The sequence below is a fragment of the Anolis carolinensis genome, chromosome 1 (assembly GCF_035594765.1).
Source record: "Anolis carolinensis isolate JA03-04 chromosome 1, rAnoCar3.1.pri, whole genome shotgun sequence".
Lineage (NCBI taxonomy): Eukaryota > Metazoa > Chordata > Lepidosauria > Squamata > Dactyloidae > Anolis > Anolis carolinensis.
Window position 1 is genome coordinate 283613176 of NC_085841.1, and position 144179 is coordinate 283757354.

A 144179-nucleotide genomic window follows, 5' to 3' on the forward strand; every position below is an offset into this window, starting at 1 on the left:
CGCCCGGCTGGCGCTGCTCTCCTTTGGAGCCCTGCCGCCACCTGCGGAGCTGCGCTTGGGATGCAACAAGTCCCCGGAGTGTCTGGAGGGAGAGGGAGGCCAGAGAGAGACAAATGAAGAGAGAGGGGTGTGTGTGTGTGTGGGACCAGGAGAGGGACTGCTTCCTGACTCCCTTCCCAGCCCCGCCACCAAAATACTCTTGTCAAGGCTTCCGGGGACAGAATGAGAGGCACACAAAGTGAGCTGGAGTTTTTCCCACCCCAGGGAGAAGTTTGTAGCCCACTCCTCACGTGCGGCTCCCAAGAGGATAGAGAGAGGAAAGGGCCCACGCTCCCCCCTCTCTTTCTCTCTCTCTTTCTTTCTCTCTCTCTCTCTCTCTCCCTTGTTCTGGTTGGGTCTCGTGGCTCAGCCTTTCCCCCCTTCATGAAGATCACGTAAGAAGAAGCTACCCAAAGGGGAGAAACGTGCCTGTGAGCTCAGGCGTTTGCGTAAATCGAGGGCCGGCGGCGGTGTGTGGGGCGCGTGTGCCCGTGGGGCGCGTGTGTGTGTGTGATAGAGAGAGTGTGTGTGTATATGTGTGAGTGCGTGTGAAGGAAAGCTCTCCTTCCCGCCGCTGCCTGCCTGCCTTCCTTCCTTCCTCCTTTCCTTCATCCCTTGCCTGCCTTGCCTTCCTGTAAGACTAAGTCACCCAGGTGGCGGTGTGTGGCGAGTTTGGCGGCTCGGCGGATATTGCACAGGGTGGTTATTAGATTCATAAGTCACACCAAGTGGTGGGCGATCCACGGAGCCGAGCGGAGAGAGAACTTCTCACATGATGACTTCAAACGAGACACATTCCCTCCCAGCATCTGGAGGAGAGACGGGATTGTAAGGCGCTTCGGGCTCCAGGACGGCCGGGGAAAAAACACACACAAAACAATAAAAAAGAGAACCAGAAACCATGGTGAGTGAGTGGGACTCCGGAGGGGAGGCTTGCTTTCGTGCTGGGGGGGGGGGGGTGGTGGTGGTGGAAGGAAGCGCCCCTTGGCGTGGTTTCCCCCAATTTGAAAGAAAGAGACGGGGAAATATTCTCTCTCCAAAGCGGGAAGAAGGCTGTTGCTTGACAACAATAGTTCGCCGCTGCTTCTCTTCCCTTCCGAAACCTTCCCCTTGCCTCTACTCCCCAAACCTCCCCCCCCCCCCCCAAAAAAAAAGAAGCCCGGCTTTCTGGAGAGCTTCTGTTTGGCCACGCAGAGCCTCAGCAAGCCTCGGGCGTCCCGGGAAGAAGGGCGGCGCGGCGCGTCTGGCCAACTTGAAGGGCCGAGCTTTGGAGCTTTGCGGGGATTTGGAGCTACGCAGAAGAAACTTGGAGCCAGGTTCCCTCCAAAAGGAGATGGGGCTGCGCTCTTGTTTTAGTTTGTGGGACCCCCTCCCTTCCCCAAAACACACGGAGGGCATGAGGAGGATCTTTGGGAAGGGGGGGGGGCTGTTGAGAAAGGAAGGGAAAGAGGGTATTCCGCTCTCCCCCCCCCCCCAACCCCAAAGCCCCGGGTCCGTCCAACATGTGATCTTCTATTTACAGCCCGGGCAAAAGCCGGGCTCACGTGACTCAGGGAAAGAGGGGAGGGGGCTTCAGGAGGCATCAAGTGACTTCATGGAAATGTCAACGCCAGACCTTCCCCCTCCCCCGCCTTTTCCTGAGGAGAAATAAAAGAGGGGAGCGGGTGGGGGCTGGGGAAGGAGGGGGCTCGCCTCGGAGGAGTTTGGCAGCCCAGGTAATCCGGAGTGAATCCCCCAGCGCTTAAAAGGCGCCGAGCCTGGACCTCCCTCCTCACACTGTGATAAGATCTGGCGAGGAGGGAAGCGACGGAGAGGAGAGAGAAAGAGAGAGAGAGAGAGAAGCGGAGAGGGAGGGAGAGAGGGAGAGAGAGAGGGAGAAAGGGAGAAAGGGAGAGGGAGCGCTCCCTTCTTGCTTCCTAGTTGCTCCAGCGTCCGGGTTGTGGCGTACCTGGGCGGGAACTGCCTCCAACCCCGAGCGGCGGCGGCGGAGAGCGGGACAGACCCGCGCCAGAGCCGGGTTTGCGTGGGAGCCTGGCCTCCGACGGCGCGGGCCACTTTGGGCGATGCGAGCGCCTCTGCCCGGCGCCATCTAGCCACTGGCGGGGGGTTCGCGGGGACCGAGGTAAGACTCCCCCCCTTTCCCTCCCCACGCACAACCACTGGCGGGGCCGTTCCCCTCCCCCTTCTCCTCCCTCCCTCGCTCCCCTCCCTCCCTGCCCCAGTCTCTGCTTCTTGTTATTATTATGGGGGGACCGTGGGCTGCTCTCGGGCGGGTCTGTGTCCGCTGCCTGGCGGAGCCGAGGAAAAGAGGAGCCAAGGTAGGCGTGAGGGGCGGGAGGCTTGCGTTCACTCTCCGGAGTTGGCGAGAACTCCGTCCAGCCCCCAATGGTTTGTGTTTGTGTGCTTTTTGGGAGGGAAGGAGGGAGCAAGAGCAAGAGCGCAGCTCCTGGGTGGGTGAATGAATGAATGAATGGAGGGATCCCTCACTACATCACCGGCGAGTGATAAGCAGCGAGAGGCATCCCAGCAACTGATGTGGGGCCGGGAAGCTGCCTGCCTGCCTGTGCGCGCTCCGGGGGGAAATCTCCTCTCCCGTCCGCGCCTTTTGCGCCAAGTCTTGGCCTTCGCCTGCCCTGACTCCCTCCGGGGCCCTTTTTTGGCGTTTGCGGGGAAAGGGGAGGCTGGGGGAAGCTCTCCGACGGGAACTCCTCCATCCTGCGCTCATTCAGTCCTCCGGCTCCTCCTCCCCTCCCTCGTTCCCTCTTGCGATGCTCCTTCCTACGTAGAAGCCGAGCTAAGAATATTGAGTCGCTGGGCTAAAAATAAGCCGGGGAAAGTCAGCAGTTTGGAGCCGGAGGGAAGAGGGAGAAAGAGAGGGAGAGAGCTCCGCTTAGTGGGCGCTGCTGCTGCGGGGCGGAGAGGGGGAGGAAGACCCCCACAGATAGATATTAGATATATACACACACACACCTTTCTTTCTCCTACCAAAAAAACAAAAACAAAAGCACCTTCCCTTCTTCATCACCAGCCGGAGCTGGGGGTGAAGCCTGGCCCGGGTCCGGGCAGAGAAGCCCCAGGAGAGGAGGCGGAGGGAGGCTCTGGAGAGGGGAGAGAGCCAGAGACGCAATCGAGCCGCTTCAAGCCCGCAGGGAGTTAGGAAGGAATGACGGACGGACGGAAGCTTCTCTCTCTCTCTCTCTCTCCTGTCCAAGGGAGAGGGCCCTTCCACACAGCCATAAAACTCAGACTATCAAGGCAGAAAATCCCACAATATCTGCTTTGAACGGGGTTATCTGAGTCCGCACTGCCATATATTCCAGTTCAAGGCTGATATTGTGGGATTTTCTGTGAGGAAGGGCAGAGAAAGAGAGGGGCAGGAGGTCTCACAGACCCAGGAGGCGTGTGACGGGGCTGGAGAGGGACCGGGAAGGAAGGAAGAAGGGAGAGCCCCCCCCCCCCCCCCGTCCAGAGAGGCGCCGGAAGGGACCGCCCCGCTCTCTCCCTCTCCGGGAAGGAGAAAGAAAGAACGAAAAAGGCCCGTGGCCAAGCCGGCGCTTTGCTCCCAGTCGCCGAGCGGATAACCTGAGTGGGTTGCCTGGTTCCTTCCTCCCTTATCCATCCTCCTCTTCCTTCCATCCATCCAAGCATCCTTCCGTACTCCCTCCCTCCCTGTTTCTCCTCCCTCCCTCCTTCTCCTGCCTGCCTTGCCCGGCTTGCAGTTCCTCCTCCTCCTCCTCCTTCTCCTCCCGCCCCACCGCCTTGGCCGTTCATTGGGCCTCCTCCTCCTCCGCCGCCGCCGCGATTGCGTTCACGTAGTAGCAGCGACGGGCAGAAAGACGACGACGAAGGCGGCGGCGACGAAGGGAGAATCCCCAGCGAGAGCGAGCGCGTGGGGCGGGTTTGGCGGAGGGAAGGAAGGAAAGAAGGAAGGAAGGAAAGAAGGAAGGCGGGAGCCGTCGAGGCAGCCGGGGATTTCGCAGCAGGGTGTGGTTCGCCCAGGAGGGTGGCTGGACCCAGCGGGACCCCAGGCCGAGGAGGAGCGCGCCGCAGACCCGGCGACCCCCGCTCCCCTTCCCGCCCCTGGGCCCTCCTCGCGTGGGTTCCCAGCCAGAAGCGAGCGAGGGCGCAGTGGCGGGAGGAGCGCCGGGCCCGGCTCCGGGGAGGAGGAGGAGGAGGAGGAGGAGGAGGAGGACGCGGGGAGAGGTCTGGGGGAGCGGGCCGGGCTCCATCTGACGCCATCCCCTGCGAAGGAAGGGATTCCGAGGTGGCCCACTCGCTGCCTTTCAGTGCGGAGCGGGGAAAGGCCCGCCGAGGAGGCTCTTCGGCGGAAAACCGAGTGGGGTGGGGAAGGGCAGGAGGGAGAGAAGCAGCCGGGCATTAAAGGCGCCGCGCGGGTTTTTCTCGCTCTCTTGCTTTCTCTCTGCGCTCCTTCCGATCTCTGCTGTGGGCCGGGAGAGGCAGAAAAGGAAGCATTGTGTCCCTCGCCATTGAAGGGAGGGAGGGAGGGCAAGAGGCTCTCGAGGCTCTCTTGGATTGGTCTTGGCCAAGCCAAGGATCCCTTGAGTGGGCTTCCCGTAGAGGTGAGGTCGTGTTGTATTCAGAGCTCGAAACCGTGGAGTTTCTTCCTAGTTGTGCTGCTGCTGCGGCGGCAAATGTCCTCAGAGGGAAACCAGAGCAGGGCTTCATCACCCAAAAGCGATATCGCAGGCATGGGCAAACTTCGGCCCTCCCTCCATGTGTTTTGGGCTTCAACTCCCACAATTCCTAACAGCCAGCAGGCTGTTAGGAATTGTGGGAGTTGAAGCCCAAAACACATGGAGGGAGGGCCGAAGTTTGCCCATGCCTGCTATATAGTTTCCCCACCATCCCCCTAAATCCCTGTTGGTGAAGCTGGGCTCAAAGCGGAGCAGGTGCAGACCTGTTCAGTCTTGAAAGCCATTAGCTTTGGCCCCGAATCCTCCCCTTGGGCTATAATTTGGCAAATGTGGAGAGAGAGATGCAGAAATATGCCCCAGTCATTTGGCTTTTGGTGTAATGCCCCACCTGTCTCCCTGGATTAGTTTCTAAACTTGTGAGTACTGGGGAATCTAGGAGAAAAACCCACTACCGCCACACCAAATCCTTATCATTAATGTTTAGATGTATGTTTAAAGGGGTTATAACGTATGAAACACTTTGTGCATGCTCAGGGGCTCTTGGCTGTTGATTCCTTTGCATGATGCAGACCAAGTCTTGACACCTAAGCACTGCTGAAGCAAAAGGCCGGGGCTGCGAGCCTTTCCCAGGAGAACGAAAGGGACAAGATGTAAACTAATGTACTGAATCAGAGCAGGGTACTTTCAAGCCCAGCATATTTTCCCAGGTGAAGTTCCCACACAGGTCCAACTATCAGTACTGGATTTATGCATAATTTAAACCAATTTCAGGTTAGTTCAACACCCTTAAATGTGATATTGTTTAGCACCAGGATATGTCTTAAATTGCCTTAAATTTCCACATATAGAGTCATAGAATTGCAAAAGACCACAAGGGCCATCTAGTCCAACCACCTACCATGCACGGACATATGATCAAAACACCCCTGATAACTTTTTATGCAGTGAACAATTCCATAAATTTGTGTGTAGGAGAAATATATTCTAATCCCATGCATCCATACACATGTTTGGAGGCTGGGTATTATCATATCATATCTCTTTTTATAGGTATATATAAATATATGAAGGTATGGCATGTAGAATATGGAGAAAGCTTGTTATCTGTTGTTGAATGGGTTGAAATGACAAATTAATCATTAGGAAGAACTTTTTGACTGAAAGAGCTGTTCAGTAGTGCAATAAACTCTCTTCTACTTTGGTCAGATCTCACCTGGGATCCTGAGTCAAGTCCTGGACACTACAGTTCAGGAGGGATATTAATAAGGTGGAAAAAGTGCCCGAAGAAGGGCAATCAGGATGGTCAAAGGTCTGGAAACCAAACTCTATAAGGAATGGCATAGCGAGACAAAAATGTCTAGCTTGGAGAAGCAAAGACTGAGAGTGACATAAAGGCTACCTTTGTATAAAGAAAATGGGGCAAATTTGATTTCTGCTGCTCCAGACATTAGGATGGATAAAAAATTCAGGAAAAGATATTCTTCCTAAATGCCAAAAATATTTTTCTGAATGTAAGGCATCTTTAGCAGTGGACTAGACTGCGTGGGGTGGTGTTGTTGGTGGAGAACTCTCCTTCTTTAAACAGTTTGGAGGGGCATCCTCCCTTTTTGCATGGAAGAAAGTTGGGTTGGATGAGCCTTGTAGTTCCTTCCAGTCGTGTGAATCTAAAAAGCAAAGTAAATTAAACCATTGCATGTTTTTGCTGGATGCTGGAGTAAGTTCTGCCCTTGTAGTAAAACCTGATTCCCATTCCCATTGTTTTGTTTTTTTTCTCCCTCTCTCTCTTGCATTCTGTTTAATTGAAAATCACTATCCAGTTCTGTTAGAACGTCTAAGAGATGCATTTAAAGTCAGGATAAGGATTGTGTAGCCCTTAAGATACTATTAGATTGTAATTCTCCTCCTCATTTATCATTGCCTGTGCTCTTTTCAACTTCTAGAGGACCAGATACCACAATTTCCTGACTTAAGGCATAGTTTTCTCTTGTCTTTTGCAGAGACATTGCTTTAGCTGTGACTAGCACATACCAAAAGTTGATGGGATAAAATATATCCCATCTATCCTGTCAGTATACTAACCCATTATCTGTCCAAAGTTCTTATTTGATCCAGAAATCTTTTAACTCTTCCTTTCTTGCTTACTTTCTTTCCACCCTCTCCTTCCTTCTGTCATGCCAGTTCAGAGGAAACACACAAAATAATATCCCAATGAAATGTTTCTTCTGTCCCCAAATTTCTAGTGTTGTTATAACTTTGCTGTTCAGTTGAGACTAAAAATACAGGGGCAGGCTAAGTGACCAAGAGAATGTGAATACAGGAATGTAAGATTAATTTTACAAAGCTTTGGTCCTGGTGGAAATAAAAAATGCTAGAAATCCCTCCTCTGTTCCCCTCTTATGGGATTGTTACTGAAGGTCAGTACTTTACCACTACACTACTAGAAGTTAGAGTGTTGGACTAGAAATTTGCAGACCCAGATTTTATACCACTGAGCAAAAATCGCCAGGTGACTTTGGGCTTATTACTTTTTCTCAGTCTTTAGGGTTTGCTGTCAGTAGAAGTTGGTAGTTCCCAAGAGAGTGTGGCAGTGAATCTTTTCCAGGAAGGCAGTTGGCACCTTGGATAGCTCCTTAAAAGTTTCAATCAAATGGGAGTAGATTCAAGGCACCATTGATGTATAAGCCACTATTTGCCACTTGTTGTGTGGAAAAAGTGGGGAGGGGAGGTCCATGTGTGCCACCTTAAGCCCAGTGAAGGGATGACAAGATATTCTACAGGAAAATACAACAAACGAATACAGCAATCAGTAATAAATATGAGGGGGCTGTTGTTTTTCTGCCCTGCAGGTGGTTTTCCAGAGCTGCTTAAGTAGTCATTGTGGGATATGTGGAGGTGGATGAATTGAACAGAGCCTTGGTTTCACGAAGAACAGCAGTTTTTCGTCCCAATCTGGGGGGTGGGGGAACTCAGAGCTGGGCAATGCTTCTTTTTGACAACAACTCCCAGAATGCTGCAGAAAACATGGCAAGTGCAGGCTAGACAGTGACAATGTTAGCTGAGAAATTCTAGAGGTTGCCATTAAAAAATATCACTTTCAAGTTCTGTAATTTATGTAATTTCTATTTTGGTGCAGACTTGACTGATACCAGGATTTTCACTTTGTGCTATAAAAAGTTTCTATATAACCATGAATGAATTAGTAATCAAATTTTAGACTTAGAAGGCATTAATACTGATACTTCTTTTGCTGAACGGTATGGGGGCAATTCCACAGATTTGAAATAAGATTATCTTCTCCTGGGACATACAGAGAAACCTGTCAATTCGGAATATGTTTAGGATACTGGGTATATTTTTGTTGTAATGGTATTCTACCTATTAAGATTCTCAGCAAATAATCTTCCTTGGCCATTGAGCATACCTGAATCTTCTCTTTAGGCTTCTGCAATTTTTTTCATGCTTCACTCATCAAAGAACATGAAAGAAAACAAAAACATGTTATCATTTACTTCAGTTGGGTATAGATTTAAGTATTCCATCATTGCAGAGTTTTTTATATTGAACTGTAAGTTCAAAGCTGTTGCCTTCACTTGAATCCATTTTGGAAATGGGATGTTTATGCATGCGTTGTGAATTTACACAATGCATGGAGTGTTCCCTGATCACTTTAGATTTTTCTTTCCCTGACTTAAGATTTGACTGAAGTCATGAAGCATATTTCACATCTCTTACAGCATTAGGGCATGTTTCACAGGGCTTCCTTAAAATAGAGATGGCAAACTCACATTCTAATGAGCCACCTTATTCTCTAGAAAAGGGTTTCTCAAACTGCACTCCTCCTGATGTTTTGGACTTCAGCTCCCATGATTCCCATCAGCTGGTAAGATAGCTGGGATTTATGGGAGCTGAAGTCCAAAACACCTGGAGGAGCACAGTTTGAGAAACACTGCCTGACTCTCAAGCATCTCACCCACATTAAAATTATCTTATGTTCTTTAAGTCTTCTCCAACTTATGGTGACCATAAGGAGACCTCATGGCATTTTCTTGGCATAATTTCTTCGGAGAAGGTTTGCCATTGCCTTCTTTTGAAGCTGTGAGAGTGTGACTTAAGGTCAGCCAATGGGCTTCCATAGCCAAGCAGAGATTCAAACCCTGGTCTGTAGTCCTCATTCAAGACTCAAACCATTACACAACATTGGCATTCATGTGGAAATGTATTTCCAACCAATTGTCTTTTAAGAAATAATCACAGCAATGTCATTCCAATTCAGGAGGCAGAGATGCTTGATACAATTGTTAAAGTTGTCTCAATAATACTGAAGTTGGGTAAATACACACAGACCTTCCCCTAAGTGGTGGTCCATCTAACTATTCATATAAGGTCCCACATACCACATAGGAAAACTATACCATCTTGCCAAGTACTGAGAAAATTTACTGCACTCTCATAAAGGCTGTCCTGTTCCATCAAGCTTTGAACCTTCAATGTTTTGCTGCTCTTTATTTTAATGGCTGCTCATAAATTTTCTCTGTACAGGTTTTGTTCTTCTTTTATGTTATGTTTTAATGTTTTTAGTGTGCATCCCTCCATATGCCTGCTAGGCAGACGGTCCAGATTTCAAAATACAATTAATCAATACTTCTCAATTGGTTTTTTTTTTGGGGGGGGGGGGGGGATTTGCAAGTGTTTGGCTAAGTAGTTACAGGAGTTCTAATAGTGTGTGTGTCTATGCCTGCACACCCTCAAGTTACCTAATGTCATAGAGCTTTTATAGGAATATTCAGGGGTCGTTTTGATAGCTTACATTCTGTAAATATAGATCTGTATTCATCTGTACAATGTAACTGAAAGGCTGTTTCATATGCACTGATATTGTTCTGCCCCATACATAACATTCTAGTCACTGCAGCTGAAGAAGGATATTGTATAGCAAGAAAACATGCAAAAAGAGAAAGCTAAAATGATCAAGGCACTGGAGAAATTCTTCTATGAGAATGTGTGCTTGTGGGGAAATGTAGCTTAGCAGGAAAGGTGAGTAAGGAGGACATGATTCACATGGGAATACTTTTAGAAAGTGGGTAGGGATAATTTGCTCTCCCACTCTTAAAATAGTAGAACCTCAGGCCATTTACTAAGTGGTGGGAAATTCAAGACACATAAAAGGAAGCATTTCTTCACACTGCATAATTAAACTATGGGATTATCTACCACAAGATGTAATGATGGTCACTAATATGAGCATCTTTAAAGGGAGATGAGAACATTAACAGAGGAGGAGACTATTCAGGTTGTGGCTATGTTGGACTGAGAAGTACAAATGTAGCTCTTTCAAGTCCTGCTTCTCATGCTCAGTACAGTACAGCTATTATATCCAAGGGTGATATGCTCCACACTTTGTGTGGATATGGATAATAGTGAACCCTATTGAAATAAAGAACTTCTGGACTGAAAATACCATAGAGTTGGACCAAAAATGCCGTTTTTTGTGGGACATGGATACATGAAAACATGAATACCAGCTCCATGAATATGGGGTGGTACTGTATATGATGAAAAATTCTCATAAACATACCTTGTATGAAGGTATAAACCAGTTCTTGATGAAATGAACCAGATGTCATTGGACGATGATTCCCAGAACCCTTATCCATTAGTTGTACTGGTCAGGGCTTTTGATACTTGAAGTTCAATAATACCTGTAGTCCCAAGATCAGGCTGCACTGATGAAGGAAGGAAGACTAATGCTACCTTGTTTTCATTGCACTGTTTCAAAGTTCTCTAAGATCTTAGTCACTGTTTTCAAGTTACGTATATGATCTCTTTCAAGAATAATATTTGTGACCCTTAACGGTGATCCAATGATGTAAAGGTATGTGTTGGATAATGTCTATTTATATCCAATAGTACAGCACCCCACAGTTAAGAGGAAATCTATGGGTAGACTGTCATCCATGTTTCATTGAGTTCCTAGCTTTCATATATGAACACTATCCATGTCCCAAAATTTGATAGGGAAATTCCTATCAGCTTGATTCACAATCAACATGTGATATAAAAGAAATACTACTCTGAAATGTAAAGGATGTTCCATGTGTTTCATCTGCAAATAATTTTGTGACTCTCTGATTTTTGTCTGCTACAGCACCCCAAATCTTGAATTATTTCCAATTGATATTTTACATGTCATTGGAGCGTGGTCAAGACCAGTGCAGTTTATGTGTACATTTGTGAGAAATAGGGAGTATAACGTGTGTGTGTGTGTGTGTGTGTGTGTGTGTGTACGTACAGATGCGCACACACAGGTCTGTCCTCCACCCACAAGTAAGCAAGAAACCTACCCTGGTTGCTCTGACTTAGCTGAAAATATCTCTGAGAAGCAACAAGCATGATCCCCCTCTGTTCTCTAGCAGATTTTGGAGTCAGAAAAAAACATAACGAGCAGCATGAAGTTAGCATAACAACTGCCCACCCTTTTTCATTATTCCACAAATGTGTGATGCATTCTCGTGAGCTGTCATCCTTGGCAGCACTAACATTTCCATCTGCTTACATCTTGTTTCTATTCTTATGCTGCAACCCTTCAGCTACTTACTCTGAAGTAGTCCCTTTGACGTCATATGGCTGCTATCCAGAGCCCATTTACTCCAGGGCCACTGTCAATTGGGAAGCTTGAGAACACATACATTGCAGATCACAGGCCACAATGTTAAGGGCATAGCTAGTGCATAGTAGTTAATATAGACATGTACTAAGAATGACCTGAAAGCCTATGATGTGGTTGGATTGTGAAAGCTAATCAGTTCTTCTAAGCCTAGATGAGAGACGTTTGACATATATCATACTGTTTCACACATTACAAAACAACACATTTAGAGTTGCTACTAGTTGTAGAGGTCAATCCCACCCTTCTGATGAGCATACCTGTTTTCAATCACCTGCTTCTCAAATTCAATTTCAGAAGTATATTCTTTACGAGGAATGTGATTGTGCAGTAAACATATTTCATCCTGTACTGGACACATAAGGGAAGCCTTCCACAACACATATAGCCCCATGTCTAAACTTTGCAGCAGGTACCACTCCAACCTAGTAATGTTCCTGTGAAGAAGGAGAGGAAAGATAAGTGCCAAAATAAATTCTTTAGACAATTTTGGCAGCACAGCATGATATGTAGAAGGAGCTATGCCAAATCTCTGAAATAAATGTAGAGCTTGCCAATGACAGGGCTGAGTAAAGAGCTCAACATTTGAGCTTTCAGATGCAGCCAGGAACTTGCCAGTTGTACCCATTTAGTACAAAGAGTACACAAGTTAAAAATACATTTTTGCTCCCTTCTCAGTGGAATAATAGTGTGTTAATAGTATTCTTGGTTGTGTTCTTGATGTACTTTTCGGTTAGAGGTGACATTTGCAATTCTGTGAGCAGTGTGTTCTCCGCCAAGTCCTCAAAGTAACTTCTCAGGACTCTTTGACACCACCATTACAAAAAAGTTTTCCAAATTGAGCACTGAACACACCCAGAAGACTCCAGCTGGGTTTGATTCCTCATTCTGTTTTCCCACTGCAACCTTTTTAAAAATCTGAAATCAAAAGTAACTACCTGGTTATATCTTATTACACAAAATAGGAATACACAGTCTTTAGTTTGTGGGCTTGGATTGGATAGGTCCCTCCTGCTGCCGCCAAGTTGGAGAAACAGTTTCTTGGTGTGAAAACCCTTGAATAAAGTTGCTCCAAGTCAGTGCAAACTTAAAGGTACACAACAAGAAGAATTAATGTGACTTGTCTTTTTCTGCCTCTGTACCTGTGGTGAGGAGCTCCTGATGGTGCAGCATGTTAAACCACTGAGCTGCTGAACGTGCTTACCAAAAGGTTGGCAGTTTGAATCCGGGGAGCAGGGTGAGTTCCCACTGTTAGCCCCAGCTTCTGCCAACCTAGCAGTTTGAAAATATGCAAATGTGAATAGATCAATAGGTACTGCTCTGACGGGAAGGTAGCAGCCAACGCCAGCTCTTCAGCTTACAAATGGAGATGAGGTCCAACCCCCAGAATCAGACACGACTAAACTTAATGTCAGGGGAAAACCTTTACCTACCTGTGGTGAACTACTTGTTCAGGTAGTCATTTCATTTGCTCATTTCAGGTCCCAGTTTCCTGGGCTACTGCCAAGCCAGTTTGACCATTAGAGAGATTGAGACAGTACTTCAACTGTGAGACCTGAGCTGCCTAACCAACCATTACCCCTTTCTTGGAAAATAATTCTTTTCTGCTGCATGACCCCCGTAAATTACCCTGGTGCCACTGAATGTTGTAAAAGATGCTAGTAGTCAAGTATGGAAAATTCAATTGGCTCAAAGTTGGCTTGCAGATTGTTATTAATTATACCTATTAGCGGATATTTGCAGGGAAGAGCAAATTATTCCCCCCATTCATTCATTCAATAATAATAATAATAATAATAATAATAATAATAATTTATTTTTATAGCCCGCCTCCATCTCCCCGGAGGGACACGGGGCAGCTTACATGGGGCCAAGCCCGGGTAAAAACAGCAAATCAAAACAGAATAACATAAGAAATTACAGACACAAATATTAAAATTATATACTCTAACATAGTAAGAATTTAAAATGATAATCATAATAAAACATGGATTTGGCACCCAAATAGAGGAAGTAAAAATGAACTGCGCAAAGTGCAATAAGTGAGTATTGTAAACACGAGGTAGCTAAGTGCTACAATCAATGAGAGAGCAACTTGGGTTTATCCCTGAAACAACTTTAAATATGAAGATCCTACTTTGAAATATCCCTCATGGAGTCAGTATAGCTTACACCCTATTCACTGTGCATTGCAAAGAGATTTTATTAGTTCTGGGAGGCTCCAAGGACAATAGTATGCTAATATTTTTAAATGATTGATTATTTACTACACTTTTGACTGACAATTTGATACTACTTTAACTGCCAAGGCTTAAAGCAATGGAATAATAGGAGTTGTCATTTTATAAAGTATTGAGCCTTCTCTGCCAAAAGGTGTGTGTGCCTCATCAAACTACAACGTCCATGGATTCCAAAGCATTGAGCTATGGCAGTTTAAGTGGTGTCAAACTGTGTTAATTCTACAGTGTGGAGCCAGCCATAGTGGTTTAATTTTGCTGGATCATTTAAGGAGAAAAGTCTTAGGGGGTTCCAGCCTCCCAATCTTTCTTTCTTTTTGGAATCCTTGCTTGAATCATTAGCCTTGAAATGTTTTATTCCATGTGTAGCTTTTTTAAAAAAATGCATGCTGTATTTTAATTTTTCCAGCTACTTCTTAAAATTATTTGAGACAAAGCAAAACAAAACCAATGCAGAATTCAGGTAAAGAGCTAGCCAATGAAGTCTTGTTGATTTTCATGCGGGAAAATAAATGCTCAAATAATTTTCACTGAACTTTGAGGGGTTGTGAAGATTCTCGGTTTCATCTGGATAATGTCCACACAAATTGATGGGGTGAGGAAAATGCCACCGTGCCACCACTGAGCTCTCCTAAGTGCAAACAGGGTGAAACGTGCTATGAAAAGAAGAGTCAATGTCCCATTTAATACATAGCATATGTAAATTCACCAAGACTGGAAACATTCCGGCCCAAATGCACACTCCAAAGGCACACATGATTCTTTTTCTTTCCTGTTCCCACAGGCATGTGCAGCTGGAAAGTTGCCTCTCTTTCTGCCCTACATGGAGGACATCATTTCTCCAGCTGGGCGCTTAACCTATATCCTATGGTGTCCAATTTATGCTGACATTCAAATGGGATGATTAAGTAACCTGTGTCATTAAGCCTCAATTTTTTTTCATCCGCTTACCATTTTAGATCCTTTCCTGACCACATCATTTACAGGAAAGAGTTTGCTTCTGTGTGTGAGAGGGGGGGGCAAGAACAGGCAATTAGAAACCACCAGAGTGTGCAATTTTAGCCTAGAACTCAGGGGAAATGTTCAAAGACTTAAGCATCATTAGAAACAGTAATTGTTTATTTCTCAATCATCAGAACTAGTGTGTGCTATTTATTTATTTATTTATTTATTTATTATTTCCAATGGGGAAAGGATACACACACACACAGGCAATGGTAATTAGACATCATCTTGTCCTTTCAATCAGGAGCTATTTACACCTTGGAGTTCATGAATAATGCATGGTATACAAGCATGATCAATGATAATTGGATGGGCCAGCTCAGAGGAATACGAAAGCAGGCTGGAAACCCAAGGATTGCATAAGGTGTGTGGGCATTTTGACATCCATGAAGAGCTATAGATCTGGCATTAACTACCTCGGTTTCATGAACACAATTAAGAAGAAATGTGGGTGTCAAAAAAATGAAAAAAAAAAAAAACAGCCTAGCAAACTAATCCCATAGATCGGCTAGTTTATTGCAGCAGTCCGAAACACAATTGGCAGACACCCACGCTGGACATGATTGCCCTTTGATGCGTCTGTTATTGACTTTATAAAAGATGCCAGAGTTAAAATGATGTCTTCAGCTCAGTGGCTGACAGGTCCCTGTCTAGGATTCTGTCACTGCAATAAATGTCAGCCTATCGCTTGAGTTCTAATATTTTGTTGTATCCACGAAGAGTCAAATAGCAAATTACTCATAAATTCATTACAATCCAAAGATGCCCTGTCTTGCCAGTAGTCTCTCTACTGCATAAGAAAATGCACAATGATAGGCAAGTTCTCCCGTTTCATTCTGGGATTGGAATCTTTTCCATTTGACTTTTTTTCTGGAGTACAGAGTAATGGTTCATTTTGGTTTATTGGCTAAATTTCAGTCTATTAATCTCTTTTTTAAGAGTTAGAGTTCTAGTTTGTTAACTTCTGACACAATAAATAAAATCTTCAGGCCTGTCACCTAGACCCAACTGACAAATGCATTTGTACAACTGTATTTCTTTGCAGTTGTGCAGAACATGTGTCAATCGTACATTCAAAAACCCAACCAGAAGATGAAGATTTTATTTATTGTGACAGAAGCAAATGGAAAATACAGTTATAATGCATAGAAAAACCACAAACCAAAGTTTAAAACTTGGCATTATATTAAATTTCCTTTGACCAGAAGCTGGCCACTTCAGAATATGAAGATGGAAAGAGGTGTCACAGGAAACCATGGCATCTGAGAGGATGTGAGATGATATACAAATTCTTTTCATACAGAAGTCAAAGCTACTGTGTGTGAAGTCCTACTTTACATACAATAGGCAATGCCCCAACCCCAATACAGAGATGGGGAATTGTAATCAGTTGTGAGACTGGATTCTACTCAATAACAATAGCAACTCTCCATAACTTATTGACTCACCAAGCAAAGCACCTTTTTCATCTGGCTCTTTGCTCCCCAATAGTGTTTTCTGAAAAACAGAAGGAAAAAAAAACAGAGAAATGAAACACACTCATTTGGTTCTCACAAACGTTGGCTGACAGTTATCTCCTTATCAGGGAAGGAAAGGCAACATGAAGAAGGGATGCATGGTCTCACCCTTCATGCTAATATATCAGGTTGGGGCTTAGAGGAGGAAGAGGAAGAGGCACTTAGGAAGGACTTTTCATATCTGGGGCTTCCCTGGCTGTTGCTATCTCATGATTTAATAAACTGTGTGGAGCACCTGGTAGTGATCACAGAGTGGTGGATCAGCTTGTATCATTTCCATGGAGACCAGTGCTAGCAGAAAGGCTATCAGTGCATATACTGTAAATCAGTTACTGCATCCACAATAGCAGAAGTCATAGCAAGGTACATACTTGGCCTTCTGTGTTCCTCCTTCATTCACAAACATCTATTGATTCAAATGTTCTCATTTTCCTCTGTTTGCATAATAGTTCTTATTAATCTCCCCCCCCCTCCAAATATATCCCGTTGCAGCTCTTCATTGCAGAAACCTCGCTGTTCATCAGCTGATCCTTAGGCTGAATTTGCACTGATCTGTGAGTTTCTCATACCTTGGATGTTTTCCAGGTCTTACGTTGCTATTCTTGGCTATAGTTTGTATCTCTCTCACAGGTCATCCCTTTCATAGCTTGCTGTCATATCTATTCCCAGACTAGCTTTGCTTGATACCAGATAAACATTTTGTGTTGAAATTTGTCAACAGTTTCTTCACACAAAGGTTTCTAGGGGATATAAACATTCTTGTTCTATTGTAATTCTGAAAGGTTATTTTCAGCTTTGAGGAGAAAGATTATGGTCCTCTACCAAGCTGTAACAGCCAGATTAAGTATAGTGATTTGTCAGTTGCCCAACTGAACATTTATGTTGAAATCTTTCAGTTCCTACAGAGTTGATTGCAGAGTCAGAATGGATGGGAATACCCTTTACAGTAGACCCTCCACTTTCTCAGAGGTTAGGGGTGTAGGCCCCCTGTGAAACTGGAAAAACCATGAATAAAAAGAAACACTTTTTAAGTGAGAGAACAGTCTTCTTGGATTCCCTGGTTCTCTAAGGTGATGACATCAGCAACTCCCACTGAAAGGTCTACAGATTCATAGAGAAGAATTATATCCAAAAATCTCTAAGGTCTCCAGCAAAACTCTGTGGTCAACTCTAGGAATCTCTAGGTCTTCCAGTGGAAGTTGACCATAGAGTTACCCTATAAAATCTAGAGATTCCTAGAGAAGTGTCCCAGATTTTAAAAAAGTAATGTATCATTTTTCCATCTGGAGGACCCAGAGATTCCTAGAGCATATCAATCAAATTCACAAATAATCAAATCTGCAAAAGTTAAACCTGCAAATGTGGAGGGTCAACTGTGATCCATTCTTCATGGAAAGGAAAACTAGAATTGGTGCGTTGACCCAAATAAATTCAGTTGCCTAGGTTTTTGGACACTCCTTGTGGGCACTATCACGAAGAGAGACTGCACTTCAATTTCTGGCATTACCAAAATGCATATTGGCTATCTAAAGTGAAGAATATACGTCTGACAGCAAGGCTGGAGATGGCAAAATGTCAGTTGTTTCCCTTGGGTTTTCAGAGCCGTTATTTGTATCAAGCCAGCTACTGACAAAAAGAAATCAACAAGCCAGTGTGACAGACAGTGAACATGGCAATGTCAAGGATTCATGCTGTCATGGTTCCCAAGAAAGTCTTTGCAAACATCTATTTCCTCTGGAAAACCACTCCTGTGATAAACACAACACTTTTAACAATCACTTCCTAGCCTCTCTCTTCTTCTCTGTAAATATTATCTTGAGGAAACTAGAGTAGGATAAAGAAGAGGAGGAGGAGGAGGCAGCAGTGGAGGTCGCAGAGCAGAACAAGGATGAAGACAAGGAAGATGATCTGCTGCTGGAAAGGTTACAGACATCCTTCCTTAACCCACTAATCACACTGTGGGTGTCCAAACTGCTTCACTTATAATACCCCCTTTTTGGGAACCTGGGATTGGTGAGTCTGAAAATGATGAGAAGTTGTATTTCTAATCGCCAATACAAGACCTTTTGTGAAGAGAATGTTTTATTACCAGGAACAAAATATTTGGAAGTCGGAAAAGATAGTCATGTAGCCATTGATAGGAAATCCTATTAGACAGAGGGGAAGAGTCATGGTGAAGGAACCCATGTCAGGAAAGATCATTGTGCAGGTGAGAAAGAAACAGCAAACAAGAGAAAGAAGAAACATACAGAAATCCTACCTCTAGGTCTCTGCCTCTATTGCCCCCTAGAGAAACATAATCTGATTGCAGGTTTCTCCACTTTGAGCAACTGGAGTGCAAAGCAAGGAATTCCAGCATATCATTTTGAGTTACCCCACCCCCTACTAATCCAAATCTTCCATGATGGTTTGGGTACTAATAATCTTAAGGATGGTTTTGCTTTTAGTGCATTTGTTTCAGCTGCTGTGATTAGCTTTGATTCTTTCCATCACATTAGCCCTATTTGGGGCAATCCCAAAACATTTTGCTACCTGTGATACAAAATGAGAGACACTCCTCATCCTCAATTTTGATGTACAAAAGGTATGAAGACTATTAGCTGAATCTGATTTCAGCACTAATGACAGGACAGGATTTTCCATTGCACCTGAGAGAGCAGTTCAGCTTAGCAGATCTCATGTCAGACCCCACAGTGATATTCTTTCTGGAAGCTCCAATTTTAGAAAGTGAAGAGGAAGCTGCACTCAGAGCCCTTGAGATAAATAAATCACCAGGAACAGATGACAAACCAATAAAGTTGCTTTAAGCAACAAAGGCAGAAGCTACTCTCGTTCTGACTAAAATCAGTCAACAGATATAGAAGACAAAACAATGACCTACAGATTAAAAATGCTCAATATCCCCATGAAATTGGACACATCTTTGCCCAGGAATATAGGATTCTTAAACCTATGACTGAATCCCATTGCGGGACACTGCAATCTTGGATCTTTTGGGAACCTAATTCCGAGAAAATGATCTTGCATTATTTTCTGAAAGCAGTGTTCTCTACTGGCACAAAGCTAAGAGCTAATGTCTTTGTTACCAAATCTCATACATTAGAATTGTTGGAAAAATGGAAACAAAGCAGAAATGATGGCTTGAATTCCAAACAAGTTTACAAGGTGTTTAATGGAAATAGCCTACATCCCAGAGTATGCCATCAAAAAAAAGTTTACAAAATGAAAATTGAATGCATCTGGTTCGTTTCCCTGCCTGATTTAGTCAAATCCCACATTGAAGTCACAATCTTAAACAGCTTATAATAAGAGTAATCATATGATATGCTTGTGATGGTCCTCAGCATTCATGAAAATATAAAACTCACAGTTGCTCAATTATGGTCACTAATTAAACATTTTGGGAAAACATCATGGTGGATCAGTTGTCATGATAACAGAATACACATAAAAGGTGTCTACAAGCCAGAATTGGTCCAGGGCATTTTGGTGCATGAGTCAAAGAACAAGATGATGCCATATTTACTTCCATGTACAAAAATTGACTGGATATTTAAAGTTGAATCTTTAACACTAGAAATGGGACAGTGTCCTGTGCCTGGAATCACACAGAGGAATAAGACAGGCTTGTTGCCACCTCCCAGTATCTTCCACCTTCTTCATTCTGTCTAATGGTAGGGTCAGGCATAAAATCTTGAGCTCTATTGAGCTATAAACAGTCCAGAGTGGTCCCATTTGTATCAATGTCAAGCAGACCTCTCAGTGTGTAATTGTATGCAGAAGGCAGAGCTTCCTTTGACATGTAAAGAAATAGAGAAGCTTCTTCTTGGACAATTGAGATCTCAACGCCCTCCAAAAGGCACTGGAGTGGAGGCATATCTCCATGATACATTGTGGGGGTGGAAAACCTTTGACTCTCCAGATGTATTAGACTTCATTTTCCTGAAACACCACATCACCAGGAGATATTGGTGGTTCAAAACATCAGGAGGAGAACATGTTCCTTGTCCCTTAGATAGGCAGTGACAACTTGAGGGGTTTTTTTACAGGGGACTTTTGCAACAATAGTCTCAGATACACACACTGGACAGCATGGTAAAGGAGATTAGGTGGGGCCTTCTATTTACATGTGAATGAACACAGATAGATCCTAGTCGCACAACTCTAGATTGAGGGGTTGCAGGGAGAAGGTGCCAGAAGATGTGGCCAGCTAGAGGACAGAATCAGTGTGCGATGTCTCCTTGCCCTATTTACACACTTTGATCCCTCATACAATAGGCAAATATATGAATGCAGTTCATGATTTCCAAAGCTAGTCCTACCATGAAGCAAAGAGAAGCAGCCAACTCAAGCAGCTTGATTTAGTATGGTATGAATGTACATTCTTATATTTCTCTTCCTTTTCTACAATTTCCCAGTCTACCAGGTGCTACTAACTAGAATTCTGGACTATCCAAAATTCAGCAATCTATCAAACAACCTAGAAATTAGGTCTGTGTTATTGAATAATTTGGCATATTCCAAGCAATTGTATTTTGTAACTTGAGATGTTGTGATCTTATTTGGGCCAAGTTCATTGAAATGTTTTTACAGTTCATTTGGAATTGCTACCATAGTACCTATCACTATTGAAACATTTTCTTTTCTAGAAGCCCTAACTTTCCATTTGTAGATCCCATTATTTCATAATCTTTTACTTTTTCTTTAATTCTCTTGATTATCACATTTATAATGAAAGCCTTCTTTTTCTCAGTCACAGTTATGTGTGGCATATTATGATCTAACTGGATCCTAAAATTCTTGTGGGACAAGATGGTGGTGATGGTGCTGATTTGGTTGTTTCCATTGTTGTTAGTGATGGTGGTGAACTATCTGGGAAGAGGGAAATGAGCTATGGGTTTTCTGCATTGTAGTTGTTTATTTATTTGCCTGTCCAGTCACCTTGAAGCAAACCTATGGATGAGAGACATCCAAGACCCCTGGTCACCAACCAACCTGCTCAGGTCTTGCAAACTCAGAGTCTTGGTTGCATCAGCCCATATGTCATAAGCTCTTGCTCTTTTCCTATTGCCTTCCACTTTACCAAAAATCATTGTTCTTTCCAAAAAGTCATGCTGTCTCATGATATATCCAAAGTATGATAGGCTTTGTTTAGTTATTTTTCCATTTGGTGTAATTTCAGGCTTGATCTTTTTAGATTAAACTCTTCTCTAGCACCAGATTTCACACGACTTTATTTTCTTTCTGCCAGATTTTTTCACTTCCAGCTTTCACAACCAAACACACAAACTGGAAACATCATGGCTTGATCATGTTGACTTTTCAGGGGCAGGTGCAAAATAACTTGGCTGGCCTTGGCAGGATAGAGATGGTAGCATGATGGAGGCACCATTTTATACTCTGCCTCGGGCAATAATACTGGCCCTCATGAGTCAGTAAATGATGGTAATTGGATTGGTAGCAACGTGATAATGTGTCGGGCATTCCCATTTTACCAGCAAGTTATCTCTTGGAGAATGCTAATAGCCTTTGCTAAGACCCGTCTAGTGGGAAATAAAAGGCTACAAATGCAAAAACAGATTTAAAAAGACATTATTTTAAGCAACCTGATCTCTGATGATTTATGAGTCTTCTGGGTTTCTGCATATCAAATCAACTGCATTTTTATGAGTCACAGCTTTTTTGTGGTTGTCAATATATAAATAACAAGTAGTTGCCCAGCATACCATCAATTCAAGTAGCAATACAGGCTTGTGTGTTTACAATGCAAGTCACATTTGCTACAGCATTTGCTTAGCTTGCTATTTGACTTCCAGTTGCTGCTAACAAAAGCACTGAACACCTATTTATCCATGTGCTACTACAAATCCAAATTAGGAAGGCTGATTTATTTATTTAAGCAGTGACTTCAAACCTCTAGTGCAGATGTAGACAGTTCTGTAGGTGGAAAAGAAACACATACCCACCTTTTCTGAATCTGATTTTGCTAATGTAAAACAGAAACAGTTGCAAAACTGAATTCAATTAGCCAGTTCTCTTATTGCAAAATTGGACTTCAGTCCTGATTATGTGTTTCCTCAGCAGAAGTTCCACAAGGAATATCATTCTGACTTTCACAATGCCCCAACGTGTCTATCCTTTAAAAGTGAAAACTGTTGTTGATGTTTGCATTTCAAACCGTGTATTTCACAAGCCCTACACATGCCTGTTAGCATTCTGCTTCAGGGGATGCTCATAATTGACAGGGAGACATTTTGCAGCATGCATCCATGGGTGGCAATGTCAAAGAAGCAAAGGCAAACCAAATACCAAGCTGGGTTCATCAGCCAGTGACAAAAGCACAGCAACCAAGTGTCATATATAATGTGATCAAAACCTAGACCCCCAGTATGGTATAGTGCTTAGAGTCTTTGGGACTTGAAAAATTTCTAGTCCTACTCATTTGGTGATCTTGAGATGTTCACTCTCAGCCCATTCAACCGTACAGTATTGTAAGCATAAAGTAAAGTGGAGACCCATATATGTTGCTTTGAATTCATTGAAGGAAAAGCTATATGAAACTTAGTCTACTATTTTTAATCCAGAATCTATAGTAGACGAAAGGATCAATTACATTTTCATAGTGTCCTCCAGAATTCTTGATCAAGATACGTAGCCAAAAATGGGTTGAGGGGGAGAGCATAGAGGTCTAACTTTTTAAAACTGGCCGTCCTTAGCCATGAGGTCAATGGTTAAACTCACCACCAAGACAGAAAGTGCAGGCTTGGTGAGTCAGCAGTAGGTGTGGCAGTATTACAGCACATTGAGCAATGCCTTCTAAGATGAAAACAAAATTGTTACCCCATGTCTGCAAATAAAAGGTGGTAGCTCAGACATCTGCCTCTTAGGTGGCATAGAGAAGAAGTACAAAGAAACAACATTTTCATATAAACAGAGGTGAATATTACTTTTTAATCATTGTGATACAGACTCAGAATAGAATTATAGAGCTGGATGAGACCACAGAACAATCCAGTCCAACTTCCTGTCATGTAAAAATACACAATCAAAGCACTCCTGACAGATAGCCATCTAGCCTCTGATTAAAAACCTCCAGCAAAGGATATTCCACCACACCCTGAGGCAGCATATTCACTGCTGAACAGCTCTTACCATCTGGAAGTTTGTCCTGAAGTTTAGGGGGAATCTCTTTTCCTCTGCTTTGATTCCATTGCTCCATGTCTTTGTCTCTAAAGCAACAGAAAACAAGCTGGCTCCATGTTCAAAATAACATCCTTTCAAATATTTAAACATGGTTATCTTGTCACCTCTGAATCTTCTCCAGTCTAAATGCACCCAGCTCCCCAAGACACTGCATTGTTTCTCGTTTCTAATACATGTTCAAAACCTTGTTTTTCATACATTTTGTAAACTGAAAATTATTTACTCTGGAATTGACATCTAGTCCTTCTTAAGAAAAGTATTGAATGTCATGAATTATTTCAAATTCTTCTTTAAAATAATTACAAATCATGCATTTTACAACCTTATTGGGTTGTTTTGGGTTTTTTTTTTTTGAAGCAGTTCCTTCCTGTGATGTCATGGCAGTATGACATCATGCTTTCTGGCATACATGTTGCACATATGTGTTGGATGGGTGAGCATAATGAGACAAACACTTCCACATATTTGCCCTTTTATATGTGTTTTTAAGCAATAAATAATCTTACATTTAAAATCATAGCTCCACAGGGAAAGGGTCTTCTCTGATATAATTTCTGTTTCAGAACCATATGTGTTTCTCTTCAGCTTCCTGTAACTAGCATCATAATCAAATGGTAATCAAGTATGGTGTTCTTTGAATGGAAATGGGGGCAAGGGGAGATGCTGAATCTTTTAACTTCTATATCTTTTGATCTTCGTTCCTATTACTGAAATGCTCTTTAGACTTCATCAGTGTGCTGCTGGGATGTATTAGTCACATAAACAGTGATAAAACTTAGCATGAATTAATAAACAGAATAAGGATGCAAGTTCTACCTGCTTGAAGCACTTTCCTTAGTAAAAAGATTTTGCCAACTGTTGAATGGAAACTTAGAGAGAAATCTCAAAGGGAGCCACTTCTTTAAGTAGCATTTGTTTCTGATCTCAAAGAGAGAGGATATAATTCAGATAACATTTGGAAAAGAGAACCAGTTCAGATAACATCTGTCCAAATGCAGTTGCTACGCCCAAATAGATCTTTGGAATAATATAAATTCCAGTGGTTCAATTGATCTACTATAATTGGAATTATTAACATTAACTAGTAATTGAAAGTCTGATGACCTTGACAGGTACCACACATGGGAGAGATGGTGCAACATCTGTCATGGCATCTTTCTAAACAGATTATTCTCACTGTGGTTTTGCTTGGACTTGGATGGCTTATTTGACTTGGATGCTGTGGATGCTTTCCCGTCACCATTTCATCTATATAGGATCTCATAGGGACCTACTTTTTCTTCTAAAGCTATTGAAGATCTATATTAAGATCTATATGAAGTAATGTAGAGTTTCAAAGTGAGATGTTAATTCATGGACTGCTTTGCATGAAAGTGTAGAGCAGCTCTACCGTAGAACATGAAACTGACTACTTGACTTCAAATGATTTCCAGATTGTGTCACTTAATTTCCAATTTATAGCAACCTTAAAGTGAACCTATTGTCAAGTTTCCTTGGCAAGATTTGTTCAGAGGGATTTGCCAGTGCTTTCCTTTCAGGATGAGAGAGTGCAAATTGCCCCTGGTCACCTACTGGTTTCCCTGGTTGAGAAGAATTCAAATCCTGCTTTCCAGAATGATAGTCCAATGCTCAAACCACTACAGCATGCTGACCCTCTTCTTCCTTGATTCCAGGAGCAGGGGCCAACATCACTGGCGTTTAGCCACCTTCAAATGGCAACAGAATGTCTGGGTTTTCAATTGATGGTAGATTCACTGTCTCAAATTTTCAATGAATTGAATGACAGCAAACAAATTAATCATTTAATAAGGAAACCTTTTGCTTTATGTATATGTAATCCAATATAAGTCTAGTCTCTGACCACAAAGCCATATGTACTGGCTCAAGGCATCTATGTGGTTTGATTAGTTTCCAGTAGGATATTTAATTTTTAGCCATCCACTAACACTATACAAGCCAAAACAGTCCCATGGGTCTCTAGAGTTCCCAGAGTCTTTTATTTATACAATCTATTAGCAGTCAGCAAGGCATAGCAAGAGAAAGCCATCAAGTGCCTGTTACAGCACCTGACACATATCTGTCTATTTCTAGAAGCCTTACAATTCAAATTTGAATGGGATGGGAAGAAAGAAAGCGAAGCAAAGATAAATGCAATAATATGAACTTTCCCTTCCTTTCCTTTTTCTTGTAGAGTGAGTCATTAAGAAATTATGCTAGGAGCGGGAATCATGAACTACATGGGTTTGCATGATCATTAGCGGGCTTAACTTGCCCCTGGCTCCATCCCATTTTGGGTGAGGGAATCAGACAAAAGCACTTTTCAGCCAAAACCAGCAACTCTCCCTCCATTCTTTAAAGAGAAATATCACCTCTGATTACTGCCAACTCTACTGATGAATGCCTACCCCTCACACCAATGTTTCTTGAAATAAGTTGGCTTGTATGATGTTCACCTTCAGGTTGCCTGTCAACTTATAACAACCCCATGGTTTTCATAGGGTTTCTTTAGGAAAATAAACTTAAGGACAGTTTTGCCTGTTCTTTCCCAGAAGTAAATATAGCCTAGCACCTGCTATTCCTTGATAGTCTCTCATCCAAGCACTAACACTTCTCAGCTTAAAGGTCAGACGGGATCTGGTGCCTTTATGACATTCAGGCCCCAAAACGTGGCTTACTGAGATAGAATTTGAAGGAAAAAAATCTTCAAAAAGAATTTAAAACGAGGTGTAGCTGTGACGCCACAGAAGTATTCTATGAATGTGTCCCCGGCATAACAGATAACAAGAGAATGGTATCTTTGTGTGTGTATTCAGTAAACCAGAATCACCCTTGCCATCCTAGTAACACTCTTAGATCAATATTGAAGGTCCTATATACAGTAGTCTCTCACTTATCCAACATTCTGGATTATCCAACGCATCTGTGTAGTCAATGTTTTCAATACATCATGATATTTTGGTGCTAAATTCATAAATACAGTAATTACTACATAGCATTACTGCATATTGAACTACTTTTTCTGTCAAATTTGTTGTATAACATGATGTTTTGGTGCTTAATTTTTAAAATCATAACCTAATTTGATGTCTAATAGGCTTCTACTTAATCTCTCCTTATTATCCAACTTATTCACTTATCCAGTGTTCTGCCAGCCTGTTTATGTTGGATAAGTGAGACTCCACTGTATGTACTTGTCTATAAGGCCAACAGGGCAGGGCCTTTACAGTCATGGCACCCTACCATGTTTTATCACAACAGCAAGAACTCAATACGAATGTGAAAAGCCAGTGTTCATTTTTACCTTGTATGGCAGAACATATTTCCCCACCTCCTTCTGTCAAGGAGACCCAATGGCCAGATACATCACAGGACTCCATCTTGCTATGTTAGAATGCTCACCTATCTTTCTCTGTGGCTCAAGTTTTCTATGAACACAATGCTCACCCTTCTCATTCCTGTAATTTTGCTTGCTCTCTTCATTTTATGCTACCACTAAGTGGTCAACTGGAGATCTCTCATATTTATTAGGCAGGAGAATCAAGAAGTGAGAAGCAGAAATATACTCAGGTTCTGGACACCAGATACCCAGATACTTTGCTCTCTGCTCAGACACTAAGTTTTTAATGCCCGCCCAGAGCACATGAGAGTAATCTAGTAACACCAGTGAAATTAATTCCTAGTTCCTCTGAGCTGTGGGTGCAAGAGTGCACAGTCTCAAGGTGTAACTCTGCCACCACTGAAGATGCTGACTGGCTCTCTTAACATCAGAGAGGGGGGCAACATTTCTCCAACAAGCAGTAGTTTCATTCTGCATGCATTTATGTTTTACCATTTGCATACATTGTTGGTACATTTAATTATAGACTTTTTGCCCACTTTCTTTGCTGTAGTTTAAAGTATCAAGACTGTCTATTAGCCTACTTTTTTATTTTCTGGACTTCTGAAATTTACCTCTATAATAATTAGGACTGTGTAGTAGGTTGCAATTCCATAGGGACGCTGGGAAAGTGTGAGTTCAGTATAATTGGAAATAAAATCTAGCTTTCACATTAAAAAAATGCCAAAGGCTATAGTCTTACTAAGGTAAGGGACTGCTGAAATGTATGTGAGTAATGCCTACAAACATCTCAGAGGTTCAGTATTTTCATTTGCTGAATTTCCAACAACCAGCTCAGATGGGTACATTAATCAATCCAAAATAAGACAAATTGTGCAGATTTCCTCAGCTGGCAAGCTGTTTATGGTCTCCGTCCAATTACTCTTCTCCGGTGAATAGGAAGCTAAGACTTATATAAATTCTGTTGATTCAATGGGTCTACCCTAATTGGGACCAGCTATTGGATTTAGCATTATACATTGCTGAATTTGAATTCACTGAGTGGATATTGGTTTCTTGTTGGTTTGGTCTTTTTTTTTTGCCAGAGATGACTTGCAATTAGAATAGGCAAGACATTAAGAATAGGCAAGACATTAATTAACCATTTAACTTCTGGCTAATAACAAAATACTGCTATATTCAGTGTGATGATACTGAAGGATCCCAGAAGTTTTTAACATTTTCTTTTGCACATTTTGTACTACAATTCTATAAAATATTTATAAAATAACACAGTGCTTCAAATAATCATTCTAAGTAGTCAAAAAGGAGTGGACCCAATCCATTCCTCCCAAAAGAGAGGTATGTGATCCTTTTGAGAGCTGTGAGCCAGGATGTGATTCATGGCAAGCTAAGGTCTCATAGTAAGCCAGTGTATTGAGATGGTTTGAGTGCTGAACTAGGACTTTGAGAACCCAGGCTTCATCTTCATTTAGCCATAGAAATCCAGTGGGTAACACTGGACAAGTCATAATATAATAATAATAATTTTATTTTTATACCCCGCCCCATCTCCCTGAAGAGACTCGGTGCGGCTTACATGGGGCCAAGCCCAGGTAAAACAGACAATGTAAAAACTCAACAATAAAACAAGTCAATCAACAATAAAACAAGTCATAAAACGAATACAATAAACATACTACGATAAAATCCTAGGTTGGCTCCAAAAAAGAACTGAGCCAAAGAAAGTGCAAATAGTGTCAGTTACGATCGGGGAGAGGTAGATACCAGAACTATTGTGCTATTAAAGTGCTGGGGAAGGTGTACACAAGGAAACTATGGCCGACTAATGGAATTAAGTGCAGTAAAGATAAAATACAGGTCGTTCCTTTACTATGGAAATCCATCGCCAAAGGCCTGTTGGAAGACCCAAGTTTTCAGCCTCTTCCGAAAAGTAAGGAGGGAAGAGACCTGCTTCAAATAATCATTCTAAGTAGTCAAAAAGGAGTGGACCCAATCCATTCCTCCCAAAAGAGAGGTATGTGATCCTTTTGAGAGCTGTGAGCCAGGATGTGATTCATGGCAAGCTAAGGTCTCATAGTAAGCCAGTGTATTGAGATGGTTTGAGTGCTGAACTAGGACTTTGAGAACCCAGGCTTCATCTTCATTTAGCCATAGAAATCCAGTGGGTAACACTGGACAAGTCAAAATATAATAATAATAATTTTATTTTTATACCCCGCCCCATCTCCCTGAAGAGACTCGGTGCGGCTTACATGGGGCCAAGCCCAGGTAAAACAGACAATGTAAAAACTCAACAATAAAACAAGTCAATCAACAATAAAACAAGTCATAAAACGAATACAATAAACATACTACGATAAAATCCTAGGTTGGCTCCAAAAAAGAACTGAGCCAAAGAAAGTGCAAATAGTGTCAGTTACGATCGGGGAGAGGTAGATACCAGAACTATTGTGCTATTAAAGTGCTGGGGAAGGTGTACACAAGGAAACTATGGCCGACTAATGGAATTAAGTGCAGTAAAGATAAAATACAGGTCGTTCCTTTACTATGGAAATCCATCGCCAAAGGCCTGTTGGAAGACCCAAGTTTTCAGCCTCTTCCGAAAAGTAAGGAGGGAAGAGACCTGCCTGATCTCCCTGGGAGAGAGTTCCAGAGCTGGGGGGCCACGATGGAGAAGGCTTCTCCCTCGTCCCCGCCAACCGTGACTGCGAGGGTGGTGGGAGTGAGAGGAGGGCTTTCCCCAACGAGCGAAGAGACCGTGCAGGTTCATAGAGGGAAATGCGGTCACAAAGGTAGGTGGGTCCCAAACCATTTTCAGAGGAAGGCAATTACAAATCCCCTCTGGACAAATTTTGCCAAGAAAAAAACCATTATATGTTTGCCTTGTGGTCATCATGCTTTGGAAATGACTTGAAAGCACACCATAATAGTTACCATGTATTCTAGAAAATAGGGTAGTCCACAAGAATGTAGACGTTAGTCATTTTTGTTTTAATGGAAGGATGTAGCAAATGTCCTAATAATGTAACCAATATAAAAATGCTACCTTCTTGACATCAAATCCCTGCTCAACCACAGAAACCCACTGGATGATCTAGAGCAGTGGTTTTCAACCTAGGGTCCCCAGATGTTTTTGGCATACAACTCCCAGAAATACCAACCAGTTTACCAGCTGTTAGGATTTCTGGGAATTGAAGGCCAAAAACATCTGATGACCCCAGATTGAGAACCACTGATCTAAAGCAAGTCACATTATTCCAGACTAAGAGGAAGGCAATAGCAAACCTTTGAATGATAGAGTCACTGTCAATTTGAAAGTACATGACAACAAATGTCCCATATTTTCAGCTGATCTTAAGGATGACATGAATGCCAGTCCCACTAAGTTCAGTGGACTTTACTCCTCAGCCTTTCTCGTAACAAATATTTGCTGAATTGTACCTTCTGTGTGCAACCTCCTATAACCTATGTGTGCATTTTTATATAAATATAACACAAAACAAGTATCCTGCAACCAGGATCCACCACAGTGATTATCTGTAATTATTTGAATCCCAATGAAGTACTCTTCTACATCATGGTTTTAAATAGTTGTCTTTAATTAGCTCTGTGAACTTTATGATCTTGACTGATTGACCTGATTAGGTGGAAGTTTTGATAGATATTCTGAAAGGTTTTCAGAAAAGTAGGTTGACCTAGGATGTTGTGTTCTGCAATTAGATGTCAGAATACACAAGAAGACCACCACCAGTGCTCCATATAATGAAACCACAAATCCATGTCTTAAACCCTACCATATCTAATCCACCTAGTCCCTGATTGAAGCAATCACCACCGGTAGTTTGACTCATGTTATATGGAATAACTGCAGGGTAAGGTGCTGCTTCATATCAGTGTAGTCAATGGTGTACTCAATGACGCGGAATTATGGAGATCGCAGTCCAACAATGTGTATTGGAGTTTAAATTGCTAATACCCACTGTATTTGTTCTAATTCATAAGTTTGCCTTTTGGGGATAGGTACTGCATTCACACATAAAATAGATTATGTTATACACCCAAGGTGAATTGTAGCCAGGAATTCAGCACCAACAATTTCTGAAATACTGGGAACTGAAATTTAGGGAGAGGAATTTAGAATTCTCACCAAGGGCACTCTAGGACCCAATGAACTACAAATCCTAAGGTCCCACACAAGGGAACCATGGCAGTTAAAGTGGAATAATAGTGTTGTAATTGTGTAGTGTGTGTGATACTCTTGTCTGTGAGCTCCATTTTGTTTTAAATGATATCCAGACTTGGGTTTGTTTTTTTAACGAAGCTCTGGTAGAGTTGATTTCAATATGTTTCTTATTCCTTTAGGAATTAGAGGAAGGGGATTGGAGGGCAGAGGAAACAGTAGAACATGAGTAACTAGGAGAAAGGCATAAACATAAAATGCTGTTTGTAATATTAGACATGACCTCAGCCAATTAAAAATATTAATAGAAAAAATACTCTTGTCAAAACTCTGAGTTCATTGACATCACTCTCATCCGTATCATCAGGATTAACATAGATTTCCTGATGAGGAGGGGGGAAACGAGAATCCCCCTCTTTCCCCTCTATTTTTCTTGACCTCTTCTTCTTAGAAAATCGTGCTAGGATCAAATCGCATTAACCAAACAGATGGTTATAAAGATAGTGGAGGAAAGTTTTTTTATGGTTGGTAGTAGATATTTTTCTCATCTTTTTAAATGAGAAAACCTGGATAGCTGTTATATATAGATTAAATGTGCCTCTTAAAGGGTGCGGGTTCTTAACTTGAATTAATCAAGTTTTCAATTTCTCTGAAAAATAACACAAATATATCATTATATGCAGTTAAAGGAAACTGCTTTTACATGATGGAGCAGCAGCTCGGTGTGCAAAAAGGATCACACCCAGCCCTGACTATATCCAGGCCAAAAAAAAAAAAAGACCCTCACATTAGAGCTTGGAAAAGTTGCCTTTCTGGATTCCCAGTGTACTCCAGCCAGTGCTAGGAAAGATGCCAGCCCAAGACCTTGGAGATCAGCAGCTAGACACACTACACTTTCCCCTGTGGATTCCCTTCAAACATGTGTTGGGCATCAACTCATATTGACTATGGCTATCTAGGCATCTGACCTTGGTTGGGAAGAGGGATGGGAATTATAGTCCAAAATATTTTTAGGGTGTGAGGATGAAGAAACGCTGTATTACGCTATTTATTTATTCATTTATTGGACTTTTCTCCTAAAATGGGTTTCAATCACAAGTTACACCAAGGGTGGGAATTGTACAGCCTCCATATGTTGTTAGACTATAACTCCTACCAGCCCTTGCAAGCACAGCTGATGGCAAAGCATACTGGATGTTGCAGGCCAACAAAACCTGGTTCTCATTCCTGAGCTACATAGATCATTGACCATAATGATTATAAGGCGGCCGGTTTTCTTAGGTAAGGGTACTTTCCTCTTTAGTTTGCAATGACCACATGTTCCACATTGGTGGAACTAGGTGGAGAGCAGTGCAAAACAATGCTTCTTGTTTCCAACTTCGCTTGAGCAAATGTTAAGACATAAGAAATAATTTTTTTAAAAAAATTAAAGTGATCTGATGCCTTTTAACCAATTCACTAGTGCCTCAAAACATCTAGCCTAGGTTGGTGCCATTTCATGCCAGTGGAATGGTAGATTTACTCCTGGTTTTATTCTGAACTTTCAAAGATGCATAGTCCTCTCCTCTACTAGGTCCAATACCTAGGATGGCGTTTTCAAAATTAACACTAAAATGCAGAGCAGGCTCACCATCCCATTCAAATGAGAGCCACTGGCCTCCATGGATTTCAGGGATTTCAGGAAGGGGACCCCACCAGTTCAGATGGTAAAACTTCCATGCAGACTCCAACAGCCTAAGGGTTAACATACTGTATAGGTACAGGATGTACTGTATAGGTATTCCAGAAGACAGAAGCAGAATCCAAAACAATCTTAACAGATTAGAGAGATAGGCCAAAGCTAACAAAAATGAAGTTCAACAGAGACAAATGCAAGATACTCCACTTAGGCAGAAAAAATGAAATGCAAAGATACAGAATGGGGGATGCCTGGTTCGACAGAAGTACCTGGAGTCCTCATGGACAACAAGTTAACTGCGAGCCAACAATGTCATGAAGCAGCTAAAAAAGCCAATGGGATTTTGGCCTGCATCAATAGGAATATAGTATCTAGATCCAGGGGAGTCATGCTATCCCTCTATTCTGCTTTGGTCAGACCACAGCTGGAATACTGTCCAATTCTGGGCACCACAATTGAAGGGAGATGTTGACAAGCTGGAGTGTGTCCAGAAAAGAGCAAGTAAATTATGAAGGTCTGTAGAACAAGTCCTATGAGGAGCGGCTTAAAGAGCTGGGCATGTTTACCCTGCAGAATAGAAGGTTGAGAGGAGGCATGATAGTCATGTATAAATATGTGAGGGGAAGTCATAGGGAGGAGGAAGTAAGTTTGTTTTCTGCTGCCCTGGAGACTAGGATGAGGAATAATTATTTCAAATGACAGCAGTGATTCTTAATCTGTGTGTCCTCAGGTGTTTTGGCCCAGAAATCCCAGCCAGTTTACCAGCTGTTAGGAATTCTGGGAGTTGAAGGCCAAAACATCTGGGGACTCGCAGGTTAAGAACCACTGAACTACAGGAAAGGAGATTCCACCTGAACATTAGGAAAAACTTCCTGTGAGAGCTGTTTGGCAATGGAACTCTCTGCCCCGGATGTGGTAGAGCTCCTTCTTTGGAGGCTTTTAAGCAGAGGCTGAATGGCCAACTATTGGAATGCTTTGAATGCGATTTTCGTGCTTCTTGGCAGGGGGTTGGGCTGGATGGCCCATGAGGTCTCTTCCAACGCTATGATTCTATAGGTGACCACCATAGGTTTGAGTCAGTGGAATGGTAGATTTGCTTGGAGCCGCATTAAAGGATCAGTGTGGATGAGCCCTGTGATGGCAAGCTCAGAAAGCCATGGAGCAATGGCTCTCAACCTGTGGGTCCGCAGAGGTTTTGGCCTTCAACTCCCAGAAATCCTAACTGCTGGTAAATTGGCTGGGATTTCTGGGAGTTGTAGGCCAGCCATCATACTAGAGTTTGGATCCACTTTAAATCTACTTTAGGGAGGAGCCTTTAAACAGCTCATCCAGACAGGTCCTGGGCTTGACCAAACTATAAACCCCAGAATTCTGCAGGAGGCAGAAACTGGCTTTAAAGTGAATAAATGCTCAAGTGTGGTGAGACTCTAAAACAACTGGGGTCCCACAGGTTGAGAAGGAACCACAGCGATGGAGTTAGAAGCCCCCTTCAATCCCACCCCCTGTCATGGAGGAACACCCAATCAAAGCATTTCGGACAGATGGCTTTCCAACCTCCGCTTAAAAACCTCCAGAGGAGGAGATACACTCCCAGACAGGGCAATAGCCAGAAAAAAATTCGGTGTGTGTGTGTGGAGGGGGGAGAGTTGAAACTTTTGTAATCAGTTAAAATTCATGAGTAAACCAGGTTTTTTTAAAAACCTGAAAATTTTCCGGGGGGGTGTACCCCTGACCCCCCCCCCCCCTTCTTGGCAAAAGCCCTGGCCACTATAGCTTCGAGTCAGCCAGTGGAATGGTAGATTTTCTTGGAGCCGCATTAAGACCAGTGTGGATGAGCCCTGTGATGGCAAGCTCAGAAAGCCATAGAGCCTTGGTTCTCAACCTGTGGGTCCCCAAGGGTTTTGGCCTTCAACTCCCAGAAATCCTAACTGCTGGTAAATTGTCTGGGATTTTTGGGAGTTGTAGACCAAAACCTCTAGGGACCCACAGGCTGAGAACCACTGCCATGGAGCTAGAAGGCCCCTTCAATGCCATCGCCTGTCATGGAGGAACACCCAATCAAAGCACTTCGGACAGATGCCCTTCCAACCTCCGCTTAAAAATCTCCAGAGGAGGAGACACACGCCCAGGGAGTGCATCTTACAGAAAGGGAGTTCTTCCCAATGTTTTGGGGGATCTCTTTCTCCTGGAATTGGAATCCACGCAAAGCGGGCTCCCTGTATCCCTTTTCCTTAAAGAGTGAGAGTGGGAGCAAGAGGAGGGAAGAGTCCTGAGTCAAGAGGGAGCCTTTCCCACCCGGGTGCCCTTTGGCGGGGTGGGGATGCCCCCCTCTGCTTCCGGCGAAGGCGAGGCTGCAAGGAGGGGGAAAGCCAAGCACGGGCGAGGCTGGTGGGCTCGTTTTGGACTGGGAAAGGAAAGGAAAGGAAAGGAGGAGGTGTCGGTGTGGACGGCGTTGCGGTGCTCCCTGCTGCGGAGCGCCTCTTTTTGCTCCTCTCTTTCTCTCTCGGGCGGAGGGTGTCATATGACATCCCACGTCAAAGAAGGGCGGGCCCAGCACCCGCGCGTGGATTCCCCTTCGCGGAGAGAGAAAGCGAGAGAAGGAGTGCGCTTGGTTCGTGCTCCTCTCTTCCCTCCTCCTCCTCCTCCTCTTCCTCCCGCCCAGCAGCATGCAGTCTCTCCGTCCCGACCAAGATCAGATGGAGCGAACTCAATCAGAGGATGCCATGATTCCCTTGGCCACGCAATTTCCACTATCAATTATTTAGCCATTGGGAAAACAAACCCCCCTCTCCCAAAAAGAGAGAGAGAGAGAAAGAGGCAACCGAGGAGGTGGGCTGAGACTTGACTCACAAAGAGAGGGAGAGAAATATTTGGGGGAGTGAGTAGTGGAAGTGCTGGATCTGGTTTGAATGCCTGAAGTTCTGCACATCCCTCCCCCTCGAGAAATACAGCCACGAGGCGCCCTCCCAGGCGTCCCGCGCGCGGATGGTAACTTTGGGCGAGTGGGCGCTTTAAAGGAGGCCAAGGAGGCGAACCGGAGAGCGCAAGGTGAGTCCTGGGTTGCTTCCTTCCTTGCTCCGGGTCTTCTTCTTCTTCTTCGGAGGCGAGAGGGAGGGAAAAAACAAGCCAGGGACGGGGCCCGCTTGCCCGCTGCGTGCGCCCAAGCCAAAGTGACGGCTTGTAACGCTATCCGCCGGGGCCGCCATGAATAAACCATGCGCCTGATTATCTTGATTGCATTCTTAATAGGGCCGACGACGGCGAGGTCAGGGAAGGAGCTATATTTAAATGGATCTGGGTTGTTTATTGACCCCCCCCCCTCCCCAACAGTAAGTTAATAGTCTCCCGCTTTTGTTTTTGATGGATTTCTTGTATGTCAAGAGGGGAGCGACTTTCCTTCCTCCCCAAGTGGCCAAGTGTATATGTGTACAGGACAGTGTGTGTGAGAGAAGGAACTTTTCTAAACTGCTTGGAAATACCTTTACACTCATGCCAGACATTTTTGGAACATTTTTGGAACAAAGTTAATTTTAAAAATAAAATTGAGGGGCTTCTTTTCATTCAAATTCATTCATAATTCCTACCTACAAAGAGAGCTGCAAACTATCAGAGCCCAACTGAACTATCAATGAATTTATTGTGTTGTCGAAGGCTTTCGTGGCCAGAATCACTGGGTTGCTATGAGTTTTCCAGGCTGTATGGCCATGTTTCCAAAAGCATTCGCTCCTGATGTTTTGCCCACATCTGTTGTAGGCATCCTCAGTGGTTGTGATGTCTGTTGGAAGCTAGTCAGGTGGGGTTTATATATCTGTGGAATGTCCAAGGTGGGAGAAAGAACTCTTGGACCTCATCACACTAGAGTTTAGATCCACTTCAAATCCACTTTAGGGAGGGGCCTTTAAACAGCTCAGCCAGACAGGTTTTGGGCCTCACCAAACTACCAACCCCGGAATTCTGCAGGAGGCAGAAACTGGATTTAAAATAGGATCCATTCTCTGCTGTGATGAGGCAGCTTGTCTGCTTGAGGCAGGTGTGAATGTTGCAATTGGCCACCCTAATTAGCACTGAATAGCCTTGCAGCTTCACCGTCTAGCTGCTTACTGCCAGGGGGAATCCTTTGTTGGGAGGTGTTAGCTGGCCCTGATTGATTCATGTCTGAAATTCCTCAGTTTTCTGAAATCCACAAGCATGTACGCAGTTTCAACAGAAAGGAGGAAACCATGAAAATGAACAAAAATCTGGCTACCTGTATTTTAAAAACTCGATAATCAAGACAGTAAATAAAGAGCAACATTCAGAAAACAGAGGAATTCCAACATTCCCCCAGGCGGGAAGTAACCAGACTTTGAAGCTGCAAGGCTATTCAATGCTAATCAAGGTGGCCAACTGAAACATTCACACCAGCCTTACACAGACAAGAGTTCTTTCTCCCACCCTGGACCCTCCACAGATATATAAACCCACTTTCCTAATTTCCAACAGACGTCACAACCTCAGAGGGTGCCTGCCATAGATGCGGGGGCGAAACGTAACGAGAGGATGCTTCTGGAATATGGCCATACAGCCCAGAAAACTCACAGTAACCCATACAATCCCGTAGCTTTGAGCCTTGCAGTGAAAGTGGTATCCAACTTCTACCGTGTACTATGACTCTCGTGTATTTGGAGACCCGGTGACGTTACAACTCCTTGGAGTCCAGGCGATGGAAGCGATGCCAACCCGCCTTCCTTCTCCTCCACGGTGTGTCCCTCGCCCTCTCCTGCTTGGCTTGGGTCCGGAAAAGAGGGGAAAGGGGGGGGGGGGAGAGAGAGAGAGAGAGATGCCTAGTCTTGATGCGAGTCTGATGGAAGTTTTTGAAAAGAGAACGCATGTCTCGCTTTGTGACGGTGGCCGGGGAATACGGGCCGGGCACGTGGGGGAAGCGCGTGTGTTTCTGTTTTGGCGTGTTTGTGGGCGCGGAACCCTCCCAGAAGGAGCTTCTAGGCAAAGTTTGGGGGAGGCTGGAAGAGGCGGGGAAGCCTCCCGGGCACCTCCAGTAGGGCACTCGTTGCCTTGAAAGGGGGCTCCCCTCGGTCGAGGCTGGGCTTTGGGGGAGCGCAGTCGTTTCCAACTAAGGAGGAGGAAGAGGGGGAGGCTGGTGGAGGGGGTCCCACTCGTGCCTGAGGCCGGGGGAGGGGGCCAGTGGGCGGGCAAGCGAGCGCGGAGGCTCCCAGCCCCACTCCTCCCTCCCTCCCTCCCTCCCTCCCCCCTCCCTCCCTCCCTCATGAAGCTTTGATGAGACATTTGAGCCGCCGGCCTCGTCCTGGGTTGCGGGAGCTGCAGGAGGCGGCGGCTGGAGGGAGCGGACGGCGCGGAGAGGAGGATGTGACTCTCCGGAGGGGACCCCGGGAAGGCAGGCTTTGTGGGGACGGCAAGGTAAGGGGAAGCCGCCGCAGCAGCAACAGCCCGACGGGGCCTGTGGGAACAGGGGTTGCGCCTCTCGGAGGGAGACCCACCCGGGAAAGGGACCTGTTGTGCCTGGGAAGCGCGACGGGGACGCAGAGGGGAGAGGCGGCTCCAGCCGACGGCCCCAGGACCCGGGTGGAGGCTTTCCTCGCAGGCGGGGCCTTCCTGCAGACTTGAGCCAAGGTTGCTCCCTGTCCGCGCCAGGCACCTGCTCGGCTCGCCCAAGTTGGCCATCCGGGCTCCTTCCCTCCGCGCCTCCCCACTAACAACAGCAAAACCTCGCTTTATTTTCCCACCCGTCCCCTGCGAGTGCGCACTTTCTTCGCCCACTTTGGGGAGTCCCAAGGCTCCTTCCTCCGCCCCCTGGCCGGTCCTTGAAGGTTTGGGAGGGGGTGAAAGGGATCTGGGGGGTCCCCCGGCACGGCAGGGGGCTGCGGAGTGTGCGTGCGTATGGGAGGAGGGTTCACTCGTGGGGGAAGGAGGGGGCGAAGGGAGCGCAGAGAAGGCGCGCTTCCCTTGGACCCCCGGCGGAGAAGGGGCTGCTCTCCCGTTTGCGTGGGTGGCGCGCTCGCTCGCTCATCCGTGGGGACGGGACGGGCGCCCCCTGCCGGGCAGAGGGAGGCCAAGGCCAGAGGGAGGAACGGGGCGCCGAGGGGAGTGGGGGCTCCGCGCAGTTCTTACTCCGTCCTTACCCATTTCCTCCAGCCCCCAGAGAGGGCCGTGCGTGCGTGCGTGCGTGGCTCCCTTCTCTCCCTTGGAAGGCGCTGCGCTTTGGAGCCCCGAGGAGCTCCTGCCTTCCTTCCTTCCTTCCCGGCGGCACTTGGCGGAAAGCCCGGCGTGGCCAAGCGACGCGTGACGCAGGGCGGGAAGCACGGGGGGACCTTCCCCCGGTTGTCGATCTTTCCCCGCAATCTGCGAGGGGATCCTTTCTTGTTCCTTTGATGTGACGAGTCAAGGGCGGAGGCCAGGCTCAGAAATATTTGGATACAGAAATCCAAGAAAACATTAAGAGAATTTGACCTGGGAGCGGGAGAGGCACAGACGAATTCGGATAATTTGGGGAATCCACTCTATACTCACAACTTTTTTTATCGTGTCAGAAGCGACTTCAGAACATAGTGCGAGTAGCTTCTGGGGTGAGAGAATTGGCCGTCTACAGAGATGTTGCCCGGATGTGTTACCATCCTGCTGGGAGGCTTCTCTCGTGTCTCCGCAAGCTAGAGCTGACAGATGGGAGCTCACCCCATCTCACCAGCAACTTTCAGGTTAGAAACCCATCCTTCAGGTCAGCAGTCCTGAGCTTAACCCAGGTATGGGCAAACTCGGCTGTTAGGAATGGTGGGAAGTCCAAAACACCTGGAGGGCTGAAGTTTGCCCATACCTGGGTTAACCTATTGTGCCACCGCAGCTCCATAACTCACAACTAAAGACCATGGAATTCATGGTTATAAGATGTGACTTTGACTTGATTTTATTTGCCATATAATGCAATTGAAATGCATGTTATAGTGAGTGCAAACCAGGCATGGGCAAACTGGGGCCCTCCAGGTATTTTGGACTTCAACTCCCACAATTCCTAACAACGACTGTTAGGAATTGTGGGAGGTGAAATCCAAAACACCTGGAGGGCCCCAGTTTGCCCATGCCTAGTGTAGACCCGTATAATGCAATGTAGAACCAGTCATTCTTGTGCATAGTAACTGCCTGTGGTAAGTTCCACTGAAAGCTATGAGATGTCCTTTTGACTAAACAAGCATTAAATTATACTGTTTTGTTTGGTTTGGTTTTTTTTAAAAAAAAAACCAAACAAACCCTAGATTACAATATCAGAATATGCATGAATTAGGTGTGGTAATCATCCCTCAATTACCCAAAACATTAGTCCCTGGAGATGGGAGCTGCACTATTAGGTGGCATTAGGATTTGCTTTTGAACTTTCAGAGACGTTTAGTTGGTTGGCCCTTGTTGAAATGGTGAAATATCAAGTTTAACCTCTTCCAGTCAGATTGTTCTTTTGAACTGGAGTCTGCTGTCGGCAGGGAAAGGAATTTATTGTCATAGTTCTTTCCAACATTGTGGTTATAGATGAGGCATGGGCAAACTTCGGCCCTCCAAGTGTTTTGGACTACAACTCCCACAATTTCTAACAGCCGGTAGGGAGTTGTAATCCAAAACACCTGGAGGGCCCAAGTTTGCCCATGCCTGTTATATATCAAGCTCTGTAGGTATTATGCATCCAAAGGTTGAGCTCATTGCTGTCCTATAAGCCTGGAGCAACTTAAATCTGTTGTAGCTGTAAAGAGAATCAGGATGTGTGGTAGTGTAGTGGGCATGCATATCTGTGCCAGGCATGGGACACTGCCAAAGGTTATAAATGGAATGTAACGGGAAGCACCTCTTTGGCCACCACTCCGAATCTGTAAGTGAGCGGAAAGAAACACTTGTTGAAATGTAAGCTTTCCTGGAATTTAAAACACGCTGGTTACCATAACTGGAATTCCAGGGCCATAAAGTTATTTGTCCTTTTTGTCTGCTTTGCTGGATGGAAGACTGTGTTTCCGTCCCTGCAGTAAATTATTAAACTGCTTATAATGTGTGCTCAGTCTGTGGTGGGGAAGAGGAATACTATAAAAAAAATCAAGCAATTTGAAGGGGGAAATGTGTAATTCTATTCATTGTATGGAGAGCCTCTGTGTCTTCTGCTCTCTTTTTGATCTGCAAACTTTATCTGATTGACATTTTTGTTTGCTTATTAATTCTCAGGTGGAAGTGACTCTGTAAAGCTGAAGATGGGCAACCTGTAACCCTCAAGATATTCTTGGGTTGCAGTTCACATCTTCTCCCTCTTTTATCTAAGCTTACTAGAACTGATGAACATTGCAGTTCACCAGTACTTTGAGCTTATTTGCCCTCTCTTGCTAGAAACAGAACTGGTATTCCAATTGTAGAAAAAAATAACCAGTTGCCCATATCCAAAGCAACTCACACACCAGTCTGAACTGATCCTATGTGCCCACAGAGCCTTTTCAAAGATCTGTTCAATAATCTTTTGACCTTTAGCAGATGTTTACAATGAGCAAGGATGTATTTGCAACAGTACATGCTATGAGATGGCAGAGCCTTCAAATGCCCACTAGATGGCTAGCCTTTTAGATTGTTGTTGTGTATCTTCAAGTCATTTTCAACTTATGGCAACTTTAAGGTGTGAACTGATGGGGTTTTGTAAGATATGTACAAAAAGGGTTTGCCTTTGCCTTCCTCTGAGGCTGAGAAAATGTGACTTGCCATGTGACTTATGTGGAAATTCAGAATCATACTTCCGTGCTGCAACCACTGCCCCATGCTGGCTCTCCATTCTTTTAAATCTCATCCATAATTTCACATAGACCCTATCAGGTGTTGGGATAATTACTCTTTTAGACCACATCTCCCAGAAGCCTCCAGTCAGCACAGTCAAAAGGCGTGCAGAAGGAGGGAATTCTGATAGTTGTATATCGGACCAGTAAGTTTCCTAACCTTTCAACCCTACTTCCATTTCATCAGCTAGTTTACACAGTGGGGTTGCCTTCCACACAGTACAAACATTTCTCCTTTCCATGCAGAGTGTGGTGTTGCCATTTGGGGATCAAGCTGCACAAGAAGATGTGATGCACAGCTTAAGATACAGATTGGCGCTGCTGCATGTATGACATTTGTGGCCTAATTGCAGCACTGAGCTCCTGATACCACAATATATGAAATAGCAGTGTGATCTAAAGTCTCAATAATGGCTGTAAGAGCACAGAAGATTTGGTGCATCCCTATTCTGGCCACCAGGCACTGGTCTCAAATATAGTCAAACTGACAGAGCTGCGTATTTGCCCTATTGTCTCAATAGTCAAAGCTTTATCATGGATTTGGTATAATGTAAATCTGTTAATTTGGGAAGGATAGAACTACTAAAAAAAGCCAATCTTTGTTACCACAACTGGACACTTTGGACTGTACTTCCCACAAACCATGCTATTTGGGGGATTCTGGAAGTTGACGCACAAAACCTAATTCTGGAACTCTGTGTGGAGGATGTAGGGACCTTCTGGCATCTTGATAGTTGCATCATTAGAACCCTAAGCAATGTGATGCAACTCTTTGCCTGGCAACAGCAAGTGCGTAAGGAGGGTATTTGTGGCTTCCCATTCCTGATTCAGTAGTATAAGGGCACCCTGTTTTTTCTTTTGACAGCATAATCTGCAGATCTGTAGGACTAAGTTGTGAGTTGAAGTTTGAAGCACACTTTCTTGGAAGGTGGGTTATACCAAACATCAATAAAGTACTTCCAGACATTATTGCAGTTACATTTACAAAGGTCCTATGCAGTGGTACAATCACATTTTTGCCTGATATATAAGGCAAACAGGAAGTGAGGCTGATAATTGTGGCTTGTATGAAGCCATCCATCTAGAAAATTTATGGCTGATGTGAGATTTGACGGTGAGCAAACACCAATTCTCGGAAGTGTTTTCTTTCTCTTCTGTGGGGCTTGCTGCCCCCTAGTAAGTGTGTTTAGGATTGCAACTGTACTGTACTCTCATAAATGCAAAGTGAAAAGGTCTTTCTTCCAAAGGAATGTGGTTCAAATGATGGTTGGAGTCTCTTAAATGCGATGCTTTCAAAAATGCACCTAGTAATTATTTCCGGATATCTGGACTATGCACATGCTGTTTGGCAGCTTTGTGGTGCACTATTGATTGCTCAGTTTCTTCAATTTTTTATAAGATTAAAAGAGCAATGTGTTACAATCACATGCACGCTTTTTTCCCAGAATTGCCATTAGTATCTTGCCTTGAATATTCACAGGGTTTTTTTTCCCAAAAGTACATTTTTTAAAAACTTGGTTACACATTTCTTTGAGGTTATTGCCATTTTGAGATCAATAACCGTTAATTATTTACACGTCTAGTAACTGAGTTTTAATGTATGCAGAGAATCTATCCTAGTAGTATAGAGTGAGTACCTGTGTTATCTTTAATTCATGGATTGATAAAAATTGATAGATAGAAATGAACGTAATGCGATATGCGTAAATGGAAGCATCCAGACAAAGAGGCAGTGGTCCAGGTTGGAGTAGCATGAGTTTAAAAAACGATGATGAAAGTAATGATTATTGAGATGAAGTGGCCCATTGAGTGAAATGCCATTGAGTCAGTTGTTGGCAGCATGAATAAGAAGGCATGTGCTTTGACCATCTCTATGTATGTGTGTCCCGTAAAGCAACAAAACTTGAATTTCATTTAAGCCTAGCTTTGGTTTCAGTTTTTCCAAGGGCTGGAAGAGATCACAGACAGGTATTACCTGATTGCTATCTTGTTAAAATAAGTAAAAACAAAGATAATACCTATGGGTTTTGATTAATCAATCCCCTTTTCCCACATTTCAACTGATGGTTCAAACCAAATTTCAAGTGCAAGATTCATTCACTGTTAACTAACCAGAGGGAAGAACAGAAGACTGAGTGGAAACTTGTCCTTCCCAATAGGCTCAAGCAAAAGAAAAAAGCTGCATCCTCCCCTGACCTCTTGTATTTCCTTAGTTATAACTTTTGCCATCTTGATCACATTTTGATATCGCTTGGGCACATGTGTCTTGGTTTTCATCTATGAAATGTTGTCCCAAGTGCCAGTTCTGCTTCTCTGTCATGTGTTGGGTAAAGTGATACCTTTACCCAGTCCTGGTGTTGATTCACTAGTCATTTTCCATTTGGGTGAAGATTGATGCAGGAATACAGAGTTCCGAACTCATAGCAATTTGGTTTTCAAATAAGATGTCAAGTGTGCTAGTGGGATTTGATCACTCATCTTTTTTTTAGAAAACTAATGTATGCTGTACATGAAGTAGTATTCCATTTTTATTTTTTTTATATATTAAGATCTTGCTGCCACATTAATATGTACTGGCAGTTGTCCAGATAATTCTTTTTGAATCATTTTGTTCAGTCTTGGTATAGAGATCCCATAAAAGGATTGAATCTTCATTATTGTACTGCCCTCCTCCTGAAACTGCAGATTCAGCCATATGTTCTTCACCAAAATTCATATAATGCTACTGTAAAGAGCTTGTGTTCAATCCATGTGGATGTCAACTGGTTCAGTTCTACTCTATACCTACACTTTTGATTTTACTTGAAAAGTATAGAATGAAACCACAAGTGAGCAGAAAAAATACTATCTGTAATGTCAACAAGTCCAGGTTGCTATTTGCCAATCTTCTCCTGCCATGTGTCAACAGTCAAGCAAAGACATTACATTACATTACATTGTGCTGACATGAATGTCACAGAGCTTTGTAAACTCTCTCCACTAACAATGGGATTTCCAAACGTTGTCAGGGATTTCTCCTTGCATCTGTTATCTCAGCCAGAAACAGAGCTTGGAAATGTTTCTTTTGAAGGGATTGTAACTCCTAGAAAAAACCCCAACCACCATGAGCACTAATTCAAAGACTTGCAATCCCCCTCCTCAAAAGCAACTTATCCCATCTCTGCCAAGGGCTGGTGATGACAAGTGATGTAGGGAAGAGAGAAACCTATTTTCATTTCCAGAGGATTCCTTGAAGATTGCATAGAAGCATAATATGAATTCTTTAATGTAATAGCCCTGTTCCACTCCTGTTAGCCTACACAGAGCCCCCAATGATGACTATTAAAACTCTGAGAGATACACACTGGGCTATAATGGGTAACAAGAAGTGAAAGTGGCCATGGCTTCTGTAGGCATGATGTGTTTTATAGGGTAGGGGAGGAAATCAGGTGGCCTTTGGATTGTAGGTCCTTTCTATGCCAAAGCGTGCTAGTGCTTCACCAAAATACATCTCCCGTGATTACCTAGCATTGAGCCATGGCAGTTAAAGTGTCAATCTTCTTTAATTTTACAATGTAGAGCCAGTCTTAGAGATCAACATGATTCCTACCCCTTCCATAGAGAAAGGAAAATTAGTATTTTTGTTTAGCTGAATTCATTTTAGCCTGCCCTTCCTCCAAGGGAGTTCAAGGCAGCAATAATAAATGCAGCTGTCTTCTCTTCTGTTGGTATGACTCTAGCCAGAAAAGAAAATCTGAATAGCCCATAACAAAAAAACAAACAAGCAGAGGGTGCATTATGATAATCGTATGCTAGATTTTTCTTGGTGGGATTTGCCATTGTTTTCCTCTAAAACTGAGAATGCGTTTGAATCCTGGTTCCCCAGAGTCCTAGCCCAACGCTGAAGCCATTACACCACAGTGGCTCTCAGCTTTCCCAGGACCCTTTCACACAGCCATATAACTCAGAATATCAAGGCAGAAAATCCCACAATATCTGCTTTGAACTGGGTTATCAGAATCCATACTGCCATATATTCCAGTTCAAAGCAGAAAATGTGGGATCTTATTCAGATGTGTGGAAGGGGCCCCAGTTCCTAAGCCAAGGGCCATGTTAACAAGGGAATTCTCTAAGTAGTAGTCTAAAAAGCAACTTTTATCACCTCTGGAGGGTAATGACATTTCTAAGGTCAATCCATTGCCACTCCATGACTGAATTGGGGGTTCGAACTCTAGTCTTTCCAGTCTTTTTCATCACATGTACCAGTACACCGCACCAGCTCACAATAGTTTGTCCGATGTGAGAAAAGTTGTGCCTGTTCAGCTGCCCACCTAGCTACAGTTTCTAAAAGGCACAGCAGTCCTGTTTTCCTTTGCATGTGCTTCCATTCTCTTCACCTGCTATCCTAGGATGAGCTGATTCTAGTGTTGGGTCGGTCTATGATAAGAAGGATTAGGGGCCTCCCAGAAAAAGAAAGAGGGGAAAAAATAACTGTCTGCATTCAGGCCAGGCTGTCTTACTTGGGGCCAAAGATAAAAACCACTACTTAACTCCCAATGTGAGGCAATTGAAAAAGAGCTGTTCACTATTGTTTGTTTAATGAAAAGAGATAAAAAAGAACGGCCTTCCTTTGAGACTCAACAACACGAAACAATTTTCCCTCTGTAGTACTGCCACTTAGTGTTCAACTTCACTGAATCACAGCTGGAAAACCCATTTTAAAAAATTGCACTCTCTGTTAGAGCCTTATTTTTCTTGTTATAGGGAGAATGTCATCATTCAAAGGCTGTAAATTGTGGTTGGCATAACAAGCCAAGAGACTCAAACATTTTATTCTTGGCCAAATAGCTTGACTGGAGGCAAAAGGGTGGGTGCGCGGCTGGAGGGAGAGGACAAACGTCCATCTGCTTATTTAAATCTAAGTTTGGAAATAGCATTATATGGGTAGCATTTTTAAAAATCCTGGAAAATGAGCAGGCTAAGAACATTTAGGGCCCAAGGGTAAACACAGAAGAACTCCTCCAGTTTTGAACCTGACCGGCGATAGCTATAAACATTCTATCCCACTGACTGAAAAGTAATAGTCAGAGCTTGGAAAAGCTACTTTGGGGGACCTAAATCCAATGCAATGTTCACAGAGCAAAATAATATGCTACATATTCATAATATACCCTCCAAGAAACCCGATTTGGCATAGACAGTACTGATGAACCCTCTGTCATCCCACCTTTTCAGCTTTTTAAAAATATCTGTTTCTCTTTCCTCCCATTATCCCACTTTGTCCCCATCTTACTTCGATTGGTGTAAATTGACTTGAAAGTGTCCAAGAGCTTTACATTCAATTAACTTAGTAAGCAAAAAGAAGAGAGGAAGAGGTGGAATCTTGCCCTTCCCAGTAGGCTCAAGCAAAAGCAAATTGCTGCAGTCTCTCCTAGCTTGTCTTTCTGTCTCAATAACTTTTGCTATCTTGGCCACACTCTAATGTTGCTTGGTTACACATATCTCGGTTTTCATCTGGGAAATGTTAATGTGGAGTTGCATTGCATTTTTCTATTGTGCAAGTGGTAAGGTATTCGTTTTTGTGGTTGCTAAATGAGTGATCTGTTATACAATCAGACAGTAATGGGATTCCCCCGGGCATGGTTCCAAACTCTCAAGTGCAACATCATTTAGACTTCTGCCATGACGCTCTTGGAGACAGGCTTTGGACTACAATTCCCATGCTGATTGTGGGAATCTGGCATAATCCAGAATATTGTAACGTCGTTTGGATTTGAATGGGTAAAATCTATTAGCTTTGCAAAACCCCTGCTCCTGATGAAAAGCACTGGAAAATCCTCACTATTGATGCATCTTTGGACCCTATGTGAGGACTCTTTTTAGAGACTGTCCTTGGGAGGGCCTGTACTTCAAACTTTACAAATTCTTTAATACCTTTCAACATTTCACAGATGAAAACTATCCCAGCAAGGCTGAAGTATAACCAAGACTGAGATGGTTGGGTAAAATCAAAAGAAGGATGAGAGGAGACATGATAGCCATGTGTAAATATTTGAAAAGATGTTGTTAGGAGGAGGGAGCAGGTTTGTTTTCTGCTGCCCTGGAGACTAGGTCTTGGAGCAATGGGTTCAAATTACAGGAGAGAAGATTCAGTCTAGATATTAGGAAGAACTTCCTGACCATAAGGGTTGTTCAACAGTGGAACTCACTGCCTTGAAGTCTGTAGGAAGCTCCTCCTTTGGAGGCTTTTAAATAGAGGTTGGGAGGTCATATGTCAGGGGTACTTTGCAGGGCTGTAGCCAAAGGGGTGTAGGGGTTCAACCCCCCACCCCAAAAAAAAACATTTTCAGGTTTTTTTAAAAACCCTGGTTTACTCATGAATTTTAACTGGTTAACCAGATCCCCATGAGTGTCCACTGAAGTTTATCTGTGTTCAGTGTCCACTAAGGTTTATCGATGGAGCCTGATTTCTAAATTATTTTGTGTTATGGAACTACTCTTCATGATTTGCTAAAAAAAGTTTCAAACCCCCCTCCCTGAAAAAAATTTCTGGCTATGGCCTTGGTACTTTGTGCTTTTCTTGCATGGCAGGCAGTTGGACTAGATGGCCCATGTGGCCTCATCCAACTCTATGATTCTCTGATTCTAAGGTGGTGGTCAGCATTATCAATGAAGGCTTGCTAAGAGTATTGCAGCAGTTTGTTGTTGTGTGAGCCTACATGAATGGGCAGGATACAACTGTTTCCTCTCATTTCCCCCTGCTGAGTTGAATGCAGACTACCTTTGTTCTTTTCACCAGTGGAAGTAGGCTGAATACAAAGGGGAAAAGTGGGGAAAAGAGTGGAAATTTTGAAATATTTTAGAAGCAGCTGTAAAAATGGGACAATAGTAGATCAATCGGGACTGTCCTTGCCAAATCAAGCCTGTTAGAGGATGTGACTTTTTAGTAAGGAGGTTATGAAAAGTTGGTTTGTTGATTCTTTCCCTCATAATTGTGCACAGTTTGAACCCTAGGCTTCAGTACCAGTGAACTCAAACCAGAGCAGGGAAGGAGAACACTGTACCTTTGAGCAACTATGGCTCAAATAAGGTCATTGTCAAGCTCTTTTTATGAGGAAAGAGATCAACAGGATGCTATGAGAACAGTGAGCAAAAGGTATGGTTAGTACACGTTGTAATGCTTACTCTCATTTTAAGCGGCTGCCTCTTTAATATCTTCAGATGCTGTTTCCAGCCATTGATTTATGACAGCATTGGAAATGCTGCTCTGTGGGCTGTGCAGCCTGACAGAGGCTCCTGTGTGAGCGGATATATCCCTCTTAATAGGTTAATTACTAACCTGCATTGACTTGTTGGTGTGTAATTGTCATGAGCGCACAGCCCCCTCCCTCCATTGCAGAATTGCAACTTAATGGAACAACTCTCAATCATCTTTGAAGGAGGTTTATATATTGGCACGCTCTCTCTCTTACCCAAAAGTGAACTGTTCCTTGGAGTGCTTTGTTCTGAATATGAAGCAAAACTCAGCTCTGGCTTAGGAAAAAAGAACAAGCCCTCTTTGTATGTCACTGACACAAGGGATACTGAAATAATATGCCCTTTTTCTTTTCACCCTGAGGGGCAAAACTACATAGTTCACATAAATGGGTGCAATGTGGCCTTGCCAACTTGGCTGTTGTTATTGTTGTTGTTTTTCAACTTTAATGAAAAGCAGCTTTAGGGGGCTGCAGTTTTGAGAGGAAGCACAGCCTGTCATGTCTAGTTTCCTTCTATTAATAAGCAGATGATGGACTCTAAACCAAAGTTCATTAAACATGTTTGCAAAATATTTTCCCTCTTTTCAGTTAGAATGATAAACTAATTAAGCTTAAGTATTTGTGTTTGGGTCAGTTCAGACCAACTGAAGTCTATGGTTCCATAAACTTAACTTAGCAACATGATTGTTTCTGGTGTGCAGAGTTTGGGAAAGGGGTTTTTTGGACTACAACTCAAAATCCCCTTAGCTATCATGGCTGGTTAAGTTTCAAACCCCTACAGTGGGCTTTGGATCATTTCCCCTCCATGTCCAATTATAGCAACATGAAGGAATGAAGACCTCAATATAGACAGAGTTGATTCTTTCAGTAGACTGACTGGAGCAACTAACTTGGGTAACAGATGCCCTGGGATAAAGTGCCCATGCCAGTTGGAGTAGTCCCCAAAGCAGTTTTGCGCATGTGTATTAGAAGATTCAAAAAAGTGAATTAAGATAGTTTTAGCCTTTTAAGTATATTGATGCGGTAAGTGTAAGCCAAGCTTATGAAAAATGTTGTTGTGGTTAAAGAGCTTCTGCACAATCCTAAAAGCTCTCTACCAGGAATCGCAGGATACAGTCAGTGCCAGCTGTTTCCATGCTGACAGACTGGTGAGGCAGTATAGTACACAGAAAGAAGGGAGGTGCTGGTCTCAGACCAAAAACACCAGCAGATTAATCCTCAAAGAGTACTTCAAAATGTGTATAATCCCTTCGTAAACATGCTCTCTCTTATTGTAGCTCAGTATTGGATATTTGGCCTCTTCAGCTGAGCAATCGCAACTTATCAAAGCTGGACAATTACATTCATGGCAAAGCAAGGGTCTTAAAGAATCTAACCAGCTTCTTTCCCATTGGACCATGCTGGCTGTCTTTGTGGTTGCATGACTCTACTACTTATAATCACAGCTTGGAAATGTTACTCTTCAGGATTACCAAACCAAGAATCCTTCAGCCAGCTGGAGGATTATGAGAACCTAACCACAAGAAGTAACTTTTCTAAATCCTGTTTGTAATCATCACTTTGCTATATGACCAGCTCTATCTTTTGTTTTTGGAGAGTTTCCTATTATTATAGAACTTGATGGATCCAAAATGTGAAGAACCTATGAATAGGTGGTCTCCCTTAGTCCTTAAATTGCTTCATCTTGTTGCTACACTATAAAAGGAAAGCAGCAGAAAAATAATTACCACAGATATGATTGTGTTCTAACCTAAGTAATGCCACCAGATTATTATAGAAAGGGCTAAGATAGGTTTGATTTTGCTAACTCTTTTCCAACTAAAATTCATACAAGTTTGTTTCTTCCCATGATGATTTGTTACTTTTGTGTGCTTTCAAATAATTGCTGACTTATGGCAACCTAAGGTGCAGACATATCACAGGGTCTTCCAGAGTAATTCACATTCATGCAGTAGGTTTTCATGGTCAAGAGCCTGAACTTGGTCTTGTAGTTAAACACCCCAATCACCACCCTGAGCTGGCTCTCACAAATTACTACCTATCCAATCCTCTCCCACAGTGAGATAAGGGACTCGCCGTCACTGGTTCAGGATCTACATGGGATGAAGTAAAATGTAAACAATGTGCTAGTTCCCATAGGTTTTTGTTTCTTTAACAGACATTGCATATCTTTGGGAAGAAAAAATATTAATTCTTCTGCATTAGCTTTAAAAATGATGCATTACTCTTATGTATAGCATTTGGAATGGTTTCATTTTCTTTACTAAGTTCAAACGCTTCAGAAAGTTAATAGTAAGAACTTACAATCTTGAAAAATCGCTGAGAAAGTAAGCCTTGCTTTGGTCCCATTATAATATTTGGACCTAAGTTAGTCAAAACAAGCATGTCTCATTAATTTTAATGGAACTAAAATGGAACTAAAGAATGTCCATTTGTGTGTGTGTGTGTGTGTGTATGGATGGATAGATAGATAGATAGGTAGGCAGGCAGGCAGGCAGGTAGGTAGGTAGGCTGGAGTTACACTTCAAATCCTAGGACTCAGTTTAGTGAGATGCTAGATCCCTCTGGCTGAGAATTCAAAAAGGCCCTTCCTAAATTTCAATTCCCAGGATTTCATGTGATGGAACGAGGGCAGTCAAAGTGGAATGAATGAAGGCCCTCAGAGGCCATTTTATATAGTTACATTCATAGTGGAGCAGGAAACAGCCATTTCTGCACAGAAAATAATATTTCTACACGGCAACATTATTTTCCTGAACAGAAAATGTTGTTCCTGTGCATTTTGTGCAGATCAAGTCTGCATAATTTTTAAAGTTTTTCTTCCAGCAGGAAGAAAATTGCTAAAATGTCTCCTTGTTTCCTTGATGGAGATAATTGTAGACATACACAATTAAAGGGATGCAGCTGGATGTGGTTGGAAGAAGCATGAAACCTCAGTGATATTTTCATAATACATCCCTATGAACTGTGTACTAAAGTACTTTGTGAGTATCCTTTGTATGGATCATTACCATGAAGGACAGGACGCACACAAGGAATACTTTCCTGAAGTGCTTTCATAATATACTGCTGCAAAAATGAACAGCAATTCTATTTCCCACAGAAGTTGCCCATCTTTTTTTTTTTTTTTGAATGGATACATCTCTAGTCAACTTTGTCATTACTGCTCTAGAGCACAAAAGCTGACCTTTTGGACTATACCACCTATAATTCCCCAGCCAATACAGGAAATATGATGAATTCTACTCCAGTTGGGTTCACTAAGATCTGCAGGTCACATTCCAAATTTGCTCAGTTCTTGTTGGCACTTCCTTCCCTTAAATTAAAAAGCTCAGACTTATTTCCACTAAAAAGGTTTCAGAACTAGAACCTGTTCAGATCTCAAGACCTTCAAGATAAAAAGTGTTCTTAAGATGACGTTGGACTATGACTCATAGAGAATGATGCCAAAAATGTAATATTCCCTTTGAAATAGCTCAGTAAAACCAGTTGTAAATCCTTCCCACTTTTTCAGTAGAATAAACAGTCAAATGTCAAGGACTGGCATCCCTAACAAGGTGTTTGTTTACCTGCCTGCTTTCACCAGGCAAGCACTATTTGCAAATTAAATTTCCTGGGTCTTGTTACAGGTGTCATTGAGACGTGCATCCATGTATCAAGTCCAGAGGATGCAAAACCTCTTAAAGGATTTGTTTTCTGTTTAATTTTTTTTTTTTTAAAAAACAAAAACATTAGAAAGGAAACAATTAGGTAGGAACGCTTAGAATGATTGCTCCCATTGTGTTTACTGTTGGTTGATACGTGCCTTACTCCAAGGCACCACACCTTTTTCTCGCTAATGTTTTACATTTCCCAGAGCATCTGCCCAGTAGAGAGTACACAGCTTGCCTACTAATTTGGCCCCAAATGCTATGAATTAATTGGCTTGTCACTGTAAGGTTTGCTCTGTACTCTCTACACCAAAGCTTTGAACAAGCTGACGTTAGTAACAATTTAGTTCCTCACTTATTTGCATGAAAGCTTGAAACAAAGCCCAGTCAATAAACCAAGGATGGACCTAAAGCAAGGGTGAGCACCTTTATAGGTCTAGGGGAGTTTTCTGCCCCAGGGATCTTTCAGGGGCAACATGGGCAACCAAATAAGGGTGAAAGAGCCCCGTGCTGGACATCACACAGTGTTATGTGACTTCTGGGGGAGACCCCACCCCCAGTTGGGGTGGAAGCGTCATTTGGATGTGTCTCCCAGAACATGGGAGGCTTCCTGTGTTGTGCCAGCATGGGTTCTTGCCAGTAGGGAAACGCTTTCTCCATGTGATGGAGAAAGCATCGCTGAGAGGGAACTACACATGGGGCAACAGATTTGCCCCGGTGCTACTCTCTTTTCTCTGCACAATGTTTCGCCTGGTCTTTCTGATGAGGCCCCAAAACATGTAGTCTGCTTGCCTTTCTTAGAATTCACTTTCCTATCCCCACCATCTCTGGCCACATACATTCAGCTCTTCCGAAATCCAGGGTTAAAAAAGAGGCTTGAGTGGGAAGAACTTTTACTGCACATATGTGATATTATGAGGTGGCCCAAATGGATAACTAACCACACCTTCTGGGCTGACACAATCAACCTGAGCATGAGAAATGTGGCCACACAAAGAGTTTCAGTTTACTGCCAAATCCAAGCTGGATCTTGGACTCTTGCCACTAATGTTTATGCTGTAGTAATGGGACTGCTTATCTAATATGTGCACCTACCTTTGGATTTTAAACTCCTTCAGGGCTACATGCTCATGTATCTTTTGATATATAGTCACTGTTACATGCACATGTTCCAACTACTTGGCTCTTAGCCTTAAGAGAAGTCAAGTGTCTTGAAGACTTTCCAGTCCAAAATTTACTATTTTCAACATTTTTCTACCATTCATATTGTGCGGAAAGGGAGGGGAGTGCTCTGCCCTTCTCTAGGTTGCATGCAAAGTTATGAGGTTTCCAATCTGGTTGAAGATTTCTTCTCTTATTGAACTGATATAAGAGACTGTTTAAATAATTACATCCTTTGAAGCCCTGAAAGCTATTGCATAGAACTGAACCCTACTTTGCTGCCTGAGAAGCTGTTGTAGCGGATGTGAAATATACATAGCATTGGGCCCATCTGGGATTAACTTTTCAGAAATGTGGTCCCTAGAAGGTCATCCCAGTAGCTGGAGGATAGGAGCACTACAAAAAAGAAACCCATGGGAAAAGAAGGAGGCTCATCCTTCCAAACCTCTCAATTACAGGTGCAGAAACCTGTCTCAGCTTTTGCCCTGGTTTAAGGAAATGGAAATATACAAAGATGATATCCAAGGAGGCTTTGAGTTGTCTTGATACATATATCTCCCATCTCGTGACACATTCCTGGATGAAGGGAAGAGGTCTTAGGTTGCTTTTATTTTACTTCTCACAGGAGCAATGAAATTGCAGGCCTTTGAATTTGGTGGCTTCTCCATTTCATACTCTGTCTCTCTCTCTCTCACCCTATAAGCAACGATAGGTGATGATTTCCATATCAACTAAGTGGAATTTTCAGAGGATATCAAGACACATTAACCCACACATGACTAAAAGTGATAAGCAATAATGTCCACAGATGCAAGGAAGAGGGCAAGAGGGAAGCAACTAACAGCCTGATGAAGTTGGGTGGTTTTGATATGGAATAAGATGCTCACATTGAGGCAGATTTGGACTCTGGGAATCTTCAAGTATTAAGTCAGTAGTTCTTGGCATGCATTAGAAGACATTCTCCACATTCATCATCTTCATTGCAGAGCACAGAGTTGACAACTGTTATGCAGACTTTTTATAGCATTTTAACACAGACATCTGAAGAAGATGGAATTCAGTATGAAAGCAAAAACAAAACAAAAAGAAAAGAAACAAAGCAAGCAAACAAAGCTGGAATTCTTTCATATTTGGAAACACCATCTCTTTGAAGCCATTCCAAACCAAGGCTACAGATGCTTCCCTCGTGTAGGCTCCCATGCCTGTCTCACTAAGGTCTGATGAATCCTAGGACTGCTCCCCGATTTATTTTCTACAGTATGTTTGTCTGCATGTCGTATTTATACCCCAGGTTTTCTCCAGCAAGCTCGGGCTTTCGTTCCCCCATCTTTATCCTCAGTACAACTATGTGAGGTAAATCAGGCCAGAAAAAAGTAAGCGGTTCAAAATCATCCAGGAATTTTTGGGCTCAGTAAGAATTTGTGAAAAGCTGGGCAGTAAAGAAACCTGTAGATGTGTTCTACAGATGCCATCAACTCTAGAAAGACAATTAAATGTGTCTTAATTTAGGCCTGAATTATCACTAGAAGCAAAGATGACTAAACTGAAGTTGTCATAGTTTGAACAATTTCTCATTGGAAGAAACAATAATGCTGGGCAAACTGGAAGGCAGTAGGAAAAAAGTGAAGCCACTCTATGGGTGAATTGACTCAATTGAGGAAGCTAATTGTTTCCTAATTGTCAGAACTCATCATTGAGAAAATTTAGACATTGTGAGATGTTTTACTGTTTGGTACTTATTCTGTGAAAAAATTGTATGAAATCAAATGCTATACAGAAAGCACGTTTTTTTGTCTACAGAAAACAGTGTCTGTGTCCTTTTTGTGCATAGAAAAAAAATCTGTACAGACAATCGAGTTTTCTGTGCTTAAAAATGCTGTTTTGGGCAGAATTCATACTAATTTTTGAATAGTCATTGAAAACTGATGCTTTCCTGCACAGGAAAAAGGCTGTTTTTTTGTATAATACATTTTCATTTTTGAAGTTCTTAAAAGTAAGGGCTCCTTTGCAGGGGAGCACTTGGGGACAGTTTAAATTATTTGTTCCTGCTCATAAGTGTGAAATAAATGAAGATTTACATCTCTAAGCCAGAAGAAATTAACTAGGAGCCAGTGCAGATGGAAGAAAGCTAGAGAGATAAGATCAGCAAAAACAAGCTTCACAAACCAATCTGGCTGCCATATCTACACTGTCCGAAATTTTCAAATGCTTTATGCAACAGTTGTATAAATGAGAAGTATGCAAGAAACCTAGGATATACTTTGAGGGGATGGTGGGTATTCATCTTATACACTGTACAAACAACATAACAAACAGCTAGGTATCTTTGTATGCATTTGTTTTACCTGGCTTTGTTCCACTACCTCTAATATTTGCACGTAATATATCCTGAACTGAAACAACAACTTAATTCTCATTAGGGAATGCCAGCCCAAACAAAAATGGATTTTATCCCTTATTAAGTGCTTACATACGTTATCACAATTGCATTTGTAAATGCTTTTAAGAATAGCACTCACAGGGCCAGAAATAAAAAGGCCCCCTGAAAATTTCCAATGAAAGAAGAAAAGAAATGATCAAGCTGTTTGCAGAAAGAAGTGCAGGCAGCCTTCCATATCCATAGATTCTGCATCCCTAGATTCTATCATCCACAGCCTGAAACTATTCCCCTCCAAAATTAAAAAGGCAAAGCATTTTATATTAGAGTTGCCATTTTATTATACGATTGTATGTAATGGGATTTTAACAGTCCCATAATTTTGTATCTGTACGGCAGTGGTTCTCAACCTGTGGGTCCTTGTTTTGGCCTTCAACTCCCAGAAATCCCAGCCAGTTTACCAGCTGTTAGGATTTCTGGGAGTTAAAGGCCAAAACATCTGGGGACCACAGGTTGAGAACCACTGGTCTAGAGGATCGTGGAACCAAACCCCAGCAGACAGCTATACACTGTACAGTAAGAATGTCCCTGCATAAGCAAAGGAATGACTTCTTGTGAAGGATACCGTATCCTTGGCAATTAAAGCTTTAAGGTTGATATATTAGATCAGCAAGGAAACCTATGGCCAAGATTTTTGCACAGTGTGTGGATCATAATTCTTCTCCGCACTCTGTTCTCATTCATTTCGACTATTTGCTGGTAGAGGTGGAGGCAACTCAGGTGAACAAGAAGATGTCCATTTGGACTATGAGGGGAATAAAAAGGAAGTTCTTTCCATCTGGTGCTTCTCTTCCCTTGGTTGAAGTTGCAGGCAAGGCAAGCTACCTGAGCCGCATCCTGCCTTTTTCCCTCAGCCAATTATGACCAGGACAGACCCTCTCCAATGGCTTCACAGTTGCTGAGGTGAACGGTGAATAGCTCCTTGTGCACTGCCAACAAAAATGCATTTGCACATGTAACCACAAGTAACACATGTATATTCCCAATAGAATTCCAGCTTGCATTTGTCTAATAATAAATAAGGACCATTGTGATCTGTTGGTGCAATTCTTGGCATATACGTGTTTGCATGTGCCTTTGTCTGTTCATAGTGGCCCCATGAATTCATAGGATTTTCTTCGGCAAAAACTGGTTTTGCCAGTTCCTTCCTCTGAAATATAGGCTATCTCTCTACCTGGAATTATATGCCATTGAATTCATTGAAGCTGATTTCTGGGTTAAACACACTTAGGACCGCAACTAAAATTTCTATATAACAGTCTTAAATTTTATTTAGCTATTGTTCAATAGCAATGAACCTTGACAAAATAGTGAAGAACAGAGACATCACACTGGCAACGAAGGTCCGCATAGTCAAAGCAATGGTATTCCCCATAGTAACCTATGGATGCGAGAGCTGGACCATAAGGAAGGCTGAGCAAAGGAAGATAGACGCTTTTGAACTTTGGTGCTGGAGGAAAATCCTGAGAGTGCCTTGGACCACAAGAAGATCCAACCAGTCCATCCTCCAGGAAATAATGCCCAGCTGCTCACTGGAGGGAAGGATATTAGAGGCAAAGCTGAAGTATTTTGGCCACATCATGAGGAGACAGGAATGCTTGGAAAAGATCACGATGCTGGGGAAAATGGAGGGAAAAAGGAAGAGAGGCCGACCAAGGGCAAGATGGATGGACGGTATCCTTGAAGTGACTGGCTTGACCTTGAAGGAACTGGGGGTGGTGACGGCCGACAGGGAGCTCTGGCATGGACTGGTCCATGAGGCCACGAAGAGTCGGAGACAACTAAACAACTGAGCAGCAGCATTGAGAGTTCAATCACATGTTACATTCAAAAATGTTGAAGAAACCCTAGCCATCTGTTTCCTTCCTATAAGCAACCTCTGGAGTTGATTTGAACAAAAAAAATCTGTGTTTGGAAAGGTGTGAGGGTATTCCGTTCCTAGCTTCCATATGATTGGTATCATTAGCAGATCTTTTGCATAGTAGGCCGATTAGACCGCCCAGAATTGCAGGGTGTGGAATACCACAAGCTTACCTTAGATTTAGCTTAAACACAAGCTTGAGAACTTTGGGATCATCAAAGCCTACATATGCTTCAGGTCCCCTCCCTGAAAAAAGAAACTTTTGGGGTCCTTTCTCTTAATGCCATACAAGCAGTTCTCATTCATAGGTCTCTATGATCTGTGGGGATAGCCTAATTCTCTATTATAGGATAATTGAGGGTGACCCTGAAGTTCTTGACAAGTTGCCAGTGCAGCTGTCATAAAAGCATGTTCTGGGACTCCTGGAAACACCTATTTGTGCAGTAGTTTCTCCCTGTGTAGATAGTTATTTCCTGCCTTTAATGATGATTTTTCTCTGTGTGATGCAAATAGGGGAGAGGCAAGGAGAGAGGAAGGGAAGCTGCGGTCTTAAATCAATACTATTGGGGGTGGCTGGATGGGATCTGCTTTCATAAAGAGTATGTTTCCACTTAGCATTGCACATGAACTTGAACCAACATCCTCCCCACAGCCCGCCCACCACACTAGTTTCTTATTTTCTTATTCTGTTGTTTGTGTGCCTATAAATCAGAAGCTGTGGTGGGAAGAGAAGAGTTAAAAATAAGCCATATGGCAATAGCAGGCGGTCTGGCCACCCCACCTTAAGGCTCGTGACTACATGCCCTACATTTAACCTACAGTCAGGAACTAATTAACAACACAGATGGGAGTGAGCTAGCATATGTATTAAGGAGGAGAAGGGAAAAAATTAATACCCCTAAGGTTTTTAATCAGCAGTCTTGCCTCTTTCTGCATTAGAAGAAGCCCAAATATGGCTAGAGAAAACTCTGCAAAATATTCAGATGATGCCTATGGGGAAACAATGCCTCACAATGGTTAGAGAGTGGGGCTGTCTCCTGGGGAGGCACTCCTCCTACTGTGTGGTTACAGGTAAGTCATGAAAGGCTGCTGACCTGTTTCAGTCTATTAAGAGGGAAAGGGATAGGATGATAGTGTCAAATAACATAGCTAGTATATGATGAGGTTGAAGGTCCGAGGAAAAATATGGGATGACAGGAATGTTTTAATCAACACGAAAGGGGAAATGTTTACATTATGTAACTATTGTATGGATGCAGAGAAACTGTGTTCTCTTATTTTCGTTTATGTCTCCCAGCTGTTCGAAATACATTTATATTTCAATAGAAGGAGATCCCCATATTGTTTCATACAAAGCCTGGACATGTTATTTTGTTGGGTGACAAGTCCTGGAACACCCCTTAATGAGAGATTCTGGGAGATGTCCATAAAAGTATTTTTTCCAAGCTCTGCATTCTGGTAGCTGGATTTCAGATTATCCGCTTTTACTTCATAGGATTTTAAACAAAGGAGTCCTGGTGTTTCCCTGACTTTTTTCTTATTCACTCTTCATCTTACCAGCAAATAGACATCTATGCCTTAAAATATTTTCTGACGCTGGCACTATTGCTGCCTTGATAACTGCACAAGTAATTTGTAAGATTTTCCTTCCTTTTAAGTCTTAGCTAAGGGAAAAACCTGTTTAAAAGGCACTATTCATGGCCCTTGTCAATGTGCCTACAGTTTTCACAGTTAAAAAATAACGACAGATATTAGTTTGATGGAAACAACCCTCATGCCTTGTTTCATGCAAAGACATGGCCAAGAACTTGCATCATGAGACAGAATACAGTTCTACCCAGGCAAAAGTATGTCACATCTTCCATTTCTCCTACAACAGGACTCATCCCAGCCAGTCATTTAGATGACTTCAGATTTTGGAATATTTCAGAATTCTGGATAAGGGATGCTCAATTTGTATTTGGTGGATAGACTTGGCTAATAGTGTGATTAGAGGAGAATCTTCCCTTGTACAAAGAAGGATATTCTGCCTCCACATAGTTCTTTCTATTGGGTGAACTGCTCAGTCAATGGACAAACTACAGTATTTGCCTCTGTCGTGTGGTTAGGCCTAGAAATATTCTGTGGCTGAAGGAGTGAATTAGTGAAACTTTCTGTCCTCTTTGGGATATGCTCTGCCACTCTTGCTTGGTCACGTATATCTCTTAAATTGCACAGAAGTGAGATTGTAATAATGTGACCTTTATACAAAGACAAACAACACTTGCACAGGATGGCTGTATAGCAGGAACTTTTGGCCCTCCGGGTTTTTTTACATTATCATAGACATGTGTCTTCAAACATACTCTAGCTTATCACAATCCTATCCTCCTTTGGCAAGATTTCTTCTCAGTAGGTTACCCATTGCCTTCCTCAGCCGCTGAAAGAAAGTGTAACTCACCCAATTGGTTTCCATGCCATGAGCAGGGATTTGAGCCTTGCTTCCTAGAATTCTTGTCTAGCACTCAAACTACTATATCACACTGTCTGCCTTTAATGTTTTTAACTACATCTCTCATAATCACTAAACCACCTCACACCCCCTGAACAAATTCAGCTAAGAATATCCTGTGATCGGTTTGTCTTAGGGCACTCCATGAGTCAGAAATTACTTGGAGCTTGTCTACACTGACCATGGCTCCAAGCAGACTTGAAATTGTGGCATGTCAGTTCATGTTTTACCACAGATAAAAGGCCATACATTGCATTAAAGAAAGTTGCAAGGAAGTCAGAGTTTAGCCCTTTAATGCTCTGCAAGAGATCCCAAAGCACAATCAGCTCCACATAATGCAAAAGACATTGTAGATACCTGCCTTGCTAATATGCTTTGTAGGATTTGAAATGAGAGGGTAGCTGGAAAATTCCCCAAAGGCATGACTGTCCATCAGGGGCCAACAGGTAATTGATGACCACCACTCCTAACTGTCACTTTCCCATTTTTTCACTTCCTGTGCCCCTGGAGTGCGAGTGCACATATATCGCAGAAATAGGAAAAAAAAAAACCACAGAGCAGTTTGAAACCAGGTTTTGTGGTTAATGACACCTTCCTGGCTTCAAGCCAATTCCAAGCTGCATTATAATGTTAGTATAGATGTGCCATCAGAAACACCCAACAACAAAACATCATCACCCCTGGTTGGTCTGGCTAGCTGGGATGTGGGGGAACTCAAGTTGAAAACCTCTGGCTGGCTAAAATTTCTCCCTCCCCCATGAAGTCATACCTGTCCTTTTGGTTTGCTTCCTGTGTTTGTACTGAAATACAGTTACTTTTGAGTTTGTATTACCTTTGCGATAATGACAGATTACTTCTGTGTAACCATTCATAAGATTTGCTGGTTGAAAAGCAACAAAGCAAAAGTTTTCCAATTTTATGTCAGCAAAGTTTCTGTCACATGCTGCCTTTCAGAAATTTACCACAGAAGCAAGTCATTACTTTTGATGGAAAGAATGTCAAGAGGCACCAAAACCTGGTCCTAAATCTAAAGACAAGCCTGAAATAAACCAGGTTTTTCCTTTTGCTGAATGGTTTAAAATGGAAAGTTGGAAATCCATAAATTAGGAGTGAAAGGTTCAAATAACTTCTCCAGCAAGGGGCAAACGCCTTTGCTATCTATGGAGAAAGAAACTCTGTCTAAAGCTGTATTGAGCTTTGTATAAATAATTTATATAAATGCATATGTGTGTATACAGTTATAAATCTGATAAATGTATAAATCACTTTGTATTATTTTTGTAGGGGTGTATTTATATACATGTGGGGGGCATGAAAAGGTTGTGGCAAATTCCTCAGCAGCACCCATGTCTAATTATTATATACTACCAGTACATGGTGTTTTTCAATGTACAGTTATTTCTTGATAAAATGGTTGTGTGTGTGTGTGTAAATATTTCTGTGGAACAAGTCTCTTTTTTCCAAGATTTCTTCAAGGGTCAGAGATTTCCAATGAAACTCCGCTAACATGATAATAAAGCATGTCATTAAACTGTAGTGATAGTAAATAATCAGGAAGTGCTACTCAGGGCAAGAAATCATCCGTGACTGATTTACCATGACTTACAAGTGTTTCTTAATGGATTAATTAACATGGATGTATTAGCTCTGCATGATTACTTTTTGCAAACATTTCTCTTAGTCTGGCCATACCCAGCTGTTAAGGTCTGGATCATGATAGCAAGTCAATACATATTGTCCTTTTAGGCTTTGTTGGTGGAATCCCAGGCTTCTACTTGGGACTTCCTTGGTGAGATTGTCTTTCTTTGCTACCACGACATAAAAAGACTAGCTTGATCCTTTGTCCAAATAAGGAAAGCATCCCAATGCCTACGTTGAGCAACTAATTGGACTGGGCATGTGCTGAAAGTCTGAAAGGCAACTGCACATAAGATGTGGATAACCAGAGAATGATTGACAATGTGGCTGACAAATAACAACCATTTCAAAACAAAGCAAAACAAGCCTCTGCTGTTGTCAAATACCTAGTGGAGCCCGTACAAACTGGCATTTCCAGTTGAACACGGCATATTGCTAACTTCTCTTAATTCTGAGGACTGTTGGCGATGGCTAATGGCAAGGTGTTTTCTCTACTCATTGGCATCTTTATTAGTGCCACCCACAGTGAGAATATCAGCAAAGGTAAGTATCATACTTAGGACATGGAGAGGCCACTCTTACTCTTGCTTTCTTCTTCTGCCCATGAAAAGTTGTTCATTATGAGCATGTCTGTCCATTTCTATTTTGGACTGTGCACCTTTTCTTATAAACTTTTTGTTGCTCCAAAGACTTGGATGAATTAAGAGGATCCTGCAAATCATGGTCTTGCATTCCTGTTTGGTTGCCTAGAAAGGGCCAGGGCCTTGTGTAATTTCGATTGTTGCAAAACTGATGCTTCACAAGGATAACCTGGATGAGCTTTCTCTCCTATGCAGAACTACAAAGCAACACAAAAGGAAATGAAAGGAGGTTGTTCCTAACTCTAGAGACACTTGATTCCTCTCTTTTCGACATGCCTGTTGGTAGCATGGGATGTAGAAGTGAAAATAATATAGAAGCAGGCAATGGGATCTATATGAGCTCGAGATCAGAAATCTCTCGAGACTGGTGGACAGGAGATAGGATGGCAGAAAATGGGAATGGTCACATGCTGGGCCATTGCTTGCAGTAGCTAATGGGTAAGGAGACTGGGGAAAGGGTTGCCTGTGAAACTACACAGGAAGAAACCTTAGTAATGGATCTTGTAGACTTAGCCAAATGCTAAGCCATAACCAAATGCTTCTCCACCATTACTATCCCTCACTCTCCAGCAGGCACTAAATGGCCATGTAGGGGATTGGCACATTCAACAAGTAGGTCCTACAAGAGTGGGAAGGGAGATAGAATTCCACATGAGCAGAAGTTTCTGCTCTGTGTTCTCTAGCAAGTCTTGGTCTTAATTTCACATGCAGGCATTCAAGTGCCATATTTGATTTCAGCAGAGGAAACTTCCAGACTGAGGGGACTGATAAAAACGACAGATAAAAGAGAAAGATGAGATCTCAAGAATATCTGGAAGGGAGGTTATTCAAAATTATCACTATAGAAGCTCAGTTAAAAAAATAAAGGAATACCAAAAGGGATTGTTTTTCAGAGGAACTGAATGACTTTTTTGTGCATGTGTTTGATTGTCTTCGCTACAGAAGCTGGAGACCAAATATCCATCTCTTAATAGATATTTTAAGACATATATTTTGAAGTGGTGGCAATGAGATGAAGTTTTAGACTTTTAAAAAAGTTCTAGACTTGATATCCGAACTATTGAAAATAAGCCAATCTAGTAAGATTTGAAAACCCAGGTCTAAAACATCAATGTGGAACCTTGGTTTTCATCTGGTTTGTTTGGTTAATATGGGGCATTGCTTTGTCTAAGCATCCCCTCTAAAGGGTGGTGCTGGTGGTGTTGTTCAGCCTGTTTACCATTAGCTTGTGGGTTTCCACTGGGGTCAATACTGTGCCCCATGCTTTTCAACATCTACATAAAGCCACTGGAAGAGGACACTGGAAGAGGAATCAAGGCCCATTCCTACAAACCCCTGCAGTATGTTCAGTTAGTCATGAGGCTTCTCTGTGCAATGTTTGGTCACGGTCCATTGTTGGTGGGGATCACTGTTTATCTGGATGCAGGTGAACTATAACTCCCCCAAACTTGTCCAATATGTTCTTTTGGTTATGGGGGCAAGTTTGATCCTGGTCCATCATCGGAGGGGTTCAGAGTGCTCATTCATTGTAGGTGAACTATAAATCCCAGTACCTACTACTCCCAAATGTCCAGGCCAATTCCCCTCAAAACACACCAATATTCAAATCTGGGCATATCAGGTATGCATGGCAAATTTGGCCCAGGGCTATCATTGTTTGGGGTCATAGCATTCTGGGTGTAGGTGAACAACAACTCCTCTAAATTCCCCAGTAGGAGTCACAGTGCTCTGACTTGATGCAGGGTGAACTACAACTTCCACCATGTGGAGTCAATTCCCCAAACTCCTCCAGTAAGTTTAGTTGCTGCTCAGTTCTACTGTGTTTGTTATACACACAGATTTGAAAGGGAAGGGCAGTAGTCGGGGTCATGCAAATTCCACACCAATTGAGAACCCTGGGATGCCTGCCTGTGGTGGAGGAAAGTGCAAAATCTAGGATGAAATGGTCCCCAAATGAAAGCATTCCTTGGGTGGTGGGCCATAGTGTTTGGGAAGAACATTGGCAGGGTTTGGGATACATGTTCATGGAGCTCGCTGTAACCGCAATGTCAGTGGACAGGAGTGATTTGCTGGCTCCACAGCACTGGAAACTATAACCTGTTTGTGGAGACCAGAGGCTGTCTGTGTGAGCAGACACCCGTACCACATACATACATACAGGTTTTCAATTTTATTATAGACTAGCTTGGGGTCCCGGAGGTGCCCGGGTTATTTGAAAAAGGCATTATTTGTCTTTGAACATTATGTATTCTGTTTAGAGTGGGTGAACTACAATTCCCAGAATCATGGATCAATCCTCCCCAAACCCTGCCAGCATTCAAAGTCGGCTATTTTGGGTCTGTGTACCAAGTGTGGTCCAGATCTGTCATTGACTGGGTTCAGTGGTCTTTGGATACAGGTGAACTACAACTCCCAAAATCAAGGCTCATTCCCACAAATCCCTGTAGTATGTTCAGTTGGTCATAAGGCTTCTGTGTGTGAAGTCTGGTCCCGGTCCACTGTCAGTGGGAGTCACTGTTTCTCTGGATGCAGGTGAATTATAAATCCCTTTCCCCCAAACTTGTCCAATATGTTCTATTGGTTATGGGGACTCTGTGTGCCAAGTTTGGTCCTGGTCCATAATAGGTAGGGTTCAATTGCAGGTGAACTATACATCCCAGTATACTACTCCCAAATGTCCAGGCCAATTCCCCTCAAAACACACCAGTATTCAAATCTGGGTATATCAGGTATGCATGGCAAGTTTGGCCCAGGGCTATCATTGTTTGGGGTCATAGCATTCTGGGTGTAGGTGAACAACAACTCCTCTAAATTCCCCAGTAGGAGTCACAGAGCTCTGACTTGATGCAGGGTGAACTACAACTTCCACCATGTGGAGTCAATCCCCCAAACTCCTCCAGTAAGTTTAGTTGCTGCTCAGTTCTACTGTGTTTGTTATGCAGACAGATTTGAAAGGAAAAGGCAGTAGGCGGGGTCATGCAAATTTCACACCAATGGAGAACCCTGAGTCCCCTTGGGGGAGAAGAGCGGTATATAAATTAAATAAATAAATAAATAAAACCCTGGGATGCTTGCCTGTGGTGGAGGAAAATGGAAAATCTAGGATGAAATGGTCCCCAAATGAAAGCATTCCTTGGGTAGTGGTTCGTAGTGTTTGGGAAGGGCATTGGCAGGGTTTGGGATACATATTCATGGCGCTCGCTGTAACCACAATGTCAGTGGAAAAGAGCGACTTGGTGGCTCCTCAGCACGGGGAACTATAGCCAGTTTGTGGAGGCCGGAGGCTGTCTGTTTGAGCGGACACCTGTGCCACATACACACATAGGGGTTTTCACTTTTATTATGGATATAGAATAGAATATAGATATAGAAATATAGATATAGATATAGATGAGTGCTCTTGGACTTAACTGCTTCCAAAAAAAAAAAACAGATGGCTGCAGCAACTAGGTGCTCCAGCTGCACCCTGGAGAGAATATATTTGGTCACTGCAGTTTATGTTAGTTGCCTCCCAGTTAGATTGCTGTTATGCTCACTACATGGAGCTGTCCTTGAAAAATTTTCAGAAGCTGTAGCTAGTGCAAAATACAGCAATTAGACTAGTGTCAGGAGTGCATTTTAAAAACTATATAACTCTAAGTCCAGCAGGAACTATGTCGGCTTCCAATGTGCCTCTACACTCAATTGAAGGTGCATGTTTTGACCTGCAAAATCCTAAACAGCCTGAGTCCAGGATATCTGTAAGATTGTCTTATCCCATATGAGCATGGCAGAAATTTGAGATCTGCAGAGGAGGCCTTGTTATGTTTTTAAAGACCCCATGAATTTGGTGGGTGGGTGCATCTAACAGAGCTTTGTAGTAGCACCCCAATTGTGGAAGAAGTTAGGCTGGCTCTACCCCTTTTAAGCTTTCAGGGATTGTTTTTGGAAAGTTGTATATCATGCCATAAGTTCCCAGGACATCAGTTTATTTTTAATTATCGTATTTTTAAGCTTTGTAAAGTAGGAGGCGTTCTTCATGAGATGGTCTTTGCATTCCATGCATTTGCATTCTGGAATAGATGATGCCCGCTATTTCACAAATTCTGGCAACAGTTAACATTACTGAATAGATAACTGATAGTTACATTGTTTGATGATGGATGGAGGACAATTATGCTTTTAAAACAAAACAGTGCCATCTCATTTGGAAAAATAAGTCATTTCCCACTTAACCCCATTTATTTTGAAGCCTCCAATGACTTACTTTATGTTGATTGCTACTATCTGTTGTGACATGGCTGACTGGTTTTATTATCTGAGTAATACCCATCAACTACCAAATGGGCAAATGTGAGTATTGTCATTTTAGAGCTATTCAAATTCATTAGCGTGCATTTAGTATGCTTGTTTAGGGTGTTTTCAGTAATTAAAAAAATAATTATAGAGTTGGATGAATAAATATCCTGGAGGATAATTTGTGTGTGTTGAACAGCCAATGGCACATGCATTTGAATGCTAATCCCCACTTGCTCTCAGTACATTTGTTCTTTGCAAATCATGTGCTGACATGTACTCCGTTTTTGTATCTGTTAACACACTATGAAAAGGTAAATAAAGCAGGATTCTTTTGAAGGTTTCCTTTAGTAAACCTCAGCAACCTAAAATTTTACACAAATGGTAACAGAAGTAAATCAGTTGCCTAATTTTATTACATTGCTTGGAATGAAATCCCATGCATGTTTACTTGTGAAAATTGGTGTACCATTGACTTGTTTCTGGGCTATATATGTTACACATGCTAGTTTGACTCTGTATGAGTTTATTCAGAAATAATTTGCATGAATTTCAGTGGAGCTGACTTTCAGGAAAAGAGTGGATAGAATTACCACTTGCTTCAGTGGATACATTAAATTTACATTTCTTTTATTGCAAAACTGTAATATTGTGTTTCTTTATCTAGTAGCAATGTCAATGTATGGCGATTTCATGAATTTCACAAGGCTTTCTTGGGCAAGGAATGCTCAGAGGTGATTTTGCCAGTTCTTGCCTCTGGAAGATCGCCTGGTAATCATTGGTAATCTTCTGTCCCAGTACTAACAAGGGCTGATCCTGCCTAGCTTCCAAGATCAGAGGGAATCAAATGGCTAGGATATTTAGGACCCATTTATTGATTAAATTTATATTTCTCCCATCGTTTAACTGGAGAATGAGCGCTAGATGGTTCCACTACACTTTATTTTCTCAGTAGTCCTGTAACATAGGTCATAGACCCAAGATCAACCAGTTAGTTTCATGGATCAACAAAATCACAGGTCTGCTGTCTGACACTTACACCACACAGGATCTTGGTGCATTCGATTCAGTAGGTTTATTGCATAATCCATTATACATCCAATAAAGTTACTGTATTATATATTATTATATAGTATCAGTTTTATTTTCTTGTTTTGCAAATTATGTATAGTGCAATCCTGGGCATGTCTTCTGCAGCATAAGCCTGATCAAGTTCAGTCAGACTTAACTTAGGAGTAGGTCTTGTTGTACTCAATGGGACTTGGGTATATACAATGACATACATAGTCATACATAGGTTCGCACTATTAAGGGTCACAGTTTAGAGACTGAAATTGTGAGTTAGCAAAACAGTTGGACTTCTGTTTCAGATCATAGTCCTTCCTGATTCATTAAGGGTGGCATCTGGAAAAGAGAGTAGGGCTCCTAAACCTTAGTTATCCAGAAGAGCATACATTTAGTACTCATATAAACTATGAGTATGAAAAATTTCTGCTCAACTATTAAAAGTGGGAGAGTTTTGTCCCTTTACATTTGGTCAGGCTGCCTTCTACTGAGATAAATAACAAAAATGTCTGCTGATATTAGCAAAGTAGAATTCCTCACCAAAGTCTGCATGGATGCCATGCCCTAAAAGCCTCATTAAAAGTGTAGCACACTAAACCCTAATTATAATTTAGCATTAATTTGTCTCTATAAGGATAATTAACAGATGCACTGTGGTTACTTTACCACTTCAGATCTTAGAACAACGGCAACCTAACTGTAGCCTTCCACCTACACCGGTTTTCATTCTAGCTATGCTTGCATTATTCAGAAGTGGGCGGGACTAGTTGAACAAAATTAAATACTTTAGATGCTGGTGGTTGGTGGCTTCGATATCTGTGTGGTAGTGATTCTGCTCTGGGTTTTTGTCTAATTTTTGAAGGAATTGTCAAAGTGGCTGAAAATATTTGAGTGAAGGGTTCAGCACTTCAGAGAGCTCCTTTCAACTCTGGACTAAAATCCAAAGGAAATTCACTTCTCCATTAACATGGAACTCACCAGTTGCCACTGACTGTCTAGGGTTTGCATTTCAAAACATGTCCAATTAGTGTATCTTATAAAGTTGACTGCATAGGAAACCTGCAAAGATGCAAGATGGGGAAATGAGCTTCTACATTTTATTATTCTGTATGCCAGGACTATAAACTTAGCTCAACCCAGATTTTTCTGGACTGCCAAGATTGCTTTTCAACTCATGCTACCACTATAATTGCCTTACTAGGCAGAGTGCAGGAAACATAACTTACTAACATGCTAAAGGAGCCAGACCTACCATTATGCAAAATGAGAAACTGCAGGGAGCTACAACTAGATCCACTGCCCCAGTGACATTTTGCTCCCCACCCCCTAAGTCTGCTGCCTTCATGTATGATAGGGGGTGCTGTCCTCTCATTAGTGCTGAACTGAATCCACCTCCTAGTTTGTTGAGGTTTGTGTACCTACAGTGGGAAAATACACTATCTTGTCCTTTACTATCAAGCTGCCACAAATGAGTAATGGGCTTATGAGTTGTGGTAGCTTGGAATACTGTTATAGCCTTCTTTAATCTGGGCCCCTTAATCTTAATAGGTTCTTACAAAGCTTCTGCCTGACTGTTCCTTGTATAAAAGGCAAGGAGTTCTTCAATTTTTCTTGGCTTCGGTGTCACTGATTCAGAGTATTTCTTTTCTCTGCTGCCCCAGAAGGTAGGACAAGATATAATAGTTTTAAGTTACATGACAGTAGACTTCTATTGAATAGTGGAACATCTTAACAGCAAGAGTGGTTTGGCAATGGAACCAACTGCCTACAGCAGTGGTTCTCAACCTGTGGGTCCCCAAGTGCTTTGGCCTTTAACTCCAGGAATCCTAACAGCTCGTAAACTGGTTGGGATTTCTGAGAGTTGTAAGCCAGACCACCTGGGGACCCACAAATTGAGAACCACTGGCCTAGAGAGAGGTGTATGTGGAGGGGTAATTAAATTAAAGGAAAAATACAATTTTAAAAGCAGAATAATAATAAAACAGCAACAAACAATATGAAACCAGTAATGACTACTGATGAGGAAAAATATGCAAGATAAGATCTGATGCTTAAGACATTCTGATGAAGATCTTAAGTGCCAAGGAGATGCATATGGAGTAGATCAGCAAAAGTGATTACCACCAAAAGCACTAGCAATCTACCTCTACAATGCATAATTGAAGGGAAGGCATGTATGTTTTTCCAGGTCTTCCCTCATTCATACAAGACAATGGGGAAGTCCCAAAAGCTCAGAAAGTGTCCTTTATGATCTAAACATGGGCCCTGGATTATAATTTGCAAAATCACACTTTCTGTGACAGGCATTCAGGAATTCATCAACAGATGGCTTGATGAGGAAAATATAAGAGCACAAGGCTATGTTGAGACATGAAACAAAATTCAACAAAATTCCACAATTAATCAAAGCCTATGTTAGAACTAACATTCCACAAAGGTTCAGAAACTTCCTAGATCCTCTAATCAGTCCTAATTAATATATTGCCTAACTCTGAGTTTTGGTTTTTTTCCCTGAAGGCAGAAAGCATGAAAATCACCTTGGTGCAGGGTTGTTCTTTGATTTACCACTTCTAGGGAGGTGACAAGTTTTTTTTCATGGTTGTGGAATCTAGTGTCTAAATTAAAGTTGGCTTTTTTCATACATCTCATGGGTGGCTTCTAGTTAATCTGTTTTGCTCCTTAATTGAGTCTGGTGGCTTCTGTGTCAGTGGAATGAAAGTTTGACTTCATGTTTTAGTCCAAAATTGAAAGGATATTTCTTTTGGTTTTTTAGGATGGGGTTCAGCACCTTGGATAGCTCCTTTAAAGTTTGCACTAAAATCTGGAACAGATGCTCCACCTCACAGATATGGAACTGCTATCCACTATTACTTTTTCCCATTGTGTTCAGCTACTGAACCAGTGGTAGTAGTGGATGGGAATGGTCAAGGTACTGGGTATTAGAACATGTAGTTCCAGAACAGCATTGAATTCACATTTGACCACTGAGATTAAAAGTATAGGGAGTTTCAAGTAAAACAATCTCTATTCTGGTTTATGCTCATACATAAAACCTTGAAAAACTGTACACTTACATGCCCTCTTTGGCAGTACAGTACACACACCTATACAATTATTGAATTGTAAAAGTAGCACCGCTCTTTCTCTCTTTGTCTTTCACACACACATATGGACACTGCACAAAGCCATCTTAAGAAACAGCAAATGTAAGTAGAGTAGTTTTTTTAATAAACAGAATTGTTTTCTTATAAACAGAACAGTATGGGAACACATTTTCAGCAGGAGCATAACGTTGAAGAGAGATGTGAATTGGACAATAGCAATAAGAAACATTGAGCAAAGGAAGAAGATAAACCCCAAATGTATCCAGCTCTCTAAGGAGCCCAGAAAGATGCCCTTTGAAATATGAAATGGTTTTTAAGAAGCCTTTCCAATAGGATTTGTACCCCTGGGTCTGCATACTTTACGGGGTGCTTTATGCTACTATTTCTGATCGGTGCATTTTGTTTGCTTGCTCACTTGCTTGATTTTTACAAAAACACAAAGATTGTTGGTTCTGAGGCTGAGGCTGTTGGTTCATGAGTTGAAAGGTCTACTGAAGACTCGCTGTTTCAGAGGAGCTGCCCAGACAACCTTTTTCATCCCTCAGTTTTCAAGCTTGCACCTTTCTGGTACCATTTGGATTATACTGTGCCTCAGCAGAGAAAAGGAGATTACGCTGAAAATAGCTTGCAAATGAAATAACTTGCCCAAGCAATACCTTGATAACTTGAGCAAATACACAAAGGAAAATCATGCTAAGGTTCATATTTTTGATCACGCAATCTATCATTCTTTTGAAAATTGGATTGTTTGACAGTTACGGTCCTGTCTGGGATTTGATCTTAACTACTTCTGATGGCACAGCATCCTTGAGAAATAAATCTTGCTGAACATGATTTCAATTAATATACAGAGGGCAAATATATTAATAGAAATAGGAAAGCACATTAGGACTTGATTGTCCTGTCTACTTCAATTTTGTAATTCAAATAATGTAGGCTTGGATGTCTGAGCAGTTTATTGGTACAAGTTAAATATCCAAAATGCTTGGAACTAAAAGTATTTTGGATTTTGGAATATATGTATTTACATATACGTATATAACAAGATATCCTGGAGATTGGTGGGGCCCAAGTCTAAACATGAAGTGCATTTTGGACTCATATACACCTTATACACATAGTCTATGTATGCACAATATATTGCATAGTTTTGTGCATTAAACAAAGTTTGTGCATATTGAACCATCAGAAAGCAAAGGTTTCACTATCTCAGACATCTGTATAAACAGTTTTGGATATTGGAATATTTCAGATTTTGGAATTCCAAAAAAGGGATACTCAACCATACATTGCCCTCTCTGTCTCTGAAGAGAAGCATATAATATATCATATCTGACAACAGTTGAGAGGCATTTCATTTTTTATTTTCTAGGATAATGGATTTTAGAGTGAACATATTGCTGGAGAATCAGAGCTCGGAAAAGTTACATTTTTGGCCTACAATAACCACAATTCCTTTCACTGGGGCCTGTGATTTCCCCCCTTTCTCCAAAAGCATTTTCCACAGCTTTGTCTTTTAATTGTGGCTTCAGTTTCCACATTTATGTAGAGTTTACATGTGCATGATAAACCTGGAAGATAACCGGATATTTCATGCAGAACCTTCCCTGTTGCTCATGTTAGGAGATGTGGACCTTGCCTCTTGTACTCAAGCACTGGAATAGAAAATTTACTTTAGATGCATCCAGGACCTTGGCTATGTATAGTGGAATTTCTGACTTTTCATCCCCTTTGAACAGCAGGTTGCCATTTCACATCACCATCTGCTTTTGAAAGCCCCCTTCAGTTTGTTACATAGTTTAAAAACACAATTTCAAAGCTCTCTTGGCTGCACAGATGAATTGGTATAATTCCCTGGATCCCACCCTAAGGTTGACAAATAGTGTTCATGTATCATCGACACTGTCAACTCTGGCAGCACCAAGCACTTGGTAGATAGGGGTCAACAGTGAAGTGGGCACCAACTTAAGTTCATGCTTATCTCTCAACTTGGATTTGCTTCAAACTACCTGACAGGTGAATTAGTCTTGGTGTTTAAAGCTGACTCCTTCCCCAAAAGCAAAAAGCAAGGAGAAGCACATGTGTATCACATTGCTCAAAATAAGGTTTATGGCACTAATGGGATGCTTAAGGGGGCTTTCAGCATCAAAATGAGCACTGGCAAAATGAGCACATATGTCCTCTCAGTTTCCTATCAATGAAGTGGTGTGTTAAGTTCTGTCTAACCAATTGTTGTAATGTGCATTGTGCTTATAGTTCAGCCTAAAATGGAGTAGACCTATCAGAACTATTGAACTTACATAGCCTACAGTTACCATTCAGTTTTAATCAATTCCCAATCCAAACTGTCCACTGAGGGGAATGCATTTAAGGTAGCTTGGATTACCATTTGCATTTAGCCTCTTTCACTAGAAGCACACCAAAATTTCAAGTCATTTAAAAACATTTAAGCACCCAACAATAACAATGTTTAAACAAAATAAAAATGTTTAAACAAAATACCCTTTTTCGTTATTGTTTGGTGCTTTCAAATCTGACTTATGTTGGCACCATCATAAGAATCATATTTATTCAGAGGAGGTTTGGCATTGCCTTCTAAGAGTGGGATGGACCCAGGGTTGGCCTACAAGTTTCCCTTGTTTGAATCATAATTTCCTCAGAATTCCAATCCAATGCTCAAACTAGTTGACTACAGCCATATCCAAGCCCATAGCTGGGGCGGAGCAGGATGGGGGGGGGGTTATGGGTTCAACCCCCCCCCCAAACTTTTTCAAGTTAAAAAAAAAACCCGGCTTACCCATGAATTTTAACTAGTTAATCAAATCCCAATGGTACATCTATGAGAAGCAAAAATTAGAGTTCCTTTAGAACTGCAAGCACTATCTCAACCAAATTTTGATAATTTACTCACATTATCATTAATTACCTTTTTGTTGATTTGCTCCTCCCACTGGGGTATAAAAGGAAGGCATGAAAGCAGCTGTGGGTCATTCCAAAAACAGCTGTCTTACTGCATAATTGTCTACTAGATTGAGTTGCTGTTCTGAGACTTAAAGTCCTGTTAGTGTTTTTTTTTCCATCCACCTGACTCCAGAAGATGCCTAAATGTCTATCAAAGCAATTGAACATTTTTGAGTTCATAGCAAAAAAGAAAAAGCCAAATATTGAAGACCAAGAAGGTAGAACTCACAGCTACCCAAATGAAAAGTCTTTTTCAACTCTTAAACATTTGAAAACATACATAAGAAGCACAATGAGGCAAGAAAGACTGACTGGACTTCCACTCTTGAGTGTCCACTGAAGTTTATCGATTGAGCCTGGTTTCTGTCAAAGTGTATTAACACAGTTTTCAAGTGTTTCCAGCAGGTGTTGTGATATTCTTTTGTAACCACTAAATTACCAATTAAGAATCATTTTCAATATTTTTTTAGACGTGAATCTTTGTAACTAAAATAGAAATTTGATTTAATTAAGTCTATATAAAATATAGAATGTGTCATAGAATTTCAATTATGTTGTGCTATGGACCTACTCTTCATGAGTCACTTAAAAATCATTAATCATTTGTGTTTCCTCTTCTTGAAGACATCTTTGACTTTAAATATGAAAGAGCCAAAGACCCTGAAATAAAGTAAATTACTGCTTTCCTATACAAGCCAGTCAGATCTCTGCATTGTTACATTCCACTATTCCTTGAAATTCCTTTTAGCTAGTATTGCCTGTCTGCTCTGATGATTTAGAGGTGTATAACACCATCACATGGAACAAGCCTGACTCTCAAACAGCTTTAGCAGCCTCCCAGTATAATTCTTTGGAGCGAAATGGCAGTAAACAAAGTGCAAGATGGCAATCCATGTGGTCGGTGGGTGGTGTATAGTGCTCAGGCACCCGTGGGACCAGGGTGAGAATATACCGTTCTCCTTTTTTGCTGTTACATCTTGCCACTTGTTTGTTTATCAGTTAACAAATGATAACCACTGTATTGTGTCACTTTTTTGTTCACCTCTATATTGTAACAGTTCAGGCAAGTTTTGTGAAAAGTGAAAACGTTCCTAATGAAGTTAAACAACACATTTATAAGGACTTAGAATAATTACTGGAAGCAGTTCAGCCAAGTATGACTTGCAGGGGACAGGTAAACGATTAATATTTATATGCCCATGCCATAATGAAATATATGAATAGGAAGATTGACTTGTATCCAAGGGACATGATGAAATTAGAGTATGCTCTTCTAACAGCAAAACATTTCCTCATACAAATGTCAGGGCCTCAGATCTGGGTAATTCCTGCCATAGTACGTAAGGCTTCTTTGTTTTGCTTTTCCTCTGACAAGTGTTAGGATTCCTCATTCCACATAGATTATTATGAAAGCGAGTCTTTTTACATGGCACCGTGTTGGCAAACAGAAAGAATGTTTACTCTAGTATTTGCTGCCAAGTATGAGGTACTTCCGACACAACTTCAAAAGCACTGGAATGAGGGTTAGTTGCTTCTCTAGAAATGTGAGTAATGCTTTCTAACAAGAACAGCTTGGACAGGCACAGAAAAGAGAGAAGCAAACTTTTCAGATTTGGGAAGAAAGACAATAGATAGTTGCAGTAGTAAATACAAAAATCCAGGTATTTGTTCCTTGGGAGACTTAGGGAGCAACATGACCCATCAGAAAAAAGTGCTATAATATAAGCAGAGCTGGAAGCTGTACAAATCCCATAATCACCCCATCCAGTGACTATGTGGAAATCTAGACCAAAAAAAACTTTTCTAAGCTCTATGTATTTTATTATTTTAATCATTACATAAGTGGACTGGAGTTTTTCCTGATGCCTCTGTAGCATGTGTTCCAGCAACGTGTTTATTGTAACTGTTTTTGCTTTAATTTTGTTCTGAGTTGTCAGTGGGAGGAAGGTGGGATATAACTCAAATAAATAAATACATGTGTATTTATCCTTACTGAATTGTCAACATTAATGGTTTATGCTCTCCAGTTAAGAGAAATACTACATAACTGAAAGGAGAACAAAATATATGAATGGTCATCCAAAGGAGAACTGGAAGTTGAAGTGGAAAGAGCTTATAGCCAGAGCGAAAGGGAAAGAAAAAATATAAGGAACTGAACCAAAAAATCTTCATGTTCAAACTAATATAAATCAATGAATAGAGTCACATCTGTTCTTGGAGGGAGGGGGGCAGGAGGGAGGGGGAGGGGAAATTGATAGGTATAAGTAATATCTATATAGAACTGTAAAAGATAAAATGTAATCAACAGAATGTTATATGAGGTAAATAATAATAATATATTGTTGTGTATATGCAATTGTGACAATGTTAAAAATTACTTACATCTAACCACTATTTGTTTTTTTAAAAAAAGAATGGTCAATTTCCATTAACTCTAGCAAGCTTGCCTGATGGCATACATGTCAGTGGGATGGCTAATCTGTTTTGAGTTTTAGTCTGACCTTTAAAGGTACTATCCAAGGTTCTATCTCCCAAATGAGTTCATCACCTTGGACAGCTCTGTGGAAAATTTGGAGTTAAACACTAGAGTGGATCTATCATTTCACTGACATGGAAGTCACCAGCTGCAGTTGGCCAGTGTTAAGGAATGATAGGAATTGTGATCTAGCCATTTTAAAGAGTTACATAGTCTCTATCCCTGGGCTATAATTATTTCTACTAAAAGAGATATAGGATTTTCCAGGTTTTGAATAATGTACATGTTTGGGAGCAATCTGCAAATAATAATAAGAAGAAACATGTATTTGGCACATGGCTGATCCATTATCTGTTCTCAGGTTACAATGTTTCAGGGTGCATATGTTGTTGGACTAGTCTTGTGTGGGTTCTGAAAGAATGCCTTATTTCAGGGAGCTAAAATCCTAGTGTGCCAACAAATCTCTTGTTCTCAACCACTTCCCCTTATCCAAAATATTTCAGTCCTGTATAACATGAGATGATGTTGGTTCCCTAATTATTAGGGTGTTTTGGTGTGTGTGTTTGGGGGGGGGGGGGGGGGCTCTGATGCCACAAGATAAGAGTTGGGGGAGAGGGATTAAAATTAAATGTATTATAGTTCAAATAGTCCCAACTTCCATGCTGAAATCCTTTTGTGAAAGGCAATCAACTTCCTGAAATTTGTCTTGTTACTACAGGCATACCACAGATGCTTAGTAACCTTTCCAAACATGCTGTTACACTTGTCATGCAAATAGAGGATAATTAATTATCATGCCTAAAGTGTGACATTTACTGCACAAGGGCCTTGAGACTTCCCGGCCAACATTTTTTCAGATTTGTTCTAAGCGGGGTGGTCCAATCCTTGGCATCTGCTCTAGCTAGCGCTCTAAATGAATGCCTTGGCGATGACATAAAAGATGAAACTGGGAAAGTGCATAAACATTGTTGCACATGGCTTTACATGTATTACCCCCACCAAGAATACACAGCCCCTGAGGCATTACCCCTTGGTCAAAAGGACTTTTGTTCCCTGTTGCACATCAACGGATCTGGTGTGAATTTCTGTTGCTTGACTGGAGCTATTGAATATGAATCGCTATCAATGACAATTATTAGGGGCAGATCTATCATTAAGAAGAATGGGGTAGGTATGATATGTATAGAGATGTTTATGCTATATAGCTACCAGATGCTCTAGATGTATTGGCCTAAATCCTACTGATGCATTGAGTAGATGTATTGTATCAATGGGATCTATTTGCATGGATCTATTTCAACCCATTGTTTCAATTGGTTTTCCCCTAGCAACCAATAGATGCTTGGCTTTGTAGCAGTGAAGCAAGGACAAATTGATGCCCTTTTCATTCCATGTACTAAGCTGATTAGACTGACAGTTGAACATCAGGCAGCTGATATTGAGAGGCCAACATGATGGAGTATACAATCATGTAGGCCACATTGCTTCCCTTGGGTCCCCTACCCTAGCTTGCTGCCCTGTGGTGCAGTGAAATACAGTCTTTCTTTTCCATCAAATTAAGATTCAGTTGTCATTCTGGTCAGTTTTGTTCATGGAATGGGAAGATGAACCACCTTAGAAACAAAATGTCTTTGGCCAGACCTGGTTCCTTTACGAGGTTAAAGACATGAGGTAATTCTGCATGCGTAATTCTGTTCAACAGCTATTACAAAGTAAGACACATACTTGTTTTGTGCTTTCTGGATATTTAAAAACGTATTGGGTTTTGAATTTCTGTTTTGTCTTTCTCTCTCTCTCTTGAACAGTTCCACCAAGTGAAAAGAGTGATGACCATCCTTTTCCTTACTATGGTTATTTCATACTTCAGTTGCATGAAAGCTGCCCCAATGAAAGAAGTTAGCCTCAGAGGACAAGGCAGCTTGGCTTATCCTGGTCTTCGGACACAGGGAAACTTGGAGAACCTAGGTGGGCCTAATGACGCCACACGGGGATTGACATCTTTGGCAGACACTTTTGAACATGTCATAGAGGAGCTCCTGGATGAGCAGCAGCCTGTCCAGCCCAGCAAGGAAAACAAGGATGCAGATTTGTACTCGTCTCGGGTTATGCTCAGCAGTCAAGTGCCTTTGGAGCCTCCACTGCTCTTTCTGCTTGAGGAGTATAAAAATTACTTGGATGCTGCAAACATGTCCATGAGGGTCCGGCGTCACTCTGACCCTGCTCGCCGTGGAGAGCTGAGTGTGTGTGACAGTACAAGTGAATGGGTGACAGCAGCTGAGAAAAAGACTGCGGTGGACATGTCAGGGGCAACGGTTACTGTTCTGGAAAAAGTACCTGTACCCAAAGGCCAACTGAAGCAATATTTTTATGAGACCAAATGCAACTCAAAGGGTTACACGAAAGAGGGCTGCAGGGGCATAGACAAGAGGTACTGGAATTCCCAGTGCCGAACTACCCAGTCTTACGTGCGAGCTCTCACCATGGATAACAAAAAGAGAGTTGGATGGCGGTTTATAAGAATAGACACTTCCTGTGTGTGTACACTGACCATAAAAAGGGGAAGATAGTGGAGTCATGTTGTATAGATTATATTGAGACAAAAATTTATCTATTTGTATATATACATAACAGGGTAAATTATTCAGTAAGAAAGAAAATAATTTTATGGACTGCATGTATAAATGAGGTTTATACAGTACAGTGGTTCCACAATCTATTTATTGAACATATCCATGACCTAGAGGGGAACAAAAGGAGGAAAAAAAGATATCCATTTGCGCACAACTTTGAGAAACAAAACAAATTTGCATTACATTCCTCTAACATTGTGGTTTGTTGCCATTGCCAAGAATTGAAAACGATAAAAAATTAAAAAAATAAAATTGCATGCTGCTTAAATTGTGAATTGATGATAAACTGTCCTCTTTCAGAAAAAAAATTGAACCAAAACATTCCGTTTACATTTTAGACAGTAAGTATCTTTATTCTTGTTAGTATTATATCTGTTTACTGCTTTAAAATTCTTCTGGTAGCGTTGGAATTAAAACAATGTCAAGGTGCTGTTGTCATAGTTTTACTGTTGATTTTTTTTTCTAATTTTAATTTTGAAATTCCCACATGGTTTTAAAAGAGGGGAGAACTCCCCATCATCACCGTATATGTTCTGGATAAAACAAATTTGGGGTTTTTTTGTATGTTGTGAAGGTGTTTGCAATATCAAATCAGACTACTGAAAAAAATAATAAAAAAAGAGGCAACTGAAAAAAAGGCAGTGTTGATGTTCCTCCCAGTGCTCTTTCCTAGTCTGCAAGCAGCACTTTCATGTTGGTCCATGCAATTCTGTGATTATTGCTTGAAAAGGCTTGCATTTTGCTTGTTACATGTTGGTTGTAAATGGGTTATCCCCATTTCACCTTCCCCCTTTTGGGAAGGAAATGAATCACAGTGTCTTCAAATACGTTTCCCGTTCTCCTAGGGTGTTGAGAACAAAGACAGTTGCAAGAGAGAGCCACCTACACAGGTGATATGCACCCATTGGATTTGGTGCCAGGTTGCATTGAGCTTTCGACAAACACACCTCTTGATGAGGACAGAGAATTGCATCCATGTTAAGGGTCAGCGGCCATGCAACTAGAACTGGAACAGGGGCAGATAGGGTTTGTATTTATGGCTTATTGGAAATGCCACAGAAAATTTCACAAGGGGAGAGGATCGCACAAAGATCAAATTCCATTTAAGGAAATATTTTGGGGGTGCCACAACATTGTAATGTATGGATCCAGCCCACTCCTTGTGGGTCTACAATCAATTGGTTTTTGGTGGCACCAATTTCCATTGAATATAGCCTTGCAGTGAAGCAGGAAAGGCTTTTATGATGAATGAAAATATGTAGTGCCACTTGATGCTCTTATTGCAAAAGGAATGCCTAGTATGCCCTAGTTCTCAAAACACCTGCTACTTTCTGTACTTGAGATAATATGAAAGAATCCAGGCCTGAAGGAGTGGCTCTGGAATCAGGTAGGCAGAGCCTTCTACCTCAAAACCCAACTACCTGTTGCATCTAAATATGCCTGTAAAGGTCTACGTCTTTTGGAGGGGTAGCACACAATAGCCTTAATTCCTACAGGGAACATAATCCTGTAGAAACACAGTTTTTGTTTAAAAGTAAACCCTAGGATGCAATCCTGGCATCAGTAGTATGCACTTTAATTAAAGCTGACTTCAGTGGGATGCATATGTCAGTAACTGAGCACAGGACTGAAGATTCAGGTGAAGGATAATTATTGTCTACTCCAGCATAACCTACAGCACAAATAGATAATGGCTACACAAAGTCATGACAGCAAGAAATTAGCTTGGCCACAGATGAAATTGTTGAACTGCAACTCTCAGCAGCCCTGAGAGTCAATGATTCCCTCCCTTATAAAGGTATTTCTCACCCTTGTAAAGGTAGGCATCCTATGACCCATGTATAACAATACACACAATGTAATTTTGCAAGGGGTATTCACATGCATATTTTATAGTAAAGATGCATGCTTTCCTGGCTTTTAGAGTTTTGCTAGAAAGATGATTTTGGCTTGCTGTAGAATGTAGTTTGTACAAACAGTTGTTGAGATCTGTCTTCATCTGGATGTACCACTACAGATGGAGTCTTCTTTTCCTTCTCCATTGATGTTCTGCCTACAAACTTAGTATGTCAGACAAAACATTAAACCAGAGCCCTCTTGATGCATCTAGTTTCCCTTGGGTCATCTAGAATAGTAGTTCTGAACCTGTGTCCCCCTAGGTGTTTTGGACTTCAGCTTCCATATCTTCCAGCATTATAGCTAATTATCAAAGATGCTGGGAGCTGAGGTCCAAAACATCTGGAGATCCAGTTTGAGAACCACTTATTTAAAGCAGTACAGTCCAGAGACTGGGTTACTGTTTAATCTGCTGTTTCAACAAACTAAGCTATGAATAAAAATATGCTTCTTGGGTGATATATGAGCATTTTAAAGATTTGTGGCTTTAGATATATTTGATTTTTTAGCCTTGGCAATTCAAATGTATATTAATAATTTACCTATTGAATTAAATTAGCAATGCAAAGTAGTCTACCTACTATCATTAATACCCACCCCGTTGCATGATTATCAAAACTAATATTTGACCATGAACAAAAACTGAGAATATTGTTTAAAAGTTAAGAATTCCAGGTTTATGATTGACCTCAATTATCTGAAGAACAAGGTTGGTTTGGGCTTGTTTTAAAATGTGCCTACCATCCTTGGACATGTGTTCACTGTTAGAATACACTGGCTCAATTGATCATTGAAAGTGTGTGAATAGATACCATTCCATTAATCAACTCTGTTTATGTCAGGCAAATAAATAGTTCCCCTAAAAGAAAGCAGATGTTGGTACTGTCCAGGAGACCCAACTAGCACTGAATAATCCTTACAGTCCAAGGACAATTCCTTCTTTCAACTTTACCCCACATCCCAGAATATCTTTTTCAAAATGTTCAAATACATATTTCATACTGCTGTAATCTATAGGCAGATTAAAAAAAATCAAAGTTGCATTAATCCACATTTGGAATGGGAAAGATTATTTTAAGATTATGTTTTAAACAAAAGTTACTTTTGCTTGCACATTTGAAAGTGGGAATGGAGGTCAGGAATTGCAATCCCTCCCACATTTTTTCTTATGCTAAGATAAAAGATGATGGTCCCTATTTCATTCAAAATTATAGCTATTCCCCTGCTTTGTGAGTTGACGTTGCCTTCAAGTTGTCTATGGCAACTACATGATTTTCACGGCATTTTTTAGATTATACTCAGAGATAGTTTGCCATTGCCTTCTTCTTAATATATTCTAACAACTGATATTTCTTGGTAATTTTCTTTCCAAGTATTGACCAGGGCTGATCCTGCTTAGGTCCAAGATCATTATGAAGGGTTGCAGAAAATTGGAGAAAAGTTTTGTACCTTGAATAGTTGTGTAGAAAAAATATTGTCAGCATGTATTGCTTGTTACCTGGTTGCATGACAAACAACACCTGACAAAATTCCTTCTGCTACACAATCAATAAATATACAGAAACCTACTCCACTTTTTAATTTGGCAACCCTAAACAGCAGTCATATTCTCAAAGCACATCTGTTGCTATTATAGGGATGTCTTCTAACTCTCCTTCTAGCTGGGTCAATAATTTGTCTCTCAGTGGAAACCTAAATTGGCCAACTAAATTCCCACTAATGTATTGCAATAGGACATTATTTAAAGTCATGGAGACAACAGTTGAATTAAAGGGAAAGTCTGAAAAGAAAATGATTATATTTCATGTATTGTGTATCATCCTGATTTGGGCTGCACAAATGATTTCTGGAATACAAGTATAATCCTCCTTCTGGATTAATAGTACAGCAATGAAAGGAAGTTAGTTTACTAAGATATAATGTCTTCCAGGACAGGAAGCAATTAAAAATATTTTAGTACCTATTAGATATCAATTGGCTTTCAAGAAATGTTTCCCTGATGACCATGATGCATTGGATCCTTTTATGGGTGACTACTTTGAAATCCGTTAGACAGAACTAACTTAGATTCCATGAATTTCCATGGCTCTGTCATCAGTATGGCTAAATCTGGATATCAAATAGTGTGCAACAGAATTGCTTAGGAATGATAAGACTTAGTCAGTGTTTTCCCTGAAAAAAAAAACACAAAAAGAATCTTCAATACAGACCAAAAATATTTCCTTCAATACAGACCAAAAATAATGCAAATTAAGACGCACCTCCTCCAAACAGGTAATAGCCCGGTTTTATGAACGGACTCACAGGTTTATAGGTTACAGACTAAAGCTAAGTATAAAGATGTAGTTCATAAACCTTTCGATACAAAACATGAATAAATAGTTGCATTTTGCAAATGTGCAAAGAAGAAAACAAGTACAGTTCCTTCTTTAGGTACAAGACTATCAAAGAAATCTGCTATGCAACAAATTATTTTATCACAAATTAGTCCCCAAGATATTTGTAATTTTTGTAAACCCAAACCAGCATGATTATACTCCCCCATAGTTCAAAAGCACTATTGGACACACTTAGTGATGCTATGCCAAACCTACTCTTTAAAAATATGTGATCACAGGCTTGGCAGTTTTAGTTGTACTGAAGTTTCAAAAATGTCACTTGTTAATTGAAGTTTTGCTGTGCTCTGTTTGTGGCAAAAGTATTTCATGCATGTCATTGGCCCTAATGTTTTGTTTTTTAAAAAAGACCTCTTGCAAATGTAAGTTAATGTCTGTGGCCTTGTTCTCTCTTATTCACTATGTGTAACAAATATTTATTGTATATTTATATAATTTTATGGGATTTTTGGAAAAAATGAATCTGGCATTAAATCTTACAGGCATCTGGTTCACATTGTAAATATAATTAAGCTATATTTAAGTGTATTGATTAACATATAATATATGTTTAAATATAGATTTTTATGTTTTTTAAATATATTTTCAAAATATATATATATAAAAACTCGGGGGTTTTGGGACCATGTGACTTTTCTCTAATTGTAAACCAAACATGCGTTTTACAATGAAGATGTGTGTTCTTTTTTTCCCAAAACAAAATCTACTTTTATTTTAACAATAAAATCTTCTTGGTAAGGCAGCTAGGCAGCAGTTTGATATTTGGAGAGTTGGCAGACCGGGTTGGAGTTTCAAGAGTTCCTCTTCCACGGGGGAAAAACGCCTTTCCATTTAATTTAGGACATTAAAAGCCTAGCCTCAAAAACATCTATGAACTAGACACAGTGAGTTCCATTCATCTACAAAACAATGGATCATTCTGACTTCATGATCTTTCTAAAAATTGTATCCCTTGATCTCTTGAGTCCTGGTTACAAGTAAGGGCTCAATGTACACATGTTTCACTGTGGAGTTGAAGACTCCTCTGCTATTAGAAACAATACTGGGCCTGTAAAAGAGCTCTTTCTTGCACAGAACATGTCAAAGCACAGGTTTTATGAGATCTTCATCATCTGGATGCACTGGATTACAGATCTCAAAATTCTCAGTAACATGTGGTGATAGGATTTGTAATCCAGTCATGTTCCTGGTTTGAGCTTTTGCAAAATGGGCCACTATTTACAAATCGTCAAACTGTAAAATAGAGCATGGGTCCACCTTTATATCCATGTTTACATTTATAGAAAAATTGCATTGCACAGTCCCATGGGATTAGAATTCTGGATTGCTGGAGGAAATGTTCCATATTTTGTAGAAAACCACCCTGCCAAAATCAATGGGCTGAATCAAAATTTAGACATACTTAATGTAAACCTACTGAAATTGATTGGACTTACTGAGCCATGACAAGCAGGAAGTCACATTGATTTAAATGGATCTGCTCTGAATACAGCCATGATTCCAGACTACTGTTTCCCTAGAGCTTCAAACAGGATTATCATGCAACAAGTGTGGTTGTCCGATGAAAAGCACCCTTAGATTGGTTTACAATTTTTCTGAAATACTCAAAATGTTGTTAAACAAATCAGTCTCTCTCATCACTGTCGAACCTGTGGGCTCTTGACAACAGTGATCCCTACATATTTCTGTTTTTTTAAAAAATAAATAAATAAACATGGAAAAATCCAATCCACTGGTTTTTTTGGCCAGATATAGCTGCCAATAATTTCTTCAGAAACTTTCTGAAACTTCTTTACACTTAAAGCACATTCTTCTCATATTTCCTGTTGTGTTTCACTTGTTTTGCTTTTCAGAGAAATGACAGCAAATGGTTCTACAAAACAGTCCCGCAGTTATGTTGCTTAATATTTGCAAAGAAGTAATTCTTAATTCATAAATTTGCATTAGGGAAGTTATTATATATGGGAAACCTTTTTTAAAAAAAGTAGAATTACCATCTCACTTCTGTCTAATTGGCCTAAAGAACTCTATTTTTGCAAAGTGGAGGAAAGGGAGACAACCTTACAGCTATGTGGCAAAACATTCCAACATTTCCTCTTTCCAAAGTGCATGTCAATTAGGTTGACACAACCAAACAAGTTCATGTGCATACTTTGTAACTTAATTTAGATGGTGTGTCAGCCCAAATAACAAGGATTTTGAGGAGTCTTTGAGCAAAGGGCTTCGGCGGTCCTTCTCACGTGTTCCTGGTGGGCTTCTTTGTTGGGACAAGAAGCTACAACCTAGTTCACACTCCATAATTACAGCACTTTGATTGCACTTCAACCAGCATGGCAACACTCTATTAAATCATGGGGTTTGCAGGCTGGTAAAGCACTAAAGGAGTCCTCTGGCTGAGAATCATCAATATTCCTATCTAAAGTACAAATTTCAGGAATCCATGGGATGTTGCCATAGCAGTTAAAATGGACTTATAATGCTATAACTATGGAGAACGAAAAAACCCTGTGGCACCTTAGAACAGTAATTCAGATTTATAATGCAGTTTGGAAAGATTACTCTTTTGGGTCAGAATGTCCATAATCCTCAAGCCATCCCCAATGCAGTGTTTCTCAAACACTGTTCCTCCAGATGTTTTGGACTTCAGCTCTCAGAAATTCCAGCCAGCTTACCAGCTATTAGGAATTGTAGGAGCTGAAGTCCAAAACATCTGGAGGAACAAAGTTTGAGAAACACTGGACTAGTGATTCTGAGAGTTAAAATGTCCCAAAAGCAACTTTATGAATTCTGATTTTTGGGACCTTCACTCTGGAATACTGAGGGAAAATTGATAGACAATTCCAAGCTGCCCAACTCTTACTGGACCATTGTGACAGGCCTGGGAGAGCATAACAGCATCAAGAGTGGGCTCTGCCACAATGCTGAGATAATCGCAAGTGCCCTAATGGTGCTGTCCCTGGTGATACAGATACCTCCATGTGATAATTTAGAAGTGGTCTAAATAAAGGGACTATATCCTGTCTGCTCTTGAAAATTCAGCAGGATTAACTTTGGTTAGTGCTTGGATAAGATACCGCCAATTGATACAAGATGCTGTGGACTGTATTTCAGAAGAAGAAACTGACAAAACCACTCCTGAGCATTCCTATCAAAACATTCACGGAATCACCATAAATTTGCACATGACTGGAAGGCATGTGCACACACACACAAAATTAGAAACAACACAATAATTTGGAAGCTACTATAACATGCTGAACACATTTGTTTTTGTCTGGTTTTAGAAGCCAAACAGAATGGAAAACAGGATGGGAAACATGAGAGGCAGTACAGGATATCACAATCAGAGTAATTAATACTCTAAGCAGAAGTTGAACAATTCACCAGTCCAGTCCACCACCACTAGCCCCTACACAGCTTCATCTTTCCAAAGCAAGAGATGAATGAGTGCTATTTGGTGTCTGGAAAAATGAAGCATCTCATAGCAGTGGAAAAGTCTACACAGGGACCACCAAATAGAGTGCTTAGACCTGAATCAAAGAACATGAAAGGCACTGCAGACTAATTCAACAGAGAAGTCAGCTATAGCAGAGCACTTGATAAACCAACCTGGACACATAATATTATTTGAGAATATAGAAATGCTGGACCACTCTGACAATCATCATGTCAGACTACACAGAGGTGCCATTGAAATCCACAAACATTTGGACAATTTCAACAAAAAGGAGGAAACCATGAAAGTGAACAAAATTTGGTTACCAGTATTAAAAAACAAAACAAAACACCAGAATCAAGACAGTAAATAAAGAACACCACTCAGAAACAGGTGAATCCCAGACAACCAATGATCAAGTGCCAGTTAACACCTCCCAAACAAAGAATGCCCTCAGGCACAATGGCCAGGCTACCTCTATGCTAATACCTTCACTGATTGACTTTGCAGCTGCAATGCTACTCGATTCTAATCAAGCTTGCTAATTACAACATTCACACTTGCTTCAAACAGACACGGGTTCTTTCTCCCACCATGGACAGTCCACAGTTATATATACACTCCACTTGCCTCATTTCCTACAAACCTCTGAACAAACCTCTGAGGATGCTACAGATGCAGGCAAAATGTCAGGAGAGAATGCTACTAGAACATGGCCATACAGCCCGAAAAACTCACAACAACCCAGTGATTCCAGCGATTAAAGCCTTTGTCAGACCTACTGTTTGGTAGAATAGTAATATAATAACAACAACAACAACAACAACAACAACAACAACAATTTTATTTCTTATCTGCTCCTCATGGCTCGAGGCAAATTATAACATTACTAAAACACATAATTAAAACATGTAATCATTTAAAAACATTCCACAGAATACACATATTAAAACATATTTCCATAAAATACATATTAAAATACACAAAACAAAAGTTAGACATACAGTGGAAGTTCAACATTCATAATTAAAACTGTCTGGGTAGGCCTGCCAATCATGGGGCAGCTGATGAAAAGATCCTCTGGGTGATGGTCGCAAGTTGGGTTCTGGCAGCCTGGAGCACACACACCCCCTCAGAGGACCTCAAATACAAGGGAGAACATGTCACAGACCATATTTTTGTTTTGCTTTGTTTTACCATACAGTCTGCCTAGCTGTATGGTAAAACAAAGCTTAGACTGTATGTTTTACCATACAGTTTAAGCTGGGCTGTTACCTGTAGATGTAATGGAGAACATCTACTATCACCACTCCAGCTGGCTTCTATACATAGAATGAGATAGGACCTATCATATTTTACCGCTGGCATAATGTATCTTGGACTGTCTCTGTGCTATATGGCTGCATGATCAGGAGATGAAAAAAACTTAAGAATTTTCTATGGAGAAACAAAAGGAAGGAAAACATCACATACAATGAAAAAGCAAGAAAATAAAATCCATGGTGGTATTGCCCCAGTGCATTTTAATTAAAATTATTCTTCCAGGAGGCTTAAATACACAGCACTATGTTCTCTAACATACTTATTCATTTGGTTACAGTGTACTCTAGAGAACATTGGGGTGTGTTTTGAAGTGCCCATGATTTTTTTGGAGGGGGGGGGGGGGGGATAATGTGAAACAAGTTGTGCCAACAAATGTAATTTCTATGCAGGGATGTCATCTCTTCCTTTTCCAATCACTCATTTTGGTCTGATTTTGTTAATGAAACAGCATTTGAAACAGAACTAGATATTTCTGTTCCATTTCCCATTATAGACTATTGCTGCAGTGATTGTTTTAAACCACTTTTTAGATTTATTACATCAAAGCTGGGCCTAAATAATTCTTGCCAAGACAAACAGAGAAACTCTTACACAGCAAGTTAATTCATATGGTCCCACTTGAAAGTCAGAGGATTAAACATAACTGACTTACTTTGCTGTTCTCAGAAGGCTGTTGGCTGTGTTTTTAGTCATTCAAAAGAAAGCGTAAGAGAAAAAACTCTATAAAAGCAGTGTGGCTGTGCATGCCAGGCCCACATGCACTGATTTGTGTGTCCCTACCCTTTGTGTGTTCATTGTGAAGATCTAAGAGAAATTCTATGGAGAGGATTCTCTGTACATTCAGCTGCAGTCTATGCCTCATTCAGAATGTCATAATCACGTGTGAGAAAGTTGTAAGTGGATAGTGACAGTCTAATGAGTGCAGTCCAGCAGCTGCTCCATATTATTTTGAATGCATGAATAGATGATTTGTCATAACTAAATTTAGGAAGATAGAAAGCTGCTTTATACTGAGTCAGACCACTGGTCTATGTAGTTTGGATTAGAATTCTGGAGACCAGTTAAATCCATGCTTGACCATGGAATACCACTGGGTGACCTTGGGCAAATCACACCCCTTAAAGGAAAGCACTGGCACACACCTTGTGTGGTAGTGTCCTCTTAAAGTTGTCATAATTTGGGAGCAATTCATGTGAGGACATGTGACAACAAATACTTATGTAGTTTGTCTGTATGGGACCCAGATCATTTTGTGGCCTGTAAAATCTTTACCGTGTCCCTCTGTTATCAAGAAGTAGGAAGTTTATCTTATCCATATTGAACTGCTAACACGTGATCATTTGGCTAGATCTGTGGTTCTCTACCTGGGGGTCTCCAGATGTTTTTGGCCTTCAACTCCCATAAATCCTAACAGTTGGTAAACTGGCTGGAATTTCTGGGAGTTATAGGTCAAAAACATCTGTGGACCTCAGGTTGAGAACCACTGGGCTAGATGATCTACAAGTTGTACAAACCTCCTTAGCTAATTGAATATTTCAGTCCAGATCGTCATCAGCAATTTCACAAAATATGAATTTCACCATAGTCCTGAACAACTGATGACAACAGTTAAGCCATATATAAAATATGGGGGGGGGGAGCAATAATGCCCCATGATTTCATTCCATAAACAGGAACATTACAGTCCAGCAAGACAAAATAAAAATGAGATTTCATATATTCTAGAAAACTAATGCAATTTTTCTAACATGCAAACATATAAATGAAAAAGATTGATCTAATTATCTGGAGCAGTTACCTAAAGTATGTATTTGATTCCAAATAAATGTATAATGATAATGACTTGTAGAGTGGGGACAATCACGATACTCTGCATGTGGCATCTTAACTGAACCAAGTGAGAAAGATTTCTGTATCACTGTTTTACATCAGTACTTTGGCTCCAGCTGCATATAAGAGTATGAAATATTTTTTGTCTGTGCTGTACATAGATGAATATCAACTTGATTATGTTCAAGGCAGCGATACCAGATGGTCCATGTCTCATCCAAAAGACATTCCACCACATTAAAATAACAGCACTGTTGGCTCAGACCAAGGGTCCAACATCCCATTTCCAGTAGTTATCTACCCCAGATGCTTCTGGAAAGCCTCTAGGCAGGTCATGAGAACTGCAAAGGGTAATAGGCTTCTATCCATCTTCTTTCTGAGAAACCATTATTCAAAAGCATCCTCCTTCAGAACCTCAAGATAGTGCACAGCTATTGTGGCTCCTGACTATTGATAGTCTTCCTGTTGTGTCCCTTCAAAACCCATAGATGAACCTATTACAGAGACTGAGAATGTACGACTCACCCACTGTCACCTAGTAGGTTTCCATGGGTGAGTGAGGAATCAAACCCTGATCTCCAGTCCCCTGCTTAAAATGCTACACTGAATGTCACTGGTAGCTAGGTTCTCCTTGAATTTATCTAATGCTCCCTCATAAAACATCTCATCTCCTTGTGACATGTCAAAGCCCTGTGCACTGGGGTGTATGGCAGTGGTAGCTTCATCTGGAAGAGTTCTCCCAACATAACATGCTGTATTCATGTCATATCTAGGATCAAACTAGTGACATGGGTACAATATAGTAGCCCATAAGGAGCAGCTGAATCAACAGCAGATGAATTCTGCCTATGTTCAACTACCGTCAACACTGTTTGTCTTTCACTGCTGCCCACATACTTTCTGCCATGCCTGTAGCTATCTTTCCCAAGATACACAACTGGCTGCCTTCTCTTCCTTTTACTTCTTCCTCTGGCATCTTGACAAGATAGCTGTGTCTCATCCTAGATCAAAACTTTATTTGGCTCAGAACAATTACTCTGGTTGAATTTGGTACATTCTGTTGTGGTCTGTCCATTAAAAATTGACACATTAGCAATAGTGAAGATCACTATTTTTGACATAATACATTATATATATGAAAGATGTCCAACATGCCTTTTTACTGAAGCTATTTGACTACACTGAGTTAGATGATCAGTCATTGGGAAAGTTGGAGAGATCAATGCCACTAAATATTACTGCCAATAATACAGTTAGACCTCCACATTTGTGAGTTTGACTTTTGTGGATTTGAATAAATGCTCTCTTTAGGAATCTTTAGGTCCTCAAGTGTGACTCCATGGTGAACGTCTTATACTAGTTGACCATAAAGTCCTGCTGGAGGGCCTAGAGGTTCCTAAAGCAAAAACCTCTCTAGGAATCTCTAGGGACTCCAATGCAATTCTATGATCAATTTCCAGGACCGAGATTCCTAGCAAAGTGCCTTCTCAGATAAAAATACTGACGGGGGGGGGGGGGGGGTGGTTTCATTCAGATTTTCCTCTTTTATGAGGTTCCTATATTTTTAATCCCAGTGAATGTGGAGAGCTGACTGTATTCAAACTTCTAAAAGATGCACTCATTAACCATGCCTATGATCAAAGAATTATATTAAGTTATGAATATAAAACAGAAAATAAGATTCTCAACTGAAGCTGAAGAGGAGATATACAAATACAACAGAGTGTGAGCTTTACTATCTTAGATTTCTATTTCGTTTTTACCAAGACCTACACAAATATCTTTGGGTACAATTTTGTCAAAATTACATACTATTATTTCAAAAAAGATGTGTGAAAACCCAGGTTAACAATGTGAACAATGGAAGATGGCAACATGCAGACAACATGCAAAATTATGCAACTTAAGGGCAGAGATTACACACTTGTCTAGAAGCAACACTGGTACATTTACAGTGATTACCAGATTCAAAACTACCCCATCAAAATAAACGTATCTAAATGTTTTTCAATATTGTGAATATGTTTTCTTTCTCTTTTTATGTCATCTTTTGTTATCATCACAATAAATGTCCTATATTTGCTCTAAAAGAAACCCAACAACAATATCACACTGACAATTGTGGACAGTTCTGAAAGGTGTTGGAAAAACTGGATCCTTTTTATAAAAAAAAGTTTTGCCATTCAGGGGCAAAACTATTTTTTAAAAAGGAGCCACAACATAATGTAGAGAGGAAAATACATGTGGCAGAATGACAGAGCTCTTATCCAAGACGCAAAATTGATTTCATTATTCCCCTGTTAAGACGCCATTTCACAATGAGCTCTTAAAAAGGTCTGATATATGAAATTGCTTTATATGTCACTCATAAAAGCACCTCTGGTTACTATTATTATTGTAGTGCTGCTCTTTTGCAAACCTTTCCAAACTAATCCATGGTTTCAAAATAAACTTTAGATGTCCCTAGGGCATTGTCTGCAATCACAAAAAGTAAGAAGTGCCACAACAAAACTAAATTACTCTTGCTTGAATCAGATTGCTAGTCCTAAATAGCATTATTGTTGTTATGTGCTGTAAAGTCATGCTGGACTTATGGTGACCCTATTAATGAGAGACCTACAAGTGACCCTATTACCAGCCCACTCTATCCCTTGCAAACTCAGGATCATGACTTCTTTAATTGAGTTGAGCCACCTGTAATGCAGTCTTAAACTTTTCCTACTGCCTTCTATGTCATCTACTATTATAACCTATTCCTATGATTTATTCCTAATGGCATGTCCAAAGTGCAATAGCCACAAATTTAGACATTTTGGCTTCTAGTGAAAAAAGCATTCTCTGACATATTAAGAATATATATTTAAAGCTTACAAGGAGTAGGGATGAGCAGTTTGGCTAGAAAGTGTGTTAGCAACTGCCAGGTGCCTTGTTTGTCTCCTTTCCAGAAGCCAACGTAGGGCCCTTCCAAACAGGCCCTATATCCCAGGATCCGATCTCAGGTTTTCTGCTTTAAACTGAATTATATAAGTCTGCACTGCCAGATAATTTGGGATAAACATAAAACCTGGGATCAGATCCTGGGATATAGGGCCTGTCTGGAAGAGCCCTCAATTTCCAGTCTCCAGATAGGAAAGAGAAAGTCCACCAATCAGGTACAGCTCAGTTGGTGTTACAGACAATTTCTTTAGAGTGGACCATAGTCTCAACTGCTCCTTCTTCTGAAAGTTCCTCCTCCTTTTCTAAAGACAATAATTTTTATTCAAAGAAACAAAAATACCATCATACAAAGATACATGCAAAGAAACAAATTACATCAAACACAAAACACATACCTTTTTCTTAATATAAAACACTATGACCAACAAAAAGTGCTAAATCAAACCAATACAGAAAACATACATACAAAAGCAAAAGTAATGAACAAACATAAAAATGAATCCACTGACCTCTCACTCTCTGTCTGATGGTTTTTTAGTTTTTCAACTTCATGGGAAATTATTTCACCTAACATTCCTAGCATGTGGCATAGACAAGCAGTGCACCAGTCAATAGCATTAGACCATTGGTTCTCAAGGTAGTTTTGCCAGTTTCTTTATCTGAAATACAGCCTCCAGCATCTGGAATTGGTTGGCAGTCACCCATGGAAATACTAACCAGGGCTGATTCTGCTTAACTTCTAAGATCAGTCAGGTTCTGGTGCCTTTAGGGCAGTGGTTCTCAACCTGTGGGTCCCCAGATGTTTTGGCCTTCAACTCCCAGAAATCCTAACAGCTGGTAAACTGTCTGGGATTTCTGGAAGTTGTAGGCCAAAACACCTGGAGACCCATAGGTTGACAACCACTGCTTTAGGGTATTTAGGCCTGTGTGGCTAATACATAACTAAATTATCCCATGATCACCCTAGGCACAGGGTGGCCAACATAATCTATCTATATCTATATCTATATATCTATATATATCTATATATAATGGTAATGGAATCCCGGCACTGAGCAAAACAACAAAATTAAACACCCCCCAACCTAGCAATTTAACCACACAATACAACATCCATGCCTTAAGGTTGAAACAACAAAAGATCACATCACGCACCTCCACATGGACAGAAAATCACACAAACCCACAATGCACCATCTACGCTTGCGCAAAGACGCCCTCCTCACGCTTCCTGCCATGGCGCCCCATTCACTCACCCAACCCCTCTTGCGCACACACCTCCCTCTCATCTCCCCTTCCACCCCACGCGTCTCACCTACAGCAGAACTTCTGGCCTCCTCCATGACCATTATGTCAACTGCACTCTCCCTGCTCCTCCTGCTTCTCCTGACCACGAGAGAAACAATGGCAGCACCCACTTTCCCTCACTAAAAGCAGAGAACCACGGATGCGGGGAGCCATGCGGGGGGAAGGAGAAGCCTCATGGCCAGACCAGAACAATCCAGCTCGCCGGCTAGAGGAAAGGCAGGCAATGGGAAAAAGCTGTCCCGTGGGTCCTAGTGCCCACCCATCATCCGGATTATTCATTCTCACAACAGAAAGAAAGAGAAGCAAACCTGGCCACCAGTCATTCTATAATACTTCACAAAGACACACAGAAGCACTACTCCACAAAGACACACAGAAGCTCTACAAGATATACAATTATATACTATATATATATATATATATATATATATATATATATATATATATATATACTTTATTTATTTATATTATTTATCTCCACTACACTCTCCCTTATCCAACCTTCTAGAATATCCAACCCATTTTAATACTCAATATTTTAAATATATGCTATGAACCATGACAATCAACACAATCTGACTCCTAATATTTTAACAAGCTTAAAATTACAACACCAAATAAAAAACAACACTCTTAAAACAGGGGAATTCCAGACACTAAACAATCAGGGCCAGCTAACACCTCCCACAATCTGCCATGCAGGACACAATCCAAGCACTCCCAACAGATGGCCACCCAGCCTCTCAATAATAATAATAATAATCCAAACTCTAAAAACAGTGCCCAAGAGACAACTGGCGCCTCTCATGAAAGATGTGAATGCAGCACTCTCCACTGTCCAAATAACATCAATTGAACAAACAAACCAGTATGCCTACAGTGCAGCAGTGATAGTAACAGAAGAGCTTGGGCTCCTACAACCAAGGCAGCCCCAAAGAAAATCGACTGGAAAACCAAAGTGGAAGGTCAGGCTGTGTGATGACTCATGGGCCATGTAGTCCCGTTCCTAGTACTATTGTGGCAGATGAAGAGGACAACTTGGGTTTCCCACCGTTTCAGCCAGAATTGGAGCCCTTGCACCTGCAAGATGTTTGCCCACAAGAAGTCAGCCAAACAAGCCTTGAGCAGAAATCTCCCCTGTTTTCTCGCCGGGATAATTATAATCGAGATAGAGGCGCTAGGGAGGCGAATCGCAGAAGCGCCAGAATTGCTGCCAGACAATTAGCTGATTAAGCCTGTTTCCCTTGGGAAATCTTAAGGAGTCATGCATCTGGACACAGTATGGGTTTCACTTCTTGTTCCCCAGGGAAAGTGTTCCTTGGCGGGAAAACAAGATCCTATATAGGTGTTTAACCGCAAGGGAATCCTTGCGGAGTCAATTCGTCAGCTTCGGGAGTGAGATCGTGTGTGGACTACGCTACTCCTGTTCTTGTTCCAACCCTGCCTTGTTTCCCCGGACCTTGCCACGGACCTCGCCACGGACCCTGTTCTCGTCTCTTGCTTCTTGTTGCCTTGAATCAAGCCTTGTTTGCCAAGAATCTATTTTGCTCTCCAGCCTTGTTGCCAAGCTCCATTGGACTAAAGGACCCTGTCATTTCCCCACACTTTGCTCGGCAAGGTGTGTGTTTCGGTTATTGGATTATAACTTTGGACTCTAATATCTCATATTGGACATTAATTTCCTGGACTATATTTGACCTTTCCTGAAAGGTCTACTTCTGAACTTTATTCTTCACTTGTTTTTATTGACTTTTTATATTCCTTTAATAAAGATATTAGATAGATTCTGGTCTCTGCGCATGGTTATTGGTGCTCTGCAGCCTGGGTCTTGACAGTTTGACTCTGCCACCCTAAGCACCAATTAACCTAGACCAGAATGTCTACAGGAACCGGGGCGGAAGCCCAACCACTCAGCTATACCATTTCCAATTAGACAGAATCCGTGATACACTCCATACGCAGGAGGGAGAAATACGGGGCTTGAAGGAACGCGGAGCCCGTCTCCCTGCCCTAGCGCTACCAACAAAGTTTTCTGGAGAAGCCTCCAAGGTTCATGTTTTCCGTCGCCAATGCCAGGCGTACATAGAAGCCCGCCAAGCCGAGTTTCCCCAAGAAGATGTCAAGGTGGCGTGGATTTACAGTCTCCTAGAAGGGCCAGCGGCCAATTGGGCGACGACGCTATTTGATGAAGCCTCCATGCACCTAAGTTCCGCGCAAAACTTCCTGAATCACCTTAAGGCGACTTGGGGGATCGAGGACAATGTAGAGGCGGCCGGCCATAAACTCCGGCGCCTTTTCCAAGGGGAACAGGCCGTTGTCCCAGTACATAGCCGAGTTCCGAGTGCTGGCCCAAAACACCGGTTGGAATGATGTAGCCCTCAGAGGACAGTTTCGTGAGGGTCTCAACATCGAGATGCAGGAAGAAATCTCCAAGTTGGATCCTCCAAACTCTCTTGAGAGACTTATCGACCAATGTTTACGAGCCGAAGTCATGCTTGCCAACAGAAAACAGTGGCTCCGAGGCCAGAGTGGAAGAGCAGGAGTAAAACCTCCCGCTCCCGTCAGTATTCAGCCACGTCCAGTGTAGAGACCCCCACCACCAGCCCGATACCCCAGAGGAAGCGAGGAGGAGCCGATGCAGTTGGGCAATGTGCGTCCCAGATTAGATGTTGCCGAGAAGGCCCGCCGCCAACATTTAAACCTCTGTTGGTACTGCGGGAACGGGGGGCACTTCGCCAGAGAATGTCCAGCCAAGAGAAAGCCCGCCGCTCGCTTGGCGGCGGCGTCCTCCACGGAGACGGCCGAGGCGGCTGGCGCAAAGCCGGCGGGGAAAGCCAGCGACCGGGCGTAGAGAGGCTCGCCAACCCGGTCAAGAACCCCACTCAAGAGCCACAAACCGGGGTCCTATTTCTCCTAGTGGTCACGTTGTGGTCAGCGAAAAAAGGACCCGTCATGATCCATGCCATGATAGACTCAGGAGCAACAAACAATTTCATCGACAGAGAGTATGCCGACTCTCTGGGATTACAATATCACGATTTCAAGAACGCCCGGGTGGTGTAGGCCATAGATGGCCGTCCCCTAAAGACAGGTCCAGTAAGCCAATGGACTGAGCCCACCAGAATGTGGATAAGGGAACACATGGAAGAGATTTCCTTCTTCGTTACCGAGGTCCCCCACTTCCCTGTGATTTTGGGAATTCCATGGCTGACACTCCACGACCCAAACATCTCCTGGACCAACAGAGAACTGCAGTTTGCTTCTAAATATTGCCAAAACCATTGTCTTGTAGCCAAGGTCTGCCATGCCACAGACGCTGAACCCATCATCACCTTGCCCAAGAAATACTCAGACTTTTGGGATGTTTTCAATGAAAAAGAAGCCGAGAAACTACCCCCGCATAGACCCTACGATTGTGCCATTGATTTGGTGGAGGGGGCCCCGATCCCGCGAGGACACCTCTACTCCCTGACTGAACCGGAGCAAGAAGCTCTCAGGGAGTTCATAGAGTCAAACCTTCGCAAGGGGTTCATCAGACCCTCTCAATCCCCAGCCGCTTCCCCAGTGATGTTTGTGAAAAAGAAGTCAGGGGACCTACGCTTGGTTGTGGACTATAGAGCATTGAACAATATCACGAAGCGGAACCGCTACCCCCTGCCTTTGATCTCGGACCTATTAGACCGGCTTCGAGGGGCCAAGATTTACACCAAACTGGATCTCCGGGGGGCTTACAATCTAGTTCGCATCAGGGAGGGGGACGAATGGAAAACCGCTTTCTAGACCAAATTCGGATTATTCGAGTCCCTAGTCATGAATTACGGATTATCCGGAGCTCCCGCAACGTTCCAGCATTTTGTCAACGATATCTTCCAGGACTATCTAGATCGGTTCTTGATCATATACCTGGACGATTTTTTGGTGTTCTCTAGATCACAATCGGAGCATGAGAAGCACGTCAGGATGGTGCTACAACGATTGCGGGATCATGGACTATATGCCAAGTTGGAAAAATGCGCTTTTGATCTACAGGAGGTAGACTTCCTCAGATACCGTGTCTCGCCACAAGGGCTCTCAATGGACCCGGCAAAGGTTTCAGCAGTATTGGAATGGCGGGCGCCAACCAACAAGAAAGAAGTGCAACGTTTCTTGGGGTTCGCGAACTACTACCGCAAATTCATCCCAGACTTTGCCCGCTGGTCTGACCCAATCACCAGCTGCATCCGTGGAAAACAGCCTTTCCGCTGGACGGAGCAAGCAGAGAAAGGGTTCCAGCAACTAAAGAAGTTGTTCACGACCCAGCCAATTCTACAGCACCCTGATCCTAAAACCCCTTTTGTTGTGCAGGCTGACGCCTCCGATGTGGCAATTGGGGCTGTACTCATGCAACCAGTGGGAGAACATCTTCATCCTTGTGCCTTTTACTCCCGTCAACTAACAGCCCCAGAGAGAAACTATACTATTTGGGAGAAGGAACTTTTGGCCATAAAGGCAGCTTTTGAAAATTGGAGGCATTGGTTAGAAGGGGCCAAATTTCCCATTGAGGTTCATACTGACCATCGTAATTTGGAACATCTAAGAACTGCCCGCAAGTTAAATCAGAGGCAGCAGCGCTGGGCTTTATTCTTTGAGCGTTTTGACTTCCAGATCCATTATGTAACCCCAGCTCAGACCAAGCAAGCAGATGCACTATCACGGAAACCAGAGTATGCTGCAGGACGCAGAGAAACCTTTGAATCCCGAATGCTGCAACCCGAGAACTTTGCCACGCTCACAGTGGGAAACACCAAATCCACTCCAGTTGAACCAACTCCCTCTACTCCAGGACCCCTTTGTGCTCAAGAAATTAGAGCCAGTCAACAGGCGGATGCCTGGGCTCAAGATCAAATTCGCCAAGGGCTACGTTTTCCTTTCTCACTTAAGGATGGGCTGTTATGCTACAGAAATCATGTCTACATCCCTCCAGGACCAGGCAGAGAAAAGGCACTTCATCTATGTCATGACTGCAAGCCAGCAGGACATTTTGGACTTTTCAAAACCATGCATTTGATCCTACGGGATTTCTGGTGGCCCAAGATCCGCAAGGATGTGGAGAAATATGTCAATACCTGCCCGGTATGCCAGCGTTCCAAGACAAGAAGGGAGAAGCCCTCAGGGCTACTGCATCCCCTTCCTTCTCCATCTCGTCCATGGGAGATAATTTCTGCAGATTTTATCACCGACCTACCACCCTCCCTTGGATATACCACGATCCTAGTGGTGGTGGACCTTTTCACCAAATTGGCCCACTTCATTCCTTGTGATGGCCTTCCCACGGCCAAACAGACTGCAGATCTATTCCTTCAGCATATTTTCCGGCTACATGGATTGCCCAAGAGTTTGGTCACTGACCGTGGATCTCAATTCACCTCTCGATTCTGGAAGGCACTACAGAAACTATTGGGCATAGACTCTCGTTTATCCTCAGCTCACCATCCCCAAACGGATGGACAAACGGAGCGCACCAATGCCACTTTGGAACAATACCTTCGCTGTTATGTAAACTATCAACAGGACAATTGGGCTTCCCTATTACCTCTGTCAGAGTTTGCCTACAACAACGGTGTCCAGGCTTCAACCAAGGAAACCCCGTTCTTTGCGAACTACGGCTTCCATCCACGTTTCTTTCCTCCTGTCATTGAAACCTCAGAAGTCCCTGCAGCAGAGGACTGGCTGCAGGAACTCACAGCGGTGCAACAACTGTTGCTCCAACAACTGGACCAAGCCAAGGAGGACTATAAACGCCACGCTGACATTAATCGCCAACCGGGCCCCGAAATCAAGGTAGGAGATCGGGTTCTGCTGTCCACTCGCTTTTTGCCCTCCCACCGTCCCTGCCGGAAGCTAGAAGCCCGTTTCATTGGTCCCTATCCAGTGGTGGCGCAACTTAACCCCGTGAATTTCAAACTCCAACTTCCGCGCTCTATGCGCATCCATCCAGTGTTTCATCGCTCCCTGCTCCTTCCGGCGGATGGTGTACGCCCTGATGCAGACCGGCCGGCCCCCACTCCTGTTTTGGCGGACGGGGAGGAGGAATTCGAGGTTCAGGACATTTTGGATTCTCGCTTCCACCACCGCCGCCTTCAGTATCTCATTGACTAGGTGGGTTTTGGCCCCGAAGAACGCTCTTGGGAAGACGCTTCCACAGTTCATGCCCCCGACTTAGTCCGCCGCTTCCATCAGGCCTATCCTGCCAAGCCGCGGCCCCGCACCTCGGGAAGAGGGCCCATTTTGGAGAGGGGCCTTGAGGAGGGGGATAGTGTGATGACTCATGGGCCATGTAGTCCCGTTCCTAGTACTATTGTGGCAGATGAAGAGTTACAACTTGGGTTTCCCACCGTTTCAGCCAGAATTGGAGCCCTTGCACCTGCAAGATGTTTGCCCACAAGAAGTCAGCCAAACAAGCCTTGAGCAGAAATCTCCCCCGTTTTCTCGCCGGGATAATTATAATCGAGATAGAGGCGCTAGGGAGGCGAATCGCAGAAGCGCCAGAATTGCTGCCAGACAATTAGCTGATTAAGCCTGTTTCCCTTGGGAAATCTTAAGGAGTCATGCATCTGGACACAGTATGGGTTTCACTTCTTGTTCCCCAGGGAAAGTGTTCCTTGGCGGGAAAACAAGATCCTATATAGGTGTTTAACCGCAAGGGAATCCTTGCGGAGTCAATTCGTCAGCTTCGGGAGTGAGATCGTGTGTGGACTACACTACTCCTGTTCTTGTTCCAACCCTGCCTTGTTTCCCCGGACCTTGCCACGGACCTCGCCACGGACCCTGTTCTCGTCTCTTGCTTCTTGTTGCCTTGAATCAAGCCTTGTTTGCCAAGAATCTATTTTGCTCTCCAGCCTTGTTGCCAAGCTCCATTGGACTAAAGGACCCTGTCATTTCCCCACACTTTGCTCGGCAAGGCGTGTGTTTCGGTTATTGGATTATAACTTTGGACTCTAATATCTCATATTGGACATTAATTTCCTGGACTATATTTGACCTTTCCTGAAAGGTCTACTTCTGAACTTTATTCTTCACTTGTTTTTATTGACTTTTTATATTCCTTTAATAAAGATATTAGATAGATTCTGGTCTCTGCGCATGGTTATTGGTGCTCTGCAGCCTGGGTCTTGACAGGCTGGAGTTGAAAATCAAAAAGCTTAGATCAGATGCAAGTAACCTGAAAAATATGAAAGAGAAGAAACTGAAGAATGACAAAATCAAGCACTACCTGATCCGAAAGTACTGGCTGAACACCAGAAAAATTGAAGAAGCTTTGTAGATCGTGAAAGAACAATTTACAGCAACAGCCAGAAAAATTGAAAGGTATGAAGTCAGAATCATCCAGTACAGACAAAATCAACTGTTTCAATCAGACCAAAGACGGTTCTACCAGAGTCTGAACCAAACAACAGACACAGTAACCATAAAACCAGAGAAAACTGCAACAACGAAGTTCTGGAAAGAACTCTGGGAAAACAATAAAAACTACAACAAAAACGCTGGGTGGATAAAGGAGTTTGAAGGAAAATTCTCACAGAACAAAATGGAACAGATGGAAATAACAACTGAAATGATCAGCAAACGAGTGTAAAAAGTCAAGAACTGGACATCGCCTGGTAGTGATCAACTTCATGGATTTTGGCTCAAACATCTGATTAGTTTACATGGAAAAATGGCCCAACAATTCAACGAGATGCTGCAGAAAGGAAGTATCAGTGAATGGCTAACAACTGGAAGAACATACCTGATACAAAAGGATCCAACAAAAGGAGCAGCACCAGGAAACTACAGGCCAATAACGTGTCTGCCCACTATGTTTAAACTACTGACTGGCATCATAGCTGACAGAATTCAAGACTATCTTGAAGAAAAAAACATCTTGCCAGATGAACAGAAAGGCAACAAACGAAAAAGCAGGGGCACAAAAGACCTGTTATTGATTGACAAAATGATCCTGGAGAACTGTAAGAACCGAAAAGCTAATCTTCACATGACGTGGATTGACTACAAAAAGGCCTTTGACTCACTCCCACACAGCTGGATCATCAAGTGCCTGGACGCCATCGGGATTTGTAAAAACGTTGGCACCTTCATTGAAAACATGATGGAGCACTGGAAAGCTGAACTGTTTGTTGGAAATGAAAGCTATGGACTTGTCAACATCAGGAGAGGAATTTTCCAGGGAGATTCATTGTCCCCTCTGCTTTTCATTATTGCCATGATCCCTCTGTCAACAATCTTACAAAAAACAAATCTCGGCTACCAAACATCTAAGAATTCTCATAAAATTTCACATTTGATGTACATGGATGACCTGAAGCTATATGGGAAAATAGAAACTGAAATTCAGTCTCTGACCAACACTGTCCGAATTTTTAGCACTGATATCAACATGGAGTTTGGTTTGGACAAATGTTCGACAGTGGCATTGAAGAAGGGAAAAATCATTGAAAGTGAGGGCATAAATATGCCTAATGGCCAAACAATAAAGTGTCACCAGCCAGAGGCCTATAAATATCTGGGCATATTACAGCTGGACAACATCAAGCATGAACATGTGAAAACTGTGGTCAGCAAAGAATACACACAAAGGGTCAGAAAAATTCTCAAAAGCAAGCTCAATGGAGGCAACACCATCAAGGCCATAAACACCTGGGCCATACCTGTCATAAGATATACTGCTGGCATCATAAACTGGACACAGATGGAACTGGACAATTTGGACAGAAAAACAAGAAAACTCATGACCATCCATCATTCCCTGCACCCCCGCAGCGATGTTGACCGGCTATATCTGCCTAGAAGATCAGGGGGCAGAGGACTCTTACAAGTCAAACAAGCAGTCAAAGAAGAAGAACATGCCCTGGCAGAATATGTAAAGCAAAGTGAAAAACCTGCTTTGATTGAAGTCAAAAATCAGAAACTCCTCAAAGCACAGCAGACAAAAAACCAGTACAAGAAAACCACACTACAAACTAGAGCTGACAACTCGCACAACAAAACATTGCATGGAAAGTTCCTTGACAAAATTGAAGGAAAAGCTGATAAGGAGAAGACCTGGCTCTGGCTCACAAATGGGACCCTGAAGAAGGAGACAGAAGGCCTGATCCTTGCAGCCCAGGAGCAAGCCATCAGGACAAATGCAATTAAGGCCAAGATCGAAAAATCAGCTGATGACCCAAAATGCAGACTGTGCAGGGAAACCGATGAAACCATTGATCATATCCTCAGCTGCTGTAAGAAAATTGCACAGACAGACTACAAACAGAGGCACAACTATGTGGCCCAAATGATTCATTGGAACTTATGCCTCAAGTACCACCTGCCAGCAGCAAAGAACTGGTGGGATCACAAACCTGCAAAAGTATTGGAAAATGAGCACGCAAAGATACTGTGGGACTTCCGAATCCAGACTGACAAAGTTCTGGAACACAATACACCAGACATCACAGTTGTGGAAAAGAACAAGGTTTGGATCATTGATGTTGCCATCCCAGGTGACAGTCGCATTGACGAAAAACAACAGGAAAAACTCAGCCGCTATCAGGACCTCAAGATTGAACTGCAAAGACTCTGGCAGAAACCAGTGCAGGTGGTGCCGGTGGTGATGGGCACACTGGGTGCCATGCCGAAAGATCTCAGCCGGCATTTGGAAACAATAGACATTGACAAAATCACGATCTGCCAACTGCAAAAAGCCACCCTGCTGGGATCTGCACGCATCATCCGAAAATACATCACACAGTCCTAGACACTTGGGAAGTGTTCGACTTGTGATTTTGTGAAACGAAACCCAGCATATCTATCTTGTTTGCTGTGTCATACAACGTCGTTGTGTCAATAATAATAATAACAACAACAACAACAACAACAACAACAACATCATCATACAATCCTAAGGTTTGCAGAGACCCCTAAGGATCATCCAGTACAACTTCCTTCTACCATACAGGAGGACACAATCAAACACTCCTCACAGATGGCCATCCAATATCTCCACAATCTCCACAAATAAAAATAATAATAGAATCCTACAGTCACAGTAATAGGGGAGAACCCTAAAGGCCATCTAGTCCAACCCCTTCCTGCCATGGAGAACACAATCCAAACATTCCCAACAGATGGCCATACAGCCTCTTGATAATGATAATAATAATAATAATAATAATAATAATAATAATAATAATAATAACAACAACAACAACAACAACAACAATATCACGGAATCCTAAGGTTTGCAGAGACCCCTAAGGATCATCCAGTACAACCTCCTTCTACCATGCAAGACGACACAATCCAACCACTCCTGAAAGATAGCCATCCACCCACTATATAATAATAATGATGATAATGAAGATAATGATCATGATGATGATAATAATAATAATAATAATAATAATAATAATAATAATAATAATAATAATAGAAGTATAGAATCCAATAGTTGGAGACACCTCTAAGGGCCATCCACCCCAACCCTTTCTACTATGCACCAGGACACAATCTAAGCATTCACAACACTTGGACAACGTATAAATACTATACAATACTACACAGGGGCAAAGACACCCTCTACTCTCACCACTTTCACAGTACACAAACAACCAAATACATACTAAACATAAAGACAACCATACAACAGACATTCAATACCACCACTAACTCAAATTTCTCACCAACACCACCAGACAATGCCACAGCAATGCGTGGCCGGGCACAGCTAGTATATGATAAAACCAATATGTGCCTAACCACCTATGAACTTCCATACAATGGAAGTACACTTTAGTTTACTATGAGACTTCTTCAGAATAGCTGAGTATATCATTAATATACATCGTCATAGTTACATATATTAAGATCATAAATCTATGTGAGTGGGAGGGAATTTTGTTTACTAGAAATGCTGTATTGTTAAATCCATCCTGATCACTTAGTTTTAAGCAAACCAGAACTCTTTGTAGAGCTCTGCATCTGCAAAACATCTGCCTGGCACAAGTCAGAACTCTATGTATTTTCAACCTAATACAAATAAAAACTGCTTTGTTCTGTTTTGGTTTTGGGGTGGAGAGGAAACCAAAGGACTGTGGGAAACTGAGTCAAATATTACATTTTATATATTTGCCTCAGATGGCTGACCAGAAAAGAAGAAAAAATACTGCCAAGAGAGTTTGATTTCCAATTTGCAATCTAGCTTTTTGGGCTATGTAGCATTTTAGGATCTATATGTTATTAAGTACTTTGCATATATGAATCTAGGAACTAATTTGGTGGATTGTGACACAGCACCAAAGCCTTTTTAATAGGTGTACATTAATTTCATTCTCAAAAGAATCAACAAGCAATTATAGAAATTTGTATCTTGCTGTGAGAAAGTCTATGAGAGTATTCATAGTGTGGGACTTTGTTGTTGTTGTTGTTGTTGTTGTGATCCTTCAAGTTGTTTCTAGCTTATGGTGACTTGTTGCATGGAAAAATTGCATGAAATTGCAGAAAATGCTGTAGTTGGTGACTCTTCTAGGCAAAATGCACATGTGGGCTTTTTCATTGGGAAACAGCATTTTCTGCACAGAAAATTGTATTAAACAATATTTAATAGTAACAATATATTTTCTTCAAAAGGGAGGAAGAGACTTATTTCTGCAAGCATAAACCACTTTTAGATATCTCCTGGGCTAGGTGGCATCAATCCCCCTACCTGTCATCACAGAGAAAAGCCAAAAAAGGTACCTAAGCTATTTAGGTTTCGAACCTCCCAAGACATGGCCAAGCATCTGGGTCACAGCAAAAGCAATAGCTGGGCCTTCCTCCTATGAACTGTTGGTGACAGTTTCTTAAACCTCCATATTCCAAGCGTGCTGCCATCTCATCATAAAGATACTCTTTAAGAATGCCTTCTGAGCATCAGCATTTGCTCCCGAAGCTCATATGCTGCAACTGCCCCAATTTGGCAGGAATTTTCCTGATTAATCCTCTGTTCGACTTTTTAAGTTGCTTTTAAAATGTCACATCTTCTCTCTCCTCCTCCACTTTCCCCTTCTGTGCATAGCTTACTTCAATGGCTGCAAATAAAGATCAAAGAACAGGAGTATTTTGCATGCTATTAACTCATCATATGGGAGAGGAGAAAAGGGGAGACAGTGTCCTGCTTTTCCCAGTGTACTCAGGCAAAAGTAAACTGTTCATCCTCACCTCCCTTGTTTGTTCTTTCACATTGATAAATTTTACCATCTTAATCACACTCCAATGTGGCTCAGCTGCATGTGTGCTAGTTTACATCTGTAAAATGTTGCAGGGTATAGAAACTGCAACCATTCCAGAACAGCCTAGTTCATTGAGTTCTTCCTTGCAGGCTTTTCATAGCAACTCTTGGCATTCTCCTTTCTAAAAACATAAGAGGACATTGTGTTACAGGATGCAGTGGCTACCACAAGCCAAAGCTTTAATCTTCTTTGGTAGGCCTCCTGTTTTTAATGTGCTAATCCCACCTCTCAGCTGTTTGGGCTGCAGACAAACAGGCATCTGATCTCATCCAGTCACCCTGTGCTGGAGAGCCATATAAAGCAGACATGCCTGGGATCTGGGTCACAAATCAGGTGTAAAAGAGACAGGGCCTTGGCAAAGAGAATGTTTTGGTGCTGAAAGCCTTATTGCACAGGAAACGGTTTGCATAGTTAGTATCCAGTCCAGCAATTGGATGGTTATTGTGTTTCACATAGAGATACAAAAAGGAGCGGCAAGGGGTAGCCCTCTGATAACACTGGCCAACACACATTTTAGTGCCTCAAATGTTAGACTTGTCTCTAGGTATGTTTGACCTGCTGATTCAAAAAAATATTTTTCCCGTATCATTTCTAGTTTTTGAAATACAGAAGACATGCCATATACAAGTCTTCATCTGCTTGCCAATTAAAAGACTGTAAGAAACTAGAGCTGATGCAACCTATCCAATGCAATTTTTTAAAACCAAATGACCTCAAATAACCCCAGGAACAGGCCTAAAAACCAGAACACCAAGATTTTTTTCTTTGGTTGGGCTGTGTAATAAATGAGTTTGCATGGAAATGGGAGGCTAGGTTTTCTCTCTGGAGCACTTTGTCTCCTTTAGTAGTGATCAAAATAAATGTCTTCAAATACCATGTTTTTCAAATTGCTTTCTACATCTATGGTTGAAGAATCCTTGAGCTTGGAAAAGTTACCTTTTGGAGTATTTTAATGCAAACCAAGCAACTATTTTCTACCCTACTATGCTATATGTCAACAAATTCCAGAAGACCCTGGAAAATGTCTATACAGACATATATTAATTAACAATACTTCTGACAAAGAAGTTCCTTCTTAGAATTATAGAGTTGGAAGAAACCACATGAGCCATCTAGTCCAACGCCCTGCCATGCAGGAAAAGCACAATCAAAGCATATCCAACAGATGGCCACCAGCCTCTGTTTAAAAGTCTCTCAAAAACTTTTGAGAGCAGCCAGCTGCAGCCAGCTGCAACTAATCACTCTGACCAAGAGGTCATGAGTTCGAGGCCAGCTTGGAGCCCCGCGTTTGTCTTTGTCTTTGTTCTATGTTAAGGCATTGAATGTTTGCCTTATATGTGTAATGTGGTCCGCCCTGAGTCCCCTTCGGGGTGAGAAGGGCGGAATATAAATACTGTAAATAAATAAATAAATAAATAAATAAGGAGCTTCCACCACACTTCAAGGCACAGAGTTACACTGCTGAATAGCTATTACAGTCAGGGAGTTCCTCCTAATGTTCAGGTCAAATCTCCTTTCCTGTAATTTGAACCCTAGGATGTCTTCAGTGTCGTTTCACTGGCAGTCACCGGTGAAATGGCAGATGCCATGCGCACCCTCCCTCCTTCCCAATCACATGGTGGGGATGGGACAAGGCGCATTGGCACCCTGTCCCCATCAAATGGAGGAAAGGGCAAAAAAATTCAGGTAGCTCCATTGGAGCTACTCAAGACACACTTTCCTCTCCGTCATGGCAGAGGAAGCATCTTGCGATGTTTCACCTCCACTTTGGAAGGAATGGGGGTGAGGCCAAGCCAGTGTTGTTTGATGGTGCTCAGCAGGCCCCATCCAGAAGAGGAAAAAGGGGGGCATAAAAACCCCAATGTGATGAGGTCACTAGTCTCCAGGGCAGCAGAAAACAAACCTGCTCCCTCTTCCTTATAGCATCCTTTCAAGTATTTATACATGACTATCATGTCTCCTCTCAACCATAAATCCACCTTATATCCACCCAGACCTCCTTTTCTTCCTCATCCTCTGTCTACATGATTTTAATAGCAGCACTGCCATTGGGATGATGGTGAAGGAAACCCTCCACCTCCCTGCTATGACAGGCAAAATTGGAATAGCAAGGCTTCTGTGTTTTATAAAAATATAAATGCACATAGTCAAAACTAATAATAGTCTGTTTGCACCACCTCACCCAACAGTTCTAGGATCCCGGTGTATCACTTTGGCCAAGTCAAATGTCACTGGGGACAGATACAAAATTGTAATGGGGCTTATGCATTCCTGGCATCCTACACAGTACACATCCATTCGTGGCTTCCTCCAAAACCTAAAATGAAACCCTGTTTGCTGATCTGCCTTTCAACTAACAAAGGAACACTTCTATCTTTGCTGGATGAAGTTTCAATTTATTTGTCCTCATCTAGTCCATTGCTGCCATTAGGCACTGGTTTAGAATTGAAACAGCTTTTTTGTATTGAGGTGGAATGAGAGATGAGTTGGGTATGATCAGCATTATGCTGATTAAATCTCCTTTTTTCTCCTTGCTACTTCAGTTGAGCACTGAATCAAAAACATCCTGGTCAACTCACCTAGTCCTGAGATTTTTATCATTCCAGCACAGGTTTAAGATCTTTTTATCAACCAAGCTTCTTTACAATGCTTTACTCTGCCTTGGGTAAGAATTCTATATCTAGCATCATTCAGCTCAATGGAACATATTCCTTCATACGATAGCACATTTGCTCCATCCATTCTAGGATCCCTTCTCCCTTCCCTCCAGTCACTGCTGGCTATTATTTTATATTAATTTGTTTTCTTTTGTATGTTAATTCTTGTTATATTCTGAATTGCAAGCCTGTAAAACCGAAGGATGTGGTGACGGATGTTTTAAACAAATACAAGCTCATGGTTGCTTTTGGCTGTTTGTTTGTTGTGCAAAGTTTTCCTTTTATGCTAAGTTCCTGTTCACCACATCCCTAGTCACCAAAGGCCTTGTGTGTGTCCTTAATTTTCTAGATATGTGAGTGGTGTGACACAATTGTGTGCTGTGTGGATTGATTGTTGTGTTCCCTTAGAAAATGTCTGGTGGTGGGCTACAGGATTAGTCAGAATACTAACTCCCTTTTCAGTGGAGGGGAGTCATGAGGGGCTTTCTCTTGTCTTCAGTGTGGTTGTTTATGTGCACAATATCATGATGCCAGCAGTGCAGTAACAGAACATTTGAGCAACCTATAGAGTTTTAAGCAACTTCATTTTTTTTCTTTAGAGGGATTTAACAAAACCCAAAATCCACATCACAGTGATGCCAAACAAAAAGCTCAAAATACATTATGCCAACTTTCAAAGTAAATAAACTCATTTGAAGCATGGTGCTGGAGAAGAGTTCAATGGATACCATAGATTGCTAAAAAGACAAAGAAATGTTCCCAAAGCAAATCAAGACTGAATGCTCTTTGGAAGCCAAGATGACTGGGGTCCTAACAACACTGTCATATAATGCAGTTTCAAGCTGCATTATATGGTCAGTGTAGATTCATATAATGCAGTTAAACTGCATTGAACTGCATTATATAAGTCTACACTGACCATATAATGCAGTTTCAATTTGCATCATACAGCAGTGTAGATGGGGTTGAAGCTGAGACTGCTGTACATACTTTGGACATATCATGAGAAGACATGATTCAGTGAAATACCTGAGCATGACTGGTGATGAAAGGATGATTTGTGGGTCTCTCATTCATTGAGCCATCATAAGTCAAAATCAACTTGATGGCAATTAAGTACAAAAACAAATCTTTGAAACTTACTGGCTTCTTTATCCCTTTGCTTGCAATACAACTCCCTTCAGGCTACCTCTAAAACCAGCTTAAACAAAGATCTCAAATGAGAAGTAAGCCAAATGAGAAGTAAACTCAGACATTGTCACTTGTCTTCTTCTGTATGATTTTTAAAACGTCCTTGCTTGTTGAATAAGCCAGTGACCTTTAATAGCTAGCATAATATATTTTGTATTTTTTGGTTATCACCATGATAATTTGAGATTTCATTGTATTTTGCTGCACATTGAACATGGTGACTAGTTAATATGTTTTCTGGAGGTATTTATGTAAAGTCAGGATGTCACCTATCAAAGGATAGAATAGCACTAGATTTCTGCATTGGCAAGGAACCGAACCTCAAAATCCTTTTCAAACATGAAATCTGAAAAGTTTGTAATACTTACTCCTTACCACCATGCCACAATGGGATCTGTCTTCTTGATTTCTAACTTTACTTGTGTTTCTACCTTCAGGTACCCAACCAGTTCAGCTTCCCAGAACATTATTAGCAAAAAGGCAGATCAAAAGGATCATCAGGTGTCTAACAAAGTTTATTTTCATTTTTGTAGCAAACTTATCACATATGTGTCATGAAAAGGAAAAAAGAAAAGAATGTATGGTGGGGGATTTTTTTTTTCATTAATACAAAATATAATGTGAGAGAGGTTGCATAGGAATTTTGAAATGAATTAAAAGAGATAGATGCTATAACTCAAAAGAGATAAAAACAATCTTAATGTTCCAGACAAGGAGAGTTATGAGATGAGACTGAAAAAGTGCATAATGATTAAAGAAAACTGGGGAGACTTTGCCTACATAACCGGGAAGAAGTTTGTATTATGGAGTTGGAAAGATAAGATTAGACTTTCTCTGGGCTAATCAGACATTATTTAGAAATACCACTGGAGATAGAAGGCTTGCAGAGTGACCTATTGTAGGTCTATTCAAAGAATATTATAATTGAACAATCATAATATTTATAGGGTCAAATCTCTCAAATTTTTGAAATTTTCTTAGGAGTGAAAGTGGTTATGTATATTCAGAAGTAGCTGTTTTGGCCCTACAGCAAAATAAAGAAAAACCTAATATCCACAAAAGACCTACACATTTATTAGTCAACTAAAATGCACTAAACACATCATGCAAGCTTTCCAAGTTCCACAGGCTTCTTTATCAGACAAAGAAAATGTTTAAAAATCATTCAGGAGAAAAAAATAGAAAAAGGTGATGGTGTTGGAGTCATGTTTTATAAATATGTTATTTCTGCTGTAGTTCAATTGATCTGGAAATGTTGTGTCTTTTTGTCATAGCTGATACTTATTCTCTTTCCAGAACCATTAAAGCCATGTGAAATTCAGAAGGCTGGGAATTAATATACATGCACATTTTATTCTAGAACAGGGACATGGGGTTCACACACAGGGGACATGATGCATCATCCAGCTGGACAATATTTCTTGCAAATGACTTTAATTCAAAGTTTTTCCAGGGAATTTCTCTCACTACACATTGTTCCCCTCACACTTGTTCTCTACAGCTGCCTCTTTCCTCTCAGGCTTTTAATGAAAGTGTGTGTGTGGGGGGGGGGGGGGGCAGTACCATATATCCTCACGTATAAGTCTAGAAATTTTAGTTTTAAAAAATCAACCCAAAAAACTGAATTGACTTGTCCATGGATCAATGTAAATACTGTACCTTAACAGTTATCCAAAAAGGAACCATCCCCTTCTCTGAGTTGAGTGGCAAAAGGCAAGAGATTCATCTATGGCAGGATACTCTAACGGAAGCACTGGCCCTCTCTTTTCTCTCTGCTGTGGCACCACTTCTGACCTTTTTGAATTTCCAAGCAAGAAAATGGTGGTGGCAGCCAGGGACAACCGATCCCCTGAGGCAACACTGGTGCTTTCCCATCTCCTTGGTATGATCCTCAACTTATCCATGGGTCATATCAAAATCTGTAATTTTGATTTCAAAACTGCCCTCGACTTATATGAGCCTGACTTAGGGCCTCATCATAAAGGCCAGGCGAAGCATCCCGGTTTATTTATTTACTTTTTAATTTACTATATTTATACCCCGCCTTTCTCACCCCATGGGGGACTCAGAGTGGCTCACATATATAGGCAGCAATTCGATGCCACAAGAACATATAGCCAGCAATAATAAACATATACATTAAAAGCAACCATTAAAACATATCAAACAATTAAAACCACTTATTAAAATCACACAATCTAATAACATAGCCCGAGGCCATTCCAATTGTCATTGCACTCTTCCCTGTTTACCTATTATACTGGTCAATTACTAGCTGAAAGCTTGGTCCCACAACCACGTTTTTAGCTTTTTCCTGAAGGTCAGGAGGGAGGGGGCTGATCTAGTTTGACTAGGGTTACTTTGTCTGGCAACAGGAAGGAAAAAGTGAGCAGCAGGTCAAATCTGTCACCCCATGCGCAGTTCCCTCTGGGCGATGCTTTATCCATCACATGGGGGCCCTCCCGGTCAGGCCCCATTGTAGCCAGCAAAACATACAAAGCCTCCCGTGTTGGGGGGAAAGCATCCAGCAATACTTTCACCCTGGTTGGGGACGGGGCCTCTGCTGGAACTCACAAAACATTGTGTGATATCTGGCGTGGGACCCTGTCCTCTAGATGGAGTGAAAGCATTCTAGGATACTGAATACACCCCATCTGATGAGGTCGTTATACATGAGTATACACAGTACCTCTTTCCCCCTTTGCTTTAGATTGTTTTTTGTTGTGCATCTACAGTGCGGTGTAGTTGTGAATAACCACAGAATATACTTTTCATGTACTGCAATCCTGTACAACTACAAAGTTGCATATTCAGATTTAAATAGCAACATGAAAATCAAGCTTGACCTCCAATATCTGCCATTACTACCGTGATATGCACTGTTGTGTGACATCTTCGAATGTCACACAGATAGCAGACACAGTAGAGTCTCACTTATCCAACATTCACTTATCCAACATTCTGGATTATCCAACGCAGTCTGCCTGCCACCCAGATCCACAGCTGTTTCTCTAGGAAGCAAGGACTGAAATTTTTACGCATTTAATTTCCGACAATGTTGTTACTGTAAGTTCATTTTGTGCAATGCTATCTTTATTTATAATCAATTTTTTAGTAGTCAAAGTTTTTGTAGTCAGTGTTTTCAATACATTGCAATGCTTTGGTGCTAAATTTGTAAATACAGTACTTACTACATAAAGTTACCGTGTATTGAACTGCTTTTTCTGTCGATTTGTTGTAAAATAATAATTTATAAAAGAATAATGCAGTTTGATGTTTAATAGGCTTTTCTTTAATTCCTCCTTATTATCCAACATTTTTGCTTATCCAACGTTCTGCCGGCCCATTTATGTTGGATAAGTGAGACTCTACTGTATGTAGCTATGGTCATGAAACCATGCCCACAGAACAGCAATGGTGATCTTAAAAATAGTTGCACAGCAGTATTTCACAAAAATTCCTCTGTAGACCCTGTGTGGATCTAATTGTTAAATTATAAGGCATAATATAGTAAAGTCACATGTTGGACTAGCACTGGATAAACCCAGGTACAAATCCCATTTACTGGGTAACCAGAAGCCACAAAAACCAGAAATTCTATTCTGGTCAAGAAGAAGTGGCATGAATTAAACACCAAGACAGGCACACACACACACTTTCCATTTTCAAATCCCATGAGGACAAGAAGTATTTAGTCTCAGAAGGTATTAATGACAAACGCCCTCACTCTTCAATCATCAGTAGGCATTTTTAGTTCTCCATCCTACTGTCAGAGTTGACTGCTTCCCCACCACACACACACCAAATCCCTTGTCTTGTTGGTATGTCATTCCTAGTTTATGCTGAAATTAATGGAGCACAGCAAAAGATAAGAGGTAAGCCACCCACTCACTGTGGAATGATCAGCTTGCCAGCTTCAGAAGACTGGCTCTTCACAACCAAGTTTTTGAGAGTGTGAAAACAAGGGAGCATCCAGTCTGTGGATAAGCCTACTAGATTGTTGATAAAGGAATATTTCAGACTGTCTCCATTGACTGCCTTAGCAGCCAGGACCACCTGCTGCCCTGTTCATTTACAAAGGAAAACAGCTTCTACATGATAGCTTAGCCCTCCTGCAATAACAATTCTTAAAAATTGTCACTGTATGACTAACGGGGTATTTATTGACCCCAATGAGAAAGGCACCAGTTCCTGTCTGATCTTGGAAACTAACCAGGGACAGCCTTTGTTAGTATTTGAAAGGAATACTACATGCTGTAGGTCATACTTCAGAGGAAGAACAAGAAAAACTGCGGTATTCCTTGCCTTTTAAAACCCCCATGACATTCATAAGGTGGTGACTTTAAGGCACCTACAGACATGCATAATGGGAATGTCAGTTTATCGTAGAGCAGTGGTTCTCAACCTAGGGTCCCCAGTTGTTTTTGGCTTTCAACTCCCAGAAATCCTAACAGCTTGTAAGTTGGCTGGGATTTCTGGGAGTTGTAGGCCAAAAACATCTGGGGACTCCAGGTTGAGAACCACTGTCGCAGAGTGTACAAATATGATAGTAAGAGTGTTTGTGTGGAAGGAATTTTCCACCCAAATACTCAGAGGAGGTGGAATGAAAATGGAAGAAAGACAGATATTATAATACAAATCACATTCTTTTTCTATTGCGGGGTGTTTTCTCATTCCAGTGGACCCTCCCCATCAGAAATTTTGATTCTTCCAAGATGATGGCAGCTTACTAACAACCAACATGCATACCTCTAATCTGTTGAATCAAGGTTTGCTCCCATCCCAGCTAAAACATCATGAGATATTTCTATCTTCCAGTATATAAAATTAGACAGAAAAAGGGTACCTCAATAGCAAAAATAATAAGAGTTTGAATACCAATTTCCTCCCAGTTATTTGTGTTGATGAGAGAGAAAATGCTTACATTGCAAAGGGATGGGGTTTGGGGGCACTGTTGGCAGTTGTACAGTGACAATGCTGTCTTCTGCCTGAATTCTTCAACACAACATGACTCTACTCTGTGGGGGTTGAAATGTGCCATTTCGGTACATAAGGATTCAATAATTTTATTTTCTCTCTCTTAAGCATGCATACACACACACACACACAGAGAGAGCCAGCAGTCACCAATGTAGACTCATGTTTACCTCTAGCTAAGAAAGAGGTTTAATTTAGAGAAATGACTACTGGATTTTAAAGTCAGTATTTTTTAGGTGGGCCTGATACATCTGCATATTCTGTTCATAATACCTAACACACACTAATAATTCCTTTATAAACAACAACTGTTTCTAGTTTAAGTGTTTGTTTTCTTTTATGCTCTTACACCCAGAGACAGATGAGGCCCCCTAGAGGCACAAAGTGGAATGTAATAACTGTGTGCCTTCAAGTCATTTCCAGGGGTGCATTTACACCGGGCATGGGCAAACTTCAGCCCTCCAGGTGTTTTGGACTTAAACTCCCACAATTCCTAACAGCCTACCAGTTGTTAGGAATTTGTGGGAGTTAAAGTCCAAAACACCTGGCAGTGTAGACTTATATAATCCAGTTCAAAGCAGATAATGCGGATTATCTAATTTGATAATTTGGATTATATGGCAGTTTTGATCCAGTCTCAGGCACAGAAAGACCAGGAATATTTTTCAAGCCCTTGACTGATGTGCTGATATTTGGTCTGAAGGGTCATAACTTGTGCAGATAACCTTTAAGGCAAACAAATCTGACTTCACTTCTCCATGATGCATGCGATTTGGTTTTGCATCTGAACAAAGTCTTCCAAGATGAGACCCAAAATAGCACAGTCTAACTCGGCAAAGATAGATTTTGTAAATCACTTGCTTTAGGGGTTTTTTGGAGGGAGGGTTGCATATGCCCTAGGAGCTATTTGCTTGAAAGGTGAACACTGAAACCACCAATGTATCAAGCTCTTTCCTGGGTCATTCTGGGCAACCTTTTGTTTTCTGTTGCTCAGAGTCAGCCCTTGGTTATTTTCATGCTTTGCATTTTGTAAGGATCTTGGTTTCAAAGGGAAGTGTATAATATATTATTCATTAATATCCTTTCATACAGGAACACTGCTTTAATCTTATATTAGCCACGTACATGTTTCTGCACATGCATCCATTCCAGTTTCAGCACATTCTCCAACTGTATTGTAAAAATGAGAGCATCAAGGGATCCTGTAGGAGCTGGAAAGAACAGAAATGCCAGAAAGGGGCTGGAGAACATGGGACCAATGTCAAAAAGTAAGGCACAGTTGGGCAGCTGCCATAGGCTTATAACTCAGCAGGGATTCATTGTCAAGAACCAAACCCAAAAAGTTCTCTTCCACAATAACAAGTGACACCCTAAATCCACCTGAAGTGGCCATTAGGGTTGGGCAAAAAATTCGAATCCTTCTGATGTCATATCCAATTCGTATGTTTTGTCACTTTTGAACTGTGTTTAGAAAAAGGTTATCCTGTCGTATGTATCCCACGATATCGAACCCTTGATTGCCAATTTTTCGAATGGTGTCGAAAGTTTCGGAGGGGGCAAGCATTTGCAAAGGGCTCCTGGACTACTTGACTGCTTATGGGGCGCTTTAATCCGCTTTGCAGAACGAGCGGGGAGAGGTCTGGGTGTGCTGGAGTGCTTGGCTGCTTGCAATGGGGCGCTTTAATCCGCTTTGGAGAACGAGCGGGGAGAGGTCTGGGTGTGCTGGAGTGCTTGGCTGCTTGCAATGGGCCGCTTTAATCCGCTTTGGAGAACGAGCGGGGAGAGGTCTGGGTGTGCTGAAGTGCTTGGCTGCTTGCAATGGGGCACTTTAATCCGCTTTGGAGAACGAGCGGGGAGAGGTCTGGGTGTGCTGGAGTGCTTGGCTGCTTGCAATGGGGCGCTTTAATCCGCTTTGCAGAATGAGCGGGGAGAGGTCTGGGTGTGCTGGAGTGCTTGGCTGCTTGCAATGGGCCGCTTTAATCCGCTTTGGAGAACGAACGGGGAGAGGTCTGGGTGTGCTGGAGTGCTTGGCTGCTTGCAATGGGGCGCTTTAATCCGCTTTGGAGAACGAACGGGGAGAGGTCTGGGTGTGCTGGAGTGCTTGGCTGCTTGCAATGGGCCGCTTTAATCTGCTTTGGAGAACGAGCGGGGAGAGGTCTGGGTGTGCTGGAGTGCTTGGCTGCTTGCTATTGGGCCGCTTTAAACCTATATCCCAGGATCTAGTTTCAGATTATCTGATTTAAACTGGATTATCTCTGCAGATAATCTGGGATAAGAAGAAAAGTGATGGATCTGGACCAAGCTTGGCACACACCAGCTGTGAATCCTAGGGGGGTTTTGGATGGTTGACCCAAGACTTCTGGGAATTGTAGTTCACCCATACATTTTCTCATGGGAGCATTCATTAAAAAAAAAAAAGAGAGAGAGAGAGACACCATGGTGTAATGTAGTGCAGGGGTTCATAGTCCCTCAGACTGTTGAGGGGCCAGACTGTGGTGAAATAGTCCAAAATTAGGATTGTTGTTGTTGTGTGCCTTCAAGTCATTTCAGACTTAAGTCAACCCTTAGTGTAAAGTTTAGGACAGGGGCCAGGTCAATGGCATTGGAGGGCCGCATCTGGCCAACGGCCCTTAGTTTGGGGACTCCTGGTGTAGTGCATTATGGTTTCCTGAGTCCACCAATTTAACAAAGTTTCAGCCACAAAAACAAAGTTTCTGAAGTAGAACAATAACTTTCAAAGTAAAGACAACCCAATGAAACAGGAAATAAGACTTCCAAACCAGGAACAGATTTCTGCAATTATTATAAAATGGTTTATTATAAAAGCTATAAAAATTCGCCAAAAATCAGAGGATAAGGGAAATGTTCTGAATTTTCGTAAGCTATCAGTGTTAAATGTGTTCTACCACTGTACCAAGTTTGAAGAAGATAGCTCAAAAAATGAGGGCGGGAGAGACCTGCAAAGTCTCCCCCCGCTGTGTTTTTTTGCCACTGCGCATGCGTGTCCGCCATTAACGAATTACTTTTGAAATTAACAAATTTTCGTTAAATTTCGAAATTTTGAGGGGCAAAATTCGGAAATGACATCAGAAATGAAACGCTAGCGCCCCCTACTTTTGAAGCGAGTTTAGAATCAATTTTTTCATGGATCGCTCAAGCCTAGTGGCCATCTCACCCTGCTGATCCTATTCCCTTTTTGCTAAATAGGATTGAAAGAAAGTGTTACAGAATTACTCCCTCTGCTATTCCATATTCCTCTTTTTAAAGAGTTATTAAATAAGATTGGTCAAACTTCATCCAAAAAACGGAGTACATACATTTATAAACCTATTGCAAATATACACTGGGAAAATGTCCAAATGGAACAAATTGGATTAGTCTTAGGTGGTAGATTGCAATGATGAAGAAAACAATGCTTATAAAGATTTTTTTTAATTATTGTTTTAGGCAGTTCTATTACTATTACTTCACACCTTTCTATCAATGTAGCAGAAGCTTCTTAACAATTACATTTAGAAAAATAAGAAATCACACACATTGAAGGCATCTAATTTCGATAGATCAACAAATGGAAAGTCAGGGTCTCCAAATCCTAAAGTGGATTATAATATATTTCATTTGCATCAAATGCATCATCTTCTCAGTGAAGACATAGACTTGTGGATTTCTTTGGAGATGGACAAACTGGACATTGACTGACGGTTGCTGTTTTTAATGCTTTAAAAGAAATGTTTCTCATTACCTTGCATTTGGCCTCTATGGAGTTTGCAATGCTAGTGGAAACACAGTATTACAGTTCTGATTGACTGAAGGATTCCTATAACAGTTACGGTGGTTTCTACTTCTATACACATAGATTTCTTCCTTAAAGTTTCCTTGAGAAATTCTGAATTCATCCTTTAATTGCTAAAAGGTCATGTGTGTACCCACCTAATTCTGTTCAGGTGAATTTAGTTTTCTCCACACAAAGGGCAGGATGGAGGCATGAAGTAAATAGACAGTAAATGGAGAGCCCCAAAAGGATAAGAATCTGAGGCACAATAGGAGTTTTTGTGTAGAGCTGGCCATGCTGAGAGCAACACAAAAGTCTGACATGTTGGCAGTTAACTAATCTGTGTGTATGACACTCATAAGCCCAATACAGTGGCTCTCAACCTGTGGATCCCCAGGTATTTTGGCCTACAACTTCCAGAAATCCCAGCCAGTTTATCAGCTGTTAGGATTTCTGGGAGTTGAAGGCCAAAATATCTGGGGACCCACAGGTTGAGAACCACTGGTCTAATAGATCTCTAGAAGTCCACATCCTCCAAAAGCCACGTATACAGCCAGACTCCCATATTCACTGGGGTTTAGGGGCACAGCATTCCTGTGAAAGTGAAAAACCACAAATAAACAAATTGCTATTTTTTTAGTCTGAGAGAGTACCTCTCCAATAATTTCTAGATCTTACAGCATAGCTCAATGCTCAACTTGATGACCGAGACCCCCGCCTTTAAATTCATCTGACTGCGGAGGGTTCCACAGATCCGGATCACCAACTGAAGGAAAAACGCACAGACCACAACGAATTATTATTAATTTCTTTTATCACTTCCCCCCCCCCAGTCCTAACATTGTAACTAATCCCCCAATAAAAGTATCCTTTCTTTTAACTTGAATCTCTCTCCAGTGGTTATTTTGTATCCCTTTTTCTGGCCTCTCTGCATGCAAAACCTTTCTCCTATCTTCCACTAACCCAGCCGCCGTTCAACTCTGGCGGAAAGCCTCCTGAGCTCTCCCTGCCATTGCGTAACATGGCGAACGGAACAACTTGACCCATAACTTTACCAAAAATACTCCAAGCATGCCCATCTTTTATATCTAACACTTTTGGAAGCCCCTGGTTCCGGGACCACCAACAGCGCCAGAATCGGTCCAGTTTAAAACTTCGGATCAGCTGATTGTCAGAAAGCCGGCTCTGATCGCTCTTTTACAGCCGCAGCCGCTTCCCGGCTCCCACGGCTGGCGGATTGCCTTTGCAGGGACACAAGCTTCTCCCAGGGCTGCTGGTAGTGGACTGCCATCTCCCCTGGAAGGGAAATGTAGTTTCCTCAAGGACCAGCTGTGATCTCTACTGCGGAAAGAGCTCCCGGATGAATTTCTCCTATTCATTCATCTTCATTTTTATGAATGACTGGACTTCTCATTCATATACTTGTCTTCAGTTCTATGAATTGCCGGGCTACCAAGAACAGAGATCAACAGGAATTCTTTCACTTTATTATTTTTATGAACTTCCAATTGCCTGAGCTGTTTATGAACTTTTCATGAATTGTATGCTTATATGTTTATGAAATATTGGAATCAATTCTTTATTAACTGTTTAGCCAAATGTAATTTGGTCTATAGGTCCCCTGGAAGATTCCCAAATTCATATATTTCCCCTTTTTATATATTATATTACAAAAAAAGGAAACCGGGTTTACTCTCCGCTTTAAAGCCGGAGAGAACCTGAATTTCCTCCCGGTCCCCAGGAAACCCGCGATATGGCCAGATTGTTTACCCACACCCCCCCCCCCCAGCCTATACTTCCACTCAGAACTCACTCAATTTCACACCAAAAATACCCCTTTTCACATCTATGCCTATAATCGCCTAGTCTTTAAAATACAACCAGCAGAAACCATTTTTGACCATTTTTCCTCGGCTCATCAGCTGACTGTCAGACAGCACTCTTTGTGTAAATAGCCTCCCGATCAGTGCTATTAGCACAGGGAGGGAAAATGAGCTATAAGTGTGAATATCTAATACTTTCTCTGGTAGTTTTGGGGTGAAATGGCTATAATATGATTCTCTATATTCCCTAGTATGCTTTAATCAATGACGGCACAGTCTGAACTCTAGCTGAACCCGGAAATCCCTCCCTCCCTCCTCTTGAACCTTGAGCTCCACACACAAAGAGGATAAACTGTCACCATGAAATCTTATCTATTTGCATCTGCATGACCCATAACTAGAGATTGTCACCTAAGATCGGAGCAGCCCCACGGGTGATTGAATCTCATATGGAAATGTTGACCACAATCCCATCCTGGACCCCTGGGGAGCCCAAGGAAGACTCCCCACTGGTCCTGTCTCCGTAATCCCATAGTGTCAATATAAACTGACATCTCCGCCATACCTCAAGGTATTCATGAACTGTGTACGTGCATAAAGGACCCCGGACATCCCAAATGACCTTATTCAAAAAACAGCAATAATCTTAAGATTATCCTGGAAGGCGCTAGCCTCGGGTGATCGCTTTGCATAAGATAACTCCAATGATTCATTCACCAGAACCCATTGTCTAGCTGACTCCCGCCTTCCCCAACCTGATTGGCCCTGGCAGAGGCGAGGGTTGCTCCTCATTGGCTCGGGCACAGAGCGGGAAGCCCAACTCCCGCCTAGTGCGGCGTCCTTGCCGAATCAGCAGCCAGATGAGCGGAGGGACGGGGCGGGAAGTTCAAACAGACTTCAAACTTGAAAATGTATAAAATGGCTTTATTTCTCAATGTAAAGTTACATCTTGCATGTCGATCTATCGCTGCTGGATGTCCGTTCAGCTGAATCGCTAAATAAACACTTTGGCAGTTTTTTCCTTCAACTTGGCAGAGTCTTTTCCTTTCGGTCTCAGGTAAATTCATATTCCAGGTTATTTTCTGCCTCCCTAACGGCTCGCCAAGGCTCGTTCCCTTTCAGATCTCCCTCACAGGGCAGATCTGGGCTAATTGCGGTCTCGATAACAAACTTGTTGTGCATGTTGGACACAGAATTGCAGTGAAGGAACTAGATATTCCTAGAGAGTGTTCTTGTTAAAAATCTCCAGGTCCTCCAGCATGACTGGAGGAAATTGACCATGGAGTCACACTGGAGGGCCTAGAGATTCCCAGAGAGAACATTTTAAATCAAATTTGCAAATAATCATATTTGCAAAAGTCAAAACTGCAAAGTTGAATGACTGTATATAGTATTTTCATTTCTGAAATTCAGGGCAGGCAGCAAACTGGTTGCTGAAGACGCTGAAGGGATGCCGAAGGAGCACTCCGTAGCTGAGTGATGGCCTTGGACTTGGCATCTTACAAATTCGACTAGCCTGCTGCCGACTCTTGTCTCATGCTGCACAAATACTGGCAGATCTGAATCCAATCCCCTAGTGACAAACATGACATTTGGCTGTGGCTTCCCGCCCCCCTTTAGTCACTTGCACATGTTGCAGCTATCTGATTACAGCAAAGACAAATGGTGGCACACAGGGTCTGCACTCTGGAATGCTTTTGTATTCCTACCTCCTCCTCTCAGTGTTGCCACATCAAGGTTTCCCACGCAAAATGTTCAACAGGGACTATATTTTATGCAAAGCGTGTAGCAAAGCTTGTTTCTGCCCCGATTCCTTTTGACATTATCTTGCCAGCGACTACTGTTCAAATGAGAAACAAATTGGCTTGAGAATCAGGTGGAGGAGGAACACTGCCTTGAGAGGCAGCCATAAACAAATACTGAGGAGAGGGAGGGCAGGATGGAGCCAGCATATCATAACAAGGTTACAAACCCTGCTCAAAAAGTTTGGATTAAAAAGCTATCAAAGATATAAATAAAATGATTGTTGCAAAATTAATCCTGATTCAGGAGCATTTGACGTCTTCCATTATATTACTAAAAGTGTTGCTGCTATTGTTTAACATTCATTTGGCTTTAATAGATGGGTCAGAGCTGCAGGGTCATAGTGCTTTAAGGAGAGGAAATATTTGGGCATTAAAAGCAGGAGAGATGAAAGTGGGGAACAGAATGCAACATTAGCAACTCGTTTGCAGTTTTGACTTTTGCAGATTTGATTATTCACAGGTTTGATTAAAATGTTATCTCTAGAATTCTCCAGGTCCTCTCGTGTGACTCTGTGCTCAATTTTCTCCAGTCATGCTGCAGGACACATGTAAATACACAGCTCGTGGGGCGAATCTGGCCCACCACATCATTTTATGTGGCTCACAAGTTTTTTGATGCTAGTGCAGCATAGTTACATGTATAGTGTAGTAAAATTACAAACAGCCTTTTGAAGGCAACCACAAGGCTGATGTGCCCTCTGTGAAATTGGGTTTGACACCCTTGTTCTAGAGTGAACACCTCTCTAGGAATATCTCAGTCCTACAATGTCATTTTATGTTCAGTTTCCAGTAGTATGGCCCTTAACCCAAGTGAATGTGGAGGGCCTACTATTGTGCTATGTAAAAGGGCCACAGATATTGGGCTACACGTCCCAGCATTTTAAAGTTAGTCATACAGTTGAACCTCTACTTAAGAGTGTCCCAATTTAAGAGCATTTGAATTAAGAGCTATTACTCAGCCTGGGTTTTGCTTTGACATTAGAGCAACATTTTGAGTTAAGAGCTAGCGCCAGAGGGAGCAGCCTCTGTGCCTTGTGCTCTTGTCCACTTTGGGGGGTTGCTGTCTGCTTTGTTCTTGTCTGCTTTGAAAAACTTTAGGTTAGTTAATTTTGTATGGTTTTTATTCTTGGTATGTTTGGCTTCATAGAGGGAGAGAGAACAAGAGAGGAAGGGAGGCTGAAATGAGTACAGTAAGAAGAAAATGATGTTTCTGCCTCTTCACTTTGTGCTTCCTTGCCACAAGTTTGTGCTTCTACCATTGTGTCACAACTTTGTGCTTCTACCATTTTAAAGTTGATTTTTTAAATTGTTCTATGTGAATGTGTAGGTTTTGCCTTGCTGTTACACTGGCCAACACACATTTTGTTGCTTCAAATGTACTTCTGTGCCACAACGTTGTGCTGCTACCATTTTAAAGTTGAACTTTCTTTTTCTATTGTTCCATGTGAATGTGCATTTATACATTATTCTTAATTTATAAAGTACATTTTCTTATTTAAAAACTAATAACAAAAAGGGGGATGAAATGGATTAATAGCATTTCAATGAAAAAGTTGCTTTGAGATAAGAGCGTGTTAAGAGCTCGGTCACGGAACAAATTAAACTCTTAAGTCAAGGTATCACTGTACTGGCTAAGGCTGCTGGGGATTGTACTCCAACAACATCCAGCAGGTTACATTTTACCCATTGTTACATCATTATAAATGTTTTCCGCTCCATCTTTAAAGGTATTCCTCCCTAAATATCAGTTCTTTAGGTTGAGTATCCCTTATCCAAAATGTTTCAGACCAAAAGTGTCCTGTATTTTGGATGTTTTGGACATGAAAATACTTGCATGTTCATAATGAGATACCTTGTAGGTGGACCTAAGTGCAAACACAAAGTTGATTTATGTTTCATATATACCTTATACACATAGCCTGAAGGCAGCTCTATATTCAATATTTTAATAATGTTGCGCATGAAGCAAAGTCTATGTATAGTGAATCACCAGAAAGCAAGGGTGTCACTATCTAAGCCACCCAAATGGACAATTTTGGATTTTGTAGTATTTAGAATTCCAGAATTCCAAATAAGGGATGCTCAATCTGTACTGCTTCATCCATTGAGGTTTTCCCAGGCCTACTGTTGTTTGCAGATGGTTCCCTTTTGGTCTACATAAGGATTAGTATCCAGTGAATGAGTCCACAATTGCTACATAGGGAATAGATGTGCTTCTCTTTCATAGAAACTATTGTATGTCTGTGGGGGCTTTGAGATGTGTATGTGTATTCTTCACTGTTGGGGGTTATTCATTTTCTTGTTCTTGTGGAAGTGACTATTAGTTTCTGGTTAAAGTACCAGGTATCCAAAAAAAAAAAAAAAAACCCAACTGCAGTGGGCTTCTACTCAAACAACAAAACATGCAGAAACTTTTGGTCCTTCCCAAATAGGAAGGCTTTTCTTTCACATGTTGTCAAAGGCTTTCATGGCCAGAATCACAGGCTTGTTGTGTGTTTTCTGGGCTGTATGGCCATGATCCAAAAACATTCTCTCCTGATGTTTCACCCACACCCGCATCCTCAGAGGTTGTGAGGTATATCGGAACATAGCCATACAACCTGGAAAATATACAACAACCCTTTTCTTTCACCTTTGTTACAGTACCATTCAAAGTATATACAAACTTTACACAGCTTCATCTTCCTCACTACTCACACCAGCAATTTCCCAACACACTTTCCAAACCACCATCCGTCCCTCAAAAACTCTCATCAACCCTCATCAAACTTACTATAATTACAACCTATATGCTACTCCTATTGCATTAACCACCACACCCTAATGGCAGTGTCTTGACTCTTTTACAGGTGGTTAGGCCAGAGGTATTAACTCTGTTATCAGTTAGAAAATGTCAGGTAATTTCCAAATCCTTCACTTAGTGGTTTTTAGCAATCCTGAATGCCTTTGCATAGAATAAATCAATGTTGTGCTTTCCTTCTGCTTGGCCCATGGCATGGCAGGTGCCCTAGAAATTGAGTCTGAGCATGGTATGGATTGGGCAAGCAGTTGGAATACAGGTATTCCAAAAACCAAAATAAATCCAAAAAAACTCAAGAATTTCAGATAAGGGAGAGTCAATCTGTACATGTATCATACATTCCCATTTGTATGCTGAAATACACACTAAAATTCCCTTGCACACATACATCTTTGTACTTAAGAATAAACAAGCAATCCATTTGTCACTGTAAATTCCTAGCCTATAAAATGAGATAGACCTGAATTCTAATCCTCATCTAAATATAAAGTTTGTTGGGTTACTTTGGATTTACCAAGAAGTGGCTGTGTTAAGTCTCTTTTAGCATAAAAATGGGGAATGAGTAGGGAGAAGAAGAAAAAATGTTGCAGCATCTTCAAGACTAATTGTTTTTTGTTTTAGTATGAGTTTTCGTGATGTTCACATATCTTTCTCCTTCATTTCCTCCTTTTTGGGGGTTTTACCAGTATCTCTCAATTTAGTCTGTCTCTCAAGATCATTACGACTTTGCAAGTACTGTATATATGAAATGTGGGAAAGATTCTAAAAGGTGAGCTAGTAATATAACAAATACACCAGTTACATGCAAAGGCAGGCCAACAACAATATCCTGTGTACTTGCACATCCAGCCTAATAACCATCTCCTATTCATATGTACTTTTAAAAAGAGAGAATCTGTTGGACAAAATACACAGGATTTTGTATTTTTAAAATAAACCTGTAGGCCAAAATTGAAGGCAATGTGGCTGTTTAACAACTGGAATTTTATCAAATATGCTGTGAGATGCACAACCTGAGAGTACAGGAGGAAAATCCCAGCCTTTTGCTTTGATGGATTTGCAGGTCTGCAAATCTAAGTGTGTCTTTTTGTCCCTCTTCTTTGAAAGCTGTTTCATTAAAAAAAAAAAAAAGAAGCTTTCATCAGGAGCCAAAACCTTTGACTTTAGAAAAATTTCTACCTTCATTGATATGGTTTCCATCATGACTTACAGAAAGAAGTAGCGTTAGGTGGGGATGAATTGTAAAGAATACAAAATACTGGCCTCCTTTTATAGAACTTGGAAGATTCAAAGAGGAATTAAGTTTTTCTCTTTCTGATGTTCAACAGCCCTTGGGACATATTTATTTGCAAGACCTGGCCGCGGGTCCTCTGGATAGCACTCATGCTTTTAAGGTATACAGCGTGACTATACCAGAAAACACACACAGACTTTGGCAACAGCCCCATCCTCTTCTGCCCAGCATGGCCAGACTTGCTTACGACATTGAAAGCCTGCTTTTTGCCTCTTCTAATGGCCAGCAGGTGTTCCAGTACTGTTTGCATATCTATAGAACACAATGTACTAAGCAAAGGGCTCTCTGTATAAAAGATTTCCTCACTGTGGTGTGGAAAACTCTAAGCAGGAGTTTGTGCTGATTAAAATCCTCACTCAGAATGACTAAAACTCACCCACATATTTATATCAGCCGTGGGAATCATGCAGCCCTCCAAATGGTATGTGTATGTGCCTTCTAGTCCATCACCTCTTGACTCATGGCAATCCCATGAATGCTATAGAGTTTGCTTTGGCAAGGAATACTTAAAAGTGGTTTGTCTTTTATTTCCTCTGATATATAACCTACAACACCTGGTATTCATTGGCAGTTTCCCATTCAAGTACAAATAAAAGCTGCTCCTGTTTACCTTCCATCGATCGGTCTTTAGGTATCAGATCATGAGAGAGGAATACCAATAATGATTTAATGTCACGCTGGAAATAGGAGACAGGATTTTTCCAAGTGAACCCATGACAGTGGGGGATGAGAGTCTAACAGGCACCCCTTCTGAATCTGAGCCCCTGCTCCATTGCTGGAAGGGTGTTTCTTTCCTCCTCTACATGAATGACTCCCCCTCGATGGATTGTCACCTTGCCGTGGTGAGGGGACTTGCATGTTCCGATGAACCTGTGGGCACAACCACTGGAGTGATGCACTCCCAGGAGTGGCCGCAGGGGAGGTTCCAGACCAAGCACAATCCGAAGACCCAAAGACCTCAACGGCGGAGCAGGCGGAGGATATCATGGTACATGTTACAACGGCGGAAGAAGGCTGCAACAGACTGAGAAGCCACTCTCGTTGTGTTAATCACACCACTGCTGGAACCTCACTCTGTGAAGACTGTGTGTTGACCGGCCGTGCACCGATCTCCACACATTAAAAAAAATCACACACAGGTGTCTTCCAACAAAAATAAAAACAAACCTACAAAAGTCCCATGGCGATCAGCGAGTGGCGACGGGGGCAGGACTGTGAAATCTGGAAGCCCCTAGTCACAGACTGGCACATGGGCGATGGATATGGACTCAGTCGTTCTACCTCAAGGACCGAGGCAGTTGAGTAGTCCGGCAGCTGTATCCATGACTGAGCAGCCCTTTTTAGGATCCGCTCTGCTCACCCCACATGGGGAAGGGGCTAGAAAAGGTGCCCTAAACATAGTCTGCCTCTCCTACCCTGACTGGACTGCCGCGTCCAGAGGGGTCACCACTCTGCGGCCAAAAAAGAGTAATGAACTTTGGAACATGGAACGTACGGACACTGTTGAATAACACTGACAGTGAACGCCCCGAACGCAGGACTGCTATTATTGCAAGGGAGCTGGGACGCTTTAAGATCGACATAGCAGCCCTTCAGGAGACCCGGAGAGCAGGAGAGGGGCAGCTGAAGGAAGAAAAGGGAGGCTACACCTTCTTCTGGAAGGGACTGCCTGAAGAAGAGCGAAGAATACACGGAGTTGGCTTTGCTATCAGAAATGACCTGGTGAAGCACCTGACTGAAGCACCCACTGGCATCAACGAACGACTCTCAACCCTCCGAATTAACCTTGCCAAAAACCAACAGGCAACCCTCATATGCGCCTATGCACCAACTCTAGATGCTGACGAAGACGTCAAGGAAAATTTTTACTGTGAGCTGGACACCATCCTATCGGAGATACCTAAGGAGGACAAAATCATCCTCCTGGGGGACTTTAATGCAAGAGTTGGTAGGGACTCTGACCTGTGGCCAGGGATCATAGGAAAAGACGGGGTCGGAAACAGCAACTCAAATGGCATCTTGCTTCTCACCAAATGCGGAGAGCACAACCTTGTCATCACCAACACGCTCTTCCGCCAGAAAAACAAGCTCAAGACATCATGGAAGCACCCTCGGTCAAAGCATTGGCACCTCTTGGACTATGTTATCACACGTGCCAGAGACCGCCGTGATGTGCTTCTCACAAGAGCCATGACAGGTGCTGATGACTGCTGGATGGACCACAGGTTAATCCGATCCACGATGGCTATCAAGATTGTCCCCAAACGCAGACTCCAAGGAAGAAAACAAGGCGCAAAATGAACACCCAAGCCCTTCAGGAGCCCTCCAAACGAACTCTCCTCCAAACAACACTCAAGGATCATCTACCCACAGAACACCCCGAAAATGTTGAGGAACATTGGAACAAACTGAAGACCTCCATCATCACAGCCTGCGAAGAAACCATTGGATACCAAACTAAGAAACATCAAGACTGGTTTGATGATAACGACAAAGAGATACAACAGCTAATTGATAAGAAAAGGAAAGCCTTCCAAACATGGCAGAGAGACACCAACTGTGCTGCCAAGAAAAAGATCTATGCCAGTGCAAAAGCTGAGGTCCAAAGAAGGACCAGAGAACTCAAGAACATCTGGTGGACAAAGAAGGCTGAAGAAATCCAACACCTTGCAGATACCCATGATGCTCAGGGATTTTTCAAAGCCACAAAGCTCATTTACGGACCAAGAAACCATGGCATACAGCCTCTACGCTCATCAGATGGAACCAAAATTCTGAAGGACAAAACATCAATTGCACTACGTTGGAAAGAGCACTACCAGAACCTGCTGAATCGCAGCTCCAATGTGGCCGAAGAGACCCTCTCACAAATCCCGTAACAACAAACCAGGGATGAGCTTGCAGCACTGCCTAGTTTGGAAGAAGTCAGCAATGCCATCAGCCAACAAAAAAACAACAAAGCCAGTGGACCTGATGGGATTCCTGCTGAAATCTTCAAAGAGGGTGGACCTGAGCTGATACAACAACTCCACCAGCTCATTGAAAAGGTGTGGATGACCGAGAAAATCCCAGCTGACTTCAAGGATGCCACCATCATCACCCTTTTCAAGAAAGGGGACAGAACAGACTGCGGGAACTATTGTGGTATCTCCCTTCTAACCTCAGCTGGGAAAATCCTCACAAGAATCCCTGCAAACCGCCTTCTCTCTGTTTCAGAAGACACCCTCCCAGAATCCCAGAATGGCTTCCGCCCCTCCAGAGGAACAGTGGACATGATCTTCACTGCACGACAGTTCCAAGAAAAATGCAGGGAACAAAACCAACCTCTGTACATGGCATTCATTGACCTTGCAAAAGCATTCGACACAGTGAATCGCAGCGCTCTCTGGACCATCCTCCAAAAAATCGGGTGCCCTGACAAATTTGTGAACATTCTGCGGCTCCTCCATGATGACATGATGGCAACAGTCTCGGACAGCAACGGCTCCCAAAGTGACCCATTTAAGGTGGAATCAGGTGTCAAGCAGGGATGTGTTATTGCCCCCACCTTATTTTCCATCTTCATCGCTATGATACTTCACCTTGTTGATGGGAAGCTTCCCACCGGAGTGGAAATCATTTATCGGACAGATGGCAAGCTATTTAACCTCAGTAGACTGAGAGCCAAAACCAAGGTCACCACAACATCTGTTATAGAACTCCAATATGCTGATGACAACGTAGTCTGTGCACATTCAGAAGAAGACCTACAAGCCACTCTAAATACCTTCGCAGAAGCATATGAGAAGCTCGGCCTCTCACTGAACATCGAGAAAACCAAAGTGCTCTTCCAACAGGCACCAGCTAATCCCTCTGCAAAGCCAGGAATACAGCTTAACGGTGTAACATTAGAAAACGTTGACCATTTCCGCTACCTTGGCAGCCACCTCTCCACAAAAGTCAACATTGACACTGAAATACAACACCGCCTGAGCTCTGCGAGTGCAGCATTTTTCCGTATGAAGCAGAGAGTGTTTGATGACCGGGACATCCGTAGAGATACCACGGTGCTTGTTTATAAAGCCATTGTCCTCCCAACCCTGCTCTACGCCTGCGAAACGTGGACTGTGTACAGACGTCACACCAAACTCCTGGAGCGTTTCCATCAGCATTGCCTCAGGAAAATCCTGCTAATCTCTTGGGAAGACAGGCGGACAAATGTCAGCGTGCTGGAAGAAGCAAAGACTACCAGCAATGCTTCTACGCCATCAACTCCGCTGGACTGGCCACGTTGTCCGAATGCCCGATCACCGTCTCCCAAAGCAGCTACTCTACTCCGAACTCAAGAACGGGAAACGGAATGTTGGTGGGCAGGAAAAGAGATTTAAAGATGGGCTCAAAGCCAACCTTAAAAACTGTGGTATAGACACTGAGAACTGGGAAGCCCTGGCCCTTGAGCTCTCTAATTGGAGGTCAGCTGTGACCAGCAGTGCTGCGGAGTTCGAAGAGGCACGAACGGAGGGCTTAAGGGAGAAACGTGCCAAGAGGAAGGAGCGTCAAGCTAACCCGACCAGGACCGCCTTCCACCTGGAAACCGATGTCCTCACTGCGGGAGAATATGCGGGTCAAGAATCGGTCTCTTCAGCCACCTAAGAACCCACCCCCAAGATGGAAGACAATCGTCCTCGAGCTACGAGGGATCGCCTAAATAAGTAAGTAAGTAAAGTAAGTACATGAATGACTGGGGGAGCCTGCTTTCTGGAGTAGCTTCTAACAGGCAACTGGAAAACTACTCCTGGATTAGGAATGGTTGGGAGCTGTTGCTATTCCTGGGTAAGTAGCGGTATATGCGCTTGAGCAGGGTGGCATGTGAAGTCTGGAAGTACAAAGACTTGGAAGGCATATCCATACGTAAATAGGGACTACTTTTGAAAGGTAGACTTGAAAACTAGAGCTGCTCATGAGCAGAGAGGTACTGTAATCACAGTTGCTCGTTTATTTATTTATCAGGTCATAAGCAAACCAAGGGTACAGTTATAATGTATTTTAAAAACTTGGCATTATACTAGATGTCCTTTGACCAGCAGCTGTCCACTTGGAGTGCCTCTGGTGTTGCTATAAGAAGGCCCTCCATTGTGCATGTGGCAGGAATCAGACTGCATGGTAATAGGTGGTCTGTGGTTTGCTCTTCTCCACTCTCACATGTCGTGGACTTCATTTTGTGGCCCCATTTCTTAATGTTGGCTCCACATCTTGTGGTGCCAGAGCACAGTCTGTTCAGCGCCTTCCAAGTTGCCCAGTCTTCTGTGTGCACAGGAGGGAGTCTCTCATTCAGTATAAGCCATGACTTGAGGTTCTGAGTTTTAACCTGTCACATTCGGACTCTCACTTGCTGAGGTGTTCCCGTGAGTATCTCTGTAAAAAGGTAAACATTTCCCCTGATGTTAAGTCCAGTCGTATCTGACTCTGAGGGTTGGTGCTCATCTTCATTTCTAAGCTGAAGAGCCAGCATTGTCAGTAGACACCTCCAAGATCATGTGGCCGGCATGACTGCATGGAGCACCATTACCTTTCCGCTGGAGCGGTATCTATTGATCTACTCACATTTGCATGTTTTCAAACTGCTAGGTTGGCAGAAGCTGGGACTAACAGAGGGTGCTCATTCCACTCCCCAGATTCGAACCTGCAACCTTTTGGTCCGCAAGTTCAGCAGCTCAGCGCTTTAACACACTGTGCCACCGGGGGCCCTGAGGATCCCTGTAGATCTTAGAAAACTATTTCTTGATTTAACGCATTGGCATGCTGGCTGATATCCAAACAGGGGGTGGGACAGTTGCTCATAGGAAGAGAAGGGCAGCAACCTCAGCTATAATCAGGGTTTCCTCTATGGTGGAGTGGGGAAAAAACCAGTGCCCTAGTTACACTTAATGTTCCAAGCATTGCCTCATTGAAGTCTCCAATGTTGTCGAACTCTCAACATTCCACATCATAGGCTATGGCAGTTAGGGTTGCTAGGACTCAGAATGATAGAATCATAGAGTTGGACGAGACCACAAGGGCCATCCAGTCCAACCCTCTGCCATGTAGGCAGTGGCACAGCTACCGTCTAACAACATCTGGAGGGCCACACAAGCCCCATGCCTAGTTTCAGTGTTCTACTTGGTTGTGACTAATAATTAGATGTGCCACTTAGTTATGTTATTATCCTGTAAGGCCCTGACATATCCAGCAAAAATTATCATTACTTCATTCCTCTATAAATGGCAATCAAGAAAATAATAAAGTCAGGAATGAATTTATTTGAATTGTATTACCATGACGTTTTCCATCACCTGCCTAATAAAAAGAAAACATATTCTGATTTTCAGTCTGAACTTTAACGGAACTATTATAGGTGGTAAACTGTAGCACTAAAAAAGATTTCGCACCCTGGGTAAATCTTCAGTTCTCAAAAGAAAACTCATGGCAAATTCACTGTTTCATTGAGATGGAAGCATCAACCACCACTCTTTCAAGATGACCACTGTAGAAAAGGCTGCCACCTCGCAGTTTGTTGTCAGCATGTTATTTTCTTACAAAAGCAAACTTATGGACAGCTTAGCTGGTTACCATCTGAAAAGGGTTTAATAATTTCCAGGCTAAGAACCACTGGTGTACGAAGGCCACCTGCCATTACCACTTTCAAAGACATAAATATGCTCATAATTTGCATGGTGAGCATGGTGTCCACGCCCATTATTTTTATCAAGTTATACAACCTCTCTTTTAAAAATGAGAGCCAAAACAACAACATCTTCCCATTTTCCCATGTTTAAAGGTGAATCACTACATCTGAGTATTCAAAGAAAGCAACTTATTCCCCCTCTTCTAAAAATGAATATCCTAGAGGCAAGGGTTGCAAAAACAGCCTTGGGAACTGAACACAGTTATTAGAGCTGTTCTTTTTTCCCTTTTTCCTTTCAGAAGTCTCAAACCCAGCCAAAAGTAATGTTTCCTAATGGGCTGCCTTTTTAATTTTTGTTTCTAAAAGAACCATTTTAAAAAAGTACTATATATAACCAAATAAACATGTCAGACACCTGAAACCAAGTCTGCCTGAAAAACGAGGAAAGAGTAAAAATCGTCATGGGGTATAGAATCAAAGCCAAATCTATAAGTCAGAGGTAAAATGAGGGCAATGGAAAGCAGAATTTACCCTGAAGCAGAAAAACAACCACCACCCCCACTCTGCTTCTTTCAGTTGGCTGTATCTGTACACACCCAAACAGTTGTTTGTTAACAGGAATAAGAATATCGCCAGCCTGCTTAAAATGGATGCATTGATTTCATAGTGTTATGAATCATATGAATGTACAATAGAAAAAAAGAACTGTATGATCTGAACCTTGAACGGAGTGAACCGTCAAAACTCTTCACAGGTAGGAATGCAGTTGAATCGAATCAATTTGTTCTTTGCAGGCAGGGAAGTTGGAGCTTTTTAGGACTTTCTTCTATATAGAACTTACTTGTGCTTTGTCTGCTTGCGAGAAAATGGCCAAATTAATCAGACAGACATCAGGCCTTTCCCACTTTGCTGTGCATCCATCTAACCTGCATTGGAAACTGCCCCATACTCTTAGGGCCACTCACTACTGAAGCATGGCCCATGAGACCCCAACCAAATTAAAATCTGACCCTGTCCTGGCTCAAAGAAAGAGGTAATTAGTGCCATGTTCTTGGGACAACTGCAGCTAAGGCAGTGGTCATAAATCGACAAGGCTTAAAGAGCTGAAAAAGGAGAGGAAGTGGCTCATGGCAACATGGAAGCCTTCCTGTGTTGCTTTACCAGCAATGGGCAGAATCCTGACAGCAATGCTTCCACCAATGAGATGATGGATAAGACATGTATTGTGATGCAATGCATGGAGTGATGGTTTCTCCCCACTCCACTCCCACCGGGGAGCCTATGGATTTGCCATGATGCATGGCAGATCCATGGGCCTTTGTGATCAGGTTCCCAGTCAAGAGAATACACGTTTATCATTCTTATGTCCAAATTCCAAGATAATAATTTTGCATGCTCCTAAGTCTGTGCACATACATACTTCTAGTAGGAATTTTCAAATTTATCTTCTGCTAAATTATTGCTCAATTTCTGTCTACATAGGGGATATTGGTATTTTTCAGATGCTTCTGGGTCCAAGGAAACCCTCTTTAGGAGAAAGACCTCCAAGCAGCACAGTAAAGCATTTACCATTTCCTGGACTCACCTGAACAATTCACATCTGCTAAACATCATTAACATGAAAGGTCCAGCTTACATATGATGTGGTGGATCAATTCAAGGCTCTTGTCCACATCATTACATAGCTACAAAAACTGAAACTGGTCCCAAGAAACCTGACCAGATGGGACACTGGACACTTCTTCCAACTCTACCAAAATAATGGTCAGCGCTGTCTTAATACATGGGTATGCTGGGCAATTGTCTAGGGGCCCTACAAGTTAATTTATGCACAGAATAGAATTTAACGTTAATTTTCTGATCACCCACCTCAACAGTCAAATCTCCTGCTAATTCAGCAGAAGAACAAAAATTGTCACTTGGAACAAAGAGTTGGAATGTCTGCATTTGCAAGAAAAATTATGGCAATGTTGTTGCTTTCAATAAAGATGTACACTTGACTTTTGCTCTCTTTTTCACAGATTCCCCTTTCTCCCCCTTTTGGGAGGGGGGTGAAAAAGAGGTGTGGGGTATGTTATGCATAAAGCAAGGCTCATTTGACCACATGTAAAGCAGGGATGGATTTGGCGCCATTGGCGAGGAAAGAGGTAAGCACCCCTCTCTCCTTTAACTGGGGGCGGGGGTCCCCCCTCATCTTCTTCCTCCCTGTTTATTCCCATGAGTGGTCATAAAAGCAGGATCCAATGCACTGCTTTGCCTACTAGGAGCTTACATTATGATTAAGATAGCCCTGACCATCTTAACAGCACATAGTGTGAACTACTTTCTCATAGAAATGCCTGGCAAATTTATCACAGCACACAGCCAAGGTCTCCACTGCTGTTTCCTCTGAGTTTGATCCTAACAAGGTCCTCACCGCTCACAACAATTCTAGTGGGTGGCATGTTGAGAATGTAATAGTGAAGACATAGTATGACATCTTTGTCAATTCACTGCCGCATAATAGGCAAGTTGAAGAGATTCTTTGATCTTTAATCGTACATACTTGCCTCATGACCTAGGCCAGCTGCAGTATAACCATTGTGCAGCCTGTTTAATTTGGTGTAGAGAATATCTACACCAAATAGATCATAGATCTTCTCTACACCAAGGTAAATGATAGACCAAGGTAAATGATAGATTGGGTACTCTTATATATCTGAAAACAGAGGGTAAGCCTGTGAAGAGCTCCCTTGTTTTTGATATTTACAAGTCACTCTGGAAGCCTTTTGAGGTGAAAAGCTGTGTAAAATGTCTTTAAATAAATGTCAGTGTTGCTATGTTTTAATTTGTAATTGTTTTTAGTTGCTTACATCTGTCCTCATGGAAGAGTTTCATGGCCTTCCACCATCTAGAGGAATTCTGCTTTGATCTAGCAACTAAAATTTTATAAAGCTTATTTTAACTAACACAGAGAAACTCTCTGCAGGTTGTGTATAGTATACAAGTTGGTTCCCTCTGTCTTGCCATGGTTTTTGTCAAACCAATTTGTCTGGTGATAATAGCCATACAGATTACTGACTGTGACAAATAACCAGTTGCTTTATCCCTTTCCAGAGGAAATTTCAGACCTCTTTAAAACCTACAATAATAACAAGCAGCCCAAAGCTATGGCTAGGGAGCCTTTCACACAGCATAGTTATAGAACGGTGACTCCAACTTTGAAATTGTCTAAACCAGCAAAAAAAAAAAAATCCGTACCTGCCCTTATTTTGATAGTGCAGGAGCAAACAACACATGGTTATTTTAGTAGTGAAAGCACTTCATGTAGGTTTTCATGCATTTTTTAAATAAAAATCACAGCTTACTCCTCGGTTTCTAGTGAAATGCATTATTTTTCTACACCTAATGACACAACTGTTCAACTTTGGTATGTGATCAATTTCTTCTTGGACTTCATAATAGAATCTTTCAATTTCTTTTTCTTTTGCCTCTGAAATTAGAACATAAATTTGGATTAAAGATATAGTGATGGGCTTTCCCCAGAGACTTATTGACAAGATTCTGTCAAATATCCTTTGGCTGCTTTTGCTGCATCTCTTTTTACAATAAATGCCAGTTTCTTTTTAGATTTCAATTTCCTGAGTAAAATTACATGTAACAACCTGACTTAAAATGTGTCATTCCTATCCACTTAAGCTCAAGTATTGCCATATTTATACATTTCAATTTTTTGTTTGACTATATCTAGCATCCTGTGATTTGTGCGCCTCACATCTCATGTTCCAACAATATGTATTGTGTAGCTTCAGACTTCTTTACTTTCTGAAAACTTCAGTAGCTGAATGTTCTTTTGGCTTTAGTCCAATTGTGTCATTGTGCTACTCATAGGTGTCCTCTGCTATATCCCAGTAGTGCATTAAGCACTATCCAACCTGGGAATTTCATCTTCCAAGTTACTTGTTTCAGATTGTCTAATCATAGGGTTTTCGTGGGGAAACCCACGGTCAGAACTAACAAGTGTTAGATATAGTGTGTATTGACAGTGTTTTGAGAGGTCCTTTGCCTGTGTCACTCTCACTAATGCTGCTTCCAAGTAGCCATCTGGCACATTTAGTCTGGATCCTCAGCAAAAGCCCATTTGACATAGGAGATTCTTCCAGCAGCTCATCAGCCAGGAATTCAGTTGTCATGGTCCAGAATTCAAAGCCAGGAATACAAACGGGGTCCAAAACAAGAGTAAAGGAAACCAAGGTCAGAGTCTAGAAATTCATCCTAGCAATACTAAAGCCAAAATTTAGTACAAGGATACAAAGTTATTCACTCCCCATGTGCTACTCTGCAGAGGCTTCTTTATTTAGAGGTCTCAGCTGAATCTTAACTTATCCAGCCTCAACCTCTAATTACTGGAGCCTGTGAACCTTTCCTTGTTCCAAAGGCTGCTTAACTCTTTCCAAGTTTGCTGGAAATATTGGGAAGAGCCCTCTTCTGTTGGAGACCTGTCTCCAGCCGTGTTGAGCCAGGCCAGACAGACTGCTGGCCATGACAGCATGCAATCCCACCATCATGGAAATATAATAAAATTTTCAAACAACATTTAACAAAAATGGAAAGAGAAGGTGCTTGTCTTAAGTGAAACCACTGCAATAGACAGATGGCAGATCTGATACTGCCTGGATGATTACATTTACAGTAATTAAGCAAAGAGTTCTAAACTTCACTTGTTTTTTCTGCCTTGGATGATACTGATGGGAGGAAGGCTAGATATATATCCAACAAATACAATCAAACATTTGCAACAAACTGTTTTTTCTTCCTTTGCTGATCCAAATTACACAGCTGAAATTAGGAAAATGCAGTAACTTGGGTAGATTTTAGTGTGGAAGGATTGTGTACTTATTTTTGGTACTTAGAACAAATACTTGAAATTTATTAAATTAATGCAGAAATTATTAAACTTACTCACCAAACACATTAGCAGGTGTGTGAACATGCTCTGTCTATGTATAACCTTTCCTCCTGGTGACTGAAAGTATAGGACAAAAGGGCCTAAAAGAAAGAGATCATACAACACTTGTGTGCATGGAGGCTTCTAAAACCTTAGAACAGGTTCCATTTTACATGGAAGTGTCCACATTTAATTAACATAGATATCAAAATGTATATGGCTACAATTGCACACATAGCATCAAGACAGGCCTACTCAAACAACACTTTGCCCAGTTACTTGTTGGGTTAAATAAGCTTAATCTTGCCTTTATATATAATTGGCATGTGTGTTTGGTGCATCTGGCCCAAACTGTGGATCTCAGCTTGGGCAAAAAACAAATAAACAGAGGTCTTGAAAATCTAAAACTCATCTGTCCTTCAAATTACCCTTCCCATATCATTGACTCCAGTTTGATTCATTTGGAAATGTAACCATTATCCTTAACTCCAACTGATTGAAACAATTACTAATCCAAGAGTCTAGAAATTTTATTTTTACATCTGTGATCCCCAAAGTAACATGATGGCTGTAGAATTCAGGGAATTATAGTCCAAAAGTAACTTTCCCTACATCTGACTAATACTATCCAAGACACAGTCAAACAATGCTTGAACTCCATTAAATGATGCTCCTTCTCCCTCCTTTTCTGGCAACAACATTTTGAAAGGGGAAAGAAGGAAAGAAAAAATGATCTCATCTCTGATTATATAAGCAAGGCATACTTTTCAGTTAAAAGTAAGAATAGCCTTCCTCTCAATCATTGGGTTGTAAATGTTAAAAATTCCCTACATAGACATAACTTCATGGTGCAGCCATTTTACAAGATTAGCTTTTTTTGGTGATAAACGCTTTTTAATATAAAAAATAGGGAGGGGGGTCTTAAAGATAGTTGTTCCCTTGAAATTCCCTGTATTGGCGATAGAGGAATAAGAGAGCTGTTGTTTTCTAAGTAGGTTTAGTTATTGGACCTCAAATTTCCATTCCTTCAGGAAAGGGATTTGCCAATAGATTCTTCCTTTGGTTAGAAGCAGGGTCAGCCCTCCCATTAGGTAGAATGAGGTACATACCTCAAGCAACAAATGGCAGGAGTGTGTCAGTGAATTTTTTTTCATGTCAGGAGCAACTGCAATTTGCTTCTGGTGTGAGAGAATTGGCCATCTGCAAGGACGTTGCCCACGGGATGCCTGGATGTTCTACCATCCTGTGGTAGGCTTCTCTCATGTCCCCGCATGGGAAACTGGAGCTGACAGATGAGAGCTCACCCCGCTCCCCAGATTTGAACCACCGATCTTTTGGTCAGCAATCCTGTCAGCACAAGCATTTAACCCATTGCGTCACCGGGAGCTCCATGTCAGTGAATGAAAGATAAGTATTGAAGTACAGAATTGTGTTTGTGTTACACAGCCTGCCCAAAAGTCCCCTCACCTATTCTGTGGCCTGCGATCCAGGACAATGGAAAGTCCAATCAGTGTTTAAAATGATACAGTACAATTTTCATATCTGTGGGGGGGAATATATTCCTAGATACTCGAAACCATGGGTAATAGGTTTCGAGTAAAAATAAAACTAAAATAAAACTAAAATAAAGGACTTCTGGCCCAAGAATATCATTAAGTGGGATGGATTATCTAGATCCATTTCAATCCAATTTGAAGCTTGCGTATGAGACAGAGACAACTTTGGTTATCTTTGTGGATGACCTATGCAGGGAAATGGATAAGGTGGGTGTGTCCCTGTTGGTTCTGCTGGATGTCTCAGTGGTTTTCGATACCAAGTTATCCTTCTGGGCCAACTCTCTGGGATGGGACTTTGGGGCATTGTTATGCTGTGTTCCCAGTCTTTTTTGAGCGGGTAAACTCAGAAGATTATGCTGGAGATTTCCTCTTTGCAGTGATCAAAATAAGATGGGTACACTGAGGGAAAGTGGGGAAAGACAGAAACTGGGGTATTTTATAGCAACTGGAAACGTGGGGTGGCAGGGGATTAATTGGGACAGTCACTGCCAAAATGGGACAGCTAGTGAGTATACACTTTTTCCTTTTAAAAAAGGAAAGGGAAAGGAAAGGTAAGAATTAGAAAAATATCAAATTAAATCTCTCTCTCTCTCTTGCTCTCCTCTCATACGTGTGGTAATAATTGCCATACTCTTATTGGAATGTTATTTGGGTTTCCACAGTACTTTAAAACAAATACAAATTAGAACAGGTTTCACAATGGATAACTCAGAACATATGCTTGGGAGTTAAAAGCAGCATCACACCCTGGAGGTTGTTCGGCAAGGCAGAATTTGGGGCAAGAATAGCAGGAGTATTTGTGCATACACACAATAGAGGATGCAGCTTCTCATAAGTGCATAAGGAAAAAGAACAAGAACCATTGCAACATTGCAGTTATCCCTGTTCTGCAGTTTGCCTGTTCTGAAGTTCAGGAGAATGCTTTCTCCCACTGCAGCTCTTTGGGTCATAACCATGTGTTTGCTTTTAATTATGTGGATATTTATTGTTATTTTAAGATACATAAGACTGCTATTTCCTGATTTATAGGATTTCAAGATAAAATAGGAATTAGGAGTACAATATCAATCTTTCAAGCTATATCTAAAATTAGAACATACCATTTTTGTTTCTAATGAGAAATCAGATTTGATTTACTCTAGTGCCCATTTATTTGCCTTTTGGGTGATACTTGGTGCTTAAAACCCACTTTCCAACACCACATTTCAGATTAGTGACCACCCCCCTTTAAATCTTATTCATCTGCCATCTTTCACATATATATATGTAACTCAGAAATACTATGCATTCTTATGTTATCCTTTGCTCATATTGAGTTGTGAGTCTGCTCTTATTTCCTGTGTGGAAATTAGTAATGATGTTTCATAATGTGTTGATTTGTGCACATACCTAATGTATACTTTGTGGTCTTTCTAGTAAATATTTTCCTCACCAACAAGTCTGTCTGTATATTATTTTGAGTGTTCCCATTTTGAGCCATTTGTATTGCATGATTTTTGTCTATCCCTAGTGTATTGCAAGCCTCGCAAATTTGCATATCTCTGGAGGAAAATGTGCTTTCTTTCACAATAAGTCCCAAGAGATGTGAAATGGAAAACTGTAATAAAAATGTGTAACTCAACCTCCCACCCCATGTCTAGAAAGGAATTAAAATGGAAGTTTGCTTTATCCAAAAAAAATCACAAAACTACTAAACTATTTCCAGAAATAGTGTTACATCTATGAAGGTGCTTTTGCTTCTATCACTTCGTAGTATGTGAATGTTTACTTTTTAGTCTCTCTTTGCCCTCCACTTTTCCATGTCTGTTGCTTATCCCTTGATATAAAATTCCACAGACAATCACAATATGAAAAAAACATTTTCAAACCCATAATCAACATCCAAAATTGTATCTGAACTTGAATTACTCACCAGTCCTAAACCCTGTTTAGAGTCTCTGGCAAACAACTATAGCCTTGAAAGTTTAGGACACCTTGGGTGCATTGCACTATAGACGTATTGCAGTTTGGCCCCAACTGTCATGACTCAATGCTATGGAATAATGGGAACTGTAGTTTGGCGAGGCACCAGCACTATTTGGCAGAGAAGGCTAAAAACCTAGTAAAACTATAGCTCCCAGGATTCCAAAGTATTAAGTCATGGCAAGTCTGAATTCTCACTAAAAGTCATATTAAGCTGCATTGCTTCTACAATGTGAATGCACTCAGAGTGGGATTGCTTGATAGTTCACTTTAAGGCCAAGGATATTAAAAACTCTCAAAAAATGAATAATCTAAATCAAAGCTAGGAAAAATGTGGGCTGTGGGCCATATGTGGCAGCAGTACTTCCTTTCTAGCAATTCATTTTAACGGAGTATTAAACTATGACAAATAAAAATGGAATTTTCCAAACAAGCAGAAGACAGGGGTTACAAACAGTTACAAAACAATTTTATAACAAAAACATGTTTTCTGAATTGAACCTTATTGTAATAGCTTAAATATGCTTCTTCTTTTCCAAAGAATGTAACGCAGTCACAGACTCCCCCAGTTGTTAAATGTCATAAGCACTTAGATATAGATCCCAATGTTGCAAACTTCCGCAAAAGCAGTTGCCAGGAGTGATTACACTTTAACTGCCATGGTTTTGACCTATGGAAATCTAAGACTTGTAGTATGCCCCCCAGCTGGGGGCATAATAACATAATATAATAAAACTTTATTTATAACCTGCCCTGTCTCCCCGAGGGTACTCATAAGGGGCATTCTGGGCCAATGTAAGGTAAAACAGAAATGGGAGTTAGTTGTATGGTGTGGCATGGAGGAGCAATATTCCAAGGTCCCATGGAGAGCCAGTGCTGTTCCCCTCAACCACCTCTGGCAGTTAATCACCTCATGGACAAATCTAGCATTTAAGAAGTCAAAATACCATGATGTGACATCAAATGTAATGTACACCTCAATTTTGAAGAGGATTAGCTGTCAAATGTAATGCGAGGTGGTGGTGACTGTGAAAAGGCTGGTGGAAAGCCACGCCCCTCAGTCAGTCCTGGTAAGAAGCAAGTAGTGGCCAAGAAGAAAGTGGTGAGAAGCCCTGCTCCTACATCTGGCCTTCCCAACTGTGATGTCTCAGGCACCTTTGGCCCCTGACCCCGTGGCCATTGCTGACCAAACTGAAGAAGACTTGGGTTTTTTCCCCAAGTCAGCAAGATTCAATTCCTTTCCAGATGCCTACTGTTGACATTTCCATGTCAGAGCCAATTAAGGATGCCCTTGAGACAGTGCCGCCTCTCCCGGATTCTCCGGATGGTTTACTGTTTGATCGAAGGGCTTTTCTAAAAACAGACCGTTCTCAAAAGCAAAGTTTGCGACGAAGCGCCAGATTAGCGGAGCGAGGCGATTATGGCTAGCCCAGTTCTCTTGGGAAGAATTAGGGAGGCAGGCACCTGGTGCAATGTCGTTGGTGGACCAGTTCTCTTGGGAAGAATTGGGGAGTCCAGCACCTGCTCTGGGGGAGCTTATGAACTTCCATAAAAGATTTGCGCTGAAAAACCTTCGGCGCAGTGTCAACTTAACTTCTGACTGGGAAGCATCATCGTCTCTTGATCCTGAGCTCCAAGCGGCCTGACGGTGCGCTTACTCTGGAGTAGACCGGGCGTTGGTTTACCTTCTTGCCAAGTTGGGACTGCGTTTCAGCTCCTGAACATCTAGTTTTGCCTTGCCCTGAAATCCTGATTTGGACATTTATTCTAGAGGACTCTTCTTGCTCCCTGCTCTTTTCCCCACTCAAAACTCAGACAGAGTTTGAGTGTGTTTCGGTTTCTGGATTTTGAACTCTAATACTGGACATAAGACTTTATCTTATTGGACTAAAATTAATCTTCACTGGAAGGTCAATTGCTACTTTTACTTTGCTGCTTATTTCCATTTGGAACTTTATGTGCTTTAATAAAGATATTATAGTGTTATTGGCTTCTGTATTGGTTCCCAGTGTTCGCGCCGCCCAGGAGTGTTACACCACCAGCCTTCTGTCCACCATCAACTTCCAACCAGCCTTTTCATGGCCACCGCTGCCTATCCTTCCTCTGTCCCCAACTGGGATCTCTTGACCAACAGTGCAGGTGGGTTGAGATGCGCAATTCTAATGCACCATGAAATCTAATGCACACCTCAATTTTGACAATGTAATTCAGCCAAATAAAGGTGAGTGTTAAGACTCAAGTAAATATGGTATATGGCTCATGGGCTCTATTTGTTTTGTAATACCACATGCTATATAGATATCCTTTAGACTGTAAATATAGCTGCAAATGACAGTACCATGGGAGATGGCTAGCTAATCTTTTGACGTTTCTTTATATTTGTGTGTATTCATAGGCTTTTTCTTAGGCAATGAA

At 41.9% G+C, this 144179-nt stretch overlaps 1 protein-coding gene and 2 long non-coding RNA genes across 10 annotated transcripts; 1 reads left to right on the top strand and 2 right to left on the bottom strand.

The window, feature by feature from the left end:
- The first annotated feature begins 276 nt into the window (after positions 1 to 276).
- On the top strand, positions 277 to 83978 carry bdnf (brain derived neurotrophic factor). 8 transcript variants are annotated; one of them, XM_008118081.3, is made up of 2 exons: positions 277 to 943; positions 78120 to 83978. In XM_008118081.3, the coding sequence occupies exons 1-2, from the start codon at positions 941 to 943 to the stop codon at positions 78879 to 78881; spliced, it is 765 nt and encodes a 254-aa protein (XP_008116288.1). In that variant the 5' UTR covers positions 277 to 940; the 3' UTR covers positions 78882 to 83978. The 8 variants fall into 8 exon arrangements, with proteins under 8 accessions (XP_008116288.1, XP_008116291.1, XP_008116290.2 ...); XM_008118084.3 differs by lacking the exon at positions 277 to 943 and adding an exon at positions 1807 to 2161; XM_008118083.3 differs by lacking the exon at positions 277 to 943 and adding an exon at positions 2272 to 2357.
- On the bottom strand, positions 13156 to 16400 carry LOC134295410 (uncharacterized). Its single transcript, XR_010001970.1, has 2 exons — positions 16049 to 16400; positions 13156 to 14226 (listed from the first exon to the last, which is right to left on the bottom strand). It is a non-coding gene; the product is annotated as an uncharacterized LOC134295410 (long non-coding RNA).
- Positions 36132 to 38799, bottom strand: LOC134295409 (uncharacterized). Its single transcript, XR_010001969.1, has 2 exons — positions 38656 to 38799; positions 36132 to 37285 (listed from the first exon to the last, which is right to left on the bottom strand). It is a non-coding gene; the product is annotated as an uncharacterized LOC134295409 (long non-coding RNA).
- Positions 83979 to 144179: the final 60201 nt, after the last annotated feature.

Coding starts and splice junctions, on each gene's coding strand:
- bdnf (XM_062967773.1), top strand. CDS start 37,793: ATGAGACATTTGAGCCGCCGGCCTCGTCCTGGGTTGCGGGAGCTGCAG. Junction 37,934..78,119: donor GGCTTTGTGGGGACGGCAAG/GTAAGGGGAAGC, acceptor TCTCTTGAACAG/TTCCACCAAGTGAAAAGAGT.